Here is a 144,179-nt window from a genome sequence, read left to right on the forward strand (position 1 = left end):
ATCCCGGGCTAGGGTCGGGGAGGAAAACCACAGCTCAGAGTGGTAATCCTGACCTGTGCTCAGGGTAACCGCCGGAGGCTGTGTGCAGAGCAATGCGCACAGCGGGCGTTTCTACATACCTCCCGGGGATCCTGACGTCGGCCGCCATTCTTTCGCTTCTCCGAGGCTCTGCTTCCTCCTGGTGAGATTGCCGTTTGTCGTCATGACAGCCAGCAATCTTACTTGAGCGGTGCAGCGTCACCCGGAGGATGGAGGGAAAACTGCAGTACTGGAGGTGAGTGATTGTGGAACTGCTGCAGATCGCCCTGGTAGCATGATTTTTTTCCAGGTTTTAGGGTCTGAAAGGGTGCAAAAAAAAAATCTGGAAAGAATAACGCCAAGGGGGTTAACAGAGAAACTATTCCTACTATTAGTGACAGTCAACCGCTCCTGCAAGCCTAACAAGTTATCATAGTTTACCTCCACCCTCTGCTGGTGAGAAATTAAACTTTTTGTAGCACACAGTGCATCAAATCAGCACCTGACTGCTCAGTAGAGATGGCCCAAACTGTTTGCCGGCGAACGGTTCCAGGTGAACTTTGGGTGGTTCGCCGGCGAAGGCAAACTTTCCTGGAAGTTTGGTTCGCCCCCATAATGCTTAATTAGGGTCAACTTTGACCCTTTGCATCACAGTCAGCAGGCACATTGTAGCCAATCAGGCTACACTCACTCCTGGAACCACTCCCCCCCCCCCATATATAAGGCAGGGAGCGCTGGCCATTACACTCACTCGTGTGCCTGCAGTAATTAGAGAAGGGCAAGCTGCTGCAGACTGCCTCTCATAGGGAAAGATTAGTTAGGCTCTTGGCTTGTTAGCTTGCTCCTGGTTGATTCTTATTGCTATAATAGCACCCCATAACAGCTCTTTTGAGAGCTAATGTTGTTATTGTGATCTATTTTTTTTTTCTGTGTGTCCCACTGATCTAACTGACACTTGTGTTGCATAGACATCTTTTGTAATTCATACTGTGTGTGTGCCACTGCTCAGCCCAGCACATTCAGTGACTACCTGTGTGTGTGTGATAGGCAGCTGCACATTGTAATACCCATTACTGCACTTGTGTTGCATAGACCGCTTTTGTAATTCATACTGTGTGTGTGCCACTGCCAGGCCCAGCACATTCGGTGACTACCTGTGTGTGTGTGATAGGCAGCTGCACATTGTAATACCCATTACTGCATATACAGTGGGTTGCAAAAGTATTCAGCCCCCTTGAAGTTTTCCACATTTTGTCATATTACTGCCACAAACATGAATCAATTTTATTGGAATTCCACATGAAAGACCAACACAAAGTGGTGTACACGTGAGAAGTGGAACGAAAATCATACATGGTTCCAAACATTTTTTACAAATAAATAACTGCAAAGTGGTGTGTGCATAATTATTCGGCCCCCTTTGATCTGAGTGCAGTCAGTTGCATATAGACATTGCCTGATGAGTGCTAATGACTAAATAGAGTGCACCTGTGTGTAATCTAATGTCAGTACAAATAAAGCTGCTCTGTGAGGGCCTCAGCGGTTGTCTAAGAGAATATTGGGAGCAACAACACCATGAAGTCCAAAGAACACACAAGACAGGTCAGGGATCAAGTTATTGAGTAATTTAAAGCAGGCTTAGGCTACAAAAAGATTTCCAAAGCCTTGAACATCCCACGGAGCACTGTTCAAGCGATCATTCAGAAATGGAAGGAGTATGGCACAGCTGTACACCCACCAAGACAAGGCCATCCACCTAAACTCACAGGCCAAACAAGGAGAGCGCTGATCAGAAATGCAGTCAAGAGGCTCATGGTGACTCTGGACGAGCTGCAGAGATCTACAGCTCAGGTGGGAGACTCTGTCCATAGGACAACTATTAGTCATGCACTGTACAAAGTTGGCCTTTATGGAAGAGTGGCAAGAAGAAAGGCATTGTTAACAGAAAGCATAAGAAGTCCCATTTGCAGTTTGCCACAAGCCATGTGGGGGGCACAGCAACCATGTGGAAGAAGGTGCTCTGGTCAGATGAGACCAAAATGGAACTTTTTGGCCAAAATGCAAAATGCTGTGTGGCAGAAAACTAACACTGCACATCACTATGAACACACCATCCCCACTGTCAAATATGGTGGTGGCAGCATCATGCTCAATTGTATTCTTCCTTCAGCCGGATAGCCGATCTCGCGCTGCTTCAATGTACTTCCTTTCTCGGCATCTGTCTCAGTAACAGCGCCCTTTGTGATGATGTACCGCATGTCAACACAGGGGGCGCTGTTACTGAGACAGATGCCGAGAAAGGAAGTACATTGAAGCAGCGTGAGATCAGCTATTCGGCTGAAAGAAGGTGAGTTATTAATATTATGCCCGCTCCCACCGCCACTGCAGTCAATTACCTACCTAACCTATACTGCAGGCACCTACCTACCTAACCTATACAGCAGGCACCTACCTACCTTACCTATACAGCAGGCACCTACCTACCTAACCTATACAGCAGGCACCTACCTACCTAACCTATACTGCAGGCACCTACCTACCTCACCTATACTGCAGGCACCTACCTACCTAACCTATACTGTAGGCACCTACCTAACCTATACAGCAGGCACTTACCTATCTAAGCTATAATGTAATCACTTACCTATCTAACCTATACTGCAATCACTTACCTATCTAACCTATACTGCAATCACTTACCTATCTAACCTATACTGCAATCACTTACCTATCTAACCTATACTGCAGTCACCTACCTATCTAACCTATACTGCAATCACTTTACCTACCTAACCTATACTGCAGTCACCTACCTATCTAAGCTATACTGCAATCACTTACCTACCTAACCTATATTGCAGACACCTACCTATCTAAGCTATGCTGCAGTCACCGACCTATCTAACCTATACTGCAGTCACCTACCTATCTAACCTATACTGATGGAACGTACCTAGCTAACCTATACTGTGGGCACCTATACCGGGCTCCACGGTGTGTGTGTGTGGGGGGGGGGCGATTTTTACACCCTCGCCCTGGGTGAAATTTAGCCTAGAAACTGCCCTGGGTGGTGGTAGCCTTTTCTTAGGCTCCCACTCCAGACCGGAATCGAACCAGGATTCCCCGGCCATTACCCCTGGTCGGTCACCATGGTACTGAGAAAGTACCATCAAAAGTTTCACACAGTTGAATGAATGGCAGACTTGCCCACCATAACACATTCTTGGCAAATGCGGTCGAATTGGTTTGTCATCCGCTGGGTCAAGGGTCCATCTGACCACAGATGCCTGGTCTGCAAAGCACAGTCAGGGCAGGTACATTACTTATACAGCATGGGTCTCAGGCTCCCACTTCAGACCGGAATCGAACCCTGATTCCCTGGCCATGACCCACTAGTCACAATGGCAGACTGGCCCTCCAGAACAGATTCTCGTGAAAGGCAAGTGGTGTCATCATTGTCCGCCATAACAGATTCTCGTTAAAGGATTTAAAGTTAATTCATTTCAAATACAGCAGGACCTCGAAAGTCCTCCTCCTGTATTGTTATTTTTGGTCACTACCTCGGGACGTGCATGCCATGCCTGCTGCCTTCCTTGGATGTGTATGGTGGTAGCCGTTTCTTAGGCTACGGACCGGAATAGAACCAGGATTCCCCGGCAATTACCCGTGGTCACAATGGCAGACTTGCCCTCCATAATAGATTCTCGTTGCAGGTACTGAACCGCAAGCAGAAAATGTAATATAAAAAAAAACAGATGTAAGCTTTAACAATGGTAGAGAAAGAACCATGGAAAGTTGATAAGGCAGTCAGACATTACCTAACCTGACATCACTGAGTGAGGAAGAGCAATCTCGCCATGGTGCGCAGTAGTCCAGCACGGCTGTCACTACACAAACAGCTGTTTGCGGTGCGTTACACAGTGAGTTTGGTGTCTCAGTGTGAAGCAGTACACTAATTACAGTACCTGATTGATGTATACACATGCAAAATGTTTTAAAGCACTTTAGGCCTGCAATTTAGCATTCAATGTGATTTCTTCCCATAAAACGCTGTTTTGCGTCAAATCCAGATTTTTCCCCGGGACTTTTGGCATGTATCCCACACCGCCATCTGGGGGTCCAGGTGTTAGACCCCTTGAAACATCTTTTCCATCACTTTTCTGGCCAGCATAAGTGTTTCTAGTTTACCAAGTTCGCCTTCCCATTGAAGTATATTGCGGTTCGCGAAAGTTCGCGTGAACCGAAAATCGGAGGTTCGGGCCATCTCTACTGCTCAGTGTATAATAAATGATTTACCCTCTCCCACAGCTGCCCTATTGTCCAGCGCGTGCTGGCGCTTTATAAATCAAAAATATATATACACATGCATGTACCTAAAATTAAAATCTATAAAATAAAAACCCCCATAAGCAGGGGCGTAACTAGACTTAACAGGCCCCCCTGGTCCCTGAACACCACGTGCATTACGTGATACCGAGATGAGGTAGATAGAATCTGCCACTGGTGCAGGGGGAACAAGCTGGTGCTCAACACCACCAAAACGGTGGAGATGGTCATAGACTTCAGAAGGCAGAGCTCCACCCCCGCCTGATTCTTATTGATGGGGCTGAAGTTGAAATTGTCCCCAATGTCCGACTCCTGGGCACTACCATATCTGATGACCTGAGCTGGAAAGTGAACACCTCCGCAACCCAAAAGAAGGCCCAGCAGAGACTCTTCTTCCTGTGTCAACTAAAGAAGTTTGGCATGGCCCAAGAACTTCTTAAATCCTTCTACTCCGCCACCATAGAGTCTGTCCTGAACTCCTCTATACTCGTATGGTATGCTGGCGCCACCACCAGCGACAGATACAAAATTCAGAGGGTCATCAGATCAGCGGAGAGAATAATTGGGAAACCCCTCCCCCTTCTGGAGCTCATCCACAACTCTAGGATGGGCTCTAGGGCAACAAAGATTTTGAATGACCCATCTCACCCGGGTCATCGCTTCCTCCAACGGCTCCCATCGGAACGGAGGCTCCGTGCCATCCCTACCAAGACGTCAAGGCACAGAGACACCTTCTTCCCCACAGCGGTGAGACTCTTAAACTCCCTATAAGTGCCATGGCGCTCCCCTCACACTTATAGAAAGCACCTACTTAGCTGCCCACTACCCATGGTACATGAGTGTTTTTATTACTGCGTTCAGACTGTGTTATCTTGTTTTGCTTCTTGTTATGCTACTGTCACAAGGTTTTTCTTACTCTGTCACGTCTCTGACGTAACTTATTGCCTGCGCACTGTGTTACGTTTGTCTTGCTGTAACTTTTTATTTATTTAGTGAGCTGCCCTGTGATGCTAAAACCAATTCCGGGCATGACCCAGTCATGCTTGGCGAAATAAATAGATGTAATTCTGTTGGAGTTTTATCGCCACCTAGCGGATGCGCCCAGCTAACGGAAAAGTACAGATTTATTTTTTTCTAATTGGTTGCACCTGCGGTTGGTGAGAGGGAGGAGGGGGCACCCAAAACCACTGGGCCCCCCTGCAATGGCAGGGGTCGCAGGGGTGATTGCTATACCCATGTTCAGAAGGGAGGTTCATAATACAATATGCTGTTGAGGGTGGGGTATTAGTACATCTCCCACCTTTGAGATGTACTCAGATAGATGGACTACATCTCCTAGCTTGCATTGCAATTGTCGGAGGCATGCAAAACTGCTGGGAGCCTGAATCTGCATCACCCTGCAGTCTTTCTGTAGGGAAAATGGCATAAGTCTATCAACGGTAGCCAGAGAAGCAGCTCCCATAGGTAAGTAATGCTGATCACCTTACCCACCGCCACCAATTTTAGATGCTGAGTTGCCTTTAAACACGGACCATTGAGAGCAATGCATGTACAATTTATATTCCCTTCCGGTGCATTATTAAAATTTAAATACAGAAAATTTTCAAACATCCACAACAATATACTTGAAACGCAGAAGACGAAGACGTTTTAGAGCGCCACTAATCATTTTGTTCATGTCGAGCTTGCAGTCACGCACGGAACTATATCGTCTGCAGTGAAGTTTACGGGCGGGCGTCTTTTTAGCGTTGCACTCGGTTACAGGAAGGGTGAAGACGCTAGTAACATGGCATTTACCGGCTTGTTAACCCGGGTCCGTGGGGTACAGATGAGTCGGTGCTACTCTACCTTTCGGAGCATTTATAGTTTAGACAAGTTGTATCCAGATGACGTGAGGCGGGCGGCGGAGGTGAGCTGGGATTTGGGCGGGCACGTTGAGGGATTCCAAGGGAGAGGTAATATCTTGTAACAACATGAAGTTAAAGTAAACCCGTGATATTTAAAGGGCTAAAGCCAAAACGTCTTGATGCTGATGTTTCAACGAAGTAGCATACATTGACAAAATGGCATACATTTATACTAGTATGGGCTGGTGCACACCAAGAGTGATGGTCAGATCGCCAGTGCTTTGAAAAGCATTTTGTTACTGAAACTATAAGGGCCTTTTTCCACTAGCTGCAATTGCGATGCTGAATTGCAAATCGCTTGTGATTTTTGCATAATAACATAAGAATCGCGGTAGGTAATTTCCACTACCGTGATTCATTTTGTACCAAAGAGCGATTGCGCCTCAGAGCGATTTTTATTGCAATTTTTGCATAGCAAAATCGCAATCACGGGAAAAAAAGGGACTTTGCTGAATTGCTAGCGATTGCTAGTGGAAAATGGCCCTTGGGCCCATTCACACTAGAAGTGCTTTTCTGGGCGTCTTGTGATTGAGTAGCGTTTTTTTAAAATCTCTCCCATTCACTTTCATTAAAATCGTGGAAAAATCGCTGCGATTTTCGCATATGTGTTTGTGAAATCGTGGTGATTTTTTTTTCTGCAATTTTAACCACTTCACCACTGAGGGGTTTTACCCCTTTAACCTCCCTGGCGTTCTATTAAGATCGCCAGGGCGGCTGCGGGAGGGTTTTTTTTAAATAGAAAAAAAACTGTTTCATGCAGCCAACTGAAAGTTGGCTGCATGAAAGCCCACTAGAGGGCGCTCCGGAAGCGTCATTCTGATCGCCTCCGGCGACCAGAATAAACAAGGAAGGCCGCAATGAGCAGACTTCCTTGTTTTGCTTACATCGTCGCCATAGCGACGAGCGCCCTTAGCGCTGGCCGAAACTTTTTTTTCCGGCTGCGCAGGGCTCAGGTGGCTGGGGGGACCCTCTTTCAGGCGATCAGGCAGCACACGCGGCTGGCAAAGTGCCGGCTGCGTGTGCTGCTTTTTATTTCGCAAAAACCGGCCCAGCAGGGCCTGAGCGGCGACCTCCGGCGGTGATGGACGTATATATTCGTCCATACCACTGAGGAGGTTAACACCAGAGCAATTGTCACCTTTCAGCGCTCCTTCCATTCATTCGTCTATAACTTTATCATTACTTATTGCAATGAAATGAACTATATCTTTTTTTTCGCCACTAATTAGGCTTTCTTTAGGTGGGACATTATGCCAAGAATTATTTTATTCTAAATGTGTTTTAATGGGAAAATAGGAACAAATGTGGGGAAAATTTATTATTTTTCAATTTTCTGCCTTTAATAGTTTTTAAATAATGCATGCTACTGTAATTAAAACCCATGAAATTTGCCCATTTGTCCCGGTTATAAAAACTGTTTAAATTATGTCCCTATCACAATGTTTGGCGCCAATATCTTATTTGAAAATAAAGGTGCATTTTTTTCAGTTTTGCATCCATCCCTAATTACAAGCCCATAGTTTATAAAGTAACAGTGTTATACCCTCTTGACATAAATATTTAAAAAGTTCAGTCCCTAAGGTAACTATGTATTTTTTTTTTATTGTATTTTTTTTTTTTTACAAAAAAAAATAATTGGGAAGTATGGGAGGTAATGAGTTAATTTTTAATGTATAACTAATGTATTTGTATATGAAAATGCTTTAAAGTGTAGTTTTACTATTTGGCCACAAGATGGCCACAGTGAGTTTTCGTTTATGCGACTTCAAGCGTACAGGAAGTACGCTTGCAGGAAGTTCAGGGAGGCTGGGCAACTTTTTTTTCACAATGATCGCGGTGCTTCTCGTAGAAGCAGCTGATCATTGCGGGGGGCTTAGATCAACAAACGGGAAAGGTTTTTCCCGCTCATTGATCTTTGGGCGGCAGCGTGCACAAGCGCGGGGGCATGATTAAAAAAAAGCTAATCAATTGCAAACCGCCGAGAAAAGCGCTTCTGGTGTGAATGGACCCCTAAGGGCTTGTTTACACCTAGGGCGTTTTCTGTGTTTTTTTTTTTTTTTTAGTGCCAGCCATTTTTAAAATTGCCCTTAAAATGCTTGTGCAATGATTCCCTATGAGAGTGTTCACATATGAGCGGTTCAATTCAGATCCGCTCACCATATATGCACACGCACGCCCATAATTATTCATACCCCTGGCAAATTTTGACTGTTTTTATTCAACCAGCAAGTCGTTTTTTGACAGGAAATGACATAGGAGTCTCCAAAAAGACAATAAGACGATGTACAAGAGGCATTGTGGAAAAAACATTTCTCAGCTTTTATTTACATTTGAGCAAAAAGTGTCCAGTCCAAAATTATTCCTACCTTTCACAAACTGTCACAGTCTGCAAAAATCCAAAGTTCTATAATATTCCAAATAGTCCAAGCTGTTCTAAAGCATCCTAATTACCCTGATTAATTGGGAACAGCTGTTTTAATCAACTCAACAGGTGAAAACAGCAGCCCTCTCCATAGATATAGGAGAGGAAGGCGAAAAACCCTTACAAGGCATGGTCCAATCCGCTCCAAAAGGGAAAAAATTCCTTCCCGACTCCAGATGGCAATCAGATAAAATCCGTGCATCAACATCATTAGGCATTACCTAGTAATTGTAGCCATGGATGTCTTTCAACGCAAGGAAAGCATCTAAGCTCCCTTTAAATGCAGGTATAGAGTTTGCCATAACTACTTCCTGTGGCAATGCATTCCACATCTTAATCACTCTAACTGTAAAGAACCCTTTCCTAAATAAATGGCTAAAACTCTTTTCCTCCATGCGCAGATCATTTCCTCTAGTCCTTTGAGAAGGCCTAGGGACAAAAAGCTCATCCGCCAAGCTATTATATTGCCCTCTGATGTATTTATACATGTTAATTAGATCCCCTCTAAGGCGTCTTTTCTCTACACTAAATAAACCCAGTTTATCTAACCTTTCTTGGTAATTGAGACCTTCCGTCCCACGTATCAATTTTGTTGCTTGTCTCGGGGGGCCTGCTTTAAAACTGCAATATCCTTCCTGTAATGGGGTGCCCAGAACTGAATTCCATATTCCAGATGTGGCCTTAATAGAGAGTTAAACGGGGGCAATATTATGCTAGCATCTCCAGTTTTTATTTCCCTTTTAATGCATCCCAAAATGTTATTAGCTTTAGCTGCAGCGGCTTGGCATTGAATATGATTATTTAACTTGTTGTCAATGAGTACTCCTAAAGGTGCATACACACATCAGACTATAGTCTTTGGAAAATGAAAGATCACAGACCAATCTTACCACCCTTCATGTAGTATGAGAGCCATACCTACACAGTCTTTTCTATGGAGCTGAACTCTCCATCAGAAAAAATCTTTGCAAGATGCTGCACACAAACATGCTGTACAGACACAAAAGATCAGTAGCTGCAAAAGATCTGTTACTGCCAAAAATCCATTCCTGCAAATTGCAATGATAGTCTGAGATCTGCAGATCATCATACACACATGATTTAACTGACATTCATCTGCAGATCAGATCCACCAAGATGGATTTTCAGATCTGCGGATCTGCAGATGAATGTCAGTTAAATAATGTGTGTATGATGATCTGCAGATCTCATAGACTATCATTGCAATTTGCAGGAATAGATTTTTTGGCAGGAACAGATCTTTTGCAGATACTGATCTTGTGTCTCTATAGCATCAGTGTGTGCAGCATCTTGCAGAGATTTTTTTTCTGATGTGGAGTTCAGCTCCATAGAAAAGACTGTGTAGAGTATGGCTCTCATACTACATGAAGGGTGGTAAGATTGGTCTGTGATCTTTCATTTTCCAAAGACTATAGTCTGATGTGTGTATGTACCTTTAGGAGTACTCATTGACAACAAGTTAAATATATGTGTATGAGCCTTTAGTCCTTCTCCAAGTTTGATGTCCCCATTTATGTTGTATGGTGCTAGACCATTGGTATGACCAAAATGCATGACTTTACTTTTTCAACATTGAATTTCATCTGCCATTTATGTGCCCATATAGCCATCCTATCTAGATCCTGTTGCAATATGTCACTATTTTCCTGAGAGTTAATGATTCTGCACAATTTTGTATCATCTGCAAAAATAACAACCTTGCTTTCTACTGCATCTACTAGGTCATTAATAAATACATTGAAGAGCACTGGACTCAGTACAGACTAGGGTTTCAACGGTATGAAATTCCACGGTATAACCGTAAAAAAAAAATACCACGGTATTACGGTATACGGTTTTATACAGTTATTTGGACCCGGGGCCCCCCTCTGTAGCCAGTAGTAGGTGGCCGCAGCATAGGTAGCTAAGGCTAGGTGTAGCCAGTAATAGGTGGCCGCAGTATTCGTAGCCAGGGATAGGTGTAGCCAGTAATAGGACACCGCAGTATAGGTAGGCAGGAATAGGTGTAGCCAGTAGTAGGTGCTCGCAGCAACGGTAGCCAGGGACAGGTGTAGCCAGTAGTAGGTGCTCACAGCATAGGTAGCCAGTGATTGGTGTAGCCAGTAGTAGGTGCTCGCAGCATAGGTAGCCAGGGACAGGTGTAGCCAGTAGTAGGTGCTCGCAGCATAGGTAGCCAGAGACAGGTGTAGCCAGTAGTAGGTGCTCGCAGCATAGGTAGCCAGGGACGGGTGTAGCCAGTAGTAGGTGCTCGCAGGATAGGTGTAGCCAGTAGTAGGTGCTTGCAGCAAAAGTAGCCAGGGACAGGTGTAGCCAGTAGTAGGTGCTCGCAGCATAGGTAGCCAGGGATAGGTGTAGCCAGTACTAGGTGCTCGCAGCATAGGTAGCTAGGGATAGGTGTAGCCAGTAGTAGGTGCTCGCAGCAAAGGTACGCAGGGATAGGTGTAGCCAGTAGTATGTGCTCGCAGCAAAGGTAGCCAGTGATAGGTGTAGCCAGTAGTAGGTGCTCGCAGGATAGGTGTAGCCAGTAGTAGGTGCTTGCAGCAAAGGTAGCCAGAGATAGGTGTAGCCAGTAGTAGGTGCTCGCAGCATAGATAGCCAGGGATAGGTGTGGCCAGAAATAGGTGGCCGCAGCACAGAGAGGAGGGAGGGAGAGGGGCGCTGTTTGTGCGTTTGCCGCTGCGTCGCATCCCTGCCGCTACGTCACCCCCCCCCCAGTCGCCCGTGGTATATCGCGCAAAACTGGTATACCGCGGCAACCCTAGTACAGACCCCTTTGGGACCCCACTGCTAAGTCACCCATTTTGCGTATGATCCAGTTGGTTTGAGGACAGTCATAGCTAAGGCAAAGGAGCGCAGTGAGGACCTGCTTCTTTGCATTGTGAATAAACTATATTCACACAAAAAAAATATATCTATATATCTCCATATCTCTATCTATCTCTATCAGGGCTGTGGAGTTGGAGCAATTTTGGGTACTCGGAGTCGGGGGAAAAAAAATGCACCGACTCCTAATGAATTTAAACTGTAAAATAGAAAATATTATAAAATGTTCTATTTCTCAGATAATAGTCATCATAAATAATTTATATACACAGTAATAGCTGTGCTTAGTCTACAAAAATGAAATACCGGTAAACCAATCAAAAACTAGTTACTTGTGCTGCTTCGATAAAGCAGTCCCCGTATTTTTAAAGTCGGACATACTTATCTGATTGTGATTGTACGTATGATGTGATGTGTACACAGGAATTATATATATTATATTTTTTTTACACACACACACACACACACACACACACACACACACACACACACACACACACACACACACACACACACACACACACACACACACACACACACACACACACACACACACACACACACACACACACACACACACACACACACACACACACACACACACACACACACACACACACACACACACACACACACACACACACACACACACACACACACACACACACACACACACACACACCTATGCTATAAGAATGAAGCCTGATGTGTATCTGTGTCACTAATAGAGATGGTCAATGAGATGGAAATAATTCTGCGTTGATGCTGGTTTATGCAAATTTATGCACTCTTTACTCATGAAATCCATATAATTTGATATGTTAAAATTTGGTTTGGTGGCTACGAATTAAAGGGTATCTGAGACGAATGATAAGAAAAGTTTTATACATACCTGCGGGCTTCCTCCAGCCCCCTTCAGGCTAATCCAATCGCTGTCTTCCTCCACCACCTGGATCTTCTGCTATGAGTCCCGGTAATTCAGCCAGTTAGCGCAGTCCGGTCGCATGCCGCTCCCACAGCCAGGAGCATTCTGCACCTACGCAATAGTGCTGCGCAAGTGTAGTACTCTCCCAGTGGAGGAGTGTTTGCATGTGCACTACGCCCGACTGGCTCAAGTACCTGGACCCATAGCAGAAGATCCAGGTGGCAGGAGGACAGCGCGGGATTGATTAGCCTGAAGGGGGCTGGAAGAAGCCCAGTGTATGTATAAAACTTTAATTTCATCTGTCTCAGGTTTACTTCGTTACACAGTAGTACTATACATATGCACTCCCCACAGAGCTGCAGGGAATCCACTGAGAATGTTGTGCACATTGAACACAGAGGTGTTGTCTATCACCCATAAACCTGGTTCAGATTGTACATGAAGAATGTGTAATGGAGGAAGAATCCCCTCATTCCCCTGCAGAGTACCTGCACATCACTCTTAAATGCACCCACAGTTACATTGCCTAGGGCCTGATAGATGTTCTTTGTTCCTGTCTGTACCTTTTACAAGTAGTCTTACCAAGGACTAGTTTTAGTCTATGACTAAAAGTATTAGAGGCAGAAGATCAGCCGGCTAGCCAGGTAACTGGTATTATTTAAAAGGGAATAAATATGGCAAGCAAAAAATAAATAAAGGGGTACGGGATATCACCCTAAATCGGCTCGTCTCACCCATGAACTAGATATCAGTAAAAAAGGGGGGAAAATATAGGGAGCACAAAGCTGGTGTAATAATAATATATGAAAATTTATTGCAACCTCTTATGGCCTATAGACATACAAAAACAGACAGACATGTACCCTCCCTTAAAAACAATCCCTGGAGCAACTGTGGGGCTATAGCAACTGCGTGAGACCGGAGTGCACTCCTATATAGTCCATTAGCATGCATATATGTAATTAATTTCTTTCTTCGGGCCCAACAGTGACTTTAAATCCAGGTGCAAACCAGGTAAGGTCACCGGCAATTACTCTTCCAATCAACCCGTATAACCATTTATATCATTGTACACCTCTGCAACAAAGTTTTCTTTTAAAATTCCTAAGCGTTGGCAGTTAAGAGATGCATTTCATGTTACATACTTTCAATAAACACAATTGTAATATGCAAATTTTTATATATATATTCTATATTGTATGCTGTAGAAATTATGGGAATATTTTTTTTTCAGATACTATGTACTGCTGGTATTTGAGTTGGAGAATGCCTTATTGATTATTACCTATATATTATCGAATATATAACCATCTTCCGTTTCACTTTGCAGTGATTTTTTTTTTTTTTTTTTTTTAAATTGTGTTATATAGATTCTCAATACAATTATGTGATTATTATTTCCTATATTGTGTCAGGCTGATGCTTTTTGGGGGGTACCTTTTCCCTGGTTGGTTGTTCATCTTAATGACCATGGCATCTCATTGATGCCGGTGATCATTGATCACCGTCACTTTGATCGGTGAATGGGAACTGTATTCCCATTCACTGATCGGGGTAGTAACGGGCTTTGACGAGAAGGCGGGCAACCGTGGCGAGGTATGTATAGCTACGCCTGTCAGGAACCGGCCTGCGGCACGCCTGTGTATACGGTTCCCGACTGCGGGTTTGACCAGATCAAGCGGGGAGCAGCCTAATTCAAGCTTCAAACAAGGCTGGGACCCCTCAAACACTTACCACTGCCACCATTAGCTGTTGCTAGACACGTCCACTCAGCTGTCGAGTGCTCAACACGCAATCTGCGTTTTCGTATTTGGGTCAGCTTTGTGCTTTAGGCCGGATACGAGAACGCCATGCACACCCACACAGTTGCAATCTTACACTGTAGTGAAGCAAAACCACTAACAGTCGTTCTGAACGATATTGTTACTATTCCCACTCGGCTGTCGAGCGCAGAAGTGCCCCATACACACACTGCAATTACAATCTCGTACGATAGTGTCGCTCAATCATACAATCAGGCATGAACTTATACACAGTTACACATCAGTCTCTTCTAGGCTATGGGTGTTAGTTTAGTACAGCAGAAGTCAATCTTATTAAATAACAATTTAATATTCCAGAAAAAAAATGGAACAATGCAGAAAATATATACAAAAGATGTACAAAAAACAAAGTAAAAAAAAAAGTTACAAAGTAAAAGTTACAAGATACACACAAGGCTATTTGCTTACCAAAATAACAGTGATCAAGATAGAAGAATCTTGGACTTGGGTTCTGTGGACGGACACCGTTCTGGTTGGACCATGAGCCAACTTTGCTTGGACTGGGAGTCTGGCTTCAGCTACCGTCAGGAGTGGACTGATCGGGGGGGGGGGGGGGGGAATTGGTTATTAGGAGAGACAAACGCCTGTAAAGCAACTCCCCTAAATGAAAGAAGCCACCATTTTGTCATACATAAAGACATAATAGAAATATAAAAAATCTGTGTATCAAGACACAGTATGCTCGCCGATAAGCACTCAATTCATTAAAGCTACAATGCTGGGGTAATAAAATATGTGATGCTCTCTTACCAGTATTTCTATTGGAATCTATGTTGTTATAATACTACTCCATCAAAAGGACATCTGTTAGCCCTATCTGGTTCTTTATTAGCTCTGCTTATAAATATAAATGAGTCCTTTACCCTCAACCCTGTTGCCAATTGTGCCAATGTAGCTTTAACCAGCTGAGCGGTCTGGACGAGCTCAGCTCGTCCAACACCGCCAGCGGCTGCCGCTCAGGCCCTGCTGGGCCGATTTTAATGAAATAAAAAGCAGCACACGCAGCCGGCACTTTGCCAGCCGCGTGTGCTGCCTGATCGCCGCCGCTCTGCGGCGATTCGCCGCGAGCAGCGGCGAAAGAGGGTCCCCCCAGCCGCCTGAGCCCAGCGTAGCCGGAACAAAAAGTTCCGGCCAGCGCTAAGGGCTGGATCGGAGGCGGCTGACGTCAGGACGTCGGCTGACGTCGATGACGTCACTCCGCTCGTCGCTATGGCGACGATATAAGCAAAACAAGGAAGGCCGCTCATTGCGGCCTTCCTTGTTTATTCTGGGCGCCGGAGGCGATCGGAAGATCGCCTCCGGAGCGCCCTCTAGTGGGCTTTCATGCAGCCAACTTTCAGTTGGCTGCATGAAATAGTTTTTTTTTTATTTAAAAAAAACCCTCCCGCAGCCACCCTGGCGATTTAATCAGAACGCCAGGGTGGTTAATGAATCGAGTGCTTATCGGCGAGCATACTGTGTCTTGATAAACAGATTTGTTATATTTCTATTATGTCTTAATGTATGACAAATGGTGGCTTCTTTCATTTAGGGGAGTTGCTTTACAGGCGTTTGTCTCTCCTAATAACCAATATGACTGCAGTGGGAATGCGATCGGTATTATGTGAATGTTGTGTTTCACTGTGTAACATGTATACATCACCTAGAGAACCATAAGGCTGGAGGACATAAACCTTTGATCGTCTTTTAATTTATTCACGCCCAGCGGTTACATCTCCTAGGTTACCTCCAATCAGGAGGATGTGAACCTATGACGGCCCGCTGTATAATTCATGCACTGCGCTCTACGCCCAACGTGGACATCACCATGGCAACTAAGTATACAGCCGGTTTGACGCTAGGCGGACTGACGTCATCTAATGTTTTCAATGAGAGGAGTGGTGACTAATATGATGCATGGGGAGCGGTCTCCCTACCTATTGGTTCTAAGACCTGTCCATCAAACCCCTTTGCACGGAGCTTTACCCCGCCCCCCTTTCGCGCATCTACCAATTAGATCAGGGGAAATACGGAGAGAATGTTTTTTCCCCGCTTTCAAAGCAGTGGAGACCTTGTGGTTTCCAGATCCATATGTGGGTTCCCTAAAGTATTTATGAAGAGTTTTCCGCCGATATTCAGGTAATTTCTGATACCTTTTGAGAATATACAGTGGAGGAAATAATTATTTGACCCCTCACTGATTTTGTAAATTTGTCCAATGACAAAGAAATGAAAAGTCTCAGAACAGTATCATTTCAATGGTAGGTTTATTTTAACAGTGGCAGATAGCACATCAAAAGGAAAATCGAAAAAATAACCTTAAATAAAAGATAGCAACTGATTTGCATTTCATTGAGTGAAATACGTTTTTGAACCCCTAACAACCATTAAGAGTTCTGGCTCCCACAGAGTGGTTAGACACTTCTACTCCATTAGTCACCCTCATTAAGGACACCTGTCTTAACTAGTCACCTGTATAAAAGACACCTGTCCACAGAATCAATCAAGCAGACTCCAAACTCTCCAACATGGGAAAGACCAAAGAGCTGTCCAAGGATGTCAGAGACAAAATTGTAGACCTGCACAAGGCTGGAATGGGCTACAAAACCATTAGCAAGAAGCTGGGAGAGAAGGTGACAACTGTTGGTGCGATTGTTCGAAAATTGAAGGAGCACAAAATGACCATCAATCGACCTCGCTCTGGGGCTCCACGCAAGTTCTCACCTCGTGGGGTGTCAATGGTTCTGAGAAAGGTGAAAAAGCATCCTAGAACTACACGGGAGGAGTTAGTGAATGACCTCAAATTAGCAGGGACCACAGTCACCAAGAACACCATTGGAAACACATTACACCGCAATGGATTAAAATCCTGCAGGGCTCGCAAGGTCCCCCTGCTCAAGAAGGCACATGTGCAGGCCCGTCTGAAGTTTGCCAATGAACACCTGAAAAATTCTGTGAGTGACTGGGAGAAGGTGCTGTGGTCTGAGGAGACCAAAATAGAGCTCTTTGGCATTAACTCAACTCGCTGTGTTTGGAGGAAGAAAAATGCTGCCTATGACCCCCAAAACACCGTCCCCACCGTCAAGCATAGGGGTGGAAACATTTTGCTTTGGGGGTGTTTTTCTGCTAAGGGCACAGGACAACTTAATCGCATTAACGGGAAAATAGACGGAGCCATGTATCGTGAAATCCTGAACGACAACCTCCTTCCCTCGGCCAGGAAACTGAAAATGGGTCGTGGATGGGTGTTCCAGCACGACAATGACCCAAAACATACATCAAAGGCAACAAAGGAGTGGCTCAAGAAGAAGCACATTAAGGTCATGGAGTGGCCTAGTCAGTCTCCGGACCTTAATCCAATAGAAAACCTATGGAGGGAGCTCAAGCTCAGAGTTGCACAGAGACAGCCTCGAAACCTTAGGGATTTAGAGATGATCTGCAACATTCCTCCTAAAATGTGTGCAAACTTGGTCATCAATTACAAGAAACGTTTGACCTCTGTGCTTGCAAACAAGGGTTTTTCCCACTAAGTATTAAAGAGTAACTGTCAGGCTGCAGAAGCTAATTTAAACCTCTATTCTCCTGTGTTAAACAGTTTAGAAGGAAGCTCAAAAGCCATTAGTGAAGATAAACATTTCAGTTACCTTTGATGTGTGCTTATCTTAGTCTGTTATAGACCCATAAAGACGCAAGCCGCAGCTAAACTGCAAAGCATTCTGGGGCCCTCCCCTCGGCTGCTAATGAGACGGTACAGCAGCTTGTGTAATCAGTCCAGAGCGTAGCACTGATACATCTCCGGGCAGACTACACTGCAGGAGTCAGCTATTGTTCCTAGCCACATGGCTCATTAATATTCACTGCACACCGTGTTGTTCAAGAACCAGCTTATCTGTGATCAGAAGCAGGCAGGACATGACGACACATTTGGCTTCACAAACATGGAGCCTGCCATGAGCTGTCAGGAGCATCTATCTCTGCATATACTATATACAAATTCTGTGAAATCCAAACGTGGACAGTGAAATGCATATGTAATGTAAGTACAGCCAATCTTTAGCTACTGATATATGTGTTTATTTTCTCTGAGACCCTATACCTAACAGCTCCTCTTTAAGTCTCTTTTATTGTTAGAGGGTTCAAAAACTTATTTCACTCAATGAAATGCAAATCAGTTGCTATCTTTTATTTAAGGTTATTTTTTCGATTTTCCTTTTGATGTGCTATCTGCCACTGTTAAAATAAACCTACCATTGAAATGATACTGTTCTGAGACTTTTCATTTCTTTGTCATTGGACAAACTTACAAAATCAGTGAGGGGTCAAATAATTATTTCCTCCCCTGTATGGCTTTTTATAGCCAACCTATGGCATTGGCCTAAAGCTCTGACAGACATTTACAGGATCCAATGGCATGTGTTTTCTTAGTGGAGGGAGGGATTTTTTTGACCCCACCCAGCATCCTTTGAGGGCTTCCTGCACAGTATAAAAGGAAGGGCTGGACGTACATTTCTCAGCAGGCTGCTGGTAGTGGCCGACACTCTGCCATTTTTTTGCTAACTTTTTTGTAAATATGTGATTCATACAATGTATTTATTATGTTGAGCACTTTATCACTCTATCACTAGAGCACGTATCTCTCCTGACGAAGTTTCCAATTGAGGAAATGAAACATGTCGAGTTTGGTGTAGGGTTTTAATGAATACTAGTGTGAACTAGGAGGATGGTCCTTTGACCCCAAACCGTCTCCTCCAGTCCACTTATTCACATATTATCATATGGTCAGCAATTTGATCTGTTTTAATGCAACTTGATTAAAAGTTATATTTTAATACTTTTCTAATAATGTAATACCCATGTTTTTGTAGTTCTAATCAGGTGTGTTTTTAGCCTATGAAGTTGGCAGATTCAATTAGTCCGATTGTCTTTTGGGATAATTGGGTGTCTACATGTCAAAGAGTTCAAAAGCTATGCAGACAACCCAATTAGCAGTGACCCACTCTCAGAGGAACTGCATACAGAAACTCAAAAGCACTTCCTTTTGTCATACAGAATTGCTTGTAACAGGCATACACATCTGAAGTACAAAGCAGACAGGAAAATGAAAAAATATGGCATCTGTATTACCCCAACATCATAATTACTCCAGTATATCACCGCAACGCCCATGACGCAATCAATAACTACCTGTGGGGTGTAGATATACTGCATCCGCTGCTGTAAATGGTTAAAAGACAAGTTGCATACTTACAGTATCCTTCAGAGGCTTCCCCTGTCTCCCGTCTTGTCATTTCAGTGTTGGAAACACCGTAGCTCACAGCCTTGCTTCCGTACATAAACGAGCACAGCTGCACTTCACAGGATAGCTCATGCCTGCGCAGTAGCACGGAGCCCGCCGCCGCAGCTAGATGTAAAAAGGCAAACCCATTTGGCTCAATGTTACTGCACAGGCTCGAGCCGTCTTGTGCAGTGCAGCCAAGCCCCATTGACAAGTCTTTGTCAATGGGCTTTGGTGGGTCCCAGCGCTAGAATAGCAAGGAGAAGCATCTGGATAAGTACCCATTTGAGGCACTTTTTTCGCTACAGGTACAGTTTTAAGGACACTATAGGATTATTGTAGTATGAGTTGTATAATATAGCAACAGTCCCCTATCTGTTTACATAGGTAGCAAGTTCGGAGATAGTTTAGTTAAGGGTACCCACAACTGCTTCTTGCAATTTGGTCATGAGTTGGGGCCACAAATTTGTAAGAAATAGAGAACCCAGCAGGAAACGCTATCCCTGCCACCAACAGAATAATTTTAGTAAAGTTGCATGAGTGGAGGCAGATGACAAAACAAGCCCATCGGCCGAAGGTCCTGATGTGCAATTTCAGAGTTTGTTTTCAGCTGGGTGCCCTATTTCAGCTGGGAGCCCTACATGTTGCAGGTGCAATGCGTAAAAATGTACACATTGCACTTGCAACGCGTAAAAATGTAGGTGTTAATGCCTGCGATAGCTTCCTGCACCAGTGGGGATGCATGCACAGGTTCGCGTGGCGGCAAAAATGAAACTAGCTTTCGGCAGGGGACCGGAGGAGAGGTGAGTGACTGCGAGGGCACAGGATGGCTACAGGGGGCTGGTAGATGCTCCAGGTAATTGAAACTCATATTTTTTTTTATTTTTTTTTTTATTTATTTATTTTTTGTAACAATGTTTTATTTGTATTTCAAAGTAATACAGAACCACGGGCGTACAATACTCGTCATCAGAGGTAAACATGGCATGAATACATGTAATATTAACTAGCAATAAGCTATTTCTAATCGGACTACCTCTATTGGAATCCCTCCCCTCCACCCCCCCCCCCCCCCTCCCCCCTTCCCTTGCAGTCAAACCTTGTCAACATTTCCATTCCTGTGCTCAAATGTAATTTCAGATGTGTTTTACCAGGTCAAGAACAAAAACTAGGGCCTACTATGTGACTTCCAGCCTGCCCAGTGATCCCTGTAATTGGGCCGTACAGTACCAGCCCGTGTATTTGAAATGTTCCATAAGATTATTCTTCTCCTTTGTAGTAAAGGAAGCAAGGATGAAATGTCTCCAAGTTGTGAACAAATGTTTAGTTCTTTTCTCCTTGTGTAACAAAGCGTCCAACCTGTCCAAATTGAATAGGTGAGTAAGTTCCTCTTTAACATCCCATACTGTGGGTGAAGCGCTGTATATCCACCTATTAAAAATAGTTTTCCTTGCAGTGATAATGAGATGTGGCAGTGGGCCAAGAGCTTTTCTTGCTTGGGATGTACTAGAGCTAGACTCTTGGACAGGTTCATAATGATTAAAAAGGAGTAGGACTGGATTTGGATCTAATTTCACTTTGCATAGCTGGTTTATATAAAGTGTACTTGATATTGAAGGCATATTTTGCCCTGTGTATGAATTTAAAATGTGATTCCCGCCAATTTTCCCCTAATATTAATTTTCAAACCACCATTGCTCCTGATAGGATTGTAGATCCTATATCAGGATCAGAAAAATCCTTTATCTGTGATTTAAAATTTAAATTTGCGATTTCTAGCAAGTTTATTTTTTGAAGAGAGGAGTGGAGCTGGGACAAGGACAGCTTAGTTATATGGGGTGCCAGGAAACTATCAAACTCATTTAATTGTAGAAGTGATGAAGTATTTCACAATTTGTCTTTGATATGAGCTTTTAATTGGCCATAAAGTAGAAAGTGGTGGGCTGGGAGATAGAATTTTGCCCTCAACTCTTTGAAGGATAAGAATTTGCCATCCCGAAGATTTATTAGCTGTCCCAATCTAACCAGATTCCTCTCCTCCCACTCAAGAAAGCCTTTATGTGATAAGCTTGCGGAAAATCCCGGGTGACCCCAGAAAGGCATGTATTTGGTAACAGACTTTACATTTTTTTCAGGTTTCTTTCCAAGCGACAATGGTGTCTCTTATTAATTTGCTGCACTTCAAATGAGGCGGAAGTGAAGAGCACCCACCGTGTAACAAATCCATGGCTCTGCATATGCCGTTTCCAGTGCAAAGTTGGAAAAGGTGTCAGAACCATTAATCCAGTCTCTAGCATGTCATATCATGCATGCTAAATTATAGCATTTGATATCCGGGATGCCTAGTCCTCCCCACTCCTTGGGTAATTGTAGTTTGTGTGCCCTTCCACCACCCCACAGGAGGTGCGCAAAAGCTCTATTTAGATCATGTATGTCAGAATAATTCATGAGCAATGGTATGGTTTGAAGTGGATATAGTAGCCTTGCAAAGCAGACTGCTTTTATTAAGGCGGCCCTGCCCATAATATTGATGGTAAATTTTTTCCATGTAAGGAGTTGCCGTTTAATGTCTGACACTAATGGCGAATAGTTTATTGCATACATTTTGTCTGGGTCCTTGTTAAAATGTATTCCCAAATAGCGGACCTTGGAACATATTTTTACAGGGTAACTTGCCTGATTCCGGGGTAAGACTTTTTTGGAGAGAAACATTAATTCGCATTTAGTCACATTTGCTTTAAAACCACTAGCTTGGCCCACCTCTTCCAACAATTTGAAGATTTTACCCAATTGTCTATCTGAATTATTCAGGAATAGCGTATCATCTGCGAACATAGCCTGTGATAGTTTAGTGTCCCCTACTTTTATCCCTTCTATCTGCGCATCCAGGATCTGAGTCAGTGGGTCCAGCGCCAAGTTGAAAAGGAGGGGAGATAGCGGGCAGCCCTGTCTTGTACCCTTTTCTAAAGTGGATAGAAACCCTGGAGTTTAGACTTGACCCTGAGGGTTGATGTGCATTGCTGAGAGGTTTCGTATAGGTCCTGTAATGTTCATTTTGTCTAATACTCCAGTCAACCAGTCCCAGTGGACATTATCAAATGCCTTTTCGGCGTCAATCAGTAATACTGCGTAGTCTTTGCAGGTGTTTGGGTAAACTTTGGCATAGTCTTGTGCAATAAGTAACTTGCAAATATTGGCTACTGCTGACCTTTGGCGAATAAATCCCGCCTGGTTTGGGCTTACTAGTTTGGGCATAAATTCAGCCAGTCTATCAGCCATTATTTTAGATAATATTTTGAGGTCCTGGTTGATTAGAGAAATGGGACGATATGAACTTGGTAGAAGAGGGTCTTTTCCGGGCTTTAGAATAAGTTTGATATAGACTAAATTAGATGAATTGGGGTATGTGCCCTGGGTAAGAATATGATTAAATAGTTTTGTCAGTACAGGGACCACTTCCTTCTTAAGGAGCTTGTAGAATTGTGGTGTAAGTCCATCAGGACCTGGCGCCTTATGATTTGCTAAGGACTTGATAGTATAAGCGACCTCCGCTGGGGTGATTTCCGCATTTAAAGTGGATAGGTCATCTTCTGATAATTTGGCCAGCTTAACTTTGTGTAAATGGTCGTCTCCTGCTTCTTGAGCAGCTATATTGGATTATTTTTTTTATATAGAGAAGCGTAAACATTTTTGAGAGTTTCATTTATCAATTTGGAGTCATGTGTTACTGCACCTGATTCAGTACGGAGGCTCGATTACTGAATTAAGGTGAGGGGGTCTAGATGAATGGGAAAGCATTGTGCCCATTTTATTTCCAAACTTGTGAAAATAGAGGTCGCGATATGATTTAAGGAATCTATCTCTAGTTTTTAAACATTTGTCCATGTGGCCTCTGGCCTTAAAGCCAAATCAATTTATTGTCATTAGTTGGTGATTCGAGAAATTTCCTATGCGCTTGACGTAGTTCCCCCACTGACTCGATACTGTGCGTTAGTTTGTTTTTTTCTTCCCAGATACATAGCTTATGATCCTCCCCCTTAAGATCCTCCCCCCTTGGCCGCCTCCCAGAAAAGACAGATTTTGCGCATGGTTAGCGTTTGTTTCCTTGTACTCCCACCACCACTGCGTTAATAAAGCTGCAAATCCTTCATCCTCATATAAATATGTTGGAAATCTCCAAAGAATGTCTGTGCCTTTTGGCATGGTAGGGATTAAGGCTAATTGGAGAGGGGCATGATCAGAGATCAAAAGGTCTAATATTTCTACTGATTCTATCTGGTTCATCAAACCAGGGGAGGTCAAAAAGTAGTCCAGTCTAGACCAAGTGTCGTGGGGTGCCGAATAAAAGGTAAATTGAGAGTCATCAGGATGAAGGGTTCTCCAGCTATCGCATAGTCTAGATTCTGATACATAGTCAGACATTAAAAGCGATTTTGATAATGTAGTTGGGCTAATTGCAGAAGATCCTGATCTATCCTCTCTAGGGTGCATAAGCGCATTAAAGGGACTCCGAGCAGTGCATAAACTATGGAAAGATGCATACCATTTTGAAGCTCTCTTTCTCCTCTTTCCAACAATACATAAACCTCCACCCTACGCCTTTTATTTTTTGTTATTTTCGCGATCGAAATCGCGGCCACTGCGATTTCGATCGCGTAAATATCGAAAAGTAAAAGGCGTAGGGCGGCGGTTTATGTGTCATTGGAAAGAGGATAAATAGAGCTTCAAAATGGTATGCATATTTCCATAGTTGCTTGTATTACACAGGACGACTTTTCCCCAAAGTCGGCAGCTCCATTCAGCTGCTGACTTTGGGAAAAAGTCGTCCTGTGTAATACAAGCAACTATGGAAAGATGCATACCATTTTGAAGCTCTATTTATCCTCTTTCCAATGACACATAAACCGCCGCCCTACGCCTTTTACTTTTCGATATTTACGCGATCGAAATCGTGGCGGCTGCAATTTTGATCGTGAAAATAACAAACTAAAACGCGTAGGACGGCGGCTTATGTGTCGTTGGAAAGAGGAGAAAGAGAGCTTCAAAATGGTATGCATCTTTCCATAGTTTCTGCACTGCTCGGAGTCCCTTTAAAGTCTCCCCCTTGGATAAGTTTTGACTGGGGACTCGAGTGTTTGGGACATTAAAGTTGAAAAAAAAAGATCTATCTTCATTAGTGGGGGCATATACACTCATAACATCAAAAGCATCACAGTGTAATCGCAATCTGATCCGTACCCATCTCCTCTCTGAATCGCCGCTGCTTTCCATTACCTCCCCCTAAAAAATTTTATGTATTAAGGTCAAAAACCCTGATTTTTCTACCCTGTGCTGGTGAGCCAAACACCTGTCCGACCCACGATTTGCGCATAAACTGAAATTGATTTCCAGCCAGGTGGGTCTCTTGTAGTAAAGCTATCTCTGTATGGAATTTTTTTTTCTTAGGTGGCGTAGCACTATAGAGCGTTTCCCCGGTGATCTCAGGCCCTTAACGTTCCAGGTAGTGATTTTAATAGACATGTTAACCTGGGTCAATAGATCCGACTGTGAGCACACACATAAAAAGACATTTCGCTAAGTTTATAAGACAAGGGTTGACTGCACAATTCCCTCCCCCACCCCTAACATACCCACCAAAAGTAGGAAAGACCCCATTGTAGGAGAGATAAATAAGAAACCACCCCTGATTACGTTTAAGAGAGCCCGTTCTGTAGGTGATATGATCACTAATAGTGAGTTCAAATCCCAGAAAAATATCAATTGGTTGAATTCAATGCAACCTACAGGAAACCATAAATGTGGACACTGTTCAGTATGCCATTTAGTGCATCAAGGCAAGAACCTGAGAGTAGGCCCAGTTGAAAATAAAGTAAAAACGTTAAGAACCTATCTATCTATGACTGCTTTTTAATCTTTGATATGTGGCCGGATAAATAAAGCTTTTTTTATTTTTTTTATGGATTGCATGTGCCAACTTCTGTTGCTTTTTCTCTCTACGGGTGTTTTTTTTTTTTTTTTATCAGCTCCTGCACCCGATTAGCCCTAAAAATTCCAGATCCTGTGAATTAATTATTGACCATTTGTTTGAAATGTATGATTTTCATTACCCACCAGTTGAGTGTGCTCATGAGTGGGGTGCAGATGTGCTAATTCAGATACCTTGGGTCAATGTTAAGGACAACCACTTTTATTGCTTTATACTCAACCCTAATGGCCCATACTCATGGGCTACAATTGTCGCTGCAACCATGTGGCACGCGCGTGTTGCGGCGACAGGTCGCCCGTGAGTATGAGGCGCGCACCCCGAACCGTCGCTCGTCGCTGCTGTCACCAGGCAATTGGCGCCGCAACTGTTGCTAGTCCGCGTGTGTATGCGGACTAGTGACAGCAATTAATAGAGATTCCACGGCGCTTCCGGCGGGGGGGAGGTACGTCGGCGACAGCTTCCGTCGCCTCACTAATCCTTCTTCCGCATGTGTATGCGGAGGGACCTGGCGACGAGCTGTCGCCGAACTGTCGCGCACACGCTCCCGTGTGCTAGCGACAGTCTACAAAAGTAGCCCATGAGTATGGGCCATAATAGACATCGTATCTCCCAGAGTAGATAAGACCTTCCAGGATTGGTGTGCAGATGTACCTGACCTCGAAGAGTTTGAGTGGAGAGATCTGCTAGAGGACACTGGATCATATCTCATCAGTATTAAAGATAGGCTCATTCAACTGAAATTTATCTACAGACTTTTATACCCCCATAAGATTGGCATATATGTATCCAGGTAGATCTGATTGCTGCCCCAGATGTGGACAAGCTTCTGCAAACTTCATCCATATTGTTTGGATGTGCCCCCATTTACAAAGTTACTGGAATCAAATCAATACTTCAAAAAATATTTGAGAGTCCCATAGTCACTAGCCCTAAGACCCACCTACTGGGAATAGCGGGAGATATTGCCCCCAACAGGAGACTGCTGATACTATGGGATTTGCTGTGCTACTTCACCAGGAAAACTATTATACTGCAATGGCTGAGGCAGGCTGCTCCAACAATAGCGGATTGGGTAAGAGTGGTAAACACGGCCCTCCCATTCTACAAATTAACGTACATTCAAATGTCCTCTTAAATTTGATAGCATTTGGACCCCGTGGATCGAATACCTTAAAGAGCAAGGTGTTGACTATGATGTAAGCAATAATTAATTACATTGGTATATACTGTTGATAATTGACTGGTAGAGAGGAACCGTGAGAGAGGAGGGGGGGGGGGTGTGATACCAATGTTTTTGTTATATTTGTATGTTTTTATTAAAAAAAACAATACAATTATTTGTAAAAAAAAACAAACATGCATGGCCTTACAAACATGCACAGAAATGCAAATAGTGTTGAAGGTTATTATGAACAGATGACACATCCATCCTCAACTTGTTTGCTTACAGCAAATTCAGAGAAATTGCTCAAATGCATCGACTGCAGCACTTGACTGGTCTATTGTCAAGCTGTAGATATTTGCATAAAATTTGCATTTCATTGGCCTTCCTTGTCAGTGGGTGAACTGATTGTTTGTTCTGTTTTTGCCAATTCAGTCTCTGTTTCATAAAGCTTTATGTATTACAGCCATAATGTATACCTGCCATGCCAATCTCTAAAGTTATATATTTCATGTATTTTCAGAAGAATGCTCAGTGCTACAGAGAAATTCCTATTGGTAAGTAGCTTAGCCTAGGGTTCATAAAGAATTGAAGGAAAAGTTCACTGTAAAAAACAGTTTGGGAACTAGCAGCCAGTATGATGATGCTTAGATTGCTTTCTTGCATTTGGGAGACTACTGGAGGTATTTAGTGGCTGGAATTCCTCTCGCTGTAATGTGAACCTAGTACCGGTATTTAAAAAAAAAAAAACGTACTGTCATGGTGGGTCAACAATGCTCGCTCTGTGCATACATCTCTTTGATATGTGAACTTCCTGTAGTGACAAACACCTGCCTATCTCGTCTTACTATGCCACAGTTGCCATACAGGTCTCATCCACTGGAGGTGAATACACTATGAGCACAAGATTGTTTGGTGTGTCCATTGATGCAATCTCGATTGTATGCACAATTGGTTAAGTTCAAGGAGAGAAGTAGCGCCCAAATATTGATAAAACTGTGTTAAAAACAGCTAAAGTAGAAAAAGGTGGAGGTGGCTTACCTCAATGAGTGCAAACTCTTATATGTTATGGTCAGAACCCGAAGTGTGGCCACTTCAGGTTATGACCAGTCAAAACTAGAAGTGGCAGTCTCACTGCGGCCAGTACCCGAAATGAAATTATTCCAGGCAGCTCGGTTATTTTTTTAAGGCTCTGGCTCGTCCCCTTGCCCGTCTCCTACACGCAATGCACACAGAGCCATTCGTTGCAGAGTGGGTGCTGGCAGAAGCAATGTCTGCAGCGTTCCCGCTCTGCTTTTCTTCTGCAACGAACGACTCTGACTCCACTGCGTGTGTCCTCGGGCTGGCGGGCGAAGGGTGGTTGAGCTGGGCTGCTGCTCTTCTTCAGTCCTTAGTTGTGGAGAGAGTAGTGGAGCTGTAGTAGCTGTCCCGGGGCGGAGCTGTAGTAGCTGTCCCGGGGCACCACGTAGTGAGGATCCAATGAATTAACCTCCCTAGCGTTCTTGGCGAGCTCAGCTCGTCCAGCAAAAACTTGCTGAAAGTGTTTTGGACGAGCTCAGCTCGTCAATCCCGCCAGGGAGATTTCCTGTTTCTCTGCACCGCCCGCTGCAATTTTCCCTCATCAGAAGGATTCCCCAGGATGGCTGGAATCCTGACTGCACGCTGTGGATAGCGATCTGTGCTACCCACAGCATACAGAACAAGCATCCAGCCACCCTGGGGAATCCCTGTGCGGCTGGCGGGGCAGAGAATGTGCTGCGTGCAGGGATTCCCCCTATGTGTGCTGACGAGTGTCTATTCTGTGCAGGGGGATTCCCTATGCGGGCTGGTTGTGGCCGGCGGGGATCCCCTCTGTGCAGGAAGGGGGGGGGGGGGGGTGTCCCTGTTCTATGCTGGCTGGTAGTGGCCGACGGGGACCCCCCTTCTGGGCGGGGGGGGGGTGTCCCCGTCCTTTGCGGGCTGTGGGTGGTCTTTCATTCCCCCCCTCCCATCCCCCGTGCAAGCCCCCCCTTCTCCCTGAACCCCTTCCCTCTGTGTGAGTCCTGTTCTACTAACCCAGGCTGTCTCCGGCGGCGGCAGAATCCCTTCTTCCTCTAACGCCGAAGTCCCGGCCTGTGACGTTACTGCTACGAGGCTCGGTGACGTCACCAAGCCTCGTAGCGGTAATTACACAGAGCATGAGACTTCTGGGATGGAGGAAGAAGGGATTCTGCCGCCGCCACTGGAGACAGCCTGGGTGAGTAGAACAGGATTCACACCGAGGGAAGGGGTTCAGGGGGAAGGTGGGGTGGAATGGGAGGGGGGGAATGAAAGGCCACCCACAGCCTGCAAAGAACAGGGACACCCCCCCCCCCCCTGCCCAGAAGGGGCGTCCCCACCGGCCACCCACAGCCCGGGGGAAGGTGTTGGGGGGGGGGGGGGTAGTTTGGCACCCCATTACTGGCTACACTACACCTGGCACCCCATAACTGGCTACACCTGGCACCCCATAACTGGCTACACTACACCTGGCACACTATACCTGGCTGCACACCTGGCTACCCTGACATCTGGCTACATGTGGCTCCCTATACACCTGGCTACACATCTGGGTATTCTACTCACCATTGGCGTGCTGATCCTTCGTCGCGTACCTCTGATAGCTTCCCCAGTGCCTTCTTCCATGTCCCTGTGCGGATTTTGCTTCTCCCTCAGCGATGACCTCTCCCCCGGCGATCGGCGTTGATGACACCAGGGTCACACAGCGTCATCAACATCTCGCAGTAAACCCTTTTTTTAGTTGAATTCAATACAATAACCTGTATTGAATTCAATATTAAAAAAAAATGATTGCAAAAAAAAGGTTGAAAATTATTGGAAATTAATTGAACCACTTTTTGCACGGAAATCCTGGGGAAATAGAACGCCAGGGAGGCTACAGGAGGCAATGAGCTTTTCCGTGCAGAACCCAGACAGCCAGGTAAAAGAATAATTGAGCTGTGTGCATTGTGTGTAGGAGACGGGCAAGGGGAAGAGCCAGAGCCATAAAAGAATAACCAAGCTGCCTGAAATCCTTTTTATTTCGGGTACTGGCCGCAGTGAGACTGCCACTTCTAGTTTTGATTGACCAGAACCCAAAGTGGCCAGACTTCGGGTTCTGGCCATAACACATACAATAAACAAATTTTATTAAGTACTAGACTAGCCCAGTGCTTAATAAAATTTGTTTATTCCATGTACATATTTGTTATTGACTTAAGCCACCTCAACCTTTTTTCTATTTTAGCTGTTAATGTTGATCCGAGATAAACTTTTACTCATTGCATAATTGTGTTCCTTTCATATATAGGGCATTCCTCAAGCCAAATACTTTTTTTTGTTTTAATACTCTAATTCCCAATAAACTAAACAAGCCTTGCCCACAGCTTTTCAGGGAGCCTTGGCACCTGGTCCCAGGTAGCAGGGGCTTATGGGAGCTCAGTCTGGGCAGTAGGAGGAGGAGGTTACTATCCATTGATTTCAGAGGCGGAGGGAGGAGGAGAGGGGACTGAATTTACACACAGGCAAGATGATAGCATCTCCAGCGCGTACGAGAACGGCGCCGGAGACTTGGGCGCAGGACACAGCCAGTATATGGCTTATCCGGCTGCCGCACAAGTCCGGGCCGTGTTAATTACTATTCGCCCTCCAGGCCGCCATGGATAGTGGGAGAATGAAATAATTTGGCTTCCAGCACATGCTGGAAGCCAAATTATTGTTTTAAAAGCAACTGCAGCTCCGTCTTCTGACGGCACTGAAGTTACTCCCTGTGTCTGCTATAGCCGTAGTTCCTATTACGACCTATGGTGGCGCCGGCTGTGCCCAAGTCTCTTGCGCTGCTGTGCCCAAGTCTCCTGCGCTGGATTTAGCGTGATCGTCTCCAGCCCTCAGCCTGTGACAAACAGAACATGGCTGCCCTCATTGTATCACAGCAATAAATAATCAAACTTTTAAAGCTGTTTGCAACTAGATTTGCTGTGTAAACTATCTGAACTTTTGATAAGCTATATAGACAAGTTATTTGTTATAGTTACTTACATCTCGGATCCGCTTTAACACAGTTTTATCAATATTTGGGCGACTCATCCCCCCTCACAACCAATTTGGGGTTCTTTGCCAACAGTGCGACCAGCGTCCAGTGTATCTGGACACCCAAGTGGGGTTCGGGGTCGTTGATCTGCTCCTGCCTCCAGTGGTTGGTTGCCCATCTGCAACCTCGGTTTGAGAGTACCACTCTCGACCACAATTTTAACATTCCTTGCCATTACTAATTACAGTATGTTTGGAGAGTTGGCAGGCACTCGGGTGACGCTGAATTAGGCAGGCAATAATGAATATACACCCAGCTAAACTATGTGCTCAAGACTTGAAAAGCAAAGTTCATGCAAAAAAACTGGGAGAGAGGAGAAGTCTGGCACTATAGTTTAATGGCAGCAATGTTGAAGCAATGTATCATACAGCATGGTGCAGTGGAGTGACAAAACATACAGTAAAAACTGACATCCATGAAACTTGAGTGTTCAAGACATAAGATGGTCACAAAGTGCTGGAGTGCTGTACCTGGGTGTAAGGAGGTGGCAGGTGTGGGCGCCAATTGGTGCACGGTCCTTACGACCGTTTCGCAGGGCTATATGCCAAGCTTCTTCTGAGGTGAGGAGTGCACAATTGTCTAGAACGAGAGCGGGGTTAAATGCGCGTCAAAACGTGCACTTCCGGTCCGCTGGTAAAGGCCCGCCCACTCCAAGTGATTGGCCTGGGAGCCTGCAGCAAAGAGGGGCGAAAGCGGACATCGCTTTCAGGAGAGGTCGCGGGCGCACGCCAGTACTGACGTTGCAGCCACGCGACGTCAGGTCGCATATCCGCCCACCGCAAAGCAGCAGCCAAAGTAAATGCCGTATACTCGGCAAAGTTGATGGGTTACCATGGCGAACTGGGTAAGCCCCACCCCTGGAATAAGCCAGGAGCTAGGGAAACCTGCAGAGCCATAGAAAAACAAACCTAATGGGACACAGAGGACAAGCGGCTGAAAAAGATAAGTCGCTAACAGCAAGTCCAATAATGCGTGGAGGCATTTTCTCACGCAAAGGCTGGTTAGCCAAAACTATGTGTATTATTTGTTTATATAGTGCAGGCTGCTGGGGGTTAGCAAAGGAGAGAGTTGGGTGTGAATTAAGTGTACCTGTGATTGCGTGTGAGTGAAGAAAGAGTGACAGTGAAGGAAAAAAAGGGGAAAGAAGTGATTGGTACACCAAGGAAGAAAAAAAAGAGAGAGATGTCCCATACCTTTGCAGAACCAATAATCCCTGCAAGAGGGAGGAACCTTAAATACTAAACTTTATTACATTACACAGTATAAAAATGTTTTTCCCAAGGGAAGGGATCACCCATAAAAGAGAAGAATAAAACAAAACAAACTGGGTGTCCTATTACAAAGGTGACCCAGTAGTGCGTTTTAGGATACAGAACCGGTTCAAAAAGTTTTTTGCTACGGTAGGAATCAAAAAGGGCAACAAAGGGTGGTCAAATAGGGGAAGAACCAGGATGCACACAACTAAGGGTCCAGAAAACAGGCAAGGTCCACATAGTCATTAAGACCCAGAGCACCCATAGCATTAGTGCGCAAAATCCAATGTGCCTCTTGTCTGAGCAGGAGTTTTTTCCTGTCGCCCCCTCTTCGAGGGGTGTTAAAGATATCAATGCATGCAAAGGAAAAGAGGTCGGGATTATTCTGGTGAACCACAGACATGTGTTCAACTATCCTTGGGCAGCCTTTGCCCTTGGGCAGCAAACGCATGTGCTTCAAAATACGTTCTTTTACCATTCTCGTGGTTTTGCCAATGTAAAACCGTTGGCATGGATACCACAGTGCATACACGAAAAACTTAGTTCTGCAAGTCGCAAAAAATGTTGTGTTGCACGAAACTGGGCCAAGCTGAAAAGATCTGCCGGTTTTTATAAGGTGACAGGCTTACAAAAGCCACATTGGTGATTGCCTGTGGATGCAAACTCGCTCTGCCAAGTGCGCTGTGCGAAAGTCGCTGTGTACCAAAATGTCGTCAATAGTTGGCGCTCTTTTGAAAGCTATCAAGGGTTGAGGTGGTAAGCTATTTTTTAACACTGGATCTTCAAGTAGAAGTGACCAGTTTTTACTAAAGGCCCATTTGATTTGTTTGGCCATGGGGGAGAATTCAAAAGAGAATACTCCTGACCCTTTGGTGGATTTGTTGCGTTCCCTTCTATTTACTAGCTCAGACCTATCCCTATTGATGGCTTTTCTAATGGCCTGGTCTAAATTACTTTCTTTATAGCCCGGAATCAGAAGCCGTTGTTTGAGGTCTTCTGCCTGTTTCAAAACATCCTGTAGTTCAGTGTTGTTCCTACGCAACCGTAAGAATTGGCCATAAGGGAGGGACTCTGTGACATGCGGATTATCGGTTCTACGAAGGTATGAGCCATCTCTCTCTTTTTGCAGTGGTGGCTGTTCTGGACATTCCGCACTCTCTTGTTCACTTTTTTCTTCCTTGGTGTACCAATCACTTCTTTCCCTTTTTTTTTTTTTTTTCTTTTCCTTCACCGTCACTCTTTCTTCACTCACACGCAATCACAGGTACACTTGATTCACACCGGACTCTCTCCTTTGCTAACCCCCAGCAGCCTGCACTATATAAACAAATTATACACAGTTTTGGCTGACCAGCCTTTGCGTGAGAGAATGCCTCCACGCATTATTGGACTTGCTGTCAGCGGCTGTTATCTTTTTCAGCCGCTTGTCTTCTGTGTCCCATTAGGTTTGTTTTTCTATGGCTCTGCAGGTTTCTCTAGCTCCTGGTTTATTCCAGGGGCAGGGCTTACCCACTTCGCCATGGTAACCCATCAATATTGCCGAGTATACGGCATTTACTTTGTCTACTACTTTGCGGTGGGCAGATATGCGAACTGAGGTCACGTGGCTGCACCGTCAGCACTGGCGTTCGCCCGTGACCTCTTCTGACAGCGATGTCCGCTTCCTCCCCTCTCTTTGCTGCAGGTTCCCGGGCCAATCATTTGGAGTGGGCGAGCCTTTACCAGCGGACCGGAAGTGCGCGTTTTGACGAGCATTTAACCCCGCTCTCGTTCTAGACACTTGTGCACTCCACAACTCAGAAGAAGTGTGGCGTATAGCCCTGCGAAACGGTCGTAAGGACCGTGCACCAATTGGCGCCCACACCTGCCACCTCCCTACACCCAGGTACAGCACTCCAGCACTTTGTGACCATCTCATGTCTTGAACACTCAAGTTTCATGAATGTCAGTTTTTACTGTGTTTTGTCACTCCACCGCACCATTCTGTATGAACATTGCTTCAATATTGCTGCCATTAACCTGCCTGGCGTTCTGATTGTGTTGTGAATGTTTTTTGCACATGATTTTTTTTTTTATTTTTCATGTAGCTAGCCTAGCACTAGCTGCATGATTCCCCCCCCCCCCTCCCTGCGGCGTCCCTTGCTGCCCTCCGATCGCCGCCGGTTCAATGACCCGTCCGGAAATCCCGTTCTGAACGGGATTTCCTTGAGGGCTTCCCCGTCACCATGGCGACGACCGTCGTGACGTCACATGGAGACCCGATCGACCCCTCAGCACTGCCTGGCACTGATTGGCCAGGCAGCGCACCGGGTCTCGACTGGGGGGGGCCCTGTATAGCGGCGGCGATCGGGTAAGACACGCAGCAAGCAAAGTGCTTGCTGCGTGTTTTTAAAAAAAAAATTATTCAAATCGGCCCAGCGGGGCCTGAGCAGTGACCTCCGGCGTCTCTGGACGAGCCTAGCTCGTCCAGAACGCTAGGGAGGTTAAACTATAGTGCCAGACTTATTCTCTCTCCCAGTTTTTTTTTTTCCATTACTTATTACGCTATTGGGGCTCCCGTTGTCTCTGTGTTTTTTTTTCTCCAGGGTGTCTTTTTTCACCCTATACAACTGCAATCTTTTAAGTTATAGATTTTGCCCTGGAAATCAAGGTAATTTTGCTGCCACCACTCTCCAGATTGAAATGAGGGGAAGAGACCTTGGCTAACTATTCCTAAAAGGAAGAAATACATATATTTGCCAGTTGAACAGATTGGTTGGATGATTGAGATGAGAACATGAGGTAGAATGTCTGAAAGTTCAAAATACCGTGGTTGGAGTTGAGCAAGCAATAAAAAGTGCTGAATAATCCATGTAATTTGCGATTTGACCAGAGTCCTGCTGGCCTGCCTATAGATGGAAACCAACTAGAGATAATGAACAAAGGACCCAGAAGTCTGAGTGTTCCAGACTCTTAAAGACCACATCCTGATGGGAGGGGCTGACTTAAGAGCTGATGCCCTTTTTTTTTGTTGTAGGGAGAACTCCATCCCCCTTTCAGAAAGGACAAAATCGGGCAGAGAAACTATTGCTCTGTGCATATAAATCCTAGCAATTAGTGTAGAGTAGTGGGGTGGTCTTGACACCCTAAAAATCAACGCAGGAAGCAAAAGCGGGACCCCAGTAGTGCAATATGTATGAGCACAGGATTTAATATGAAAGGTAAATTGGATTTTCTACTCACAAAGGTGGGTTGCAAGAGGGGCAACCAACCACAAGAAGCAGGTGGAGACAATGAACCCGACTCCACTCTGGGTGGCCCAGCTGGACTTGGATGCGGTCGCTCTCCTTAAAAGAACAGACAGACGAGTAGCGGAGTCAAGACCACTGGAGGTCTGTCTCGACCCCTCCAAAAAACTGTGTTGGGTAGTATATTAAGCACAATAGAGGAAAGGGAGGCTCCCTATGCTGGACGGCTTTGTTCTATTCGGTGTTTTTATTGGCCTGAGGAAGTGGGCTCAGACCCGTGAAACGCGTTGCCTGTGCTTAAAGTGGACCCAAACCAAACATTTTTTTTAATTCAAAATATTTAGTTGCACCACTCTGACACATAAAAAGATAAAAAAAAAAAACACTCCTTTAAGCCTATGAGCATTTCAGTGCATACTTTTCACCCTTCTCTTTTCATAACTAGGGTTATACAGGTGGCAGCCATTAGCAATTCCTCCTTTGCTGGACACCACCTACTCCACCAGTTTGCCGGATTCTGTCCTGGCAATATGAAAGAAAGGGAGGGGTTCCTCCAATAAATGTAAAATATTTTATATTTGTCATCATGCAGCTGAAAAAGGCTGCTATTTATTATTATAATTTAGAAAATAGATTTTATTTCTGAAATCTTGTATTTTTAATTTGGGTCCACTTTAATAAATATCCTTTGTGTTTACAAAGTTCTCGTTGCAGAGGTAAGCACCTAGTTTTTTTTTTCCATTTTATCTATTTTTAAAAGGTTTTATATACATCAGGGCACCACTTTCCCATATTGTGCTAGCAATTAGTGGATTGCATATTTGCATTCAATAAGGCATTACTAGTTGACACGTATAAAATATGGTTTTCAACCACTTAAGGACTTCAGTCATAAAACCACTTAAGGACCAGACACTTTTTTTCCATTCAGACCACTGAAGCTTTAACGGTTTATTGCTCGGTCATACAACCTTCTATCTAAATGAATTTTACCTCCTTTTCTTGTCACTAATACAGCTTTCTTTTGGTGCTATTTGATTGCTGCTGTGATTTTTAGTTTTTATTCTATTCATCAAAGACGTGAATTTCATCAAAAAAATGATTATTTTTTTTTTTTTAACTTTCTGTGCTGACATTTTTCAAATGAAGTAAAATTTCTATATACATTTTTGTCCAATTGTACTACATGTCTTTGATGAAAAAAAAATTCAATAAGTGTACATTTATTGGTTTGGGTAAAAGTTATAGGCCTCAATTCACTAAGCTTAACTCCTGTCTTTAATTACTCTTCTGAGCTGTTTTACAGTTATCACAATTATATCACCATGGTGATAACTGTAAAACAGCTCAAAAGAGTTATTAAAGACAGGAGTTAAGCTTAGTGAATTGAGGCCATAGTGTTTACAAACTATGGTGCAAAAAGTGAATTTTCCCATTTTGAAGCATCTCTGACTTTTCTGAGCACCTGCCTTGATTCATGAGGTGCTAGAATTCCAGGATAGTATAAATACCCCCCAAATGACCCCATTTTGGAAAGAACACATCCCAAAGTATTCACTAAGATGCATGGTGAGTTCATAGATTTAATTTTTTGTCACAAGTTAGCGGAAAATGACACTTTGTGGCAAAAAAAAATCAAAAAAAAGTTTCCATTTCTGTTAACTTGTGACAAAAAAAATGAAATCTGCCACGGACTCACCATGCCCCTCTCTGAATACTTTAGGGTGTCTACTTTCCAAAATGGGGTCATTTGTGGGTTGTGTTTACTGTCCTGGCATTTTGGGGGGTGCTAAATTGTAAGCAACCCTGTAAAGCCTAAAGGTGCTCATAGGACTTTGGGCCCCTTAGTGCACCTAGGCTGCAAAAAAGTGTCACACGTGGTATCGTCGTACTCAGGAGAAATAGTATAATGTGTATTTGGGGTGTATTTTTTACACATAACCATGCTGGGTGGGAGAAATAATATCTCTGTAAATGAGATTTTTTTTTTTTTTTTTTTTTTTTTTTTTACACACAATTGTCGATTTACACAGATATTTCTCCCACCCAGCATGGGTATGTGTAAAAATACACCCCAAAACACATTATACTACTTCTCCTGAGTACGGCGATACCACATGTGTGACACTTTTTGGCAGCCTAGGTGCGCTAAGGGGCCCAACGTCCTATGAGTACCTTTAGGATTTCACAGGTCATTTTGAGGCATTTGGTTTCTATACTACTCCTCACGGTTTAGGACCCCTAAAATTCCAGGGCAGTATAGGAGCCCCACAAGTGACCCCATTTTAGAAAGAACACCCCAAGGTATTCCGTTAGGTGTATGGTGAGTTCATAGAAGATTTTCTTTTTTTGTCACAAGTTAGTGGAAAATGACACTTTGTGAAAAAAAAACAATAAAAATCAATTTCCGCTAACTTGTGACAAAAAATAAAATCTTCTATGAACTCATCATACACCTAATGGAATACCTTTGGGTGTCTTCTTTCTAAAATGGGGTCACTTGTGGGGTTAGGGGCCCAAAACCATGAGGAGTAGTCTGGAAACTAAATGCCTCAAAATGACTGTTCAGGGGGTATAAGCATCTGCAAATTTTGATGACAGGTGGTCTATGAGGGGCCGAATTTTGTGGAACCGATCATAAGCAGGGTGGCCTCTTAGATGACAGGTTGTATTGGAACTGAAGTGCAGGAAGCGCAGGATGTTCTCAAATGGTGACCTGGACATGGCAGCAGAGAACATGGGCATGTGATGTATTGGGTGCGTAGACCAATAAGACCGCAATACATTCTTTTCGAAGTTCGGAAACTTGGAGAGGTTTCCACCGAAAAGACTGGGCATGGTAGTTTTTTGGATTGGCGGTTGCGTATTGTGTGGCATAACGGTTGGTCTCAGCCTCAATTAAGTCGTCGAGACCAGCAGTTATCAGAAAAAACAAATCCTGTCACTGCGGTGGGGCGGGTGAGGGTTTGGCCGGGTGATCAGAAGCCCGCAGGGGGCAGATTAGGGCTTGATCTGATGGATAGAAGTGCTAGGGGGTGACAGGAGGTGATTGATGGGTGTCTCAGGGGGTGATTAGAGGGGAGAATAGATGCAATTAATGCACTGGGGGGAGGTGATCGGAAGGGGTCTGAGGGGGCTCTGAGGGTTTGGAGGAGTGATCAGGAGCCCACACGGGGCAAATTAGGGCCTGATCTGATAGGTAGGTGTGCTAGGGGGTGGCAGGTGTTGACAGGAGGTGATTGATGGGTGTCTCAGGGTGTGATTAGAGGGGAGAATAGATGCAATCAATGCATTGGGGAGGTGATTGGGGGGGGGGGTCTGAGGGTGTGGGCGGGTGATTGGGTGCCCACAAGGGGCAGATGAGGGTCTGATCTGATGGGTATGATGGGTAGCAGTGACAGGGGGTGATTGATGGGTGATTAGAGGGAATAACAGATGTAAATAATGCACTGGGGAGGTGATCAGGGGGGATCTGAGGGTGTGGGCGGGTGTTTGGGTGCCCGCAAGGGGCGGCTTAGGGTCTGATCTGATGGGTAGCAGTGAAAGGTGGTGACGGGGTGATTGATAGGTGATCAGGGTGTGATTAGAGGGGAGAATAGATGCAAGCAATGCACTGGCGAGGTGATCAGGGGGGGGTCTGAGGGCGATCTGAGGTTGTGGGTGGGTAATTGGGTGCCCACAAGGGGCAGATTAGGCTCTGATCTGATGGGTAGCAGTGACGGGGTGATGGGTGATCAGTGGGTGATTAGAGGGGAGAACAGAAGTAAACAATGCACTTGGGAGGTGATCTGAGGGTGTAAACGGGTGATCAGATGCCTGCAAGGGGCAGGTTAGGGTCTGATCTGATGGGTGGCAGTGACAGGGGGTGAATGACAGGTGATCAGTGGGTGATTACAGGGGAGAATAGATGTATACAGTACACAGGGGAACTTATATGGGATTTTGTCAATTTAAAGGGAACCTAATCTGAGGATATGGATTTTTCCTTTTAAAATAATACCAGTTGCCTGACTCTCCTTCTGTTCCTGTGTCTCCTAATACTTTTAGCCACAGCTCCTAAACAAGCATGCAGATCAGGTGCTCTGACTGAAGTCAGACTAAATTAGCTGCATGTTTGTTTCAGGTGTATGATTTAGCCACTACTGCAGCCAAAGACATAAGCAGGACTGCCAAGCAACTGTTATGGTAAGTGAATCTGTATGGCTGTGGTAAACAGGTGTTAAATGCCCTCAGTTCAGCTTGGGACAATAGTACCAGAAGTTGATTACCATATTTTTTGGATTATAAGACACCCCAGACTATGACGCACCTAAGTTTAGAGGGCAAAAACCAGTTAAATAAAAAAAATATATACTAAACCTGGTGCATCCATGGTCCAGGGCCATCTTGTAGATGTTCTCCCCCCAATTATTGTGTCCTCCTCTTGTCCCACCTTGGTGGCCTTCTCCATGTCCCCTGCTGTTGTCCTTCACTGCCCCTGTGTAAATGTAATTAGTGGCGGTAGCCACGTGTATCTCTCACCTGATCCTGGGAGTCCGCAGTGATCAGCTGCTTCTCTCTCTTACTTCTTCCTCCTAGTACTGTATGTAATGTGTATGTAATGATGTGACCAGGAAGTGCCGGCACTAGGGGGAAGTATTGAGAGAGAAGCAGCTGAATGTCGCAGGTTCCCAGGATCAGGTGAGAGATGCACGCGGCTGCCACTACTAATTTTACATAGGGGCAGTGCAGGGAGTCCCTGACATTGCAGTGGGTCAGCGGTTTGTATCGCCAGGCAATCGTAAGTCAGGGACTCCCTATATTTGTACTCTAATATACGTCTAATGGTCCAAAAAATACGGTAACTCTGTGTATGACTTTCCAGCTGGGTGCCTGGAAGCTCCCAGGTCTGTAAAAGTTAACGTTGTGTGAATGAGAGGACGTTGCCATTCTGTAATTTAAATTTTACTGTATAAGGTTATGATGCATGAAGGCGTCAAACCTTCCTTCCCATTAGCTTGTCTGTTCTTACTAAACAACCCTCCTCTTCTAGCTTATGGTGTGCTCAAATTCTACATCTGCTGTGGATATGGACGTTACTCTTTCCTATAGCCGCTGTGTGTCTTTATGAACATTGGTGCTTCATACAGCAGCTTTAGGGATATGTGATTTCTTGGAAAAGGGAAGCACAAGGTGTAGCTTGGGAGAATCATGGACATTCTAGGAGGTTTGCAGTTTATTTTAGCGAAGAACGGTCTTAGCTCTCATACAGATGAAATATGTAATTGAAAAGTGTAGTGCTCTGTCATAACTGTCCTATGCACCACACTTCTCTATTACCCATCCCCACAGTGTTTACTCTTCATTTTTGTTTTTCCTGCATTGTGTACACCTCTCATCTGTCCTGTCTCCTCCATCATACACACTTTACCACCACCGTGTTCCCTATCATGCAGTCATGGCTGAAATTGTTGGCACCCCAGAAATTTTTCCAGAAAATCAAGTATTTCTCACAGAAAAGTATTGCAGAAACACGTTTTGCTATACAGTATACAGGGAACAGAGGCGGAAAAAGAATAACATTTAAAAAGGCTAAGGAGGCAGTGGTGGACTTGCCTCGTTGAAGCAGACACATACTGTAAGATTCAAGAACAAATGTATTGACCTACTCCGAATAAAATGTTGCAACGCGTTTCACAGGCGTGATCCTGCTTCACCAGGCTATAAAAAGGCGGAGTATATAACAGCATAAGGTCTAGGTTACACCAAGCACATCTGTGTAACCTAGACCTTATGCTGTTATATACTGTTATAAAACACAAAATTGTTGAAGTAATGACATTTATGAATAAACTTAAATAGTGAAACTGTACAAATAAGGCGCCAGACGATAAAGTATGTACATACGTCTGCCACGTGTGGTATCTTTTGAAACAGGGAATGGCACAGAGGGCGACACCACAATCGGGACAGTAGAAGCGTGATTCCTTTCGGACTTTTTTCCCTTTGTTATCAGTTTTAGGCGGCAGGCAGAGAGTAGTCAAAATCCAGGCAGAAGTCGGTGCAGGCAGAGAGTAGTCAAAATCCAGGCAGGCAGAGAGTAGTCAGGCAAATATCGGTAACAGTAAAGATATGTACCCATGTCACGACTTTACAGACTATTTTTGGAGCGCAAAACTGTTTCCACGATATCGTGTGGGTACAGGCGAATGACCACGCAAATGTCGCGCCGCAATAACGACCCTCACGGCAGATCAGATCGCTAAGATCCTTGACTACTCCCGTGCAAAGTACAGCGATCACTTGAAGTGTCTTTCGCTCCCGGCATGTGATGTCGTGCATATCCGCCAGTAGGAAGAGGCGTCGCTGATGACAGTCAAGGGGGCGCCGCAGGACTAGGGTCAGTAGGTCCAAAACATGTCAGCTTGTGAATGTGGCTCTGTGCTTTGTTTTATCTGGATATGTCCGGCACTAAAGAATATCGACTTTTTTGATACATATGCATATCGGTTTGCTTTCTTTAAAAATCGCTTTAGAAGGTTTTATTGATTGTACATGTTGTATTAACTTGCAAATATCAACATCATTTCAGATCAACTGACCATCTCCTACAGCAAGAGCAGTGGTCCTGGAGGGCAGAATGTCAATAAAGGTATGAGCATGTGAAAGATAAATATATAGAGTTTTTTAAATAAACACTGTTCCGCTAGCATTCATTTTAACATTGAGCTTGATTCACTAACCGCCGCTAAGCTCAGTGGACGCAAACCACGGCACTAAGTAGTTTGCGCCCACACGTCACTGTCAGTTATGCTCAGTGCGCGTGCAGCACGGCTGGCCGGTATTAGTGCGTGGTGCGCCGTTATCGTCGCACCCGCTGCCCCTTAAACGTTGTACCAGGTGCGCTGAAAATGGCGCATCGGGTGCCCGCTGAAGCAGCGAATCAATGCGCCGTTTCGGGGGCACCCAATGCACCGTTATCGTTGCACCAGGTGCGCCGTTTACAGGGCAGCGGGTGCGACGTTAACGTCGCACTGCGCACTATTACTCGCGATACTGAACAGGGCTATGCGCGAAGTAGCTCTGCGCGGCCGTCAGTGCGCGCAGAGTTACTTATGGGGCACTAAGAGGCTTTTCACAGCACCGCTAACACGTAATCAGGTATGCAAGTGACTGTTTCTGTCCTGGCTGGACTATAAGAATAACCCTCAATGATAAATAATTACAGCCATATAACACTTTCCTGGCAGAAAATGGCTTCTGAGAGCAGGAAAGAGATGATAAAGGGTCAATAGCTCATAGAATTTAGCTATGGCATACTTAAATGCATGTGTCATTGAGCAGAAACAATATAAACTTAAGTAGATTTAAAAATAAAACTGAGGGATGACTAAAAAGGTCATTTTTAGCAGAAGGGTGATAAATACAATTGTTTATCTCTATTTATTTTCACCTTGTGTATCCTTTAACCACTTAAGTACCAGCGGTCTCTGCCCCCTTAAGGACCAGAGACCACTGGTACAATACCAACAGAAAACCGATGAATCACCGCGCATACCCGCCGCACGCTTTCATTGGCTCCTGACCATGTCTATCAATGTAAGCGGCTTACGTTGATGGACACGGCCAGGAGCCAATGAAATAGGCTCCTGACCGGCTCACATGGCTCTGCCGTCATGGAGACGGGCAGCTGTGGCGAGAAACGTCGGGTTTGAGTGGCGCGATCGGTGGGGAGCGACAGGAACGGCGAATGTGTGCTGCGGACGGTGATTGAAATCTACGCCCTGCCAGCCAGGAGCCCTCCAAAACGGCGTAGATTTCAGTCACCGCAGTCCTAAAGTAGTTAAAGGAACCTGAATCAAGAGGTTTATGGAGACTTCCATATTTATTTTTAAACAATACCAATACTGTCTGACAAAAAGGAAAGTGACCCTGAACTCTTATTTCTGTACCAGTACACGGTTTCCATTTGCTGAACCCTATCAGTATAGAACAGCGCTACTTCAACGGCTCAAAAAACCTAGTCTAAGACTATCTCTTCTACTTACTTATAACACTAATTGTCAATAAACTCACACCACAGAGTTGGCTTCTCACACACTCTGTCGCGACTCTGAGATTAAATAAACTGTATCAGCGCCAACAGGGACTATACAATTGATCGCAGCTCTGGATAGACAAAGTCCCAAGAATCCTAGTACAAATCGGCGCAGATCTTCAAATATAGTGTAATACAATAAACAGTTTGTAAGACTTCACCACGGTGGTATACAGACCTCCTATATTCTTGTAGTCACCAAAGGAATAAAAGGGCTTCCTCCAGCCCCTGGCAGCCGTCCTGTGCCCTTGCCGCAGCTCCGCTCACTGCCAGTGTCCTCCGCTGCAGAAGCCGACCTCGCCGGGTTGGCTTCTTGTGCACTCCACGGCGTGGGTCATGTGGTCTAGCCGACGTCATCAGGTATGTACTGCGCAGGCGAGGTCGGCTTCTGCATCGGGGAACACTAGCAGTGAGTGGAGCTGCGGCGAGGGCACAGGATGGCTGCTAGGGGCTGGAGGAAGCTCCAGGTAAGTGGATTTAGAAAATTTTTTTTTAATTAGCCTAGATGTATCCTTCTTGGCACTTTGAGTCCGCCAGGAGAAAAGCGCTATATAAGTGTTTGTCTTTAAAGCTTTTAGCATTGGATCACACATTCAGCCACCCATTATACCAGTATCTGGAGGGGGGGAGGAAGAGAAGAAGCTCTGTCAAGTGGCTGGATAGAGTACTGGTTAAGGACTCTGCCTCTAACATAGGAGACCTGGGTTCAAATAAATCTTTGCTCCTCCTGTTCAGTAAGCCAGCACCTATTCAGTAGGAGACCTATAGAACGTGTCCCAGTGGCTGCAGCTCAGGCGCTTTGAGTCTGACAGGAAAAAAGCATGATATAAATGTTCTCTGTCATGTCTCTGTATTTATAGCACTGACATCTTCTGCAGCACTTTACAGAGTACATAGTCATGTCTCTGACTGTCCACAGAGGAGCTCACACTCTAATTCTTCCATAGTCATAGTCTAATTTTCTACCATATTATTTTGTATTTGTATAGCAGCACCGATAACCACGCTCACATTCTCATGCAGGACCACGTCCCTTTTTGCGCTTTGCCACCATAGGGGGTCTTTGTCCCCGGGCGCTGAAAGCCCTAGCTACGCCTCTGCTCCAAACAACCCATATTATAAGGTTGGATGTATCACTTTCAATGGTATAAGGCACAGGCCACCAGGGATCCACACAACCTCCCGTCTCTTAATCCAAGCGGGTATAGTATCCAGAAGGTTAACATGAAAAAAACAAACAAATGGTAACTCTAGGTTTAAACCATTTATTTAAGAACCGTATATGTAAACCATAAAGAGTTAAAAGAAAAAGAACTTGCATACGTGGCCCAAGACTTTAGGAACACCGAAATGAATTTGTGCGTATGTGCTTCTCAACAGCTAAAAAGACAATAAAAGGTGCCACCTCTCTCCTTCCCAACCGGTTTCGCAATCTTGCGTCATCAGGAGATCAAGTTGATTTGGTTCTGGATACTATACCAGCGTGGATTGAGGGAATGGAGGTTGTGTGGATCCCCGGTGGACTGCGGCATGTGCCTTCTACTATTGAAAGTGATATATATACAACCTTATAATGTGGGTTGTTGGGAGCTGGTAAGCCCCTTTTTATTGCTTTGGATGATGGTGACTACAAGAAGATAGGAGGCCACCTTGGTGTTTTTGTGTTACACTGTATTTGAAGATCCGCGCTGATTTGTACTAGAATTCCTGCAACTCTAAGATTATCCGTCTTGTCTGTCGCTGTATATCTGGAACTTCCTCTCCCTCTGTATACTTGCTCATAGCATCTGAGTAGAAGTTCTCTCTGAGAGCTTTCACTTTCTCTTTTCCTGTTGTTCACTTCACCTACACTCCCCCCTCTCACGGGAGTCAACCAGCCAAGTGTCCGTGCAGCTTCATAGTGTAAACGAACAGCTTGATCGGGTTCCAGGCGCCATTAACAAAATCTGTTTAAGTGGTTGCCCTTGTTAACCACATTCCATAGCTTGATACATAGCTCAGATGCTCCAAATCAGTTAACCGCTTAAGATTTCAGGACGTGAATGTCACGTTCTAATTGGCCCCCCTGTACATTCCATGACGTGAAATTCACGTCCTGCAGTTAAAAGGCCGCCAAGCACTCCCGCACGTGTGCGCCCCCTGCCAGTCCCGCACGTCCACATGCTTGTGAGTGCTAATAGCACTCATTTATGAAACCAAGAGAAAAAAGTATTAAAATGACAGTGTCCCCATTAAATAAAAAAGCATTCTCTTTCCTCCCCAAGTAAAATATTAACTCATACCTAACTAATTAACCCCTTGTGTCACCTATACTTAGCCCTAATATTAGCGGACACCTGTAATGGCTGCCGCCAGTAGCGATCGCACGTGATCGATAGGGCGACCGCTCCGGGACCCAACACTGTACATATGCATTGCTGTGCTGTTGCCTAGCAATGTATCTGTACAGCACTGAGGTCCCCAAACTGTGTGCCATAGCGATCGGGTCTAATCGCTACAAACACACAAGCTGGCGATAATGGTACACAACATTCCCAACTGGTGATGAAATGTCACGTAGAGTATCAATTTAACCGGAAAAAGACAAGTAACCTATTTTGAGATGTTTTATAACTGGCACTTATGTAAAATTTGTGAAGGGTGAAATATGAAAAAATTTGTATTTTCTGCAATTTCGCCTATTTTTTTCAAATAAAATGCCCATAAAATTAAATAATTCTTGAAAACAAATATTACCCAAAGAAAGTCTAGATTGTCATGAAAAAAACGTGTATGACTTTGATGGTATAAGTAATCAAAAAGTTATTGATGTATGTTTTGGAATAAGGCTATAACATAAGAAAATGTGGAAAAAGTCATGCGCTGTGAATACTTTCCGGATGCACTGTAAGTTTTTTATATTCTATACCTAGGTCCCTGCTTCTAAATCTTGCCATTTCTGCCTGTGACGTCACCCTCCAACACCTGTTCCCTTTATCACAGATTACCATTTAGCCCACAGACACTAAAGGTGACCACTAACGATCCAATTTCTAGCAAAAAATTGTTTGAGCGATCAGAAATTCTGATTGGATTGGTTGCAAATAATCTCCATTGGAGGACACAATCGATTATGAACGAGTGAAAAAAATGTCCCCCTAATGAATTTTCGTCGAACCAAAATTTGGATTTTCTTGTTGGTTGTGATAGATAGGAAGTAAAGATTGGTTCGTTGATGGTGTAGTGAACGACTTATTACAATATTTCACAATATTTCTGATCGCTCGAACGATTTTTCACTAGAAATTGGACCGTTAGTGGCTACCTTAAGCGTATTCTAAAGGGATTCAACACTGCAAAAAAAAGGTCACCTTTTTGAATTGGTTGGTGAGCCCACAATCAATACAATCTGCGCTCTCATATAGAGATCGGGTAAACTGCCACCACTTCACATTAGCGAGTGAAGACGCAATTCTAAAAGCAATTAAATTCTAATGCTAGCTAGTCCTGTAGGAAAAGGGTGCTGGGCTTCCTGGCATGAGTTCCCACAACACGTATCACACAGGCACAGCAGGCTCCAATAGTTTTCAAACAGCAGTGTGGAGTTTTATTTACAGCTATGCACACTATTTACAGGTGAGAAAAATGGCAAAAACAAAACCTCAAACAAAATCCTGCCACTTAGGCTGCTAATCTACACACAGGTATTTCCCTGTCTAACAGCTACAGAGAGTCTAGTACTCTCTTAAGCAATTTTAACTCGCAACTAAAACAGTCTTTTAGTTACTTTTTCAAGCAGCTCTCCTGACCCAGCTTGGGTCAGTCCCAGGCAGAGAGCAATATCAGACTGACAGCCTGCAACTCATCTAGTTTTTCCCTGCAGGAAACCCAGCCCATCTCATTACTGCATGCCCGCAGCAAAACCTGAGCTGCATCAAGGGAACAGGGTTGAAAAAAATCTGAACCTGGGTGAGACATAAACCCCATCCTGGACTTTCCCAACCAAATCCTCCCGATATCTGTCACATACCTCCCCCCCCCCCCTACTTGTTTCAACCATGGGGTTGGAACACAAGTGGCCCAGAAAACGTGAACTCTGGAAAGTGCATCTACATTGGACTTTTTTTTTTTTTTTTTTTTTTTTTTTTTTTTAAACTCAGCACACAGACCCAAATTCATGAGTAATCAGTTATATGGGGCATTAGCAATTTCAATTTCTTTTCTTGCCGTACCCCTGAACTGAAATGTGTGATCATCATAGTTTATTCGTTGTAAATCGATAAGAGCTAAATAAGCATCTCTGTAACTTTCTTCATCCTTAAATTCTTATTCCTCACAATTACATGACTGTTGCTGAGACAATTATCTATTTATCCTTCTCATACCATAATCATATACATCTGTCCCGTCAACATCCTGTATATACTCCTCTCATCTCTCCAACCTCTCTTTTGAGGGGTATCTATATCTTACAGACTCATCCAACAAACATATGCGTCCCAAACGTACCACTCCCAGTCACCCCGTCATCCACTCCTTCCCAAGGGCACATCATCCCACTCCAGTACCAACCAACACCACTCACCTCCAGCCCCAACAACGTTCACCCGCAACTCCTGGTTCTTAGCTCAGTCCCTCCCAACGGTAAATCTAGTCAAGATTAGCTGTAAGACTTCTCCATATTTCTTCTACTTTATTCGTAGTTCCCAGCTCCTTGATCTTACACAGTTCATCCATCCTAACAAACCATTCTCCTATATCTAGCCTAGACGGATTTTTCCAGTTATTAGCGATAATACTTTTGGCAACTATCGTGCCATATTCTTTGATCAGCGAGCATCCAAGGCTTTCTTTTTTAGCTGTATAGCTAAGGATTGCTTCCTTCGGTGTAAGTTCAAATTTTTCTTTTAGCAATCTCTCGGCCAAGAGGGTGATATCATCCCAAAATTTTCTAACTATCGGGCACTGCCACCACATATGTAAAGTACCTCCGTCCCCCTGTCCACATCTCCAGCACATCACCTTGTGGTTCGCAAACTTACCAACACGGGATGGTGTCATATACCATCTACCAATTGTTTTAAATTGAATCAATTGTAACCTTGGATCTTGGATTTTAAAAGTATTTACCCATATTTGTGGCCATAACCTTTCCAGACTGGACCCCAGGTCAGTTTCCCATTTCCTGCAATATGCAGGAAAGTCCTGGTCATGTTCTGCTGCGCAGATATCTGCATATAAACTCGAGATAGGTTTATTCATTTTTTTTCCCAGATAAAAATGTCTCTCAAAATTATTTAGCTCCCTCTTCTGAACCACCTTCGAGGCAAACTTATGGAAGAAACTATGTATCTGGGAGAAACCCCAAGTACTAATCTGGTCACTACACTCGAGGATCGATCTAATTCCCAGCGTGGGGTTTCCCCCAATATTAAAGAGACTCCGTAACAAAAATTGCATCCTGTTTTTTATCATCCTACAAGTTCCAAAAGCTATTCTAATGTGTTCTGGCTTACTGCAGCACGTTCTACTATCACCATCTCTGTAATAAATCAACTTATCTCTCTCTTGTCAGACTTGTCAGGCTGTGTCTGGAAGGCTGCCAAGTTCTTCAGTGTTGTGGTTCTGTGATGCATCTCCCCCCTCCAGGCCCCTCTCTGCACACTGCCTGTGTATTATTTAGATTATGGCAGCTTCTCTCTTATCTTTTACAAGCTGGATAAATCGTCCTCTGAGCTGGCTGGGCTTTCACATACTGAAGAATTACATACAGGCACAGCTGTCTGCACTCTGCAGGAAGAAACAGCCTGACACTTCAGTGGAAGATAACTGCAGGGGGAAAGAAGCACACAAATGATCTCTTGAGATTAAAAAGGAAGGGTGTATACAGCCTGCTTGTGTATGGATGTATTTTCTATGTGTGGACATGCTGTACATCAACCTACTTCCTGTTTTGGTGGCCATTTTGTTTGTTTATAAACAAACTTTTTAAAACTGTTTTTAACCACTTTTAATGCGGCGGGGAGCGGCGAAATTGTGACAGAGGGTAATAGGAGATGTCCCCTAACGCACTGGTATGTTTACTTTTGTGCGATTTTAACAATACAGATTCTCTTTAACAACACGTGTTTCGCGGCTTATATTATGTTTACCAAACCAGGCTGGGTCAAGACCTGGGGGAAAGTCTGGATTATCTCGTAGGGTTATCAAAGGGGAAAACCCTGTTTTTTTTTTGCCATTTTTCAATTATCCAGAGCAATGATTTCAGGGTTGGTTTAATCAGCGGATGGGACGATAAATTATATACTTTATTAATGTTTTTAATGATCCAGGTAAAGACAAGATCAAAATCTGAATCTTCCTCCTCCAGCCGTGGCCATATCTTATTTTCTGCAGCAGTGGTGGCCTCTATTTTCCATTCCAGAATTCTTGTCAAATGTACACTTTTATGATAGTTATATAAATTTGGAGCGGCAAGTCCGCCCTGGTCTTTCCTTTTCATAACTAGTTTATAATTTATTCTGTGTTTAGCATTGTTCCAGATAAAATTCTGGAATATCTTGTGCCAGTTCTGGAACCATAAATAAGGGATGGCTATTGGTAGGCTCTGCAACAAAAAAATAAGTTTAGGGAGGATCAACATTTTAATAATGTTAATCCTACCAATTAGGTTGAAACACGGACGGTCCCAGGATCTCAGCTTTTTTTTACATTCACCTACTATTTTCAGAAAGTTATTTTTAAAGAGAGAATCAAGATTGCTGGTAAGGTTAATACCTAAGTATTTAATCACGTGATTATTACACTTAAACTCACTACTCTGTTTTATCTCCTCCATGAGTTCTACCGAACAGCCTATATTTAGGATCTCTGTTTTTTCTTTGTTCAGTTTAAAGTTTGAGTGTTTTGTAAAAAAATTGAGTTTATCTCGACATTTTATTATTGAGTTAAGTGGGTCCGTCAGGGTTAGGAGTAAGTCGTCGGCATAAGCCAGGATCTTCATCTCACCTTGCCTAGTTTTTATACCTCTAATTTCATCATCTTGTTGAATAGCTTGAATAATTGTTTCAATGCCCAGATTAAATAGAATAGGGGACAAGGGACATCCTTGCCTGACCCCGTTTGAGATAGTAAAAGTGTGATCAAGCTGATTATTTACCTTGACACTTGCACTTTGGTTTTTATAACGTTTCTTCAAGTTCCCAATAAACATTGGGCCTAGTCCAAATTCTGCCAGCACTGCAAAGATAAAGCTTCTAGATATACGGTCAAATGCTTTTTCCGCATCCACTGCAATCATCACTGCAGCCTCTCCTCTATTTCTACACCTGTGAATCAGATCAATTGCAGTGTATATATTATCTTTAGTTTGTTTATTTTTAATAAAACCTGATTGTTGATTCCCCAAAAGATGACTAATTATTTTATTTAATCTATTTGCTAATATTTTGGCGTAAATTTTTACGTCACAATTTATGAGGGATATAGGTCGAAATTGAGCACAGCTTGGACATTTTTGACCCAGGTCCGATATTTCACTGTAAAACAGTCATCTTGAAGGGTAAGAAACCATTGGTTCACCCTTCTATTGGTCTCTTTCTTTTGAGCCATCCATTTTAATGGAGCATGATCAGTAATCAAATCAAATTTTCGGCCTAGCAAATAATATCGTAGGGAATCCAAAGCCCATTTAATTGCCAAACACTCTTTCTCATCACTGCATAGTTCCTTTCATGGTCATTAAAGGGATACTGTAGGGGGGTCGGGGGAAAATGAGCTGAACTTACCCGGGGCTTCTAATGGTCCCCCGCAAACATCCTGTGCCCGCGCAGCCGCTCACCGATGCTCCGGCCCCGCCTCCGGTTCACTTCTGGAATTTCTGACTTTAAAGTCAGAAAACCACTGCGCCTGCGTTGCCGTGTCCTCGATCCCGCTGATGTCATCAAGAGCGCACAGCGCAGGCCCAGTATGGTCTGTGTCTGCGCAGTACACTCCTGGTGACATCAGCGGGAGCGAGGACACGGCAACGCAGGCGCAGTGGTTTTCTGACTTTAAAGTCAGAAATTCCAGAAGTGAACCGGAGGCGGGGCCGGAGCATTGGGGAGTGGCTGCGCCAACACAGGATGTCTGCGGGGGACCATTAGAAGCCCCGGGTAAGTTCAGCTCATTTTCCCCCGACCCCCCTACAGTATCCCTTTAAGTTTCCTGCTCAAATACAACAGCGGGTGCTCCCCTCCATCCTGTACCTGAGATAGCGCAGCTCCTAGTCCTACTTCGGACGCATCAGTCTGTACTACAAAGGGTTTTGAGAAGTCTGGAGAAAAAAGTACCGGCTGGGAACATGGTGCTTTTTTTCTTTTTCTTTTTTTTCTATAGAGTCACAAAAGACTGTTCTGCCTCTGGTGACCATTGAATCATTACAGAATGTTTCCCTTTTGCAAGAACTGTCAATGGGTTCGCTACTGTGGCAAAATGAGGTATGAATCGTCTGTAATACCAAGGAATGCACGGACTTGTCTTTTGTTAATGAGCCGGGGCCAGTCCTGAATAGCTTCTGTTTTATTTACCTGTGGTTTAATTATCCCCCTTCCAATGGTATAACCTAAATATATGGCACATTTTTTCGGATTGGCTGTAAATCCCGCTTCTTGCAGTGAATTTAACACTGCCTTAACTTTTTGCAAATGTGATGCCCGGTCAGAACTGTGGATAACATCATCCAAATAGGCGGCTGCATACTTTTGAGGAGGACTAAGAATTTTATCCATTGCTCTCTGGTAAGTAGCAGGTGCATTTTGTAACCCAAAGGGCATCATTTTGTAATGAAACAAGCCATATGGGGTTACAAAGGCGTTTTTTCTTTAGCAGAATCTGATAATGTTATCTGCCAGAAACCTTTTGCAAGGTCAAGGATTGTCATGCATCGGGCTGTACCTAAACGATCTATAAGCTCATCAATTCTCAGCATGGGGTAATTATCAAACTTCGTTAAAGCATTACGTTTTCTGAAATCATTTCAGAATCTCAAATTTCCATCTGGTTTGGGTACCAGCACAATGGGACTAGACCAACCACTAGTAGACTCTTCAATTGCACCCAATGCTAACATTTTCTTTATTTCTTCCTTGATTGCCTCTCTCCTGGCTTCAGGGATTCTATAAGGTTTTAACCTCACTCGTTCTCCTGGCTCTGTGACCATCTCATGTTGTTTAATGGCGATCTGCCCCGGTAACTCTGAAAATATTTATTTCTTTTTTAACGGTAGTTCACAGACTTTTTGTTTTTGGACACTAGACAAAGTTTCTGCTATTTTTCTGCTATTTTTACTTCCGGTACTATGGGGACCATTTCTGGAGTTATAGGAACAGTTTCTGCTGTCAGGGCCTTTCTTTCTTTCCATGGTTTAAGTAGATTCACATGGTAAATGTGCTCTACCTTCCGTCTTCCAGGCTGACTAATTCTATAATTAACCTCACCAACTCTTGCTAGGACCTCATATGGACCGTGCCATTTTAGCCAGAAATTTGCTTCCAACCGTAGTGACCAGGACCAAAACCCTGTCACCAGGAGAAATGGTCCGTACATGTTCTCTTACCATAGGCATCACCAGGGCGATTTTATCCTGCATCTGAGCCACATGCTCGATAACACTTCTGTGTGGAGTTTTCTCACTCTCCCAAGTTTCTTTTGCAATATCCAACAATCCTCTGGGCTGTCTCCCATAAAGCAACTCAAAGTGAGAAAACTTCTCGAATAGCAAACATTAAATAAGGAATCAGGCAGTCCCAATTTTTCCAATCTTTATCTACAACCTTTTTTAACATTTGTTTCAGCGTTTTGTTAAACCACCAACACCAACTCATCCATCTGTGGGGGGTAGACAGAGGTTCACAGATGCAAAATTTTCAGTAATTTACATTATTCTTTAGAAACACGTGACAAGAAGAGCATTCTCTGATCTGTCAGAATTTCTTTGGGAATACCCACTGTACTAAACACCTGGAACAGCTCTTTAGCAATTGTCTTTGCAGAGGTATTATGTAAAGGGATCGCTTCTGGATATCTGGTTGCGTAGTCCATAATAACCTAAGTATGATGATGGCCTCAGGCAGATTTTAACAGAGGCCCTACCAGATCCATGGTGACCCCTTAAAATGGCACCTCTGTGATGGGTAATGGAACTAAGGGGCTGCGGAAATGTAGCAAAGGAGCAGATAGCTGACAAACCGGACAAGATGCACAGTAATTCTCAACCTCTTTTGCAATACCAGGCCAGTAAAACCTCTGCACTATTCTCTCCATAGTTTTCTCCGCCCCTAAATGACCACTCAACAAGTGCCCATGTGCTAGCTCCAATACAGTTTTACGGTAAGGCTTTGGTACCACTAATTGTTCAATTGCTTCATTCGATCTCTGAACCACTCTGTACAACAAATCTCGATTTGTTACAAAATATGGGAAGGATAACCTGTCCACTGGGTTCACAAGTTCCCCATCTATCATCATTACATTCTCACGGGCCTTCAACAGAGTAATGTCCTTCAATTGTTCAGTACAAAAGTTTTCACAGTGTATGTTTAAATCTGAAAATTCCACAGGTCCCTCGATTCCAGTGGCACTGTCACTATTTCTTGCGGATGCAGATGACTCCCCAGATACCTTCAACTCTCCTGCCAACCTAGCAAGTGGGAACTCAGGAGTGTCCAAGGTGTCTAGTAGAGTACCACCATCCCCAGGAGTAGAAGTTATCGACAAGGTAGGATGATGCAAAAGTTCCCAAAACTGTGGAAAATCTCTTCCCACAATTGCGTCGTACATTAAATGGGGAACCATTCCCACTACATGCAGAAGTACCCCCAGGACAGTTCCAAAGTCCATGGTTGCTGTGGGATACTCCTGAGTATCTCCATGAACACAAACCACCGCAACCTTTTCAGACCGAAAGTTCATTGGAGGCACCACACTTTCTTTAACCAGTGTAACCAAGCTCCCTGAGTCCAGCAACACATCAACCAGACTTCCATTCAACATCATTGTACACATTTGTTTATCTTTTCCTGGTAATACGCTGTACGCCATGGTAGCAAACAAAGAATGGCAATTTTCCTTAATAGAAAAGTCACATTGCATGGGTTCACTTGTCAGGGGACAGTTTGCAGCAATATGCCCTTCATCGTGACAGCGATAGCATACAATCTTTTTAACCCTTTCAGACGGGTTAACCCTCTCAGGCCTCGTACGCCACTCTGTCTTTAAAGGCATAATACCACTAGGTTTCCCTTTTCCACTCTTTTCACCCACATTTCCTGAAGCAGTCTTACCAGTTAACCATGGTGACCGTGGGTTAGAGTGAACTGACCTGGGGCCTGTAGGAGGAGTAACCAGACTCTCGGCTGCATAGTAACGCTCAACAAAGTCAACAAGTTGATCTGCAGAGCTTAGATCTCCATGACTCACCCATTTCTGAAGAGCGATAGGAAGAGACCTAGGAAGAGACCTCAGATAGCTATCCATTACGACCTGCTCCACAATCTGAGGCCCAGTTAGGGATTCTGGCTGCAACCATTTCCTTACCAGATGGATTAGATCATACATCTGCGATCTAGGTGGTTTCCCAATCTGGTAAGACCAGCAGTTAACGCGTTGTGCTCGAACAGCCAAAGTCACACCCAATCAAGCCAAGATTTCCTTTTTCAATTTTTCATAATCTTTGTCCACTTCCGGCTCCAAATCAAAGTAAGCCTCAGTGTTCTCCCCAGAATTTTTTCCCAGCCGGCTGGCATAAAAAATTAGCCGGGTGGGGTGCGAGGGGGAATTCAGGACTAGCGCTTCCATAAGGGCAAACTGAACCATTGCCCCCAATTGCAGTGCAGCTCTCCCCTCAGGTGGTTCCTGGACATCGTTGCAGGAAGCAGATGGGAATGTAAGCTCTGGGTCCCTGGTTCGAATCCCAGCCAGGGCACTATCTGCAAAAGAGTTTGTATGTTCTCTCCGTGTCTGCGTGGGTTTCCTCCGGGCTCTCCGGTTTCCTCCCACATTCCAAAAACATACGGATAAGTTAATTGGCTCCCCCTAAAATTGGCCCTAGACTACAGTACTTACACTACATAATATAGACATATGGCAATGGTAGGGATTAGATTGTGAGCTCCTTTGAGGGACAGTTAGTGAAAAGATATATATAATACACTGTACAGCGCTGCGTAATATGTCGGCGCTATATAAATACTAAAATAATAATAATAATAATAATCTGTAGGATGTACCAAATGGTGATGGAGAGGCATGTGAAATCATAGCCTTTTAGGTTGTGCTGTTCCCTGCAAAAGCCGTTGCAGTTTAGCTTTAAGGGGATCAGCAGCATCTGGCAGCTGTGATCACCGTAACTAAAGGTGCCCATTAACAGTACAATTTTTTTCCTCAGATTCGATCTTTCAACACAATTTTTATGTTCAGATCCATAGAAAAATGTGCCTTATGTGGCGTAAATCGATGTGAAACAATTCTTTGGTCATTTTGCAAAAGGGGGGGAAAAATATTGATCCAAAAGTTTGATTTTATGATTGAATTGTAATGTAAAACCTTCTTAAATTGATCTGTTAATGGGAACTATCGATAACTGCCATCAGATTAGTTTTGATCATTCAAATGGCATAGAAAGATCGAATCTGAAAGATAACTTGTACTGTTAATGGGCACCTTAAAACAAATGTGCAGAGCCTTCTGTCTCTGTAGCAGGACTGACATAAGATAAGGAATCAGCCATGCTGTCACACAGTGATATATACTCTGCAGTAGCATAGTGTGCCCTTTCCACTCCATTCCTGTAATTTATTGTTCCTGACTGACAAAAAGTAAACATAAAAGAATCCCAGGAATGCAAAGGAGGGAGCACACTATACAGACTATAAGTATATACTGTATACAACCATGTACTGCTGGGCTGCAACTAATGATTATCTCCCCCAGCAGTCTGCAAACGTTTCAATTCAGTTCTCCTCACACTCTCTGCCGCTGGATGAGGAGAGCTGTGTGTGTCCCGCCCCTGTTCATTAATATTCACTGCTCTGCCCGTCTCCTCTGCACGCAGGGCTCAGGACCGAGAGCTGCCAGTGTCCCGCCCCTGTTCATTATTATTTACTGCTCTGCTCGCCTCCTCTACACGCAGGGCTCAGGACCGTCCCTGTTCATTATTATTCACTGCTCTGCCCGCCTCCTCCCGCCGGGCGGAGCGCCCACTTAAATGGGCTTGGGGAGAACACTGAGCCTTTTGAGATTCTCCTATGAACAGTGGGGCTACCAGTCCAGCCCACTTGCCCTTAGGCCAACCTTCCCGGCAGTCCGTTCAAAGGTTGTCAGATAGGCCTCTGCATCATCCTATGTAGACATTTTATGCAACAAGCGGCTCACCTGGATGGATGGTATGGCGGGATTGGGTAGTGGGATGCCGCTGCACAGCGGCTATCGTGTAGCGAGCCCTAGGTTAACCTTGGTGAGACATAAACCCTGTCCTGGACTTTCCCAACCAAATCCTCTATAGTACTGAAACGCGATCGCCGGGAAATTTTGGGTGATTTGCGGCGATTAGCGCAAATCTCCCAAGTAAGAACGTGCCCATAGGGTTTTAAAAGTGCTAGCGTTTGAACGTTTTGCCAAAATTGCGGCAAAACGCTCTAGTGTGAATGGGCCCTAACTGTGGAAACAGAAATCTGAAATCTGTTAGACAGCTTTCTGTATCCTTCCCCCTAAACTATGATGGTGAACAATCTTTGTCTTCAGGTCATTTGAGAGTGGTTTTGTGACCCCCCATGTTGCTACTCTTCAGAGAAATTTAAAAGAGGGAAACTTACAATTGACCCCCTTAAATAATCTTTCTCATAATTTGATTCACCTGTGTATGTAGGTCAGGGGTCACTAAGCTTTCCAAGCCAATTTGAGTTTCAATAATTAGTTATAACGGTTTTGGAATCAATAAAATAACAGTGCCCAAATATATGCACCCGCCTAATTTTATTTAAACAATTACTGCGCACTTTCTGTTAATGCAATAAACTTAATTTCACTTCTCAAATATCACTGTGTGTGTCTCCTATATGATATATTTAACTGACATTTTTTATCGCAACAACCAACCATTCATACAGGAAAATCATGACTATTAACAAGGTTGCCCAAACTTTCGCATCCCTGTGTGTGTGTGTGTGTGTGTGTGTGTGTGTGTGTGTGTGTGTGTGTGTGTGTGTGTGTGTATATACATATACATATACAGTGGAGGAAATAATTATTTGACCCCTCACTGATTTTGAAAGTTTGTCCAATGACAAAGAAATGAAAAGTCTCTGAACAGTATCATTTCAATGGTAGGTTTATTTTAACAGTGGCAGATAGCACATCAAAAGGAAAATCGAAAAAATAACCTTAAATAAAAGATAGCAACTGATTTGCATTTCATTGAGTGAAATAAGTTTTTGAACCCTCTAACAATAAAAGACTTAATACTTAGTGGAAAAACCCTTGTTTGCAAGCACAGAGGTCAAACGTTTCTTGTAATTGATGACCAAGTTTGCACACATTTTAGGAGGAATGTTGGTCCACTCCTCTTTGCAGATCATCTCTAAATCCCTAAGGTTTCGAGGCTGTCTCTGTGCAACTCTGAGCTTGAGCTCCCTCCATAGGTTTTCTATTGGATTAAGGTCCGGAGACTGACTAGGCCACTCCATGACCTTAATGTGCTTCTTCTTGAGCCACTCCTTTGTTGCCTTTGCTGTATGTTTTGGGTCATTGTCGTGCTGGAACACCCATCCACAACTCATTTTCAGTTTCCTGGCAGAGGGAAGGAGGTTGTCGTTCAGGATTTCACGATACATGGCTCCGTCCATTTTCCCGTTAATGCGATTAAGTTGTCCTGTGCCCTTAGCAGAAAAACACCCCCAAAGCAAAATGTTTCCACCCCCATGCTTGACGGTGGGGACGGTGTTTTGGGGGTCATAGGCAGCATTTTTCTTCCTCCAAACACAGCGAGTTGAGTTAATGCCAAAGAGCTCTATTTTGGTCTCATCAGACCACAGCACCTTCTCCCAGTCACTCACAGAATCATTCAGGTGTTCATTGGCAAACTTCAGACGGGCCTGCACATGTGCCTTCTTGAGCAGGGGGGACCTTGCGAGCCCTGCAGGATTTTAATCCATTGCGGTGTAATGTGTTTCCAATGGTTTTCTTGGTGACTGTGGTCCCTGCTAATTTGAGGTCATTCACTAACTCCTCCCGTGTAGTTCTAGGATGCTTTTTCACCTTTCTCAGAACCATTGACACCCCACGAGGTGAGATCTTGCGTGGAGCCCCAGAGCGAGGTCGATTGATGGTCATTTTGTGCTCCTTCCATTTTCGAACAATTGCACCAACAGTTGTCACCTTCTCTCCCAGCTTCTTGCTAATGGTTTTGTAGCCCATTCCATCCTTGTGCAGGTCTACAATTTTGTCTCTGACATCCTTGGACAGCTCTTTGGTCTTTCCCATGTTGAAGAGTTTGGAGTCTGCTTGATTGATTCTGTGGACAGGTGTCTTTTATACAGGTGACTAGTTAAGACAGGTGTCCTTAATGAGGGTGACTAATTGAGTAGAAGTGTCTAACCACTCTGTGGGAGCCAGAACTCTTAATGGTTGGTAGGGGTTCAAAAACTTATTTCACTCGATGAAATGCAAATCAGTTGCTATCTTTTATTTAAGGTTATTTTTTCGATTTTCCTTTTGATGTGCTATCTGCCACTGTTAAAATAAACCTACCATTGAAATGATACTGTTCTGAGACTTTTCATTTGTTTGTCATTGGACAAACTTACAAAATCAGTGAGGGGTCAAATCATTATTTCCTCCACTATATATATATATATATATATATATATATATATATATATATATATATATATATATATATATATATACTCCACTATATATATAGAGAGAGAGAGAGATATGGTAGATATAGGTAGATATGTAGATATATATAGATAGATAGAGAGAGATCGAGAGAGAGATCTAGATAGATAGATGGATATAGAGATAGATAGATAGATATAGAGATAGAGATAGATATATATTATATAGTTGCAAAAGTATTCGGCCCCCTTGAAGTTTTCCACATTTTGTTATATTACTGCCACAAACATGAATCAATTTTATTGGAATTCCACATGAAAGACCAACACAAAGTGGTGTACACATGAGAAGTGGAGCGAAAATCATACATGATTCCAAACATTTTTTACAAATAAATAACTGCAAAGTGGTGTGTGCATAATTATTCGGCCCCCTTTGATCTGAGTGCAGTCAGTTGCCTATAGACATTGCCTGATGAGTGCTTATGACTAAATAGGGTGCACCTGTGTGTAATCTAATGTCAGTACAAATACAGCTGCTCTGTGAGGGCCTCAGAGGTTGTCTAAGAGAATATTGGGAGCAACAACACCGTGAAGTCCAAAGAACACACAAGACAGGTCAGGGATCAAGTTATTGAGAAATTTAAAACAGGCTTGGGCTACAAAAAGATTTCCAAAGCCTTGAACATCCCAAGGAGCACTGTTCAAGTGATCATTCAGAAATGGAAGGAGTATGGCACAACTGTACACCTACCAAGACAAGACCATCCACCTAAACTCGCAGGCCAAACAAGGAGAGCGCTGATCAGAAATGCAGTCAAGAGGCCCATGGTGACTCTGGACGAGCTGCAGAGATCTACAGCTCAGGTGGGAGACTCTGTCCATGGGACAACTATTAGTCATGCACTGTACAAAGTTGGCCTTTATGGAAGAATGGCAAGAAGAAAGGCATTGTTAACAGAAAGCATAAGAAGTCCCGTTTGCAGTTTGCCACAAGCCATGTGGGGGGGACACCGCAACCAGATGAGACCAAAATTGAACTTTTTGGCCAAAATGCAAAACGCTATGTGTGGCAGAAAACTAACACTGCACATCACCCTGAACACACCATCCCCACTGTCAAATATGGTGGTGGCAGCATCATGCTCGGGGGGTGCATCTCTTCAGCAGGAACAGGGAAGCTGGTCAGAGTTGATGGGAAGATGGATGGAGCCAAATACAGGGCAAACTTGGAAGAAAACCTCTTGGAGACTGCAAAAGACTTGAGACTGGGGCGGAGGTTCACCTTCTAGCAGGACATTGACCCTAAACATAAAGCCAGTGCAACAATGGAAAGGTTTCAAACAAAACAAACAAAAGATTGGATTATTAGTGGGCACCTTTTAGGTGTTATATTTACAAACAAGATTAACAAACATTCTTCAGCTGTTCTTTTGTATATTTTGAATTTTAACAATGATAAACAAAATGCAGGATTCTTTGCAAAGGATATTCAGAACAAGCGCTTAGACAAACATTTGTAATCGTTTACTTTATAACAATTTGTGCATAAAAATGAATACAGAAAAATGACAAAAATTATCTAACGAACGAATGGTATTTGATATAGTAAAATAATAAGAATAAAAAGTTGAAATATGAACTGGATAAAGTCTGAGCAGTCTATAGAATTACCATGTCCTTTGGAATTATGAGTCCAAGAATGTTGGTAAAGGGTTCTTTGTTTATAGTCCAAAATAAAGAAATGTGGGCTGGGTCCAAATCGTCCAGCAGGTGGATCCGCATTGAAGGAACCTATGTGAATCTGCAGCACAGACTGGAGATTGTGATGAGATGGCCCTGCCACATGATCCAGTTCTGCCCCTCTTATTAACCACTTGAGGACCACAGTGTTAAACCCCCACTAAAGACCAGGCAATTTTTCTCTTAATAGGCCCCTGCTGCTTTAAGGCCAAGCCCCCCCCCCCTTTTCTCCCTACCAACAAAGCTCTCTGGTGGGGTCTGATTGCTCCCCATGTTTGTTTGTTCTTATATTTGTCATTTGTTTTTTAATAAATATAGCTATTTATTTAATTTTTTTCCCCTCCCTCCCTGCAGCCAGCCAATCATGGCGATCGGCTATCATAGGCTTCAGCCTGAGAGCCGATCGCTCTCTTGTTCCCCGAGGGGGACAGCCGTGTCACATGGCTGTCCCCAGTACAGCGCTGCTGCAAATCGCAGCGCTGTACTAAGTGAAAAGATGGCGGTTTCACAGTCTAACAGTCTCCGATGGGAAACTGAAGGCGGAGCAGGGCTCCACCTACCAAGCAGGAGATGCACGCACAACGTGCGCGTGATCTCCTGCAGTAGCCGGCCCCAGGACTTGACGCCAATTGGCGTTAGGCGGTCCTGGGCCTGCCGCCGTGGTTACGCCCATTGGCATGAGGCGGTCTTAGGGTAGTTAAAGCAAAAAGAGATATGAAATGTCTGTAAATATCATATCTCTGTGGCAATCCATGAGGCAGTATTGATGCAAATAATTATGGATTTTTATTATAGTTAGTTATTATTATTTAGTATTTATATAGCACCAATATCTTCCTCCGTGCTGTACAGAGTTTGTCTTTTCAATTAACCGTCCCTCAGAGCGGTTCACAATCTAATCCCTACCATAGTCATATGTCTTTGTACAGTGGCTTGCAAAAGTATTCGGCCCCCTTTAAGTTTTCCACATTTTGTCACATTACTGCCACAAACATGAATCAATTTTATTGGAATTCCACGTGAAAGACAAAGTGGTGTACACGCGAGAAGTGGAATGAAAATCATACATGATTCCAAACATTTTTTACAAATCAATAACTGCAAAGTGGGGTATGCATAATTATTCAGCCCCCTGTGGTCTGAGTGCAGTCAGTTGCCCATAGACATTGCCCGATGAGTGCTAATGATTAAATAGAGTGCACCTGTGTGTAATCTAATGTCAGTACAAATACAGCTGCTCTGTGACGGCCTCAGAGGTTGTCTAACAGAATGTTGGGAGCAACAACACCATGAACTCCAAAGAACACACCACACAGGTCAGGGATAAAGTTATTGAGAAATTTAAAGCAGGCTTAGGCTACAAAAAGATTTCCAAAGCCTTGAACATCCCACGGAGCACTGTTCAAGCGATCATTCAGAAATGGAAGGAGTATGGCACAACTGTGAACCTACCAAAACAAGGCCGTCCCCCTAAACTCACAGGCTGAACAAGGAGAGCACTGATCAGAAATGCAGTCAAGAGGCCCATGGTGACTCTGGACGAGCTGCAGAGATCTACAGCTCAGGTGGGGGAATCTGTCCATAGGACAACTATTAGTTGTGCACTGCTCAAAGTTGGCTCTTATGGAAGAGTGGCAAAAAGAAAGCCATTATTAACAGAAAAGCATAAGAATTCCCGTTTGCAGTTTGCCACAAGCCATGTGGGGGACACGGCAAACATGTGGAAGAAGGTGCTCTGGTCGGATGAGACCAAAATGGAACTTTTGGCCAAAATGCAAAACGCTATGTGCGGCAGAAAACTAACACTGCACATCACTCTGAACACACCACCCCCACTGTCAAATATCGTGGTGGCAGCATCATGCTCTGGGGTTGCGTCTCTTCAGCAGGTACAGGGAAGCTGTTCAAAGTTGATGGGAAGATGGATGGAGCCAAATACAGGGCGATCTTGGAAGAAAACCTCTTGGAGTCTGCAAAAGACTTGAGACTGGGGCGGAGGTTCACCTTCCAGGAGGACAACGACCCTAAACATAAAGCCAGGGCAACAATGGAATGGTTTAAAACAAAACCTATCCATGTGTTAGAATGGCCCAGTCAAAGTCCAGATCTAAATCCAATTGAGAATCTGGCAAGATCTGAAAACTGCTGTTCACAAACGCTGTCCATCTAATCTGACTGAGCTGGAGCTGTTTTGCAAAGTAGAATGGGCAAGGATTTCAGTCTCTAGATGGGCAAAGCTGGTAGAGACATACCCTAAAAGACTGGCAGCTGTAATTGCAGCAAAAGGTGGTTCTACAAAATATTGGCTCAGGGGGCTGAATAATTACGCACACCCCACTTTGCAGTTATTGATTTGTAAAAAATGTTTGGAATCCTGTATGATTTTCATTCCACTTCTCACGTGTACAACACTTTGTATTGGTCTTTCACGTGGAATTCCAGTAAGATTGATTCATGTTTGTGGCAGTAATGTGACAAAATGTGGAAAACTTCAAGGGGGCCGAATACTTTTGCAAGAAACTGTATGTATTGTGTAGTGTATGTAGCGTAGTCTAGAGCCAATTTTAGGGTGAAGCCAATTGACTTATCTGTATTGTTTTTGGAAACTGGACTGCCCAGTGGAAATGCACGCAGACACAGGGAGAACATACAAACTCCATGCAGATAGTCCCCTGGCTGGGGTACAAAACAGGACCCAGCGCGGCAAGGCCTATCAGCTGAAGAATTTGCAACATACTTCACTGATAAAATTAACAAAATTCGAAGTGAATTCTCCATGCAGCCCCCCAATCTCACCTCCACACCACTCATTGACCGTTCCCTATCTGCCTTCTCTCCACTCTCTGAACATTCTCTCTCCTTTATAATATCCAAAGCTCATCTAACCACCTGTCCTTTGGATCCTATTCCTTCCCATTTCATTCCATAGCTATCCTCCTCTCTCATGCCTGCACTAACATTCGCTATTTAACCTGTCCCTCTCCACTGGCATCTTTCCATCCCCACTCAAAAATGCTGCTGTGACACCACTTCTAAAAAAAAACATTTCTAGATCCTACCACACTCACCAACTACCGCCCTGTGTCACTTCTACTATTTGCATCCAAATTACTTGAACGCCATATACCGTATTTTCCGCCGTATAAGACACACTTTTTCTCCCCAAAAAATGGGGAGAAAAAGTCCCTGCGTCTTATACGGCAAAGGCAGGAAATACCCGACTTACGGACGCCCGTCGATACAAACCGCCGACCCGACGCCATCGGGTATTCCCTGCCTTGCCGCTGTGAGTCCTCCCCGCTTGTCTCCACCTCCCCGCTTGTCTCCACCTCCCCCTGTGTCGCCGGGTCACCCCCCCCCCCCTGTGTCGCCAGGTCCCCCTCTGTGAGAAGCGTCAGCGTCAGAAGCTTACCACCTCCATCTTGCCTGCGGCGATTGAAGACCTCCGGCTCCTGTGGGCGGCTTCCTCTAGTGCCGGCTTGTAATGACGCGTCATCAATGACGCGTCATTACAAGCCGGCACTAGAGGAAGCCGCCCATAGGTGCCGGAGGCCTTCAGTTGCCGCGGGCAAGATGGAGGAGGTAAGCTTCTGATGCTGCCGCTTCTCACAGGAGGGGACCCGGCGACAGAGGGAGGGGGGGCCCGGCAACAGGGGGGGGACACAGTGAGGAGGGCACTCGGGAGGACACTTTGGGGGGCCAGGAGCACTTTGGGAAGACACTTGGGGGGGACAGAAGCACATTTGGGAGGACACTGGGGGACACTTGAGGGGGGGGGGGGGGCAGGAGGACACTTGGGGGTCGGGACAGGAGGACACTTGGGGAGACAGGACACTTGGGGGGACAGGAGGACACTTGGGAGGACACTTGGGGGGGGGGGACAGGAGGACACTTGGGGGGGGACAGGAGCACATTTGGGAGGACACTTGGGGGGGCAGGAGGACACTTGGGGGGGACAGGACACTTGGGGGGGGGACAGGACACTTGGGGGGGGGACAGGACACTTGGGGGGGACAGGAGGACACTTGGGGGGTACAGCACTGACACTTGGGGGTACAGCACTGACACTTGGGGGTACAGCACTGACACTTGGGGGTACAGCACTGACACTTGGGGGTACAGCACTGACACTTGGGGGTACAGCACTGACACTTGGGGGTACAGGAGGACAACTGGGGGTGACAGGAGGACACCTGGGGGAGACATGGGGACACAGGAGGGCACCATTTGGGGGAGGTCATGTACAAGACGCTCCTGAAATATGGACGCACCAGGTTTAGTTTATATTTTTTTTCCCTGCTTTTTGCCCTCTAAACCTAGGTGCGTCTTATATTCCGGAGCGTCTTATACGGCGCGAAATACGGTACATGCTGAATTAAGCCATTATTTATCTGCTAACTCCCTGCTTGATCTGTTCCAAACTGGCTTTTGCTCTAACCACCCCACAGAAACATCTTTTACTAAAGTTGCCAATGATCTTGCAGCTAAATCCAAAGGTCAATTTTCCATACTCATCCTTCTTGACCTGTCACCAGCATTTGATACTGTTGACCAAACCTTACTCCTACAGATACTTTCATCCGTAGGCATAAAGGGCCTCTAATGGTTATCTTCCTACCTCTCTGGAAGGTCTTTCACAGTCTCTTACTCAGATCAGATCTCTTCTCCTCTCCTCAACCTTGGTCTGTTGGGGTTCCTCAAGGATCTGTCCTTGGCCCCCTCCTCTTTTCCATCTATATGCACGGTCTTGGTGACTTAATCAATTTGGGTTTCAGTACTACCTATATGCAGACAATACGCAACTGTACCTCTCTGCCCCAGACTTTAACTCCCTTGGCACATGTGTTCCTGACTGCTTGTCTGCTATATCCTCCTTTATGTCCTCTTCCTTCTTAACCTGCTGGGCATTCTGATTTTGTTCGCCGATTATTTTTTTTTTTTTTCTTTCTGCTACATCATGTAGCTAGCCTAGCGCTAGCTACATGATTGTCCCCTTACTGCTCATTCCCTCCCACTCTTCCGATCGCCGCCGGCGATAACGCCCAGAAGGAAAATCCCGTTCTGAATGGGATTTCCTTGAGGGATTTCCCCGTCGCCATTGCGACAAACTGAGTGATGTCATGGACGTCGTGACGTCACAGGGACTCCCGATCCACCCCAAAGCGCAGCCTGGCGTTGATTGGCCAGGCTGCGCACGGGGTCTGCGGGGGGGGGGGGGGGGCCTTCTTTCGCGGCGGGTCGGCTGCACTTTGCTTGCTGCGTGTTTTAAAAAAAAATATTAAAATCGGCCCAGCGGGGCCTGAGCGGTGCCCTCCAACACTTAACCACTTGCCGACCGCGCACTCATAACGCGCGTCGGCAAAGTGGCAGCTGCAGGACCAGCAACGCAGATCTGCGACGCCGGCTGCAGGCTAATTAATCAGGAAGCGCTTCCTGTCAATTCACGGCGGGGGCTCCGTGAATAGCCTGCGGGCCGCCGATCGCGGCTCGCAGGCTAAATGTAAACACAAGCGGAAATAATCCGCTTTGTTTACATTTATACAACGCTGCTAACAGTAGCAGCGTTGTACTAGATCAGCGTTCCCTCGGCCAATCAGCGGCCGGGGATCGCTGTCACATGACAGGCAGGAGCCTGTTAGAAGCTGCACAGGACAGATCCGTTGCTGTGCAGCCTCGGATCTTCGGGGAAGGGAGGGAGGAGCGGGAGAATCCTGCGGTGGAGGGGGCTTTGAGGTGCCCCCCCGCCAGCCACACGCAGGCAGGAGCGATCAGACCCCCCCCAGCACATCATCCCCCTAGTGGGGAAAAAAGGGGGGCGATCTGGTTGCTCTGCCTGGTGTTTGATCTGTGCTGGGGGCTGTAGAGCCCACCCAGCACAGATCAGCAAAATCAGCGCTGGTCCTTAAGGGGGGGGGGGGGTAAAGGCTGGGTCATCAAGTGGTTAATATGAGTAAAACTGAACTAATCATTTTCCATTGTGTCTGTCAACCACTCTGCCTGAAATAACAATAAATGTTAACACTCGCATAACTTCAGCTCCCAAAGCACTGTGCTTTGGGGTAATATTTGACTCCTTCCTCTTTTATTCCTCATGTTCACTCCCTAACCAGCTCCTGTCATCTCCAAGTCAAAAACATATCTCACATCCGACCTTTTCTCACTAAAGACACAACTAAAATGTTAATACATGCTCTTAAAATATCTCGTCTGGTCTACTGTAACATACTACTTTTGTGGACTACCTTCTAGCAGACTGGCCCCGAGCCAGTCAGTACTGAACTCAGCTGCTCGTCTCATTCATCTTTCTTCTCGATCTTCTTCTGCTGCCCCCTCTTTGTCAAGCTCTTCACTGGCTGCCAATTAAACAGAGGATCCAGTTCAAACTCTTAAAGTGGATCCGAGATGAACTTTTACTCATTGCATAATTGTGTTTCTTTCCTATTGTTTATAGGGCATTCCTCAAGCCAAATACTTTTTTATTTTTGTTTTAATGCTCTAATTCCCTATAAACTAAACAAGCCATGCCCACAGGTTTTCAGAGAGCCAAGGCACTTCCAGACAGTAGCAAGGGCTCATGGGAGCTCAGTCTGGGCAGGAGGAAGGGGAGGTATTACTAGCCAGAGATTTCAGAGGAGGAGGGGGGATTAGGTTTTTTCTGCTCAAGATGCAGATAAGCCTGCCTTTTTGTAATGTTTACACACAACATGGCTGCTGTCGTTGTATCACAGGAAGAAATAATCATATTCTATTAAAGCTGTTTTCAGCTAGATTTGCTGTGTAAACTATCTAAACTTTAGATAAGATATATAGACAAGTTACTTGTTAGTTTTTCATCTCGGATCCGCTTTAACCCTAACTTACACAGCGCTCCACAATCTATCTTCCCTGTATATCTCCTCACTAATATCCAGATACCAACCCAATCGCAATCTCCGATCTGCACATGAGCTTCTGATTCCTCCTAGAATTACCTCCTCACATTCACGCTTGCAAGATTTTGCTCGCGCTTCACCCCTTCTCTGGAATGCCCTCCCACAACACATCCGTCACTCGCCAACCTTTGTTACCTCTAAACGATCACTAAAACTCACTTGTTCTGACAAGCATATGCTCTACCTTAGACCACTGCCCCTTTGTCCTAAGACCAAATTGCACTCCTACTAGATATCCTAAAACACACTGCCTCTTTGTGTTTGTATACTACCCCCCCCCCGCCTCTTGTCTTCCCCCACCCCCATTCCTTTAGAGTATAAGCTCGCAAGGGCAGGTCTCTCTCCCCTTTTGTGTCCTGGAAATCATTATACATGTTATTCATCAAGTTACTTTTATCACTGTCATTACCAATTCTGTACCTTGTATTTTGTATCGTTTTTGTATTTTGTCACCAATTATGTATTTTCTATATTGGTGTACACCATTGTCTGTATTATGTACCCCATGTTCGTTTCTTACTTTGTACAGTGCCACGGAATATGTTGGCGCTGTTATCAATAATAATGAACACCAGGTAATGTGAAATGCGATGTAGTTATGTTTTATAACAGAAAATCACCATTGGTTTTTAATTTATTTGGGCAAAAACGCATGCCATTGTATGGCCACCTTGAGGAAGGGATCACAAAGGCAAAGGGCTAATCTCAGATGCAAAGGGCACAGAAAGCACGCAGGAGAAGACACAGATGGTAATAATTACAGAAAGAAAAGGCACAAAAGGCAATTAATCATTGCAGTTATTTGTATTTCATTGACTATCCCTACTCAGGAGTCGCAGCTGAGGCCCTCTTTTTATTCGCCAGTTGACCACCTTTATAAAGCAATGGGTATACTAGTCTTTTTCAGGCAGCTGCTATGTGTCAGTTTTCTTCTCGTACGCTTAATGGAAAAATATGCCAAAAATCACGTATCCTTTTACTCTCTCAGAAAGTAATTATCATTAGCACAATTTCTCCTAATCGTAATATTTCTCCCTTTTGGCATATTTTTATTCCATTGGCCAAGATTCAACTGTGTTGCTTTCAGTGCTGTTTTAGTATTTTATTTTATTTTTGTCCATGTTTTTGTGTGCTTAAACCTTGCAACGTATTATAGCAATTCTTCTTCTTTCCACAGTCAACTCTAAAGCAGAAGTCCGTTTTCAGCTGTCTTCTGCAGTTTGGATTCCCGAAGATGTTAGACAGAAAATCTCTGTGATGGTAAATAAACCTTTTTAATGATCTATAACAGTCTTTGACTTATTTAACTGCTTTGAGACAATGGTATTTAGTTTGGCATGCAATAATTATTTTGAATGCCCTCAGCTGTTTGTTTCAACTATTTGCACTGTGAACAACGCTGACACTAGTAGTATACTAAATGTTGTTCTTCCAATTGATCAGGCATTCGATTTGATAAACCCAGTAAATTAAACAATTATTAAAAAAACATATGGCTTTGCTCAATTTTGATTGCAACACTGTTGTTACATAGTTATTTAGGTTGAAAAAAAGACATACGTCCATCGAGTTCAACCAGAAAACAAAGTTGTGAATGTTGTAAATATGTATTGATCATGTGCAGGGTTAAATGTGGGGACGTTGAAAGCTACATAGCTTTGTAGTGCATTGAGAAATACAAAGTTGCGGTCTTCTACAAAATAAAGCTATTTTGGGGCATTTTTATCATTCATATATAACTTACATAATTAGTGGCAGGATAGTGTACTGGTTAAGGTCTATGACACAGGAGACCAGGGTTCGAATCTCGTCTCTTCCTGTTTAATAAGCTGTCACCTTTTCAGTAAAAAGACCTTGGGCAAGACTCCCTAACACTGCTACTGCCTACTGAACACACCCTAGTGGCTGCAGCTCTGGCACTTTGATTCTGCCAGGAGAAAAGTGTGATATACATTTTCTGTGTCTTGTCTGCACACCATTTCAAATTATTATGCAAATTATATTTTTCTCTGATTTTCCTAAAATAGTATACGAGTGTCAGCCAGCATAATTTTTGCGTTATCTAACATTAAAGTATAATTTGAATGTTACTGAACAAACTTAATGTTAACTGTGTTTTTCAAAAATAAAACCCATAAAATACACTGTTCCAATGTATTATGCACAACAGAGTTTCAGGAACAAAGTCTGCCAGCAGACCAGTTTTATCTGTAACCGCACGCACTTTATTGTGCCATAATCCACCAACAGTTCAACAATTTTGGGGGAGCTTTGCAGGGATCTCCCTTTTTTCAAGGCATGTGGACTTTGTTCCTGTATGTTTCCTGTGATTTTGCCTAGGTCACACTTTCAAGTAATCAAGACTAATATGATGGTGTGCCTGCTCCAACTTTGTATGTATAATATGAGAGGTTAAAATTTTCTGGATTTTGATGAGGCACAGCAATCCCTATTTTCAGATATTTCCAGGAGGATCCTTATGCAGAGGAGGGCGGTGAAGCAAACTTACATACAATCCGTCAAGCTGTTGGTGTTTATAGGTGGGGGTAAACCTTTGCTGTTGTTGCTACCTTAAATGGAAAATGGCTGTACTGCGTTTAGGATGACCTTCTAAAGCTGCTGTCTGACTTTAACCTCCCGAGTGTTGACTTCACAGATTGGAGAGGCACTGCTGACCCCTCAGCCTTGCCAGTGTGAACTGTAGCAAGTCTGGATTTTGCTGAGAAAGAGATCTTGAACAGGATCAACGTACTGAACCTCCCTAAAAGCTGTCCATGTAGCACTTTGCTGTGGTTCTGAGTCTTGTGATCTCCTGCTGGAGCAGAGGGAGATTATTTTTCTTTCATTTTTGGTTTTTGATTTGAGCAATGTGCTGCAATTGCTCTAAACTCATGATTGCGTATCTCCACCGAGACTTTCTCTGGGTTTTGTGCTTAATTTCACCTCCATGTTTTGGCTATTTGGTCCTAATGTTTATTGCATTCAGAAGAGGAATAATGTTTCAGTTTGCTCTACAACGAATGTTTAGAAATGCTTAGTGCTGTTCTGTTTTGGAAAGGAAGGGGGGTGGGGGAGGTCAGATATGGTAGGTAAGTTAACTTTCCCATAATTCTATGGTATGGACTTCCTCCTACTTTGCCCGGAAGCAGTGCTTCCTAACCATTGTTGGTGGCATATTCCCCACATAGGGCTCCTGTGATAAGATAAGAAGAGATGTGGAGTTCTAAGATCTTTGCTTTTACTTTAGAGTTGCATTATTTTCCAAATACTTTATAACCCGGGTTACGATGTGTTGCTGCTATCACAAATCCCATAATTCATGACTGGCTCTGACAAATAAGTTACAATGTACAATGTGAGAGGGTTCTGTTCCCCATGTGAAAGAGGTAGATAGTGGCCTGAAATACGCAGCCTGTGGCCACAGATGCTTATGTTACAGGAAACTGTTATAAACTGTTCTTATCACCTTGCTTCGACACCATCGTCTCACAGACTGTGAGATCACTTGACTCTCCACACAGCAAACAGGAAATAGACTTTCTCAGGCTTCTCCAATGTTTCCGTTATTTATTCAAGTCACAGAAGGACAGATAGATACAGTCATCATATCCTAGCTATGCAAATCTTCATGTTGCATTATAAGCTCATGATTAGACTCCCTACTGAAGTCTATCAGGTACCTTCTTCCTACCTACGTTACACTAAACTACCTATGTACATAGCATACATTATATCAGCTTACATAAAGGAATAACATGCTTAGAGGTCCAAGTCGGCCTTGCGAGCTAGTGCAGAAGGAAGAAGCAGAAGTGCCCTCTCCATCGCTCGCTCCAGATTTAATACCGACTAGGAAAGAGTTAAATCTGACATCATCTTCGCCACCCCCTATATCAGTCTATTGGTGGACCCACTCGTGGCGTCATCATACCCGCCTACTCGATTAATAATCAATGAGACATTTGACATACATGCAGGAATGTGAATATTTACAAAACATGACTGATGTTTATTGTTCCAGGCCCAGGTCAGGGAGACCTGCGGCCTTGTTCAGAACAGCTTCTTGGTATGTTCTAGTTCTGCTGACAGAACTGCAGATTTTCTCTCTTCAGAGAAAATCCCCTTAAAAGGCAGGTCTGCTCATCAAGCCTTTTTGACTAACTCAGTCCAAATAACTGAGGCCTACTTAAATTATAACAGAAACCTACTTTAGGGACAATTGTATTCCAAGGATGCTTATGAAACACTAGTCCTAGTGGGCTATTGAAGGTATCTTCATCCTTTAGATCATACATGTCAAACTCTGGCCCACGGATCAAATCTGGCCCTCAGAGCCATTAAATTTGGCCCTCAAGTGGTTTCCCCACTTTGCATTATGTTTGGCCCACTCTAGGCCACCAGGGAAGCTATATTGGGAGTGAAGCCCTAGATAACCAAGGAAGGCATATGTGGGAAAGAGGGGTTCTAGACACCAGGGAACTGTATAGGGGAGAGAAGGGGAGCCACTAGACACCAGGAAACTATAAGGGGGGGGGGGGGGGGCACTAGACACCAGTGAACTGTATAAGGGAGGGAGGAGAGCCACTAGACACCGGGGAACTGTATAAGGGAGGGAGGAGGGCCACTAGACACCAGGGAACTGTATAAGGGAGGAAGGTGGCCACTAGACAGTGAAGCCAGCAACTTGGTCCCAATGTTTAATTTCAGCCCACTTTGAGTTTCACACCTGCTTTAGATCAAGATTTTTCTTATTTATTTCTGGTGCACAATGTTTATACCCGTATTGACTCTGAGTGGATCAATATTTTCTAGGTTTGGTTATGCAGGCCAAAATTTAAAATCTAATGATATCTGATCTCTACAATGTCTGGTTAGATTGGTCTTTTGGCAGGGGCCACAACAAATGCAGTCATCGGAGGACGATACCGTTAAGAAATCAGAAAGAAAGAAATCAGTCAGGGCCTGAGCCTGCTTGTCTCTGCTTTTCAGTATCTGTAACATTGATGTGTTGCTGACAAACGGATGCAACTGCATTATTGGGCTCAGGCCCTCGGGGAGGTTTTCTGGAATTACTTTGAGAAGTGCAGTTTGGGAAGCTCATAAGAATGTTGCGAGGAGGAGGAAGGAATTTCACAACGAAGTAAGTGACAAGACAATATACTCTGTACAGCGCTGCGGAAATTGTCGGCGCTATATAAATACTAAATAATAATAATAAAGTAAAAAATATCTATGAATTCAGTAACAAATGTGGGATCTTGCTGGCGCACAACATTAAAAAGAGAGTTCACCTATATCCATAAGCTTAGGGATCATACTGAGTCACTTAAGTACCAGGCTAATAAAATCACCTGTTTATTTAAATACTACAGGTTGTCCCCGATTTACAAACGATCCGCTGTTACGAACCTGTCGCATAGACTCTTTTTTTACCGCTTGCCAGCACTGATTGAGACAGTGAGTTTGGAGTGTTGTGGGGCGATCTTGGAGGTTGTTAGTAAGGCGTACGAGAGGAATCGGCGCTGGGAGAGCGCAGGATACAGCTGGTATATGGCTGATCCTCCTGCTGCACAAGTTCCCAGCCGTGCTAAATACTATTCCCCCTCTAGGCCGCCATGGATGGTGGGGAATGAAATAATTCGGCTTCCAGCAATTGCTGGGAGCCGAATTATTGTGTTTTAAAGTAACTTCAGCTCCGTCTTCTGACGGCGCCAAATTTACTCCCTGTGCGCCCATGTCTCCTGCTCTGGATTCACTGTGTTCGGTTAGAAAGCAGTGGCGACGTAAAGGGAGTTAGCGGAGACAGGCGACATAAAGGGAGTTAGCAGAGACAGGGAGCTCTCCTCATTGATTAGCTAGGGTGGACACCTAATGTGTAGTTCCCCCCCCTCCCTCCCCCCCAGTATTTTGATTTGAATACTTTGTTTGCTTGTTTATGCTTTATCATGTCATGTGAGTGTGGAATCATGTGACTTGTTGTGGGTGGGGTATGAAGGTGTCTTTGTGGTAAGGTGTGGCACACCTGAGGAAGGGCTACACCCGAAACAGGTTGTGTGCCTTTGTGCTGTTTCCGTTTTTGTTACATTACATAGGCATATTTATTTCCTCTTAAACAATACTAGTTGCCTGGCAGTACTACTTATCTCTTTGGCTGCAGTAGTATCTGCATCATAAACCTGAAACAAGCATGCTGCTAATCCAGTCAGACTTAAGTCAGAAACATCTGTTCTGCATGCTTGTTCATTGTCTATGGCTAAAAAGTATAAGTGTATTAGTATTATTTCCCCCCCCCCCCCCCCCCCATTCTCAAATAGTGTGCCCAACCCAACTGTCAATTCAGTTTCACACACCAGGGAACACAAAGTGAGGAACATACTTCACCGCAGGGTCCCCCTAGGCGTCAAGTGGACTCCACCCTCCCCCAAACTCCACTTTTGGTGTTTGTGCCGTCCTCCCCTGTTCCACAGTGAGACCAAGAAATAGACCACATCTGCCAGCAGGGAAAACACTTAGAGGCACAAAGACACACAGAGCCCTGGTCTGCAGCAGCAGCACCACCAGGCGGTGGTGCACAGGGACTCGCTTGCTAACATGACCTGTACAGTTGCAGCTACTGCTTCTGCCTCCCCACCACCTCCCTTGCAGGATCCTCCCAATGACTGATGGGCCGGGTGTCTCAGTCATCTTCTCACCCCCCCCCCCCAACAGGATGGTCTTGGTTGTGTGCTGCTACAGTCCGTCCCCGGCTCTCCCCAGACCTGTCATCATTACATCGCAGTGTGACGTGCACAGGGTGAGGTGTAGGGCTGGAGAAGCAGAGCTGCAGAAAGTTCGTATTGGCCTTGCGAGTGAGTGGGTGGACCAAAGCGCCTCTGTCTTTGCTGTTATTGGCCTTGGAGGATGGGGCAAAGGTGGAGTTAAAGGCATAGCAGTGTGAAGGGAAGATGGGCGCCTGGAGACTCCAAAACGCAGGGAAAAGAACAAACGTACAAAACAGATGGAACGTGAATTATTGAGCACTCTAACAGCGCCCTGATAGCCTGGAGTGTCTTTGCCAAAAACTGCTCTTTTCTTGATTCTTCAGAACTATCTAGGCTCAACAGCAATTTCTGTTTTGATTCCAAAGAACACTCTCTGTTACTTGGGAGTACAGTTTACTACTAACTTTCACACTGGCATTAAAAACGATCTGTTTATCGGAACTAAATTATTATTATTATTATTATTTAGTATTTATATAGCGCCGACATATTACGCAGCGCTGTACAGTATATATATATATATATATATATATATATATATATATATATATATGTCTTGTCACTAACTGTCCCTCAAAGGAGCTCACAATCTAATCCCTACCATTGCCATATGTCTATAATATGTAGTGTAAGTACTGTAGTCTAGGGCCAATTTTTAGGGGGAGCCAATTAACTTATCTGTATGTTTTTGGAATGTGGGAGGAAACCGGAGTGCCCGGAGGAAACCCACGCAGACACGGAGAGAACATACAAACTCTTTGCAGATAGTGCCCTGGCTGGGATTCGAACCCAGGAATGGACCGCATCCTAATGGATGTCAACAGACACTGTTACTCAATTGGATCTATTCACAATGCCCATGAGAAATCTTTACCTTTTCTCAAACGGATCATCAGGGGGCTCTGTATGGCTGATATTGTGGTGAAACCCCTCCTGCAGTGTGTTGTCAGCACCTAGGTACACACTGGGGCCCTTGTTGCATTGTGGGAAATAAAAGTAAATGGTAGGGAGAGGCACACCTTTCCGTATTGTTTGGGTGCATAACCATGGATGCCAAGCAACATCTGAAGAACAGTCCAATGGTAGAAGAAATTGGTTAGCACTCCAGCTTCTCAATAAGCAGAATTTATTCCTAAGTCATGTGTCAACACTCAAGTTAACTGTCTGCACTGTTCTGAAGAAGGGGACCCTTGATGGCCCCAAAACAATTGTTAACTTGAGTGTTGACACATGGCTTGAGAATAAATTCTGCTTATTGAGAAGCTGGAGTGCTAACCAATTTCTTCCATCATTGCGTTGTGGGAAATAACAGCGGTTTCAAACTGCTAAAAAAAAAGCAGCATCTCCTTCCACAGACATCACCTGCCAGCAGTAAAAATGTCACCATGTGATACATTTCAGGATGTAAATCAGGGAGAGGAAAGATTTTAGAATGGGCAAACACTGACTAAATTATTGTAAAAATTAAGCACTTTTTTTCATTACATTATTTTCACTGCAGTTACTCTTTAAAAGGGGAAAATTCCCTTTTGTCCTGTGCTACAATAATTACACAGAGAGGCTAGTTTGGGGATCCCTGACATGAAAACCTATTGTAAAGGCTATAGCCCTAAATACAATTCTTGAATGGCAACACAATGCGACTCAGAAAGGTTGGATTGTTATTAAAAAAAAAAAAAGTATCAATCAAGTAGGAACCTGGTAAGGGCTCCCTGGGTCCTCTCTTTACATAGGGGACTCGCCCCATTAACTCTACCCAGGAAATATGAATGGGCCCCAAGTCTATCTTTGCTTATCACATTGGAAGCATTTCCCTTTTTTAGCCCTGCAGTGGAAAGAGGGTTTCTTTGGGCTATGGAAAGGGAGATAAGCCTCTTACAGTGGCAAGCAATATACTTTGGGACTGTGGCACTCATCTATGGGACACAAGAGACTTTTAGGGGCTGGAAGAAGCCCCAGGTATAGGTTAAAAGCAGTAGAGTATAAATGGTATCATCCTGACTCAAAACTTCTGCTAACTTTACACAGTATGTTACAATAGCCGCAGTTGTAGTTGCGCACTGTATAGACTACTGCATGCCATACAAGGCAAAGGCCCCACCTCCTTTTATGGGAAAAAAACATGGTGGCTTTTTGGAAGCTGGGTTACCTCCTCCACAGCCCTCTAGCTCTGTAGCCCACCACTAGCACTGTGGCCATGGCATAATCACGCAAGATTTCATCTCTGCTCAAATAGCAATCTTTAATGATTACACCGCATCTACAGGGTGACAACAGAGCTGGAGGCTGGAAAGTGAAAGCGCTATCTCAGCTTCCATAAAAATGCCATGGTGTTTTGCCATAAGTGGGTGGGCAAGCTGGTAAGTAACTACAATTTCATCTATCATAATGTATTATAACATATTGGCCTCAATTCACTAAGGGCAGTTCAGTAAAATCATTTAGGAAGATAAAATACCGCATTTGGTATTTTACACTTTTTTTTTTTTTTTCAAATTCACTAAAGATTTTGCAGATGAGGTAGGTAACTTACACAACAAACATGCTTCGATTCAATAAGCCCTGCTTGGTAAGTCTCACTTACCAGCTGTAGAGTAGGTAATCAGGCAGGAAGCTGTTTGCGTCAGTCAGGGTTTTCTGTCCAGTGCATCCGTGGTATCCCTTTACATGTGTTGCAGCCGCCAGAGGAGCTCTTCTGTATAATAGTATACAGATTTTCACATCTAAAGTGATGCAGAAAAGCCTCATAAAATGTCTCCTTCCCCTGCCCTGCCAGAGTGAAGTCCCGCCTTCCATGGTGTCAGACCAAATCACGGTGAGAAGCAGGGCTGTGTGGTTCTCCCTATTGGCCGTCTGTCAATGTTATTGCATGGAGAGAGTGAGTTATCAGCTGGTCAGAGCTGGAGAAAGATACAGAACACTTTTACTTGATTTACTGAATGCGTTAATCTTTGTGAATTGCAATTTCTTGACATTTTTTGAGGTATTTACCACACAAGTCAGTAGTTCACCTCACTAGTTGGTAATTTAAATTTTCTGTGCGGTAATAGGTAAAGTGAATTGGAAGTTTATCTATAAAATCAGCTCTTTTCAGCTTTACTGAATGCTGTAATGCTTAGTGAATTGAGGCCATTGAGTTAGTGTCCCTCACACTAGCTGTAAATTGCCCTGAAGGTCTGCTTTAAAGATAGTTTGCGATCTAACTTGTTCTAGCTTTACTATTTCTTTAGTGGTCTTTTTTTTTATTTTACTGTTAGTCAATTAAGTTAAAAGTTAGGTTCCATATTCCATATAGGTGTATGTAATTGAAGAACTTTCCTACACACTAGACATAGATTATGTATAGCGTATATAGCTTTACCCTGATTTTGATTGCTGGTTTACTTCTGTTGTCCTGTTTATTATGCAAGCTAACTCATTTGAACTGAAACCTGTCATTCATGCTCTTATATACAGTATAATCTCATTCTAGTAAACTCCAAGAGACCATGACTACGGGTTTACTATATCAGAAGTTTACTATAGCAGAAATTGTCCTGCATGCCCTGGTACATTTTCTGCTGCAAAGGAGCAACTACATCCTCCCATTGGAGGTGCAGTACAAGCACTTGCATTTGGTGGACTACAGGGTTAAGTACACCTTTGGGCTGCATAGCCAGGCTACACAAATTGCTAGTACAGTATCCAGGGTGCACAAGTCACTGAATAGAGGCAGACACTTACTTCCCGTGGGAGGGACGAGCAGCATGTATCTTGCAAAACTTTCTGCTCACTCTTGAGTCAATCATGAAGCCTCTATTCAAAATGCAGCCAATCATATTAAGCAACTCACATCTTGAATTTGTGTGGCTCTGATACCTCGTCAGGCGGGACTTAGCAATCTACTCTCCACTGTCTTCGATTTTTCAGCGAATAGGCCCGCTCTGATCTGCACTATAAGTGAAAGTAGCCTGTACTGCTCTCCACACACTACCAGCAGCATGATCGTTAGTAAAGGAAGAGCTACCCAAGTGTGCGTACAATCCCGTGGGAGAACTGTGACAATACTTTTATCGGTGATTGCAAAGTGGAAGTGGTAACGCTGCATCCTCTTTTGTTTACTTTCACATTCCTCCTTTTCTCCAGGCTGCTTTTTTGTATAGAAATGTATATTCAGAGCCGGTGCCATTCTTCTTATCAGGCATTAACTCACCTGCAACCAGCCTGAAGAGAACAGACGACCATGGGTTTCACACTGACATGTGACGCATGCACTGCCCACTTTTTACTATATCCAGACTCAGCATCACGTGGGGCCAAAAAACATGTTTACTATAACGGAAGTTTTATTATATCAGAGTTTAATATACCAGGCATGGCTCCCATAGACCTATAATGGAGATTGGCAGGGACCTAAAGAGGTAGTTTAATATATAGTAATTGTTTACTTTATCAGAGTTTATTATGATGAGATTATACTGTAGTACTATTCTGATTCTTTATTTTGATAATGCATGTCATTTTGTACCTCTTTTGTTTGCTTGTTGCTTTGCTTGAAGAAAAAAACAAAAACTATGATGGATATAAGACTATATGGTAGGGATTAGATTGTGAGACCCTTTAGGGAGCAGGTAGTGACAGCTGAATTTTGAGTATGCACATTTTAAAGTCATATTTATGCAGCTTTTAAAACTGCCTAATAGAATTCCACCTTGGCAGGATTTGGTTGGTCCATTTACAAGCTGTATACATTTGCATACAAAGTTTGCATAATTTGTATGACTTCGGAATTACTTGCACCTCACTGACCATCCTTAGTGACAAGACAGTAAAAGATGTCAGTGTTATATAAATACAAAGAAAATAAAGAAGCAAGTAACTAAAAAAAAATCTTCAATGTATACAAAGAAAAATGTTATAGCAGCTGTAGACTGGAAGATATACAACTGAGGTGACATGATGAGATGGACATGTGTATGTAAAGTGCCAAGCACGCAAATGACTAGGCTGTGTTCCTTTTTTTTTCTTACTCTGCCTGAAAGCGTTAAAGAGACACTGAAGCGAAAAAAAAAAAATGATGATATGATTTGTATGTGTAGCACAGCTAAGAAATAAAACATTAAAGGTAGCCATACACTGGTCGATTTGCCATTAGATCGACCAGCTGACAGATCCCTATCTGATCGAATCTGATCAGAGAGGGATCGTATGGCTGCCTTTACTGCAAACAGATTGTGAATCGATTTCAGCCTGAAACCGATCACAATCTGTTGAGCTACTCCTGCCGCCTGTCCCTGTATACATTACCTGATGCTGGCTCCCGGGCATCTTCTCCGCGCTGCGCGGCTCTGTTCCGGCTCCATCCCGGCGCTTCCTGTGTCACTCCGTGACCAGGAAGTTCAAATAGAGCGCCCTCTATTTGAACTGTCACTCCGTGACCAGGAAGTTCACATAGAGCGCCCTCTATTTGAACTTCCTGGTCACGGAGTGACACAGGAAGCGCCGGGATGGAGCCGGAACAGAGCCATGCAGCGCGGAGAAGATGCCCGGGAGCCAGCTTCAGGTAATGTATACCTGATCGGATCGGCCGCTACCTAGCGACGCGCTCCCTACCCGCGGGCGATCGAGGGTAATTTCCCGCATGGCACGATCGACGGACCGATCCGATTTCGGGAGGAAATCGGATCGGCGGGTGCGTTTACCGCGAACGATTGGCAGCAGATTCGATCCCAGGATCGAATCTGCTGTCGAAACGGCCGCGAATCGGGCCAGTGTATGGCCACCTTAAGATCAGATACATCAGTGTAATTGTTTCCAGTACAGGAAGAGTTGAGAAACTCCAGTTGTTATCTATATGCAAACAAGCCATTAAGCTCTCCGACTAAGTTAGTCGTGGAGAGGGCTGTTATCTGACTTTTATTATCTCAACTGTTCCTGGACTATTTACTTTTCCTCTGCTAGAGGAGAGGTCATTACTTCAGACTGCTCTGAAAGACTCATTTTGAATGCTGAGTGTTGTGTAATGTGCACATATTATAGAATGATGCAATGTTAGAAAAAACACTATATACCTGAAAATAAAAGTATGAGAATATATTTCTTTGCTGCTAATCTTCTAGTAATTATTCATAGTACACAACCAATTCACTATATCATATTATTATTTTTTTCGCTTCAGTGTCTCTTTAAACATAAGGTATGCAAGTGACAGTTTATGTCTGGGTCGGACTATAGCGCAACCCTCACTGATGAGGAATTGCAGCTATAAAACACTTTCCTATCAGTAAATAGCTTCTGAGAGCAGGAAATTGATAAAAAGGGTCAATAGTTTGTAGATTTGAACTCTAACATACTTCAATGCATGTGTCATTGAGCAGAGACTATGAAACAGCAAAAACTAGATTTAAAAATAAAATAAAACTGCGGGATATCTAAAAAACAAAACAAAAACAAAAAGTCATTTTTAGGAGGAGGAGGATAGATACAATTGTTTGTCTCATCAGTTTATTTTCACCTCGGATGTCCTTTAATGGCATTTAGTTACAAAACATGTACAGTGATGATCTGATTTAAAGTGATGTTCAAATTAGAGCATCTGATACAGTACTTTATATAAATAACACACGAGAAGCAAAAGCTCACTCCCAGTCAGCAGTCCTCCATTTTAATATAGCAAAGAAATGAACAGCGCTACTTAAAAACAGATGAGTGCTTACCTGCAAAAAAGTGCAGACCCCACTCATGGGATACAAATACACAATGAGCACACATACAACCTGTCTACCACTTGGAGGATGTTAGTTTCCACTAACAGCTTGCAATGCAATTTGTTAGGTACTCGTCCCTCCCACTGTCGAAGAAGTCTTTCCTCCATGGGAGGGGACCTAACACTAACTAAAACCTACCTATGCATATGCATAGCCTGGGCGCGCTACCAGTAAAATTAAGAATTGCGCAGAAAAAGTGGGATCAGCGCATCACCAGGCCGCCTCTGAATGGCCTCAGCTCAGAGATGCGCTGAGCCCCCCAGGAACTACGAACGCACCTTGAACCAAACAGAGGCTCTGCATATACACAAAAGAAAAACTAACAAGTGGGAGCAGCTGACCAGAATGAAATCAAACATAGCAAAGAAATGAACAGCGCTACTTAAAAACAGATGAATGCTTACCTGCAAAAAAGTGCAGACGTTCCTGGGGGGGCTCAGCGCATCTCTGAGCTGAGGCCATTCAGAGGCGGCCTGGTGATGCGCTGATCCCACTTTTTCTGCGCAATTCTTAATTTTACTGGTAGCGCGCCCAGGCTATGCATATGCATAGGTAGGTTTTAGTTAGTGTTAGGTCCCCTCCCATGGAGGAAAGACTTATTCGACAGTGGGAGGGACGAGTACCTAACAAATTGCATTGCAAGCTGTTAGTGGAAACTAACATCCTCCAAGTGGTAGACAGGTTGTATGTGTGCTCATTGTGTATTTGTATCCCATGAGTGGGGCTGCACTTTTTTGCAGGTAAGCATTCATCTGTTTTTAAGTAGCGCTGTTCATTTCTTTGCTATGTTTGATTTAATTCTGGTCAGCTGCTCCCACTTGTTAGTTTTTCTTTGGTGTATATGCAGAGCCTCTGTTTGGTTCAAGGTGCGTTCGTAGTTCCTGGGGGGGCTCAGCGCATCTCTGAGCTGAGGCCATTCAGAGGCGGCCTGGTGATGCGCTGATCCCACTTTTTCTGCTCCATTTTAATATGGTCAGCAGACAGCCCGTCAGCCACTCAAGTGCAATGGTATACACCCGTGTCTGCAGTACCAAATCTAGCAGGAATTGCATAAGTTCTGCAACATTCAGGTGAGAGGGTTTGGTCGGACATAAGAACCCTCTCACCTGAATGTTGCTAAACTTATGCAATTCCTGCTAGATTTGGTACTGCAGACACTGGTATATACGATTGCACTTGATTTCCTGACAGGCTGTCTGCTGACCATATTAAAATGGCAGATTGCTGACTGGGAGTAAGCATTTGCTTCAGGTGTGTTTTGCATTCAGCATTATACAGGTCCTTCTCAAAAAATTAGCATATTGTTATTCATTCATTCTTTTCTGTAATGTACTGATAAACATTAGACTTTCATATATTTTAGATTCATTACACACAACTGAAGTAGTTCAAGCCTTTTATTGTTTTAATATTGATGGTTTTGGCATACAGCTCATGAAAACCCAAAATTCCTATATCAAAAAATTAGCATATTTAATTCGACCAATAAAAGAAAAGTGTTTTTAAAACAAAAAAAAGTCAACCTTCAAATAATTATGTTCAGTTATGCACTCAATACTTGGTCGGGAATCCTATTGCAGAAATGACTGCTTCAATGCGGCGTGGCATGGAGGCAATCAGCCTGTGGCACTGCTCAGGTGTTATGGAGACCCAGGAGGCTTCGATAGCGGCCTTAAAGAGACTCTGTAACAAATTTTTCAGCCTTGGTTCTTCTATCCTATAAGTTCCTATGCCTGTTCTAATCTGCTCTGGCTTACTGCAGTCTTTCCTAACTGCACTGTCTCTGTAATAAATCAATGTATCCTTCCTGGAATGTGCAGGGCTGCTTGTGATTGGTAGAAGCGATACACACCCTCTGCAGGCCCCCTGCATACTATGAATGACTCACACACTATGCTTAGCTGAGCCTATTAGAAGCTGGTTAGTTTGTTTGTAAACACTGCCTAAAACTGTTAATTACAAGCCAGGATTGCAGCAGAGAGTGGCAGAAACAGCACAGAGGGGCACAGGAGAAAATAATGAATAGAATGGTATGCTTTTTATTGTAAGAATATTAGAGTACAGATTCTCTTTAAGCTCATCCAGAGTGTTGGGTCTTGCGTCTCTCAACTTTCTCTTCACAATACCCCACAGATTCTCTATGGGGTTCAGGTCAGGAGAGTTGGCAGGCCAATTGAGCACAGTAATACCATGGTCAGTAAACCATTTACCAGTGGTTTTGGCACTGTGAGCAGGTGCCAGGTCGTGCTGCAAAATGAAATCTTCATCTCCATAAAGCTTTTCAACAGATGGAAGCATGAAGTGCTCCAAAATCTCCTGATAGCTAGCTGCATTGACCCTGCCCTTGATAAAACACAGTGGACCAACACCAGCAGCTGACATGGCACCCCAGACCATCACTGACTGTGGGTACTTGACACTTCAGGCATGTTGGCATTTCCCTCTCCCCAGTCTTCCTCCAGACTCTGGCACCTTGATTTCCGAATGACATGCAAAAGTTGCTTTCATCCTAAAAAAAGTACTTTGGACCACTGAGCAACAGTCCAGAGCTGCTTCTCTGTAGCCTAGGTCAGGCGCTTCTGCCGCTGTTTCTGGTTCAAAAGTGGCTTGACCTGGGGAATGCGGCACCTGTAGCCCATTTCCTGCACACGCCTGTACACGGTGGCTCTGGATGTTTCTACTCCAGACTCAGTCCACTGCTTCCGCATGTCCCCCAAGGTCTGGAATCGGTCCTTCTCCACAATCTTCCTCAGGGTCCGGTCACCTCTTCTCGTTGTGCAGCGTTTTCTGCCACACTTTTTCCTTCCCACAGACTTCCCACTGAGGTGCCTTGATACAGCACTCTGGGAACAGCCCATCTGTTCAGAAATTTCTTTGTGTCTTACCCTCTTGCTTGAGGGTGTCAGTGATGGCCTTCTGGACAGCAGTCAGGTCGGCAGTCTTACCCATGATTGCGGTTTTGAGTAATTAACCAGGCTGGGAGTTTCTAAAAGCCTCAGGAATCTTTTGCAGGTGTTTAGAGTTAATTAGTTGATTCAGATGATTAGGTTAATAGCTCGTTTAGAGAACCTTTTCATGATATGCTAATTTTTTGAGATAGGAATTTTGGGTTTTCATGAGCTGTATGCCAAAATCATCAATATTAAAACCATAAAAGGCTTGAACTACTTCAGCAGGGCTGTGGAGTCGGAGTCGTGGCAATTTTGGGTGCCTGGAGTCGGGGAAAAAATGCTCCGACTCCTAATGAATTTTAACTGTAATTAAAATAGAAAATATGATAAAAAATTTTATTTCTCAGATAATACTCATCATAAATAATTTATACATATAGTAATAGCTGTGCTTAGTCCACAAAAATGAAATAAACCAATCAAAATTAGTTACTTGTGCTGCTTCAATAAAGCAGTCCCCGTATTTTTAAAGTCAGATATACACATCTGATTGTGACACTATATATGATGTGTACACAGGAACAGAGATGTGGCGAACGGTTCCCAAACCGTTCGCCGGCGAACATCTCCAAATCCCTGGGGCTTTTACTACTTCCGGGTCGCACTGACCCGGAGTAGTACGCCTGTGCTGCCCGGCGGAGCGCGTCCTAGATCGCGCTCCTGTTGCCGGGCACTTGAACGACGTCACGCTCATGCGCAGTGAGTACCTGGCAACAGGAGCGCGATCTAGGACACGCTCCGCCGGGCAGCGCAGGCATTCTACTCCGGGTCAGTGCGACCCGGAAGTAGTAAAAGCCCCAGAGATGTTCGCCGGGCGAACAGTTCGCCGCATCTCTACACAGGAAGCTCTTATATATACTAAATAACATCTATGTTGTAAGAATAAAGCCTAATGTGTAGCCGTGTCACTAATAGAGATGGTCAATGAGATGGAAATAATTCTGCGTTGATTCTGATTTATGCAAATGTACTCTTTGCTCATGAAATCAAATAATTTGATATGTTGTTAAAATTTGGTTTGGTGAGTACGAATTAAATGGTACCTGAGACGGATGAAAAGAAAAGTTTTATACATACCTGGGGCTTCTTCCAGCCCCCTTCAGGCTAATCAGACCCTCGCTGTCCACCTCCACCACCTGGATCTTCTGCTATGAGTCCTGGTAATTCAGCCAGTCAGTGCAGTCCGGCTGCATGCCGCTTCCACAGCCAGGAGCGTTATGCACCTGCGCAATAGTGCTGCGCAGGTGTAGTACGCTCCCGGCGGCGGAGTGTGTGCATGCGCATTACGCCAGACTGGCTCAAGTACCTGGACTCATAGCAGAAGATCCAGGTGGCGGAGGAGGACAGCGAGGGACTGATTAGCCTGAAGGGGGCTGGAGGAAGCCCCAGGTATGTATAAAACTTTAATTTCCTCTGTCTCAAGTTTACTTTGTTACACAGTAGTACTATACTCTACATATGCACTCTCCACAGAGCTGCAGAGAATCCACCGAGAATGTTGTGCACATTGAACACAGAGGTGTTGTCTATCACCCATAAACCTGGTTCAGATTGTGCATGAGGAATGTGTAATAGAGGAAGAATCTCCTTATTCTCCTGCAGAGTACCTGCACATCACTCTTACATGTACCCACAGTTACATTGCCTAGGGCCTGATAGATGTTTTTGTTCTGGTCTGTACCTTTTACAAGTACTTTTACCAAGGACTAGTTTTAGTCTATGACTAAAGGGAATAAATATGGCAGTCTCCATATCCTTCTCACTTTAGTTGACTTTTAAAATTCCTAAGCGTTGGCAGTTAAGAGACGAATTTCATGTTACATACTTTCAATCAACAAGATTGTAATATGCAAATTAGAGGAGTCGGGAGTCGAGGAGTCTTGAGTCGGTGGAATCCTAAACTGAAGAGTCAGAGTCGGAGGATTTTTGTACCGACTCCACAGCCCTGTAATTCAGTTGTGTGTAATGAATCTAAAATATATGAAAGTCTAATGTTTATCAGTACATTACAGAAAATAATGAACTTTATCACAATATGCTAATTTGTTGAGAAGGACCTGTATAGAGGCAGTGTGGGTAAATTCCCTGGTGGTGGCAGCAGTGGGCCTCACCTTAACTTCCCCTATTGGTTTGTCATGGGGGCTCGGGGATCCCGGGCAGTGGCAGGGCTCGGGGCCCCTGCCATGTGGCAGAGCTCAGGGCCCCTGCCATGTGCACCAGTGTTTGTGGTTGTACAGTACTTTATATATTCAGTTACACATAAATTATACGCTTATATCACTGTAAATTATTTTTTATTTTTTGTTTCTAATTTCCTTTTCCTTTTATTTGCTTTTGTCTAGAATAAAAATCGTATAAATCGAAATGGGGAATTAATTGTAGCTTCACAAGTTAGCCGCTATCAGATGCAAAATTTGGCAGACTGCTTGGATAAAATAAGTAATATAATTTCTGAAGCCAGCCAAATGCCGAAGCCAATCGAAAAGGAAGATCTTGAGCTCAGGAAAACCAGGTATAAGCATGGAATTAATGTAATATACTTGCGGTATAAAATGTAAAAACCGTTTGAACATTTTACTTTTTATTATATCATGGCTAGTCTGTATTGAAACTCCTTTTCATCTTATGGCAACTGAAAATATTGTACTAGAAACTTGACACAGCATTTGTATGGCAGATGTGCCACAATTTCCGATAGATTTTTATTTAGCATTGTACTAAATCAATTAGGCCGAAGTTGTGAGTGGTGGAACTTGATGGATATCTTTTTGAGCCTAGTTACTATTGTAACGTAGGGTCTTGTTTACAAATGAGTAATAAAAACGATATTTTTTTCTTTAATTCACAATTTTCTCTGCGCCCTATTTATAAAGAATAATTTGGCTTTTTGTTTGTTCCGCATCACATCTTTTTCACATACTGACTTTACCCAAATTTAGTAATGTTCATGGAGCTGCATGGCTAGTCACCATTTGTGGCCATTGTTTACAATGAGGAGCAGGGCCAGGGTATACTCTTATTGGTCAATCAGGTCACATTATTTTTTTTAAAACACTCTGAGGGACAGCAGTTGCATAATAATTATTGCTGCACATCATAGTAATGATTTATGGCAACAAAAAGTTGTGCCTTTTATGCATAGACCAAAAGGATGTTGATTATGATGCAGCAGACTTCACAAGACCTTTATTTTAGAGATGAAGGAAAAGTATATAAAAAACGTCTAGCTCTACCACTGGTAGGCCTTGTTCACATCATACACACTGCCGTGCGCATTCCGGCAGCACGTATGATGTAAGAGCGGCGGAAGTGCATAGACAGCACAGCCTTTGAGATCATGTGCGCTGTGCTGTGCAGTAATGCGATGCGCTGTGCAGTAATGTGATGCATTATCGCACTGCTGCATTCATTTTCTTGCCAAGCGCAGCGCTAACCCATTCACTGTAGTGAATGAGATTAGCAGCGCACACAAACACAGATGGTGTGCGATCCGGCACGTGGCATCCCAATCTCACGGCCAGTCTGCATCAATGATGTGAACGTGCCTGTATGCAGTCTTGTTAAATCTATTACATTAGCCTGTATCCTGTTTTATTCAAAGAAAGGGGCTCTAATAAATGGTGACATGGTATTGTCTTAAGGTCTAAATTGGCAAAAATTATACATACACTTACACCAACATCCTAGTATTATACAGTATTGATTGATAAAATAAACTATTAACAGGGATATTAGGAATAAAAATGCCTGTATGACAAGATTGGACCTCTGATTTGTGTGAATAGCAAAGCTAGGCGAGATGTCTCCCCGCACTATACTATGCTGAAACTAATCGGGTGAGGAAGGGGGTCTGACTCCCCTCCCCACCGATGTGCCCGCTGCTCTCCCTTCCTGGCTGCTACCCCTTCTAGCTTGCCCCCCACTTCCGCCACATTATCTGCTCATCTTGGCAAAGGAGAAGTGCTAACTAATACAGATTTATAGGGATTTGTGAACAATATTTGAGAGCAATGGGTCTTTCGTGTATGATGAAAATGTTTCAGATCTTTGAGTTCAGCTCATGCAAAATGGGAGCAAAACCATATGTGTTGTATTTATATTTTTCTCAGTATATATACAGTATAATCTCGTTATATAGAAAGGGACCAGGAAAAGTGGTTTACTATATAAGAAGTTTACTGTATCCGAAACTGTCCTAGAAATAGCCTAGCATGCCCTGGTACATTCTCTGCTGCAAAGGAGCAACTCTATCCTCCCATTGAAGGTACAGTACAAGCACTTGCACATTTGATGGACTACAACGTTAAGTATACCTTAAGACTGCATAGCCGGAAGAACTTCAAGAAATTTTACACGAGAGGAGGAGGTGCTGCGTCATGACGTAGGCGCGCCCACGGTCCGCGCACCCGGCAGCCAAGGAGACTCCCCCGACATGGAGCTGGCGTCCCGGCGTCTCCACTGATGAGAAGGGGATGACTGGTGGAGCCAGAAAGAAAGCTGTAACGGCGGCGGCCCCTGCTCTTGCTCCCGCCCCGAAAACGCCGCAGCGCTCAGCAGCTGAGTTCTTCACGCCGCCGGGATCGAGTGTCTCGGCGGAAAAGGTGGCTGAGAGGCACAGCAGACAAGAGAGTATGGCCTCACCGCAGCTAAAGAAACCAGCAAATATGGACGAGGTCTGGAAGCATTTGAGGAATCTACCCACAAAGCAGGATATGTCTGAGCAAACAGAGAGAATCCTGGAGGCGACTAGGGCAGAAGTTACAGCAGTAAAGGAGGAGGTAACGGAACTTAAAACTCGGGTGATAAAGATGGAAGAGGAACTTGAGGCCTTAAAAGATAGTATAAAAGAAATGAAGATGTCGAGAGAAAGGCAGAAGCAAATGAACATTGCTTTATGTACCCAGCTGGAAGATCAGCAAAATCGCTCTCGCAGAAATAATATTAGAGTGCGGGGTCTCCCAGAGGCGATTGGCCCGGAAAGACTACAGGGAGCCCTGAGAACCATCTTCAATTCGATCTTGGGCCGACAAGGTGAGCAGACCATTTTAATGGATAGAGTACATAGAGCCCTAAAGTCGCCTCCACGGAATGCAGAAAACACTAGAGACGTAATATGCTGCTTGCATTACTACGCCGAGAAAGAGGCAATCATGGCGGCTGCATGGAAGCAGGAACGTATCGTCTATGAGGGTAAACAGATAATGCTATTTCAGGATCTGGCCCCAGGAACTTTACAGCAGAGAAGAGTTCTGAAGCCTTTGCTCCAGCGGCTTCAGAGGGAAGGAGCCACATACAGATGGGGTCATCCCTTCGCCTTGATGATTAAGAAGGGGTCCCTGCTGTTCTCTTTGCGGAGGCCGGAGGAACTTCCGGAACTTTTCAGAGTTTTGGAGATGGCCCCAATGGAGCTAAAGGAATGGGATCCGGAAAGAATCTTTGCCTACAGGGGTAAAGAGCAAAAATGAGGCCCCTCCAGTATGATGGACCTCGTCACGTGAGTGTAGGCGGATTACCGCCTTGAGAAAATGCAGTCCTTGACTCCCTTACGGGCCGCTCGCCCGGTGTCCCCCTGTTGCCCCCCGTCTCCCCCCCCCCTGCTCCCCCTGGCGGGGATGTTTTTGGTTTTTTGATAGGGGCCTAATGACTAAAGACTGGTCTGTGATATAGACCCGATAAGAGGGGTAGATGAACGAGGTGGATGCGGGATTGGGGTCGCGGGGGGGTGGGGTGGGGGGGGGGTTGACTCTCCGCCTCATGGTCTAGGTTTGGACAGTAGATTAGGGGTGATATTTAAATGCACTAGGAACATTTGGATGGTGATTTTTCTATGAAGAGGCGGGGCGCTGTGGGGGGGGGGGGTATGGGGGGGATCATGAATAATGTATGATATTGGAAATAAGGTTGAAGGTGTTGATGATGTACTAAGTGACATGTATTTGTTTTTTTGCAGGTCTCACTGGGGGGGAGGGGGGGGGGAGGGTATGGGGGCGATCTGGAACAATGTGTGATATTTGAAAAATGATTATTTAAGCAACATGTATTTTGATTTGTGCAAGATTCACTAAGGTCAAGGTGGGCGGGGATGGGGGGGCCTTTGGGGTGTAACTAAAGTTTAAGTTATGGATGAAGCACGGGTGTGGGGCTGGGGGGGGCGGGCCCGGGGGGGCCCCCGCTGACGGGGGGCCCCGTGTGGGCGGGGGCCCCCCCGGCTCCCGCCTCCCCTGGAAGCCCTGGAAAAGTAACGGATTGGGATAATGAGAGAATTTCTTCATTGCAATGTTTTGTATATATGAAAATGCATTTTTGGTGGGGGAGGGGGGTTAGATGAGATTAAACACTAAGGGTTTGAGGGTGCGGTTGAATTAAAATGCAAGTAGCTGGGTGGGGGGGGGGAGTTGGGTGGGATCGGAGAGGTTGTGTTAAGGACGCGACTGATAATATGTAATAATACGTAAGGCAATGTGATGGGTGGGATCCTGTTCTCTTGGGGCGGCTGTGGGGGGCGGGGGGGGCGGCCGGCGGGGGGCCCTTTGGGGCCCCGGGTCGGGGGGTCCCCTCCTGTCCCCCCCCCACGTCTCCCCCCCTCTCCCCCTCTGTCGCCCCGAGATAATCCGGCAGAGGCGCGCAAAAAAGACATCTGGATGGGGTGATAAAAGTTATGAAAATAGGGGGGGGGTAGCTATGAGAGAATGAAGAGTCCTCTGCCTGGGGCGTGGGGGGGGGGGATGAGTTGTGTTGGTTTGTGTGGTTGGGGGGGGGGGGGGGGCGGCCGGCGGGGGACCCCCCCGAAAAAAGATCTTCACTTTTACAGCTTCTGCATAGAGAGCACATTCAGATAGCCATGATACAGGAGTCACATTTTAAGGGGACCATTCATCCGAAACTAACTAATAATAGATATCCTACAGCTTACTATAGTAACGCCCCAAATTCCAAGACAAAAGGAGTGCTAATATTAATATCTAGAGAAGTTAAAATGCAGGATATAGAGGTCCATGGGGATGGGAATGGTAGATACCTGTTCATAAAGGGGATATTTAACTCACAAAAGTTAACGATAGGTAGTATTTACGCACCTAATACGGGTCAGCTCTCTTTTTTGAACGGGATGTTAAGGTCCCTGGAAACATTTGCAGAAGGTTCTGTAGTTCTGGCGGGGGATTATAACATGGTACTGGACCCATTGATAGATACATCCTCGGGGAGATCTAATCTCCCTTATGGAACAATACGGAAAATTAAGCAGTACCTGAGTAAACATCAGCTCATGGACGTTTGGCGCCTCCAGCACCCTAGGGATAAAGAATATACATTTTATTCATCTCCCCATGGAACATACTCTAGATTAGATTTTTTTTTGGTATCCCATAATCTATCATGTTCTGTGAGAACAACGATTGGGACAACTACCATTTCGGACCATGCCTCAGTAGTAGTCTGGTTAGGTAAGAAAACTTCTCAGGAAAGAACGTTCACATGGAGAATGAACGGCTCACTGTTAAAGAGGGAAGAGATAGCGCAAAGGTTGAGTAGAGAAATTAGAGAGTATTTTGAAGTAAACAATAACACAGTATCCTCACCGGTATTGGTTTGGGAGGCTCACAAGTGTGTGATGAGGGGAATATTAATACAGGAAGGAAGTAGGATTAAGAAGGAGAAAGAGATAGAAATGCAGGAAAGTTTAAAAAGGATAGAGAGACTGGAGGCTGAACACAAAAGGGGGTTTGCCAGAGAGATACTTGAGGAGTTAACAGCTGAAAGAGAAAAACTAAAATCGATTCTATTTAGGAGAGCAAGGTATGCAGCACAGAGGTGTAATAGATTATACTATGAACATGGAAATAAGACAGGGAAACTATTGGCACGTGCGTTAAAAAAACAGCAAACAGCCAATTTTATACCCTATATATGTGATGACAAAACAAGGAAACATTATAGGAGTGAATCTCAGGCGAGGGTGTTCCGTGCATTTTATGAGAAACTCTATAATCTGAATGGAGGAGACGAAGAAGTAGGAGGGAAAACTAGAAGAGAGGCTGTACGGGAGTATGTAGAAAACGCAGGGCTGGGAAAGCTTACACAGGAGGAAATAGACAGAATGGAGGCCCCTATCACTCTTCAAGAACTAAGAGAAGTAGTAAAGAACATGCCTGGGGGGAAAGCCCCAGGCCCAGATGGTTTCGGGATAGAGTATTTTAAGCAATATATCCATGATTTAGAGGGCCCATGGGTGGAGGCTTTGAATGCCTTAAGTGCAGAGGGGGAGAGATTTAGCAGAGACTCCTTGGAGTCTCATATTACCGTAATACACAAACTGGGTAAAGACCCGTCGGTATGCTCTAGCTACAGACCAATATCATTGCTGAATGAGGACCTAAAAGTCTTTGCAAAGATTTTGTCTAGTAGAGTGTCCCCATGGCTTCATAAAATTATACAGACAGATCAGGTGGGGTTTGTCCCCAAGAGGGAAGCACGGGATAATACTCTGAGGACACTCAATATCTTACAGTGGGTGGACTCCTCGACCGACCCTGTGGTGCTGCTCTCCACCGATGCGGAGAAGACATTTGACAGGGTCGGTTGGGAGAGTATTAGAGCAGTGATGCAGTCTATAGGGGTGGGGAAAAGAATGGCTTTATGGATAGGGTCGCTGTATAAAAACCCGACAGCAAGGGTGAAGGTTAATGGGGTTCTCTCAGAGTCATTTGCGATTTCAAATGGCACGCGTCAGGGGTGCCCTATGTCCCCTCTGATATTTGCATTGGTCTTGGAACCATTTCTAAATTATATAAGAAAGAATCCGGATATTAGGGGAGTACGGATAGGACAGAGGGAACATCGAGTCGCGGCATATGCAGATGACTTACTGTTCTATCTCAGAGTCCCTAGGATATCACTACCAGTCCTGATGGCGGAATTTAAGAAATTTGGGAGAATGTCCGATTTTAAAATAAATTGGGATAAATGTGAAGCCATGGGGATAAACATAAGTGATCAGGAGAAAGAAAGTCTAAAGAAAAGCTTCCCGTTTAAATGGGTTAAGGAAGCTATCACGTATTTGGGTACTAAGATTACGACAACTATGGGAGGGTTATACACGCTGAACTACGGGACACTCCTTGACGCTATAAAAAAGGATCTCCTGGCACGGAGAAAGTTAAAACTCTCCATGTTAGGGAGAACTAATATATTAAAAATGAATGTGCTCCCCAGACTGCTCTATATATATCAGACAGTACCAATACCGGTACCAGAGATCTTTTTCAGGACACTAAAAAGAGAATTCACAAGATTTGTATGGAAGGATAAGCCCCCTAGAGCAAAGTACCTACTGATGACCCAAAGGAAGGCCCATGGTGGACTTGCGTTGCCAGACCCTAAGAAGTATTACTTGGCGGCAATAATAGCTAGAATTGTAGACTGGCATAAAAATATACAACATAAATTATGGGTGGAAATGGACCAGAATATGGTCGGTATCCCTCTACAACTGTCCCCGTGGACCACACATACTTATAGGACTATACATTCGGCAGGAATATATGTGAATCACACGCTTAAAATCTTTAACAGTCTGAAAGTAAAGCACGAGTTGTCTCCATTGCCCTCCCCGCTCATGCCGATAGTAGATAATGACAGGTTTATGCAGGGGTCTAGTAAAAAGCAATATGCGAGATGGAGAGACTAAGGAGGGGATAGATCAGGTGACCTGATGGAGGGGGGAGATTGGAAACTCCTAGATACAATAAAAGAACAAAGGGGGCGAGAAGATTTAGACTGGTGGAGTTTTATGCAATTTAGGCAGTTTCTGCTATCAAAAGGACGAAAACAAGACTTTGTTAGAGAGTTGACGCAATTTGAGCGACTTTGCAGTCTGGAAGGGGACGGCAGAAGGTCATTAGCTAAGATCTATGGAATGATAAATGATAAGAGAGATGCGAGTGAGCCCTACAGGAAGAAATGGCAGGATGAACTGAATTACCAATTTACAGATGCTCAATGGAATATAATTATAACACTTTCCTATAAAACCTCAATATCGACCAGAATACAAGAAATAGGGTTTAAACTATTAACCAGGTGGCATCTCACCCCAGATAGATTAGGGACTATGTATTTAGATTTTGACCCCGGGTGCTGGAGGTGCCAGACTGAGAGGGGTACATACCTCCATATATTTTGGAGCTGCAATAGACTGTGTGGATTTTGGGGGGGAGTGAGACGGCTGGGGGGGGAGATCCTAGGGGAGGAGCTCCCTTCGGATCCAGCTTTTTTTCTCCTGCACCATAATGAATGGGGAATTAGGAAATATAGACAATCCCTATGCAGTTACTTGGTCAACGCTGCAAGAATACTTATCGGAAGGCATTGGAAAACACAGCAACCTCCCACACTAACGGAGTGGATAGGAGAAATAACTAGAACACAAAGACTGGAGGAACTAACAAAATATTTGGCGGGTAAAGAGGAGCAACATAGACTAACCTGGGAGAAATGGGAAGAGTTTAAACACACTGAAAAATATAAGAGGCTGTATGGGGATGGTGGGACACAGACATGATTAATTATGGTCCTCGCTCGGAAGCCCTCTCTAGAGAGGTGGTAAAATATGGGGTGGGCAGACCTGGGGTAGGGGGGTTGGGATGAGGAGCAGGGAAACAGGTGAAGGGTCTTGGTTGGGGTTTTTTTTTTTTATCTCTTTTCCTTTTTTTTTTTTTTTTTTTTTTTTTGTTATCTGTGGTCTTCTTTTTTATGTGGACTGTTTGGGAGTCTTCGGACTCACGGCGGAAAGGGGGTGGGAAGTGTGACAAGCGGGTTGGGAACAGGAGGGGGAAGGAAAATGGAGTGAGGGTAATTTGCCAACATTGAACCAGAAGGGGGTATATTGGAATTGATTAATATAATTGCATGTAAAAAGAACAAATGGACAAAGCAGGCCTCCACGTGCCTTTGGGAAGTGATGTGTTTTATGTATTTAGAATAACCCGTTTGAGTTTTATGGGATATGATTGTATATTATGTTTGTAAATCACTATGAGAAATAAAGAATCTATAAAAAAAAAAAAAGACTGCATAGCCAGGCTGGACAAATCTCTAGTACAGTATCCAGGGTTACTTTAAAATTGCAGCCGTCACTGAATAGAGGCAGCCACTCACTTCATGTGAGTGGCTCCAATAGATCCGTGGGCAGGACTTGCAGCATGTGTTCTGCGTAACTTTCTGCTCACACTTGAGCCAATCATTAAGCCTCTCTTTAAAATGCAGCCAATCATAATAAGCCACTCACATCTGTAATGTGTGTGGCTCTGATATCTCCACGGGTGAAGCGAGTAGGCCCATTCTGATCTGCACTACTAGTAAAAGTAGCCTGTACTGTGCTCCTCACGCTACCAGAACTGTCCTTGCTAACAAGGGAAGACATAACTGGGAGTTCATACAATCCCATGGGAGGACTGTAACAATGCTTTTATTGGTGACTGCAAAGTGGAAGTGGTAACACTGAATCGTCTTTTGTTTATGTTCACATTATTCCTCATTTTCCCCAGGCTGCTTATTTGTACAGTACTGTATATCCAGTGCCTGTGCCATTCTCCTGTCTTACAAATTATATCCGGCATCAACTCATTTGCAACCAGCCTGAATAGAGTAGCCGACCATGGGTTTCACACTGACATATGATGCATGCACCGCCCACTGTTTACTATATCAAGAGTTAGTGACACGTAAGGGCCAAAAATATGTTTACTATAAAAGAAGTTTTATTATATAAGAGTTTACTATACCAGGCATTGCTACCATAGACTTATTATGGAGATTGGCCGGGACCTGGAGAGGTAGTTTACTATACCCAAATGTTTACTATATCAGAGTTTATTATATCAAGATTCTACTGTAGTTTAAATTGCTGGAATTACAGCACTTGTATTCGCAAATTCTGCAACAAATTGCTAGCTCATCTCATTGTATGATATTTAATGTTGTTTGGGGAGCTGTGTGTCTTTTTTTTTTTACTTTTACCTCTCCAGGTTGTTAAGTTATTACTTTTTCACTGAGTCCTTAAAGGGAACCTGAAGCAAGTAAAATTATTTAGAATAAACACAACGTAGCTGCAAATGGTCCTCTCAGAAGTTCACCATTCTCTTCTTACAGTGATCCCTTCCAGTTCTGACAGTATTTTGTCAGAACTGAAATATACCAGTTGCTGTCAGTTATATATCAGCAGCTGTCAGTTACAACTGAATGTCCATTTTTCCCTATGACTCAAGTGGGCGATATTACAGTTTAACAGTGTGCTGACCAGGAAGCTGTTATGGGTTAATGGCCATTTTTAAAATGGAGGACAGAGAATTCTATTGATCACAGAGGACAAACAGGACGCAGGAGAGGAAAAAGAGACTGATGAGCAGACTACACAGGAGGTAAGTATGACCCGTGTATGATTATTTTGACTTATTGTTTTCAGTTCAGATTCTCTTTAACCCTCCTGGCGGTCTATTAAAAACCGCCACTGGTCAGCGCAGCAGTTTTTTTTTTTTTTTTTAAATCATGTAGCGAGCCTCCGGCAATCAAGCCCGTCCGGAAATCCCGTTCTGAACGGGATTTCCATTAGGGCTTCCCCCGTCGCCATGGCGATGGGCAGGATGAAGTCATCGACGTTGTGACGTCAAAGGGAGTACCGGTCCACACCTCAGTGCTGCCTGGCACTGATTGGCCAGGCAGCGCATGGGGTCGGGGGGGGGGGGGGGGGCGTAGTGGCGGCGATCGGTGTGCACACACAGCTAGCAAAGTGCTAGCTTCGTGTAGCAAAAAAAAATATGCAAATCGGCCCAGCAGGGTCTGAGAAATCCTCCTGCGCGGCTTTACCGCCAGGAAGGTTAATAAAGTGTTTTTAACCTATATCCAATCTTGTCAGATGTTTGTTTTTTGGGCTTGTTTTTTTTTTTTTTTTTTTTCCTTTAATACTCTGGTTAAAGTGTTATCTCAATCAGTCCTGTCATTTTATATTAAATATGACATACAGGTTAATGCCTTTTTCTGTAACTTGCTATTGTGCTCCACCTTTCTAAGTGGCTGGAAGGTGTAATGGTTAAGGGCTCTGCCTCTGACGCAGGTGACTTGGGTTCGAATCTCGGCTCTGCCTGTTCAGTAAGCCAGCACCTATTTCAGTAGGAGACCTTAGGCAAGTCTCCCTAACACTGCTACTGCCTATATAGAGCACGTCCTAGTGGCTGCAGCTCTGGCGCTTTGAGTCCGCCAGGAGAAAAGCGCGATATAAATGTTATTTGTCTTGTCTAAGTTCAGGAATGGTTATATTTAACGTGAACCAAGCACCATTTTTAGCACCCATGCCATCTCAATAGCCCATTACAAATGCATGCCAATAATGTGGCTATTATGAAAAAAAATCAATTTTACCTCTTCTATTTACATTTAAAAATGTACCAGAGGCTTTTTACCCTACTTCTGAGGCCTGCCTGACCACAGAAATTTCAGGCAGATAGGGGCTGGACTGATGTAATTATTTTTATTGCACACATTAGAGAGCAAACAAAGGCTTTCATAAGCAGTGGAGATGGGGGACATGGGGCTTTATGCTTCAAAGAGTTTAGCGAAGTCACAGATGCCATCTTCACACCTTCCCGTGGATAATGAGCAACTAGAAGGGGAAGGAGGAACATGGCGGCTCCTATAGCTATGTGAAACCAGAAAAAATGGGTGATTTGTTCCCTTTTTAAATTGTACCTAAGAGGTACTAAGTAGCAGCATTTATACTTGCCTGGGTCTTCCTCCAGCTCCGTGTGCTCCCATCCCGTCATCCCGGACGACTCCATACTTCTACAATCTTTCCCGGTAATAGGGTTCAGTCGCGCTGAATTGCGCATGCCTGGCCACGTGCGCTCCTATGCAGTAGGCTCCCAGCAACAGGAGTTCAATGTGGGTGCACATGTGCAGCTTGACTGATACGACAGGACCCCATTACTAGGGAAGATCATAGAAGAACAAAGCAGCCAGAGAAGACGGCGACGGAGCTCACATAGTACATGGGTCTGGAGTAAGCCCCAGGTAAGTATAAATGCTCCGACTTAGTACCTCTCAGGTTTCCTTTAAGGCTTACCGCAGGTTTATGCAAGTCAATGGCGACACAGGGGTGTGAACGACAGTGAGCGGTTTGACTCGGCGTGCATGTGTAGACTTATGGGAATCCGAGTGGCATACTTCCTGTCCAGCAGGGAGTACGTCAGCGAGCGGGGGGCAGGCCAATGCATATTACCGTGCCGGCGCTGTCTGCCGCAGGTTTGGTGGGTTTGGTGCAGTGCGATTATCCTGCGGTGGCCTCTCTCACCGCAGGAGAATTGCACCGCACAAGTGTGAAACCAGCTTCAAAGCAAACCTAACTGAAAATAAACTGACAGAAATTTTGTAATAAACTGACAGAAATTTTGTAGTCTCACATGCCATGTTGCATGTCGGGAGATGTAAACCGTGGATGCAAGAATATCTCTGTACTCTATGGATTACATCATTTGGCATGTATTGCTGCAGCATGCACAAACAACATTGCCGGGAAATACAAGTCAGCAGATGCGGCCAGGCTGTAGAGAAGATGGGGCACACCAAACGGGCCGGTGACCAGAGGAGCAGCACCTGTAGGTAAGTAGTGAGGCCCACACTCAACCTCCTTCCCTACCCCCCACATCCCCCCCACCACCACCCCTTCAACAGCACACTATTATGAAACTTCCTTACGGGGAGGACTTTTGTTTCTTAAAAAAAAAAATCCTGGTGCTTTGTCCCCTTTAAGTTATTTGTCTAATGCTGAGTAATAACTGTTTTAAATGTTTTACAGCTACTTCTTGACCTGTTGACCTGTTTTATATTTTCACTGCACTTACAAGTGTGTAATTGCCATCCAGTTGCCATATCAGTGAGTTATGCTCTATAGTCCTCTTATAGGGCTGTAATAAGTCCAACTTATTACAGCCCTGAATTCCTAACCCTTACCGTTAGAAAAATTAAAAAGGGGGGGTGGAGCTAGCCATGGACATGTGAGGACGCACGTTTGAAGAGCTCTCCCTTTGCCTAAGCTTAGGAGTTGCATAAAGCTATCTGATCCCTGCAAAATCTCCTCCAAAGTATGTCAGGGAGATCTAAGAAAGGATATAAGACCGGTTCGCCACTACAGAATACCCCGGCAGGGCAACACCAAGTCACAAAGTACTTGAGAAAAAAACAAAGCCACTCAGACACCTTCCAAGATGGCGGAGGCTGTGCCGGGCCCGGCACAGAACATAAAGGAGTCTGATGCACTTAAGGCCACGAATAGATCCCTACACCACCTACCGACAAAAGATGACCTGGCAGAGCTGGCGGACCGCATAACAGCGGCATCTAGAGCGGAATTATAGGAGGTGAGGGAGGAGGTTGATCAACATGGCGGCTGCATATGTGCTCTCGAGATAGATGCAGAGTCAAGAAGGCAGACATCAAAAGGCTGAAAGAAGCCCACGAAACACAAGCCAGCGTCACTATGCTCCGAACTGGTTTGGAAGATCTGCAAAACCGCAGCAGGAGATGCAATATCCGAGTGAGGGGTTTACCAGAGGATATAGCGGCACAACAGCTAGAAGAAACTCTGAACGCCATTTTCAATGGCATACTTAAGAAACCAGCAAACAACATCATTAAACTAGACAGGGCTCACAGATCTCTGAGACCCAAACCACAAGCAGAGGAACTGCCGTGTGATGTTATTTGCAGGCTGCATCACTATGCAGTAAAAGAATCAATTATGCAAGCGGCACGAAACCGAGACGACATTGAGTATGAAGGCCACAAGATGTTACTATTTCAACATTTGGCGCCAAGCACTCTTGCACAGAGAAGGGCATTACAGCCACTGCTGAAGACACTTAACGATCATGGCCTGACATACAAATGGGGCTTTACCTTCCATGTAGTAATCATAAAAGTAGATAAACCTAACCTCTTGAGAACACCAGCAGAGCTACCAGAATTACTAAAGACCCTTCACCTTCCACATGTGGATGTACCGGAATGGCAAGCAGACAAAATCATCACTGGCCTCCCGCAAAGAGTTCGCTGTCGGCGAGACAAAATGGCGGAAACCCGGCATAGAAGACATCGCTTCTCAGAGAAGTACAATATGATGTGATTGATCCACTTGGTCGCTCCCCTCTCCCCCACCGTTATGCCACTGTATCGGGTGACTCTCTTTATCGGGGACCAATATAAGATTCATTCAGCGGACATTTAGCAGGCCGTATGCCTTCCACATCTGAATAATGGTTTGGCTACCTATACCGACCCCCGCATCCTACTCTATACTGTCTTTGGGACTTTGTTTCCCCGATATATTGCACTACATGGGGAGTTACATGAACTTAGAAATGTGATATAAATCTCTGCTCACTGAGAAGTCAAGAGGCACGTATATGAATATAACAGCTGATTACAGGCACAGGTTAAAATACCAAGCCATCACGCTATGGAAGACGGTGCACCTCTGTGGGTGCAGTTGGTTAGAAAGACACCCTGAAAGTGAGCCAGTTTTGCCAGATATAAGCGATCTATAACTTTAGTACTATGGTGTTGTGGCTCAGAAGACAGCGCACTTCTGAGAGTGCATATTGCCGTAAATTTGGGTCAGATTAATCGATTACTTTCCAACCCTGCTTGCAGCTTTAAGATACTGACATCTTGAAGACTGTGCACCTCTGGGGGTGCAATCTTCAGGCTGAGGACGTATGTCTCCCTATCCAACAGCTTATATTATGATTATGCAAAATATGGTTGAGTAGTCATTGTGTTATAGGAACTTACAACAACAACAAATAACATTTGTAAAGAGCTTTTCTCCCGTGGGACTCAAAGCGCATAAGCATGGCTCAGACCATCGTGGTACAGAGGAAGAATTTTATAAGTCCAGAAATGCCAGGCTAAACAGGTGGCTTTTCAGTTTGGATTTGAATAGCTCCAGAGATGGTGCTGTCTTTACTGGATGAGGATTGTGAGAGGTGTGGTGCAGCTTCAGCAAGTCCTTCATGTATCCAGGGCCCAGATTGTGCAGGGATTTGAATGTCAGCAGTCCAATCTTGAACAGTATTCTCCATTCTACTGGTAGCCAGTGCAGTGAGCGAAGGATCGGTGTAATGTGACAGTGGCGAGGCTGGTTTGTTAGCAATCTGGCAGCAGCATTCTGCACTAATTGCAGGTGACGCAGGTCCTCTTTGGGGAGGCCAGCATAAAGGGCATTGCAGTAGTCCAGCCGTGATGTGATGAAGGCATGAACTAGGGTTGGAAGATCCTCTGGGGGAATCAGATGTTTAATCTTTGCAATGTTCTTCAGATGAAAGTAAGAAGATTCAACTACAGATGAAATTTGGTTTCTGAAACTCAATTCCCCATCGATTAGTACACCAAGGCTGCACACAAGGAGCTGTTTGTCTGAATTCCCAATCCTGATTGGTGTTGCTTTAGGATAGAGCTGTTTTGATGGCGAGCACTGGCTTTGGACAAAGAGGACTTCAGTTTTCTCAGCATTCAGTTTCAACCAGTTATCATTCATCCATGCCTGTAGCTCAGCTAAGCAAGAGTTTATTTTTGGAGTAGGGTCTGTTCCACCAGGTTTGAAGGACAGGTATAGCTGTGTGTCATCGGCGTACCAGTGGTACATCAGGCCATGTCGTTGGATAAGTGTACCGAGTGGCAACATGTAGATTGCAAACAGCAGAGGGGATAGGATTGATCCTTGTGGCACTCCGAATTGTAGAGGTGCAGGTTTGGACATCATAGGTCCTAGGGATACTCTCTGTGTTCTGTCAGTCAGGAATGATCTGAACCACTGGAGGACTGATCCACTGATGCCACAGTACTCCTGCAGTCTGTTAAGCAGGATTTCATGGTCAACTGTATCAAAAGCCACTGAGAGATCCAACAGGATTAGGATGGAACATTCCCCTCTGTCCCTTGCCATGAGCAGATCGTTGCAGACTTGCATGAGGACTGTTTCACAGCTGTGGTGTTTCTTAAAGCCAGATTGTAGAGCAGGGATGCTCAAATTCGGATTCGGGAGATACCCGGATAGTTGCAATCCGGATATCTCCCAGTAATGCTGTGCGGGCTGGGCGGGGGGGGTCAAGCTTACCTCTCTGACATCTTCTTCGCTCGTCCCTCGGCGCCTCCCACGATGCGGTCCACGAGGCGGTCACGTGACTACAAACACTTCCTCCTTCTGGGTTGAAGAAGGAAGTGTTTGTAGTCACGTGATGTGCGTGGACCGCATCGCGGGAGGCGCCGAGGGACGAGCGAAGATGATGTCAGAGAGGTATCCGAATTTGAGCATCCCTGTTGTAGAGGGTCCAGGATGTTGTTTACTGACAGCCTGGTTTCAAGTAGCAGATAGACAGCCTTTTCAATAACTTTACGTAAGAAGGGGAGGTTGGAGACAGGTCTGTAGCTGCTCATAGCATCTGGATCCATGGAAGGTTTTTTAAGAAGGGGCTTGAGGATTCCTTCTTTTAGAGAGGTAGGAAACCTCCCTGCTTGCAGAGAACAATTTACTATTTTGTGAAAAGCTGGACCAATCAGGTCAGGGCATTTCAGCATATGTTTAGTTGGTCCATTGTCCAGGTCGCAGGTTGTCTGGCGGAGGCGACGGAGGATGTCTGAGAGCTCTTCCTCACTAATACGTTTGAAGTCAGTCCAGGGTGTTAGGTTGTTTTTGCAGCTATTTCCAGGAGTTGCATGAGTCTTGGGTGCTGTGGACTGAATGAGAGACCGAATAGAGGATACTTTGTCAGCAAAGTAGCAAGCAAATTTCTCACATAGCTCCTTTGAGGGAGTTATAGTAGGCTTTAGGCAGGATGGGTTACATAGTCTATCAACTGTGCGGAATAGTTGGGCTGGTCTGTTGGCGGCCTTTGCGATCTCCTGTGATGGGTAGGAGGATTTTTTCTTGGTAATCGCATTTTGGTAGCTTTCCAGGTGAGAGACATGGGTGTGTTTATCTTTTGAATTCCGAGATTTTTGCCACTTCCTTTCTAGTCTGCGCACTTCTTTCTTTAGGTCCTTTAGTGAGCTGTCAAACCACCGTGCATGGTGAAGTGGTGTAGACCATCGGTGTAATGGAGCGCACACGCAACAGAAAGGGGACAGCGTGCTTCTGAGCATCGCACTATGCGCCAGCCAGAAGCAAGGGGGAAGGACATACTGCGCACACAGGGCGCAGTATGTCCGGGGTAAGGGTCAGGAAAGTCGCCGGACACCGGCATCTATAAACTGAGAACAGCGGCAGACGGAGGGGGGCTGGAGGCACGGAAGGTATGTACTCCTTTTACCCTACACAGCGCTGCAGTCAATTTTACCACAACCATTCGGTTGTGGTATCCTTTAAGAGCTAATCGTTCAGTTAATATGAGATTCATGTTGGGATGCGGGGGAAATTGGGATTAGAAAAGGTTGGGTGTGTAGCACAGGTTACGCATATGTGTGGCATTTGATATGTACCATATGGGGAGGGGGGGGGAGTACAGAGGTGGACATATGAGTGGAGTTTGGGTTCCACAACATGTTTTGTTCCTTTTTCTTTCTCAAAGTTATACCACCATGTGTTTCTGTTGCTCTCCCTCCCTCTCTCTTATCCCCACTTGCAACATTTTAGAACCCGATATAAGGGTAAGGACATGGGATATAGAAGCCGCTGCGGTGGGTGGGGGGGAGTTTGGCACAAGAGTGGGACACTATAATAGACCACAACATAGGAGTCGATTGAACCTTGAATTCGGGATCATTGATTGTTTATAGCCTTTCTATTTTTTAAATTCATAGGGGAGGGGAGGGAAGAGCTCAGTTCCTCGCGTAGGCTCTTGGTTACTTCGTGCCCACATAGGGACACCTGTTTGGTAATAACTCAGATGTGGGTAATAGCTACAATAGTTTTGTTCTTCATGTTGAAGGCATTTATATTGTTTACGTTGGGATGTTTGTTAACCAGTACGAATAGACTTCAGGGTGTGATCCGCGACATCTGGTGCCTTTGTACATTCTACTCATGGTTGCCTTAAAGTGCATTTCAGTCAACTCTCAGGGTCTAAACATTCCAGAGAAAAGAAGAATAGTGCTCAGAGACATGTGGAAACAGGGAGCCCAAGTTGTCTTTGTTCAGGAGACGCACTTCAAAAAAGACCATCACCCAAAACTGGGAGACAGAAACTACCCATTATCATATTTGAGTGTGTCTCCTGGGTCTAAGACAAAGGGCACAGCAGTTCTGCTGAGCCATTCGATCTCCTTTTCGTTGATAGACACTTATGCTGATGAATCGGGTCGCTTTATCTCGGTCAAGGGCCTTATTAACCACTTCCTGACCGCCGTATTGACAAATGGCGGCCGGGAAGTGCACCCCGCAAGGACCGCCGTATAGACAAATGGCGGCGGTCCTTGTAGGGGCATGGGCGGAGCGATCGCGTCATCAGTGACGCGATCCTCCGCCTGGCGCCGCTCACCCGCCGCAACATCCCGCCGGCCATACGGAAGCGCCGGCGGGATGTTAACCCGACGATCGCCGCATACAAAGTGTATAATACACTTTGTAATGTTTACAAAGTGTATTATACAGGCTGCCTCCTGCCCTGGTGGTCCCAGTGTCCGAGGGACCACCAGGGCAGGCTGCAGCCACCCTAGTCTGCACCAAGCACACTGATTTCCCCCCCCCCTGCCCCAGATCGCCCACAGCACCCATCAGACCCCCCCCCCTGCCCACCCCCCAGACCCCTGTTTGCACCCAATCACCCATCAATCACTCCCTGTCACGATCTGTCAACGCTATTTTTTTTTTTATCCCCCCCCCTGCCCCCTGCTCCCTCCTGATCACCCCCCCCACACCCCTCAGATTCTCCCCAGACCCCCCCCCCATGTACTGTATGCATCTATCCCCCCTGATCACCCGTCAATCACCCATCAATCACCCCCTGTCACTGCCACCCATCAATCACCCGCTGTCACTGCCACCCATCAATCAGCCCCTAACCTGCCCCTTGCGGGCAATCTGATCACCCACCCACACCAATAGATCGCCCGCAGATCCGACGTCCGATCACCTCCCAAGTGCAGTGTTTACATCTGTTCTCTACCCTAAACACCCACTAATTTCCCATCAATCACCCCCTGTCACTGCTACCTATCAGATTAGACCCCTATCTGCCCCTAGGGCAATCAATCACCCGCCCACACCCTCAGAATGCCCTCAGACCCCAGCCCTGATCACCTCGCCAGTGCATTGCTTGCATCTATTCCCCCCTCTAATCACACCTTGAGACACCCATCAATCACCTCCTGTCACCCCCTAGCACACCTACCCATCAGATCAGGCCCTAATTTGCCCCGTGTAAGCTCCTGATCACTCGGCCAAACCCTCAGATCCCCCTCAGACACCCTTCCGATCACCTCCCCAGTGCATTGATTGCATCTATTTTCCCCTCTAACCACCCCCTGAGACACCCATCAATCACCTCCTGTCACCCCCCCTAGCACTCCTATCCATCAGATCAGGCCCAATACAACCTGTCATCTAAAAGGCCACCCTGCTTATGACCGGTTCCACAAAATTCGCCCCCTCATAGACCACCTGTCATCAAAATTTGCAGATGCTTATACCCCTGAACAGTCATTTTGAGACATTTGGTTTCCAGACTACTCACGGTTTTGGGCCCGTAAAATGCCAGGGCGGTATAGGAACCCCACAAGTGACCCCATTTTAGAAAAAAAGACACCCCAAGGTATTCCGTTAGGTGTATGACGAGTTCATAGAAGATTTTTTTTTTTTGTCAAAAGTTAGCGGAAATTGATTTTTTATTTTTTTTTCACAAAGTGTCATTTTTCACTAACTTGTGACAAAAAATAAAATCTTCTATGAGCTCGCCATACACCTAACAGAATACCTTGGGGTGTCTTCTTTCTAAAATGGGGTCACTTGTGGGGTTCCTATACTGCCCTGGCATTTTAGGGGCCCTAAAACCGCGAGGAGTAGTCTAGAAAACAAATGCCTCAAAATGACCTGTGAATAGGACGTTGGGCCCCTTAGCACACCTAGGCTGCAAAAAAGTGTCACACATGTGGTACCGCCATACTCAGGAAAAGTAGTATAATGTGTTTTGGGGTGTATTTTTACACATACACATGCTGGGTGGGAGAAATTTCTATGTAAATGGACAATTGTGTGTAAAAAAAAAATCAAACAATTGTCATTTACAGAGATATTTCTCCCACTTAGCATGGGTATGTGTAAAAATACACCCCAAAACGCATTCTACTACTTCTTCTCCTGAGTACGGCGGTACCACATGTGTGGCACTTATTTACACCCTAAGTACGCTAAGGGGCCCAAAGTCCACTGAGTACCTTTAGGATTTCACAGGTCATTTTGCGACATTTGGTTTCAAGACTACTCCTCACGGTTTAGGGCCCCTAAAATGCCAGGGCAGTATAGGAACCCCACAAATGACCCCATTCTAGAAAGAAGACACCCAATGGTATTCTGTACGGAGTATGGTGAGTTCATAGAAGATTTTATTTTTTGTCACAATTAGCGGAAAATGACACTTTGTGAAAAAAAACAATTAAAATCAATTTCCGCTAACTTGTGACAAAAAAATAAAAACTTCTATGAACTCACCATACTCCTAACGGAATACCTTGGGGTGTCTTCTTTCTAAAATGGGGTCATTAGTGGGGTTCCTATACTGCCCTGGCATTTTAGGGGCCCTAAACCGTGAGGAGTAGTCTTGAAACAAAAATGACCTGTGAAATCCTAAAGGTACTCATTGGACTTTGGGCCCCTTAGCGTACTTAGGGTGTAAAAAAGTGCCACACGTGGTACCGCCGTACTCAGGAGAAGTAGTATAATGCGTTTTGGGGTGTATTTTTACACATACCCATGCTGGGTGGGAGAAATACCTCTGTAAATGACAATCTTTTGATTTTTTTACACACAATTTCATTTACAGAGTTATTTCTCCCACCCAGCATGGGTATGTGTAAAAATACACCCCAAAACACATTGTACTACTTCTCCCGAGTACGGCGATACCACATGTGTGGCACTTTTTTGCACCCTAACTGCGCTAAGGGGCCCAAAGTCCAATGAGTACCTTTAGGATTTCACAGGTCATTTTGAGAAATTTTGTTTAAAAGACTACTCCTCACGGTTTAGGGCCCCTAAAATGCCAGGACAGTATAGGAACCCCACAAATGACTCCATTTTAGAAAGAAGACACCCCAATGTATTCTGTTAGTAGTACAGAGAAAGATCTCTGTAAATGGACAATTGCGTGTAAAAAAAATTAAAAAATTGTCATTTACTGAGATATTTCTCCCACCCAGCATCGGTATGTGTAAAAATACACCCCAAAACACATTATACTACTTCTCCTGAGTACGGCAATACCACGTGTGGCACTTTTTTGCAGCCTAACTGCGCTAAGGGGCCCAAAGTCCAATGAGCACCTTTAGGCTTTACAGGGGTGCTTACAAATTAGCACCCCCCAAAATGCGAGGACAGTAAACACACCCCACAAATGACCCCATTTTGGAAAGTAGACACTTCAAGGTATTCAGAGAGGGGCATGGTGAGTCCGTGGCAGATTTCATTTTTTTTTTGTCGCAAGTTAGAAGAAATGGAAACTTTTTTTTTTTTTGTCACAAAGTGTCATTTTCCGATAACTTGTGACAAATTATTATCTTCTATGAACTCACTATGCCTCTCAGTGAATACTTTGGGATGTCTTCTTTCCAAAATGGGGTCATTTGGGGGGTATTTATACTATCCTGGAATTCTAGCCCCTCATGAAACATGACAGGGGGGTCAGAAAAGTCATAGATGCTTGAAAATGGGAAAATTCACTTTTTGCACCATAGTTTGTAAACGCTATAACTTTTACCCAAACCAATAAATATACACTGAATGGGGTTTTTTTTTTTATCCAAAACATGTTTGTCCACATTTTTCGCGCTGCATGTATACAGAAATTTTACTTCATTTGAAAAATGTCAGCACAGAAAGTTAAAAAAATCATTTTTTTTGCCAAAATTCATGTCTTTTTTTGATGAATATAATAAAAAGTAAAAATTGCAGGAGCAATCAAATAGCACCAAAAGAAAGCTTTATTAGTGACAAGAAAAGGAGCCAAAATTCATTTAGGCGGTAGGTTGTATGAGCGAGCAATAAACCGTGAAAGCTGCAGTGGTCTGAATGGAAAAAAAGTGGCCGGTCCTTAAGGGGTAGAAAGCCCTAGGTCCTCAAGTGGTTAAAGGTCTGAAATATACCCTGGGTTGATTTACGCTCCCAATGTGGATCAGGTGGCTTTTATGTGACAGTTCCTGGAAATTCTGGACTCCTTTGCAGAAGGGAATGTCATTTTAGGGGTAGACCTTAACATACCTTTAAACCCGCTCCTGGATACATCAGGGGGGCGTTCAGTGATCTCCTATGCTAAGCTAACTAAAATCAAAAGGATGCTGCATGAACGCCAGCTGATTGACGTGTGGAGACTTACCCACCCAGACACAAAATATTATTCATTCTTCTCCCATGTGCACAATGTATATAGCAGAATTGACTACATTTTGATATCTCATATTCTCCTCCCAGAGCACATTGCAGCAGATATAGGTATCATTTACTATACAGATCACGCCCCAGTCAGTGTGACACTTAATTGCAATGATAAAAGAGAAACACCATTCACATGGAGGTTGAATGTCTCTCTATTGCAAGATGAAGACATAGCACCAGAAATCTAAAAACATATCAATTAATTTTTTAAATTAAACGATACAGAGGATGTGACCTCACCCATTTTATGGGAGTCGCACAAATGTTTCCTTGAGAGGAACTTTAATTCAAGTGGGTACTAAAAGGAAGAGGGAAAAGGAAAAGGTAGTACGAGAACTCATGAGGGAGGTACACATTCTGGAATGTATCTTCATCGGCAAGGGAAGTTTTAGGTTTAAACAGACACTAATGGCAGCCAGAGATAGACTTAAAATAATGCTTAAAGATGGTGCTAAATTTTCAGCCCGTAGGTGTCAAAATGCATTTTATTTATATGGGAACAAAAAGAAGCTAGCCAGCTTCTAGCTAAAGCCCTGAAACAGCAACAACAAAGAACTTTTGTTTCACAGATACAAGACACAAGAGGGATCAAACATAATAGAAGTGAATCTATAGCTGACAGCTTCAGACATCTCTATACCAAACTCTATAATCTCCAACAGGACACCGGGCAAAAGAGGGAAAGTAATCTTAAATTGACCATTCAGACCTATTTGACAGAAGCTAGATTACCTCAGCTAGATCATGACGCCATACAGGAAATGGAGGAACCCTTCAGTGAACAGCAAGTGAAGGGGGTTATCACTGGCATTAAATCAGGAAAGGCTCCAGGGCCAGATGGATATCCCATAGAGTATTATAAGAAGGGACACTAGCCCCATACCTGTGTAGATTATTTAATGCATTAGCGAAAGGTAATCAAGATGTCCGCCTACCAACCCAAACGCAAGAATCTCACATTACAGTTATTGCTAAACCAAATAAAGACCCATCCTCATGCGGAAGTTACAGGCCGATTTCTCTTCTCAACTTAGACCTGAAAATATTCTCTAAGGTACAGGCCAATAGATTGGCGGCTTACATGGGGTTGCTGATACATTGGGACCAGGTGGGGTTTATTCCGCACAGGGAAGCGAGTGATTATACCATTAGGGTAATCGATGTTACTCAGTTTTCCCGGTCGGGGACATTCCATGTATGCTACTTTCTACAGATGCTGAGAAGGCCTTCGACCGGGTGAACTGGGACTGGATCAGGGCTATGCTGAAACACTCCGTTGGGTGAGAGAATATTGGCCTGTATATCTGCACTCTACACTTCCCCAACCGCACGCATTAAGGTGAATGGTATTTTGTCAGACCCCTTTGATATTAAAAATGGGGCAAGACAGGGTTGCCCACTTTCCCCTCTTATATTTGCTCTGGCCCTGGAGCCTTTTCTTTGTCATGTGAGAGGAAATCAGTCTATTAAGGGAGTTACCATAGGTCCCATTGATCATAAGATTGCCGCATACGCAGACGATCTTTTATTCTTTCTGACTGGACCAATGACCACCCTTCCGAACTTAATCACTGAATTTGAGAAATTTGATCGTCTATCCAATTTTAAGATAAACTTTGACAAATGTGAGGCATATAGTGTTGGTCTCCCTAGGGATCAGAAACTAAATCCTGAAAGTAACTTTCCCTTTAAGTGGAACGACAAATCCATTAAATATCTTGGAACTTGTCTCTCAAAACAAATATATTCAAGACACTTACGACTGACTTGGCAAGGTGGGACCGCCCACATTTTTCCTGGCTAGGACTTATTGCTATAGTAAAAATGAATGTTATGCCCAGATTGCAGTACCTCTTTCAGACACTACCAATAATGATTCCCAACTCATTCTTCAAACAAGCACAAACTGTCTTTAACAGGTTTATATGGAAAGGGAAACCTCCACGACTGAAGAGACAAATTCTTTTCCAGCCTAAACAGAAGGGCGGCCTAGCAGTCCCTAATGTAGCTTATTATTATTATGATTCAGTTCTCACAAGGGCCGTAGACTGGACCAGACATGAGAAGTGCAAACAGTGAAAAAACGTAGAAAAACATATGACCCCTTATAATCTCACAGACTTGCTTTGGATAGGGGGCGCAGACAGAGCTAGCTGTGGACTACCTCTTTTGGTCATGGCTACATTAAAGATTTTAGATAGGGTAAGGTAATACCCAGATATGACTCCGGGAATCTCTCCTCTTTTCCCAATAGAGAATAACCCAGACCTTCCCTTAGGCGTACAGAAGGGACAAAGGAAAGACTCGAGTAGTATAAGGGACCTGACCATATCGAAAATGGGAGACCAGTCGGGTTGGCACTCACTACAGACTTTGCAACAAAAATTTCCACTTCTACAGCTAAATTGGTGGTCACTCTTCCAAATCAGATTTTATTTACGAAGCAGAAGAATAGAGCCAACACAATGGAGACAATACACTGAGTTCGAATCATTGTGCACAGGGAAAGAACCTATGAAAAAAATATCAATACTATACCTTCTGATTAGGATCTCCACATTTGATGTTTTTTGATAAATGGGAACAAGAAATTAATAGATCCCTTTTTCAGGGACAGAGATCCAGGATGTGCATTTTTGCTTATAAGACATCTCTGGCTGTCAAAATTCAGGAAATTAACTATAAAATTTTAACCGACTGGTACTGGACTCCTGTCAAACTTCAGCGAGTTTTCCCTGATAGAGATCCTAACTGCTGGCGCTGCAGAGAAGCCCCGGGTACTCTGTTACATCTACTGTGGTTCTGTCCCAGAGTCAGAGATTTTTGGGAGGGGGTTAAAACACTGATACAACATTTAGTGGATGGTGAAGTGCCCTTTACACCAGAGGTTTCCTGTTACATATAAATGACTGGTCTATGAGAAAATATAAAAATTCTATTATTAGACATGTTCTAAATGCAGCAAAATGCCCGTTGGTACGCCACTGGAAAGATAATGTAGCCCCCACGATGGGAGAATTGATAAGGGAAATAGACCATATCCATACAATGGAAGATATGGCACACTCAGCTTTAAATAGGTCAGAAGCTTTACGTAAAACATGGGCCTACTGGTCGACTTTTCGCATATCTGAAGAATTTGATCTTATGATTCACAATTTAGGTGTTCACCCCTAGTGGAGTTGCCATTTATTCTATTTATATTAAAATCGCAGATGCAGAGATAGAGAGATGCTAGATCACACCCACTAGGAGGGAGTACACCACTCCCATAAGATTCTACTGGTTAGGTTATCTGTTAAATGTAATAAATTTAATAATTTCTGTTTTTATGTACACATGATATATAGCTGATAAGGTAATGCGTTATAAGAAATGTGGATGTAAGGAACCGGCACTTGGCCGATTTTGTAATGCATCACGGTACACTGTCAGTAACTAAATTGGGGTCTGTTCCCCATTGATACGCTCAATGTCTATATAACATATTTCTGTACAACTTTATACTTATTTTAATAATTTCCATCTGAGAATGTACCTATGTGTGTACTTGGAACAACAGAAAATAAAGAATATTTTAAAAAAAATGAAAAAGGAACACTGTCTACTTCTCTATAGGCTTGGAGCTGTACAGGTTTTTGTCTTATGTTACATTAGGTCAGGTTCTGAATAAGCTTTTTTGTTTGCGTAATTAAAAAATAGTGTTGATGTGTTTTGTATTTACAGGCTAGAACATGCAAACCGTGAACGACTACGTCAAAAGAAAATTCAGTCTGTTACAAAACAGAGTCGAAGTGTTGGCATGGACTGAGCATAGCACTAGAATCCACTGCGGCCTTAGTATTGCAGTTTTGAATTGTGAATCGTTGAGATCTCTGGAGAGACTATGCATCATGTTGTATGAATTATAAAGGTTTCAAAAAAAGTTTAAATGTCTTTATATGCGCAAACTACATTATATAAGATTGTGGCATTTTATACCTGTTGCTGATTTAATAAACTGTTGTACAGACTTCCTGTTTTCATGTGCCTTTGAAAACTGCGCTCTTTAAAGAGAATCTGTAACTTTAAAAAGTGCCCTGGGGGATACTTACCTTGGGAGGGGGAATACTCTGGATCCTATCAAGGCTTTCCCCATCCTGCTCCGTCCCATGGTGGTCTCGCTTGGCCGCTCTGAACAGTGGCCATGTGAATATTTACCTTCCAGGCTCCAGCACAAGCGTAGTAGCGGCTCTCGGTGTGGATAAGGTGAACCTAGCCGATCCCAGTCAGGTCCACTATACTGCGCAGATTAAATACGGCAGCCTCCATTTCCCTCTTCCATGTTCTCCCCAGAATTTTCTCCCAGCATGAAAAATTAGCTGGGTGGGGCGGGGCAGGGCAATTGCCCAGGGCCTCCAACTGCAGTGTAGCTCCCTCCTCAGGTGTTTCCTGGGCATCCCTGCATGGAGCAGATGGATTGTAAGCTCTAAAGCAGAGCGTACCAAGGCCCATATGCAATTCACTTTTTTTTCAAGGTGATATTTTCACACCTTGTCCTAAAATTCCTTTTAAGCCACCAGCAGGCAAGAAAACACTCGAAATAAATTCAATAGCGTTTTTTTCACCAACATTTGGGTACTTTTTCAATTGTAAAATGCTGAAACGTTAGTTTAAATAAAAGATGAATTATCTCTTGGGAGGTAACTCGGGTGAAAAAGTTAATTGCATATGGGCGCAAGTGTGGAAGGGGAGGCATATTAAATCATAGCCTCTTAGGTTGTGCTTTTACCAGCTTTCAGTTTTCCTGCAAGAGCCATTGCAGTTAATAGGACTATTGCAAAAATTTTAAAATTTAAAATACATTTAAACATAGACAAATAAGATACGTTTCTTCCTGAGTAAAATGAGCCGTAATTACTTTTCTCCTATGTTACTGTCACTTACAATAGAAAGTAGAAATCTGAGAGAACCGACCGGTTTTGGACTGGTCCATATCTTTTATTCTTTTATAAAGACATTCCCTGAAAAGGATTTATACAATGATGCTGGCCAGCCTCCCTGTTCGATGCACACTTTTTTTGGCAGTTGAACAGAGCAACTGCCATTCACAAAGTCCTTTTTTTTTTTTAAATAAAACCCTGAGAATTCCCCATGAGGAGATGGGCTAGTCCAAAACCTGTTGGTTCTGTCAGATTTCTACCACCTATTGTAAGTGATAGCAACATAGGAGAAAAGTACAACTTAAAACCAATAGCTGCGCACAATGAATGCTGCAAAGTCTCTTTCATCTGCATAGAGTACAGTCCTACAAACAGACAATCCGACACTCTTCCTAAGCTCCAGGTTTTTCAGCATGACCACCTCCTGCGAGATATCACCACTACACCCCATGCACTCGGGCACTCACCGCTCTTAATTGACCCTCTGCTTGATGGGTCCTCAGCGCTTATGGGGTCATCAGGCCGCCCCCTGCCACTCAAGGAATCTTGTCCACTGTATTCTACTTGCTGCAGGATCATTTACACCTCAAAAAAGGTGGGAGGGGTAACCCAGTCTCAAGGGAACCCTATAGAAACTATAATGGAGGCCCCCCCACCCGTGGGACCACCTTGGGGAAGGCCTAATTGGAGACAGTTTGGGGGCTTACCACATAGGGGGACGTTGGGGATACCCAATGGGGGACCCAACCACTTGCCCAATTGACATCAAAACCCTGAACAAAGGCTTTACAATGTACCATTAAGTAACTGGTATGATCCATTAAATCAGGAAGATTTAAGACTTTGAACATTTTTTGGAGAGGGGCAGAACTTACATCAGACAGACTGGGAGGAGGACCCCAACTATCTAATAGGAAAAATAGGCGCCGAAGGGGGACAAGGGGAGGAAGAAGGGAGTGCAAAAAAAAGGAAGTAAAGGGGAAAGGGATATTTAATTTGAGTGGGACCAACCTGACACACAAAGAGTTACAGATATTGGATGAAGGGCTAAAATTTGCCCCCAAAAGGGGGATGAACAAATTTGCCACATACCTAGACTTGGAGAGATTCACTAGAAAATTGAATCTTAAAAAATACTATAGTTAAAGAGAGGGACCTAGCAATAGGGCCAATAATGTACACATGCCCACTAATCATACAACGTATAAACACACACCCCTATAAAAACAATTCCACTTTCAATCCGCAGGAAACAGGATTCCATGCCATTGGAGCTTTCAAGAAATAGGTAAGTAATGATATTAGGGAGATGCCAGATAGAAAATATGCTGGAGTAGACAAGTTGGCTAAAGAACTGCTGGTCAATAAAGGATTGGTAATCCGACCAGCTGACAAGGGAGGTGGCGTGGTGGTCCTCAATAAGGACCAATATAGAATGGAGCTAAACAGATTGGTTAATGATCAAGATACACATGAGAAACTTAGAGAGCCTCAATAAAGGTTTTGTGGATGATGCTGAATTTAGGTTCCTAATACCCAATGCACCTCGTATCCCGGTCATTTATCAGGTCCCAAAAGTACACAAAGATCCCAGTAATCCCCCAGGAAGACCAATAGTAAGCAGTATCGGATCGGTTGCACATCGACTGGGTCAGTACTTGGACACATTCCTCCAGCCATTGGTGAATAAGCTCCCATGTGTATTGAGAGACACAAAACACACAATACAAGAAATAGAAGGGTATAATACTGAAGAGGGCAATATATTAGTCACAGCGGATGTGGCTTCATTATACACAAGTATACCGCAAGAAAAAGGAATTGAAGCAGTTGAATACTATATGCATAGGGATGGTGAATTACCCACTGATCAGATTGAATTCATGCTGAAGTTATTAAGGTTTGCTATGCAAAAAAAAAATTATTGGGGGGGGGGGGCATTTTTTATTTTTTAGCCAGCATAGGGGTTGTGCATTGGGGGCTGGGTTTGCACCCAGCCTCGCAAATTTATAAATGGGAGGAGAGTATATTAGCACGATATTAATCACGGGGGATATGAATTTGGAAAAGAAATATTGATGACTTGTTAATATGGGGGGGCACTAAAGAATTGGAAACACTTTTTGTTATTATGAATGATAATACACTGCATATTAAATTATCATATGAATGTGACACAGGGGAAATCAGTTTTTTGGATTTTCACTTAAAGAGTAACTGTTAGCCCCCAAAGTGAAATTTAAATCTGTACAGCAATGTTTTATTTAGTATTAAAGTGATCAAAAAAGCCAATGCGTTCTGCAAAAATCAGTATAATTTTGCTACTATGTAGCCTTTTGCCCACGCTAACGACGCAAAGCCGCATATCAGATACTGATGACGAGCATGCAGAGCATGCCTATGTTTGCCCTCTCCCCCCCAGGACCAGGTGCCGATCTATTTGCACCACAAACAGCTGACCGCTCTGACACGGAGACAGAGCGGCAGCACTTCCAGCCGGAGCACCGCAGAGCAGCCGCCGCCGTGCATCTCTCACATGTGATTCTCTCACGTGACTCGGCGGCGGCTGCTCTGCGGTGCTCCGGCTGGAAGTGCTGCCGCTCTGTCTCCGTGTCAGAGCGGTCAGCTGTTTGTGGTGCAAATAGATCGGCACCTGGTCCTGGGGGGGAGAGGGCAAACATAGGCATGCTCTGCATGCTCGTCATCAGTATCTGATATGCGGCTTTGCGTCGTTAGCGTGGGCAAAAGGCTACATAGTAGCAAAATTATATTGATTTTTGCAGAACGCATTGGCTTTTTTGATCACTTTAATACTAAATAAAACATTGCTGTACAGATTTAAATTTCACTTTGGGGGCTAACAGTTACTCTTTAATGGTTGTAGATAGGGAAATAAAAGTAAAAACCTTTTTAAAACTACAGACCGAAATGGGTATATATCCACTAGAAGTAGACACCACCCGAAATGTATTAAGAATGTGCCGAGGGGGCAATTTATGAGGTTGAGGATAGTAGTAAAAATGTTTCTGTAACGTGTTAGCCAAACAAATTATGTAGGTAGAAAAAAACAAAGTCTTGTAAAAGTAATACATTTTATGGCTAACTGATAAAGTTAAATAATGCAAGCTTTCTGGGATCTAGTCCCCTTCTTCAGGCATATTTCCAGATGTAAGCTGAAGTAAAACACTGATGCAGGTAAATAGTAAACACAAAGATGGCAGTTGGGCTGGTTATTGTTTAGCAGTTAGATGTCAGGCCTGCTGATCACCTGACCTCTAACTGCTAAACAGTAACCAGCACAACTGCCATCTTTGTGTTTACTATTTACCTGCATCAGTGTTTTACTTCAGCTTACATCTGGAAATATGCCTGAAGAAGGGGACTAGATCCCAGAAAGCTTGCATTATTTAACTTTATCAGTTAGCCATTAAAAGGTCTTACTTTTACAAGACTTTGTTTTTTCTACCTACATAATGAGGTTGAGGAGAAACTGTAGTAAATTGGAGGACTTTGAAACACAATCGAGCATATTAACCACTTCAGCCTACAGGGTTGAGAATTTTTTACATCTGAGCAACTTTCACCTCCCATTCATTTGCCAATAACTTTATCACTACTCATCACAATGAATTGATCTATATCTTGTTTTTTCCGCCACCAATTAGGCTTTCTGTGGGTGGTACATTTTGCTTAGAGCCACTTTACTGTAAATGCATTTTAACAGGAAGAATAAGAAAAAAACGGAAAAAAATCATTATTTCTCAGTTTTCAGCCATAATAGTTTTAAAATACATGCTTCCATAATTAAAACTCATGTATTGTATTTGCCCATATGTCCCGGGTATTACACCGTTAAAATTATGTCCCTATCACAATGTATGGCGACAATATTTTATTTGGAAACAAAGGTGCATTTTTTTCAATTTGCGTCCATCACTATTTAGAAGCCCATAATTTAATAAATCATATTGATATACTCCTTTGACATGAATATTTAAAAAGTTTAGACCCTTAGGTAACTATTTATGTTTTTTTTTTAATTTATTTATTGTAATTTTTTATTTTTTTAATTAAAACTTGTATGTGGGTATTTTTTGGTGTGGGAGGTAAACGGGATTTTACATGTGTAAAAATGTATTTATTCAATGTAAAGTGATTTTTGGTGTAGTTTGCTATTTGGCCACAAGATGGCCACAGTCAAAGTCCTGGGAGCGATCGATCTCGCTCCCAGGAAGAAGATAGAAGCAGGGGAACTTTTTGATCTCAGAAAAGCTGCAGCGTCTGAAGAGACGCTGTCGGCTTTTCTCCGGGGGGGTCAGATCAGTGAAAGGGATTTATAATCCCTTTCATTGATCGCTGGGCTAACCAGCCCCAGCGAGAGCGCGCACGGGGGGGAAGTGGTTAAAGAACAGGTTCATTGAGAAAGAATATGAGGAACAATTCCTTGGTGATGAAATACAAAGAGTGAAAATGGTTAATAGACAAGAACTTATTCACAGGGTGAGAGAGAAAAATGGTGGTCCTGGGGAACATAATTATGCCTTTGTAATGGATTTTAATAGCCAATATAAAACATTTGAAAGTATTGTTGAAAAGCATTGGGAAATACTCCTTTCAGATGCAGACCTGAGTAAAATTTTGCCTACCAGGCCTAAATTCATTTACAGAAAGGCCCCTAACCTTAGAGATTTTCTGGCCCCCAGCTGTGTAGAACCAACAAATCTCCCCCCAAAATGTATGGGATGGCAGCGGGCTGGTTTCTACCCGTGCAGGGATTGTAAAGGGTGTAGAAAAGCCAGACCTGGGAGGGTAGAAGAGGTAGAAGGTCATTCTAATAATAAGAGGATTAAGATAAGGGATTTTATCACCTGTAACAATAAATTTGTTTTGTACCTGGCTTGGTGCCCTTGCGGGTTTCAATACGTGGGAAGGACTACTAGGACTTTGAAAGAAAGGATTGGGGAGCATTTGCGGAATATCAAAAAGGGGTTGATGAGTCATACACTGTTGGCCCACTTTAAAAAACACATAATTGCAGCCCATCATTGTTATCCTTTTGTTGAGTAGAAAAAATTACCAGACCATGGAGAGAGGGGGATATGGTTAAGAATGTGTCCCAAAGGAAAACTAAATGGATCTATATGTTAAACACACTGAAACCCAGAGGACTCAATAGCGCGATATAGATCTAGTTTGCTTTTATGATTAGAATATTGGAGGTGAGGGGGGAGCCTTGTACCAAATGCCTACCAGAAGGAGTTAACACAGGGAATGTTGTATTGGGAGGGGTGGTTGGGGTTCACTACTATCATTATTATTCACATTTATATTATAATTTATTATGTGTATTGATATTTTCACAGTGGTTGCAGCAGTTAGCACTTATCATAAAAATTGAAGTTAATACACGTGGGTACTTGATTAAAAGCGCGAAACGTTAAACTCTACAAATTTAGTAATAAAGAATTTACTAGTCAATTGTCTGAATTTGTTTTTAAAAAAACGTTATGGTATTAGATTTAAATCTGGTTTGTTCTTTCATGGATGTCATTTTTAATGGAATTGATTGGCTGTTAATTTTTTGGGCAATGATCATCCTATTGTAAGGGCTCTACCCTGGCAGTGGTTCTGCAGAGGCCATGGAAAGGAATAGGAGCCTAATATAGGTAGCAGCTAGCACTTTGCCCACTAGAGGGCCTCAAGCTGGCTTAGGACATTGTAGGATGTCACATAAATAGAAGGGGAAGGCCAGACGCCGTATGCGGCGGAGTCAGATCTGATGTAGTGAAGGGGAATGACTGCTGCATATAGAACGGCGTTGCCAGGGGAACCCGAGGCCGGGATTGATTTCCGGGGCAGCGGGACTCTTATTGGTTAATACTGCGGGGACGTAGCACTTCTGGGTTGGATGGGGAGAAGGGGGTGGTACAGCTATCGGGTATAGGTATGATAAAGAGAAATATCTCAAGGATGTAGGCCTCGGGTCTTACCTAGAATCGAAACAGATTATGCATGCATAATTGAGATTCTCACACCAAAGGTAGATGGTATAGTTCTCTGCCCCCAGAGAGCGTGGGGAGAGGTTTTTATTACGCTTATGGCGTATTGTAATCACATGTTAATGATGTATAAAATGGGCTGTATTAAAAATATATATAGCACATATAAAAGAATAATTGCTGAACATGCTAGATTAATGTTAGATTGTCCATTGGTTAGTGAAATCTGCTGGTATAAGCATTCTTCGGCTGAGTAATGTCTGTTTGCTGTCTTCTCATAATCTTGTGATTGTCTCGTTCCAACAAACTGCAAGCTAAGCATCCTGTAGTAATGTCTTCTGACCCGTCTGTACAAGCTGCTCCTTTCAATCACAGAAATATAAGCATAGATTGCTCTGATACACATTTGAAGGAAAATCAACTTATTTGATAAACATAAACACATTTAATCAGATGGGTTTAGGTTGCATACAGAGTGGGTGTAGAGAAAAATGACATTGAAATATAGAACCTATGGGTCTCTCGACCACAGTCCCCCCCCCCCCCCCTTTTCGATGGCATCTTTATGTACAACTCCCTTAGCATGTCCTCGTAGTCTAATTTATAATTAGGAAAGTCACCTTTTAGGCTCATGCTGGCTGAACACCCCGATCACCCTCCTGAACTTTCCCATCTATCTATCCCTACCTAATTAGTGATGACTCCTACCTCTCTGTTATAGCCATTGGAAGTTGGTGTCAACTCAGGACTACCTAGCGAAACGGCAGTCCCTCATCAATCACAGATCCTATTTTACCCAGGAACATTGCCGAAAAGAACATTCAAAGATAGTCAATAGACATTCAGACCTAAGTTCCAACAGCCCACTAAGTGGTTAGTAATTCAACAATCCTTTAGTAGAAGATTGTCTGAACATCTATGTCAATCACTCTATCCCTAATCGGTTTCAGGAAGTGAGGGTGAGACTTAAAGTCATGGGTACCAGCTTTTGGATATTAACAGTGGATTTTTGTGGGCGGTGATTTGGGATCAAATATGGTTAGTAGAAGTTATGGGGAGAAAAGACCTATTTATTTTCTGATTCCTCCCCCCTTCTCTCTTGTGGTTTTATAAATGGTTTCAGGGAACACGAGACCTGCATTTTCTGGAATTGAAAGGGGAGTGGTGACCATGGGGTTTTGAACTGAATAACCATTCATTTCCCTTCACTCTGCATGAATATTTGAATTTGTAGTTTAAATCTTAGTACAGGATTTACACTATTTCCAGCACCGTCTCATATAAAACATCTGGACGTTGAGTATCAAGGTTGGTTTCTGGAGGAGTCGAAGAGACTGTAGGGTTTGACATTAACTCTACTCCTCCTCCAGGCATTAACATCTGGACAGTAGCAACATCCATTCACTGTACAACTTTCCTGTGAAATGGGGAGTAAACAACATAATAAAACACTAAACAATACACAGAGAATCATGATCAACATTTGCAAAAGAGATTCCCACTCAATTTGTAAGTAAGTTTCCGGATAGGAAAAGATTTAGAATGTATCTGTTTGTACCATAATTTCCCTTTTAAGGAAGATCTGACTTCATCTGGGCTAGACTCTATGGCATCTCTGGTGCAATTCATCAGAACACACTTTCTGGAATCCAGAATTAAATTACCCTTGGAAGGGGAGGGTTTTAGTAACAACTCCAAGTCTGTTCTCCAATCTGAGTCTGTAGGGATCATGTTCAGTCATTATTGTAACGATTGAGGTATTCTCTCCGTGATCAGCGCACAAGACGTGCGCTGACACTGCGGAAATCCTCCACAAGCGTATAATTTGCGAGAACCCAGCAAAAGGTGCAATGCACCTGTAGAGGGACATTCCTGTCGACAGGGGGAGCTGTGGAGTGCAGAGGAACAGCTCCTCTGCCCTGCCACACACGCCAGACAGGAATTGCACGAAGGAAAGAAACGCAGGGCAAGATAGCCCTGAAAGAGAGATCAAAGCGACAGAGGGTATGCGTGTTCACCAAACTAGTCGCCACCCTGCGACGATGAACACACAACCATGAAGACAAAGTGAGAAGGCAATCGCCAGAGATGGCGATTGCTAACAGAGACACAAGACCGAATAAGCACAGATGAGGAATGTATGTATGTCCACCAATCTAGCTGCCACCTGCAATGGCAGACACACAACAAGGAAACCGAGTGAGAACGCAAACGCCTGAGAAGCGATTGCGAATGAGATTGAGCAAAGGGACAGATTGTATGTGTGTGCACCAAACTAGTCGCCAACCCGTGACGGTGCATACACAACAGCAGATATGAAGTAGGAACGCAATCGCGAGAGAGGCGATTGCCAGTGGTGACACAAGGCTACAGCAAGGCAGAACACGAGAGTAGCAAAGGCACAGCAAATCATACAATGAGGAGATAAGGAAAATAACAAACGCTAACTAAACGCGAACACCGCACTCATTCGCAACAGTGCACGCGTTTATGTGCGGTCCTCGCGTGATAAGCACAACAGAGACAAGCACGCCTAACTAACCACCGACAGACAAACATGAAACAGAGAACGCGAGCGCTTGCTTAACGGTTACCTCACCGAGCCTCCAGCAAGCGTTCGTAGCAGACAAGACAGATACACGAAAACAGAAATAAGAGAGAGAGACTGATCCACAGCACTAGCGCAAGGCGAGTGCGATCCAGGCAAGGCAGGTAGAGGAGATAGCTGGTAGCAACCGCTGCTCCGGCTATACTCCAAGAACAAAGATCAGAACGACTTTCTGTCGACCACCGCAGGGACAGAACAATCGCAACAAACAAACAAAACAGATATGCAATCCTAACTGCACTAGGGGAACCTGCCTAGTGCAGTCCCAGGAATTACTCTAGGCTAATCTTCAACAAAGAGCAAGGCTGACACTCCAGGCGAGTGTTACACAGGAACTAACTCTTATGACCAGCAACTTACTGTGGGAAACATAGCCCTCTATAGAGCAAGCCCACAAGGGATGTGGCCAGGCAATCTGCATGTCAAACGTATGCAAATTCCTCAGCAGCAAGCTGCACATCTGACAAAAGGTCTCTCCTCCAGAGACCTGCAGAATGCAGACCTGAACAGTGGTCAAAAGGCTGCCTGCCTGCGCAGGCAGCCACGCGGATCCTCACAGTACCCCCCCCCCCTCTAGGGTCGGATTCCAGACGACCCTCTAACCTGATATTTGCAAAAGACTCTAACTGAAGACTCATGAAGGTCAGGACAGCCCGGCATGGCCCAATTCCAGAGTCAGTCCAGCCGAAACCGACCTCATCGGAAGCAAACGCCACCGAAACATGCCCATCAGTACTACCAGTCTCAGTATAACACCCATCAGGACTGTGAATGCCCGAGAAGAAGCAATCGACACCCTCCAGACAATATCCACCACCTTCCAAGGAGCGTCCGAAAAAACCAAACCTGCCACAATACCTATTCGAAGTGTCCCTTACAACACAAAAGCCACTGTTGATCTTATCCAGGGTACCAAGCAAAATTTCTCCCGGAATCTCCCAGAACCTTTTTAAGCTCCACAGAGATCCCAAGAGGGCAGAACAACCACCAGGCTCACATGGAGAACTATCAAGCCCTCCTATGGAACCAATGACAATTCTGGATTCAGAATTACGAGGACACCCATCAAGATCAAGACTTTCAGGGACCACTTCTGGGCATGCAAGCAGGCAGGCCATATCAGAGCATGTCTCCACCGAGGAAGCATCTGAGCATGCTGGTAACCGAGGCACACTTGGGCTTTCTGGGTCACAGAGCACATTGGGGTACACCAGCACAGGAGAAACCTCAGAACATGTCGGGGAACTGCCAACCTCAGAGTCCGGCATGACAGGACCAAAACCAGTACCGGGCAGAGAATCATCATGAGCAGTGGTCTCAAGCACTGGTCTCTCAAAAAAAAACTCGTACTCGAGCTTAGAAGTCTCAGTGACTGTAATGGTATCTGACAAAAACTCATCATAGACTACACACGACTGAAGCTCCACCAGAGCTGAAAAAGTAGCCAGCAAGGCAGCAATGCCTACTGAAGTGGGCAACACCTCAGAAGGGCTTGGGGGGCAGGAGACATCTCCTACAAGTTCTACACCCTTTGGGAGGAACTCGGAGGTCTCCAGGAAATCAGGCAAGACCTCAGAAACATCATTTTTCAAGTTTTCTATGAACAGGGCAAAACTGGAACTTTATTTTCCTCAAAAGAAGAAAGGGACTCACAAATGTCAGTGCGAGTGGAGATCATGTTTTCATGCATGGTACAGGGCAGATTCAGAGAAACTTTCTCTGGACCCAGCAATGATGCTTCAGAGTCAGATTCGCAAAACCGAAGCGCTGTCTCACTCTTAGATTCAGCTAACAATGTCAAATCCGAGGAGTCAGAACGCAAAACTTGTGAATCAAAAATCGCTTCAGGTTGTGAAACTGACGCTTCCATAGCGCAAACCTCCGCGATCTGCGGGGCAGACTGTAAGGCGTTCAGGACAGAAACACTGGAGCAACTGTCACCAGGCAACGGGCCCTTACAGGTGTGTACAGGGTGAGACAAAGACGCATCTGCAGTAGAAATGGCGATCACATCAGGAAAAACTTTATTAGACATATTAATTTTACTTTTGATGCTGCATAATTTAGGAATTTTCCCCATAGCAAGTTCACAGATGGAAGATCTTAAAGATCTGTCTCTAAATGACAAGGGGTCCCACACATCCCTGAGAAAACTGACACATTCATGCTGATCACAATCTGCAGGAACATCAGAGAAACAGGCATCAGATCGCACAGATTCAAACCGCACGCAGTCAGGAGAGAATCCTCCAGGATTCGCACAGGAATCAACCACAGTGGCACACCCACTCACTTCAGATTGCACAATGTCACGACTCACATGCTTTACCCCAGAAAGGCAGGAACAATCATCCGACAACGATGTCTCTTTATTGGAATCAATTGGTTGGTGTGTGTGCAACTCATCCAAAATCGTCTGCCATACATAAATCATCAGATCCACATCACCCTTGTCACATTCATCGGAATCAATCAAAAGGTACATAGAATCGAGACAATCATTCAAGACATCTTCGCTTTTTGCGATGTAAAAATCGCAAAAGGTTGTCCAATCAAAATCAAATTCCTCCATCAAGGCTCCAATGTCCCATGAGGCAAATGGAGGTTCAAACAGGCCAGTATCCAGATAATCTCCATATGGGTGGAGTTCAGGAACAAGAACAGATTTTTTAACTGCTTTAATATAGTGGGCGATCCTACCTATAGTAGGATCCACACAAGCTTTGGATTGAGGCAAAAAACCCGGAGACAGAGCAACATCATGGTAAACATCATTATCATACTGAATGGTTTTGCACATTTCAGACTTGACAGAAATTACCTTTTTAGTTGTGGTTGCTATGGGCAACAAATCTTTTGGCTGACAAGCCAAATCAGCAGATTGGCCTGCAAGCACCAACTCATTAACATATGGTAATGACACAGAAATGTTGCATAAGCTAATCTGATCGGCATTTTGCACTGCAGGAAAAAACTCATCTCTGGTTTCAGAGTCCAGTGTCTTAAACCTCTTAAAGACACAGGACCCATATTTGACCAAATCGTACAAATCGGAAATTCCCTCTACACTGGGAATTTCGGTTTGGCTGGTCATACTGTAACGATTGCGGAATTCTCTCCGTGATCAGCGCACAAGACGTGCGCTGACACTGTGGAAATTCTCCACAAGCGTATAATTTGCGAGAACCCAGCAAAAGGTAAAATGCACCTGTAGAGGGACATTCCTGTCGACAGGGGGAGCTGTGGAGTGCAGAGGAACAGCTCCTCTGCCCTGCCACACACGCCAGACAGGAATTGCACGAAGGGAAGAAACGCAGGGCAAGATAGCCCTGAAAGAGAGAGATCAAAGCGACAGAGGGTATGCGTGTTCACCAAACTAGTCGCCACCCTGCGACGATGAACACACAACCATGAAGACAAAGTGAGAAGGCAATCGCCAGAGATGGCGATTGCTAACAGAGACACAAGACCGAATAAGCACAGATGAGGAATGTATGTATGTCCACAAATCTAGCCGCCACCTGCGACGGCAGACACACAACAAGGAGATTGAGCAAAGGGACAGATTGTATGTGTGTGCACCAAACTAGTCGCCAACCCGTGACGGTGCATACACAACAGCATATATGAAGTAGGAACACAATCGCGAGAGAGGCGATTGCCAGGGGTGACACAAGGCTACAGCAAGGCAGAACACGAGAGTAGCAAAGGCACAGCAAATCATACAATGAGGAGATAAGGAAAATAACAAACGCTAGCTAAACGCGAACACCACACTCATTCGCAACAGTGCACGCGTTTATGTGCGGTCCCCGCGTGATAAGCACAACAGAGACAAGCACGCCTAACTAACCACCGACAGACAAACATGAAACCGAGGACGCGAGCGCTTGCTTAACGGTTACCTCACCGAGCCTCCAGCAAGCGTTCGTAGCAGACAAGACAGATGCACGAAAACAGAAATAAGAGAGAGAGACGGATCCACAGCACTAGCACAAGGCGAGTGCGATCCAGGCAAGGCAGGTAGAGGAGATAGCTGGTAGCAACCGCTGCTCCGGCTATACTCCAAGAACAAAGATCAGAACGACTTCCTGTCGACCACCGCAAGGACAGAACAATCGCAACAAACAAAACAGATATGCAATCCTAACTGCACTAGGGGAACCTGCCTAGTGCAGTCCCAGGAATTACTCTAGGCTAATCTTCAACAAAGAGCAAGGCTGACACTCCAGGCGAGTGTTACACAGGAACTAACTCTTATGACCAGCAACTTACTGTGGGAAACATAGCCCTTTATAGAGCAAGCCCACAAGGGATGTGGCCAGGCAATCTGCATGACAAACGTATGCAAATTCCTCAGCAGCAAGCTGCACAACTGACAAAAGGTCTCTCCTCCAGAGACCTGCAGAATGCAGACCTGAACAGTGGTCAAAAGGCTGCCTGCCTGCGCAGGCAGCCACGCGGATCCTCACAATTATCCAGTCATTTTCCTTCTGCAATCTCAGCTCTTTATTGCTGGCTTCATCCTCTGATTGCCTTTTTCTTCACCAGTAGTCGGATTTCACAACCATGCCTTGTTTTTAAGCACTCAGGTTGGTCTCATGAGGTTTATTTAGTTGTTTGCGATGGGAGTGTCACTCCAGGCCCTCATGGACAAGTCTTCAGCTTTGTTCACAGTCCTGCTGTTTACCACATGACATGTTGTGGCTTGGTATAGAGATCTTGCTTCTTGCACTGGCTTGTACACAGGCAGAGGGTCTGCTTAAGCACTTCATGACTTGATACTACTGCATGGAACTTCTCTGTGTCACCAGTGAATCTGGAACCATCTGCAAAACAGAATCAGATCAGGATTTTCTAACGCTGTCTCTGACACCTTAGCAAGTCAGGGGTGTCGTCGCTTCCTCTCAGATGGAGACAATCATGGTTTGCAGTAGTAGTAGTAGTCCTAGTTGTACACACAGGTTGGTTCTGTCAATTTTCCTTTCTCCTATTTTGATAGAAGCAGGAGGGTAGTAGAGTTCAGAACAGTACACCTTGTAATACAACGATAAAGAACAGGCATATGCAGATATCTTGCTGCTGAGAGACGCCTTGTCGATACTTGTTGTAAGATGGCTTGAATGCTGTACAAGTCAGGATATGAAGCTGAGGTCCATCCCAGGACGTATAACGACAGTCTTGTTCGGTAGTAGATGGGAGGAGTAGCGTGCATAGCCTGGACACTGGACGGGCTCCTCTGGCTACTGGATCCAACCTGGCAGAGTCATAAGTAGTCTTTTACGAACAGATGTCTCTAACTCTGTGTGAGAAACCCCACAGCATATCCTCTTATTGACATAGAGGTAAAAGGGCAGTAAGTAATTTGACAGTCCCAGTGCCAGGGATAAAGTAACGGCCTGTTTCAGCACGTGAAAGTCAATGAGGGCTTCAGACATCAGTAAGAAGGGAGCTAACGTGATACTGACAGTCATGCAGGGGTTACTTCAGGAGGAATGGAAGTGCCTTGAATAAGATGAGGCCTAAGAAAGCCTGTAACTGTCTTCTAGACATCAGTGGTGATACAGGCAGCTTCTTTTCCTCTGTCAGATGTTTCCCTTCTGGACTGGCAGAGTGTCTCAGGAACACTATCTGCTTTGAATCTTCGTTCCATCATGAATTGTAGAAGTGAAGTGTTGAAGGCCTCCTTCCTCTTAGGATGAATAATACAGGATCAAATCTTCATGAACTTGCAGCAGTGTAGCTTCTAGGTTAGGTGCTTAGGTAATTGAAAACATAGCCTTGCTGGATTAGTAGATTTGCTTATGTCTTTAGGGTCTGTTGCTCACACTTCAGATGTTAGTTGTTCAAGTACAAATCAAATCAAATATAGCTTTATTGGCATGACCAAGATTCATACAGGTATTGCCAAAGCAAGGGGAAAAAGGGGGACATGAAAGGGGGTGGGGTAGGGGGACAATGGCTAAGCAGTCTGTGGACATTTTTAGGTTTACAGTTCCGTTATGCTCCTCTCAGTCTGTGGCATGCTGTGACATAGTGTGCAGCGATTGTCACTGTGGATTCCTCTTCTCCCAGTAAGATATATGTTTTTCTCCTATACAGGAATGATCATGCTTCATATTCCAGCATACATGCAGCAGTCATTATAACAGGGTCTGCGTGTCTTCAAGCTAGAATTAGGGAAAATAACTTCACAGTACAGTACCATCTGGGCTGAGCTGAATTTCAGCCTGTACTTCTTCAGCAGATTAATCTGTCTACTATCCACGATCCCTCCCCCCTTTGAAAATCATAGGGGGTAAACAATCAGATAAAGACAGGATCATCTTGAAACGTACTGCATTCAATTATGGGAATCACCTGTAGGAAGCAAAGCTGTTTGGAAGGTGAAGACACATTCTTAAGATGAAGTCTGTGGAGAGTCTGTAGAACAACTGTCTTTGTAACAGTGTGGCAACGTCCTAGCTTCATAAATGCTTAAGATGCTTCTCCATATAGCTGTAGGTGTAGCATGGACATCATAAAGTGCATAGATCCCTCCTCTTCATTGAGAGAATGGCAGGAAGTAGGATAGCAGGAATGGGGGTGAACATGGAGATCCAGAAACTCTACCAAAAATCAACACTACAAAAAATAATTAACAAATGTTAGAACATTTTATCAAAAAAAAAGTTATGCAGACAACATATGCCACAGTCCTAATTTTTAAAATTCATTGTCTGCATACCTTAATCATCAAATTTAGAGTACATCAAGAATGAGCAATCACCTCATCCAGAATCTAATATTTTACTAATGAAATTATATCGGTACTTGTCATCTTCAATACAGATGTTACCTTGTTTAAATATTTCAAATACTGAAATAGTTAATTTAAAAAGCTTTTTTTTTCTCTACAGGGACTTCCTTTTTCTAAATAACTGCCAGGATTTTTCAGAAAAATCAGAGTCAGAATCTTTATTTTCGCCAAGCACGACTGGGTCGTGCCCGAAATTGGGCTTGGCACGTACAGGGTACTGATACAGATACATAATACAGATACAGGATGGAAACATGCAGTCAGAAGGAACAAAAAACAGATGCAGGGGGACACAATGAGGTATTAGTTACAAAACAAAAATACACCCAAACAGGCAGAAGTTCGCTGGAGCTAGACCGCCGTCCATATGCAGTGTGCCTCAGTTCAGCATGCTATAGTGTGGCTTGAGTTTGTAGGGTGGGGATGGCTTGAGTTTGTAGGGTGGGGATGGGCAATTTCGTGGAGAGAGTTCAGAAGGTTGACAGCAGTGGGAAAGAAACTGTTCTTATGTCTCGAGGTCTTGGTGAGGATGGACGGGAACTGGAGTCCATTAACCTCCCTGGCGGTAAGCCCGAGCTGAGCTCGGGCTATGCCGCGCAGGGGGAGATCTCAGCCCCTGGTGGGGTGATTTTTATGCTGTAAATTGCTATGCGCGCAGCCAGCACTTTGCTAGCCGCGCGCACAGCTTGATCGCCGCCGCTCTGCGGCGATCGGCCGCACGCAGCGGCGAAAGAGGGCCCCCCCCCCGCCAGAGCCCTGCGCTGCCCGGACCAATGAGTTCCGGGCAGCGCTATGGGCTGGATCGGAGGTGTCTGACGTCCATGACGTCATCCCGATCGTCGCCATGGCGACAGGAGAAGCCAAACAGGGGAACGCGTTATATACGCGTCCCCCTGTTTGCTATAGATGCCGGCGATGATCGCACTAGAGGGACACATGCGCCCTCTAGTGGTGTTTCATGTAGCTACCACTCTGGTAGCTTTACATGAAACAAAAAAAAATAAAAAAAAAAAAGGATTTTTGCCAATTTGGCAAAAAAAATTAACCGCCAGGGAGGTTAGATTATATCAGAAGTAACTTCCGCTTTGATTTCATTCTGCACTTGTATCAACACGGACTAGAAGTTCCGTCTGACTGGATTTAATAAAAAAAAAATACTAACTTTTTTCTATAAGGAACACCAAAGTAGGAAGGAATAGAAGCGGTGAGTGGTACATACCAATAAAACAATTTACCCAAAAATAGTAAAAATTGTATAAATCTTTATTATATCAAAAATAGTATATTTAAAATAAGCCTGACTTCATAGCCTAACCACCCCATCCATTTATCCCCACAGCACATACAGCAGACTCAGCGTTCAAGCACACATACTCAAACTGAGTTGATACAGGAGCGCAAAGCAGAAAGAGTGTCTCTGCAGTATTAATAGGACTCTAGTTAGTAGGATGCACTAACATGCCTGTTCAATTCCCGCTGTAAGCAGAGAGTAGCTGAAGAGATGCACTGCGTTGTCAAATATATAGTTCATTCATGATACCTCCTTATCACATGGAGTATTAAGCTATCTCTTTATCACCTCCAAAGATGTGGCCAAAAGTGCAGAGTCAAATGAGTGTAAGCAGTGACAATTGGCAGGCAAGCAGCAGCAGCATGTATTGAAGACTCAGAGTGGGACTGGCACTTATGCCTTAGTGTCCAATAGAAACAGCTGAGACGTGTCTCGATTCAATGTTCATAAAGCAGAGCACAAACAAACAGATTGATGCTGTCACATATGAGTCTGTGTTTGAATAACACGGCAATTAGATATCCTCAGTCACTCTCCATAGGCACAAGCAAGCAAGGCAGCTCAGTAGCAAAAACTGGGCAAAAGCGTTTCCAGTGCTGATTCAGTGTAGTGATATATACTGCTCACCAGATCTTTAGCTTTGAGTGTCGCCAGGTACAATGCCGTGCAGATTCTCCTCTAAATGGGAATAGTGATGGTGTGAGCTGAAGGCTGAATGATGCTTAGGCAGCCAGAGGAGGATTCCATATGGAGAGGTGGTCAGGAGGCCAGGCAAGCCAGCGGTGATACCACTTCACAGCCCCGACAAGTTTCACGAGTATATCCTCGTTTCCTCAGGAGGCGTGGTTCACCAGAAACAGCTGACAGCCGCTTATAACGGCATTTGTGCCCTATCAGGACACCTGTTAAAGCATAATGGCAGTTTGAGCCGCGCATGCTTCTGATGAGTCGCTACAGTGATGAAACCGGTCAAGCTTATGCGACCAGATTTTAGCACACTTGCAAGCATCAGAGGGGCCAGGTGGAGAAGCCTCGGGAGGTGAACAAGTCAGCGCAGCTAAGCCGACCCGGCGGCCTACGATTGGGGTAGAGCCCACTAAAACTCTGTGCCAACACCAAGCCCATGTTTGTCAGTTTGCACACCTTTTAATAATAAATTGATTTTACGGTATTACGCTATGGGAGCTCTGATTATGTTTTTGAGGTGTAAATGATCCTGCAGCAAGTAGAATACAGTGGACAAGATTCCTTGAGTGGCAGGGGGCGGCCTGATGACCCCATAAGCGCTGAGGACCCATCTAGCAAAGGGTCAATTAAGAGCGGTGAGTGCCCACTGCGTGGGGTGTCGTGGTGGTGGTGGTGATATCTCGCCGGAGGTGGTCATTGCTGGATAACCTGGAGCTTAGGAAGAGTGTCGGATCGTCTGTTTGTAGGACTGTACTCTATGCAGATGAAAGAGACTTTGCAGCATTCATTGTGCGCAGCTATTGGTTTTAAGTTGTGATTTGGTTTTAAAGGAGCAGCGCACCACCGTTGAACTGTCACCCTTATCAATATATCAGAGCAGTATTTTTGCGTATAGAAGAAAAGTAATTCACGGCTCATTTTACTGTACTTTTTTTTACTGTGTTTACATGTATTTAAAATTTTACAGTTTTCACGATAGTGGTCCTTTAAGGTTTAGTAAAGCTGCATACCCACCACATGATTTTTCTGAGAACCAGCATTTTTTTTTCTTTTGAGCGATGGGGTGGGTGGGTATAGGCGCACAATCACACTAACGACGTTTAGCGGTGCACGCCGAAAGCAAACGTCACTTCAGATTGCATCCTTAAGTTCAACAACAACAACATCATGCTTGAAGTCTCATTCGTGCCAGTAGTGTAATGTTGCGTGACCTCGTGCTAACCCCCCAGAAGGAAGATGGATTGGGGAGCGTTTGTCGTTGAGGGACGTCACTCGATCCATCTTCCTACATCCCACTGGTGAGTATTCAGCTTTACAGTGATCACAGCTGCCAGATGTCACTGATCATCATAAAACAAGTGTGCAGAGAAGCCTTTTGTCTCTCCAGTTGGACTGACATAAGCAGGAGATAAGGAATCAGCCAGGCTGGGGCTGTCACACAGTGATACATGCTCTGCCCAGCTAACTGACAAAACTGCAGTAACAGTGTGTCCTTTCAACTCCATTTCTGTGATTTATTGTTCCTGATTGACAAAAAGTAAATATAAGTTAATCCTTGGAATGCAAAGGAGGAAGCACACTATCTATACACTACTCTGGGCGGCTGAAGAAAGTGCAGAGTATATTACTGTGTACTGCCAGTCTGCAACTAATGATTATCTCCCCCTAGCAGTCAGCATACGTTCCAAACTCCTCAGTTCTCACACACTTTGTGCTGCTGACTGGCAGGGTGGCAGAGCTGTGAATGAGTGTCTCGACACTCTTCATTAGTATTCACTACTCTGCTGGCCCATCTCCTCTGAATGTGCTGCTGTGAGAGCTGAGCAGTCACCAGAAGTAGCCAGCGGTGTGCCTGGCTATAAAGTCTTGGGGAGAACACTGCCTCTTGCTTCAGTTGTCCTTTAACCTCCCTTGCATTCAAGATGAATCTGAACCAACCCTAAAGGTTCATGCCCACCCTGGTCTGAACTCAGCCGTGGCTGAACACAAAAACCACCATGGCCTGGAATTGGGCGTCCGACTGGCGTGTGTACAGTGGTCACACATTGATTGCTAAAGATCCAAGAAGTCTCTTTACCGATGCCTGAGCATCACATGATGGCATTGTTCTCTCTGCCTACCAGAGGCTGCTCGGTTGCACGCGCTCGTTATCCCTCTGCCCTCCTGCATAGCATTAGATGCATTGTGTGCAGAAGCTGGCAACGTGTGTGTACAGCGTCATTAATGGACGGTCGCCCGACAGATTGGTACCCAATCCCTTTGGCGACCGAGATCCAGAAGACATCTGAAGGCGAATATGTAGCTTCAGTGATTCCCAGGGCTGTGGAGTCGGTCCAAAAATCCTGCGACTCCGACTCCTCAGTTTAGGATTCCACCGACTCCTCGACTCCGACTCCTCTAATTTGCATATTACAATTTTGTTGATTAAAAGTATGTAACGTGAAATTCGTCTCTAACTGCCAACGCTTAGGAATTTTACAAGACAACTGAAGTGAGAAGGATATGTAGACTACTATATTTATTCCCTTTAGACTAAAACTAGTCCTTGGTAAGAGTACTTGTAAAAGGTACAAACCGGAACAAAGAACATCTATCAGGCCCTAGGCAATGTAAGTGTGGGTGCATGTAAGAATGATGTGCAGGTACTCTGCAGGGGAATGAGGAGATTATTCCTCTATTACACATTCTTCATGCACAATCTGAACAAGGTTTATGGGTGACAGACAACAAGTCTGTGTTCAATGTGCACAACATTCTCAGTGGATTCCCTGCAGCTCTGTGGAGAGTGCATATGTAGAGTATAGTACTACTGTGTAACAAAGTAAACCTGAGACAGATGAAATTAAAGTTTTATACATACCTGGGGCTTCCTCCAGCCGCCTTCAGGATAATCAGTCCCTTGCTGTCCTCCTCCACCACCTGGATCTTCTGCTATGAGTCCTATGAGTCCATGTACTTGAGCCAGTCGGGCGTAGTGCGCATGCACACACTCCGCCGCCAGGAGCATACTACACCTGTGCAGCACTATTGCGCAGGTACAGAATGTTCATGGCTGTGGGAGTGGCACGTGGCTGGACTGCGCTGATTGGCTGAATTACCAGGACTCATAGCAAAAGATCCAGGTGGAGGAGGACAGCGAGGGACTGATTGGCCTGAAGGGGGCTGGAGGAAGCCCCAGGTATGTATAAAACTTTACTTTTCATCCATCTCAGGTACCCTTTAATTTGTAGTCACCAAACCAAATTTTAACTACATATCAAATTATTTGATTTCATGAGCAAAGGGAGTGCGTACATTTGCATAAATCAGCATCAATGCAGAATGATTTCCATCTCATTGACCATCTCTATTAGTGACACGGCTACACATCAGGCTTTATTCTTACAGCATAGATGTTATTTAGTATAAGAGATTCCTGTGTACACATCATATATACAGTCACAATCAGATGTGTATATCTGACATTAAAAATACGGGGACTGCTTTATTGAAGCAGCACAAATAACTAATTTTGATTGGTTTATTTCATTTTTGTGGACTAAGCACAGTTATTACTGTATATATACTGTATATATACATTATTTTTAATGACTATTATCTGAGAAATAGAACATTTTATCATATTTTCTATTTTAATTACAGTTACAAATTCATTAGGAGTCGGAGTCGGTGCATTTTTTCCCGACTCCAACTCCAGGCACCCAAAATTGCTCCGACTCCACGACTCCGACTCCACAGCCCTGGTGATTTCTGTTTGGCGACAGGGCGCAAACAGCACTGTACACATGCTTCATCAACCTTTGGCTGATGACGCTTCTGTTGCTACACGGTTGGGGGGGAGGGGGGATGACGAGGCTCTGAAATGGAGCACCTTCCGGCAGGCACAAAGAACAATGTGCTGGTAAATTGACATCACTAAAGATCAGGTATGCTGGGTCTGAAGGGCACTTTTCCACTGGTTGCGATCCACTTCAAAAAGCGGAGCGCAGCTGTTTTGCCAACCGCGAGAGATTTACATGTAAATTGTGACGCTCATTTCCCATTAGTGCATGCTGTTTTTTCCTGGGCAAATAATGTACATGAAAGAAAAACACAGCTCACCCCTCTGACACCGACACCTGGAGCAGGACCACTGGCAGCCAGGCCATATAAGCAGAGTAGAAGAAATGGAGAGATCCGCTCAACAGGTGCAATAAAAGTCAGATTTTTATTGAAAAAACATGCGGCTGGACATAGCAGATTAGCTCACGCGTATCGGAGCTTCACAGTTGCTCCTTAGTCATAGCATGTTTTTTCGATAAAAATCAGACTTTTATTGCACCCGTCGAGCGGATCTCTTCATTTCTTCTACTCTGTTTTTTCCTGGAATGCAATTGTCACCTTGCGTGATTCTCGTTGCGATCATGCTCCATTTCCGACAGCACTTGTGGTGGAAAAGGGCCCTTAGTGATCATCGTGTGGCTGCTGTACACACGCTGGTCTGACACCCAATTCTCGATCATGGTAGTCAATATAGTCCGCCACAGCTGAGTTCAGACCAGCATGGCAATAAACTGTAATTTTCACATTTTGTTTAGTATTAGATTCAATACAAGTGTTTGTATTGAATCGAATACAAACACTTGATTTATTTTATTTTTTTTACTTTCATGATGCAATATGTATGCACATAGAGCATGATTCCCAAAGCTTTATCACCTGTTTTCCTCTGTTTTCACCTTATCTATGTTATGCTTTTAAGCCTCCAAAGAGTAAAAATATAATATAACTAAGGTAAGAACAGTAATATTGAAATTACATTAATTGGGAGCTGTCAGGAACCGGCCCGCGGCACGCCTGCGTATACAGTTCCCGACGGCGGGTTTGACCAGATCAAGCGGGAAGCAGCCTTATTAAAGCTACAAACAAGGCTGTGACCCCTCAGAACACTTCTCACTGCCACCACTAGCGGTTTGCTAGACACGTCCACTCTGCTGTCGAGTCCTCAGCGCGCAATCCGCGTTTTAGTATTCGGGTCAGCTTTGCGCTTTAGGCTGAATACGGGAACGCCACGCACCCACACACACAGTACAGTTGTACAGTAACACAGTACAATCAGGCACTGACTTGTAATGCAAGTTACACTGTCGTGCAGCAAAACCACTAACAGTCGTTCCGAATGATACTGTTAGCCACTCCCACTCTGCTGTCGAGCGCAGAAGTGCCCCATACACACAATGCAATTACAATTTCATATGGTAGTGTTGTTCAAGCATACAATTAGGCATGGACTTATACACAGTTACACTGCAGTCTCTTCTAGGCTGTGAGTGTTAGTTTAGTACAGCAGAAGTCAAGCTTATTAAATAACGATTTAATATTCCAGGAAAACGTGGAACAGTGCAGAAAAGAATATACTGTATACAAAAGATTACAAAAACAAAATAAACATTACAAAGTTAGAAACCAAAGTTACACACAAGGACAGTTGCGTGAAATAAACGGGGGGAAAAAGAAACGTTACTAAGCGTAGGTTAGTACGTTGTTTGACGGGAGAACGCCGTTTTTTCGACCAGGAGTCGAGATCATCCCTAGCTATGCGCTATCTTCAGGAGAAGATGCCCTGTGACTGTCCTGGACCAACTTAAATAGTCTGAAGTGTCCCCTGGGGCATTTAATGTCCAGCCCCCAGAAACTAATGCAATCTCCTAGATTATGACATCACCGAACGCTTGTCATAGTCTTCCTGTGATATGCGAACTTTAAAGAGGAACTGTAAGCTCAAAATAATTTATTGCCAGCAGGTAGCCTATACCCAATTTATAGATGAAAACCCAGTATTTTCTGCTAGAAATCCAGCATTTTGCTGGAATCACACCTTTAAGTAGGAAGCCACGCCCCCTCATGAGGCTGCTCCGCGGCTGTATATTCATTAAGCTTGTGCGCACTGCCTTCTGAGTAGTGACATCATGGGTTGCTAAGGGGGAAAAAAAACAGCAGTCCTCACTGTTATCAAGGTGGGACATGTGCACGAGGCAGAAGAAGTTTATCTTGCAGCCTCCGATGGGATGATTGATCATCCCTCATGACATGCAGGCAGAGCTATAAGATCATCGGAGGCTGTAGGAAGAGCTGACAAGAGGGATTCCAGCTGGGATGAGGAGAGTTAAACACATGTCGCTGACCTGATAGTGGCAGCGGCAGCTTCACAGGGCAGAGAGGGATGATCAATCATCCCATCGGAGGCTGCAAGATAAACTTCTTCTGCCTCGTGCACATGTCCCACCTTGATAACAGTGAGGACTGCTGTTTTTTTTCCCCTTAGCAACCCATGATGTCACTACCCAGAAGGCAGTGCGCACAAGCTTAATGAATATACAGCCGCGGAGCAGCCTCATGAGGGGGCGTGGCTTCCTACTTAAAGGTGTGATTCCAGCAAAATGCTTGATTTCTAGCAGAAAATACTGGGTTTTCATCTATAAATTGGGTATAGGCTACCTGCTGGCAATAAATTATTTTGAGCTTACAGTTCCTCTTTAAAGGGTTCCTGTTTTAGCTTTTTGAAGGTTGCAGAATTCAACAGGTAAGATTGTATCCTAACAGACATCAAAAGGCTTCCTCAACATTATTTCCTAGCATCAAAGCTTTCCTGTCTCCGTTTTTAAAGTCTGCAGAGATTTCCAACCCCTTCCATCCGGCTGTCATGTAAATTTCAAACCTTCAGGTGTCAGCTTCCCCTGTCCCCAAGACTCTGGTAGGCTTGCTTTGTATAATGGAACAATGGCTGACTCCAGTTCAAAAGCCATGCCGACCAGCCTATTCTTCCTCAATTGGCAGCTAATTAGCAGTAGACACAGTTTCCCCTGCTGGACAATGAGGGCAGAGGTAATGTACATTTACATGCAGACTCACATTAGCCTTCAGTTTACTCTGGCCAGGTGACCAATTACTCCCAAGCACAATACACATCTGAGGTTTTACCCAGTAGACAGCAAAAGGACAGAAATATGTTCTGTTATTATCCTTAACATTATCAGCACCCCAATATATCACCACAGGAGCAACTTACTTTGAGTGATTATTTTGCTTGTAAATGTGCTGAAAGACTATTTTTATAATTTAGGTGATAACTCATTTATGAGAAGTTTTGTGAATAGAACCCATAGTACATTACAACTTTACCTATGCTCCGCCATCTTGCCCGCCAGACAGAGATCCAGTGGTGCGGAGAACCCCCTCCGGCTAGAGGGAGCAAGGACGTCGGTTGTGGAGGAGAAGGGGATAGGAGGCACCTGTGACCACTCTGATAAGTATATGTACAATACAATACAATACAATAACATTTCTATAGCGCTTTTCTCCCATAGGACTCAAAGTGCTTAGACTCTCTCAGATTCAGTAATTAGTAGGATGAAGTATTCACACAACAAAAGTTATATTTCTGCAAATGCCAGACTGAACAGGTGGGTTTTCAGTCTGGATTTAAACACGTCCAGGGATGGGGCTGTCCTGATCTGTTGAGGTAAGGAGTTCCAAAACGTAGGGGCAGCATGACAGAAGGCTCTGGGACCAAAAGTTTCCAAGTGGACTCTGGGTATGACTAGATTATTAGAACCTGTGGATCTGAAAATGCGGGGATTGCTACGCAGCTGTAACATATCTTTCATGTATCCAGGGCCTAGATTATTCAGGGATTTAAATGTCAGTAGGCCGATCTTGAATAGGACCCTCCATTCTATAGGTAGCCAGTGAAGGGAATGCAGGACTGGCGTTATGTGGCAGTGACGGGGTTGGTTGGTTAGCAGTCTGGCAGCAGTATTCTGTATCAGCTGTAGGTGGTACAAGGCCTTTTTTTGAAGGCCAGTGTAGAGAGCATTGCAGTAGTCCAGTCGGGATGTGATGAAGGCGTGGACTAAGGTTGGCAGATCTTCTGGGGGTATGAGGTGCTTGATTTTTGCAATGTTCTTCAGGTGAAAATAGGATGATTTCACCACAGCAGAGATTTGAGTTCTGAAGTTTAAATCCCCATCAATTAGAACTCCCAGGCTACGCACATGATCAGAGCTGCGTAGATCCGTGCCTCCTATTCCCAGTGGTGAAGACTGCAAGTTAAGTTGTTTTGTTATCATGCTCTGCCCTCCAATCAGAAGGACTTCAGTCTAACTGCAGGATTTACGGCTAATAACTTTTTTTGCTTTTTTTTATGCAGAGAGCTGTACAGGCTTGAATATCTCTGGCTAATTGGCAAAAATGTTGGGACAAGCCCACATTTAGGGTTCAGGAAGCCATTGCCTTGCCTTGTTTAAAATCAGAATCAACTTTATTCACCAAGTACGACAGATGTCGCACCCGCAATTATTTGTGGTGCACACATCATTTAACATGTGCAAATAATAATAACATTACCTACTATCATAATAATATATCAACTTGTATGTGCAACAGTGAACAGCAAACATTTAGGGCACACATACAGGAAGTAGACGTATGTGCAGTAAGCTATGACTCCAGAGATGCTGGAGCGGGAGTCTGGGTGGTTTTTCTGTGGAGGGGGCTTGAGTTCAGGAGGACGACTGCTTGGGGGTAGAAGGTGTTCCTGGGTCTGAGGGGAGGAGGTTGAAGAAACGATTGCTGGGCTGTGAGGGGTCATGCGTTATTCCGTTGGCCCCAAACATCATTCTAGGTGTGTGGAGGAGAACCAGCGGTGGCAAGGGTGACCCAATGATCTTGTCAGTGAAGTTCATTACTATCTGGAGTTTGTGCCTGTTACTTGCATTTTCCCCTGTGTACCAGACAATGATGGAGGAGCCAAGGAAAGATTGAATAGTGGCAGTATAGGAACTGGTCAACAATTCCCACAGCATTCCAAACTTTCTCAGTTGCCTCAGGAAAAACAACCTTGGCTAAGCCTTCTTTTCAGTTATGGTGGTGGTGTTATTATTATTTATAAAGCACCAACATATTCCGTGGCGCTGTACAATGTAAGAAAACAAACAAGGGATACATAATGATACAGACAATGATATACATCAAATACGAACACTGATGCAAGATACAGCACTGCTGATTACAATTTCATTTAACATGATGACTAAAATGTATAAATGTCTAACAGTGTGGAGGCAATTAAATTAATAACATTCCATGACACAAAAGGGTGAGAGCCCTGCCCTTGCGAGCTTACAATCTAAAGGAATGGGGTGGAAACAAGACGTGGGAAAGTATACAGTATATGTACAGGCCTAAGCTAGAGAATATGCTTGTCGGAAAAACTGGGTTTTAAAGGAAGCGTTTAAAGATTTCAAAGGTGGGAGAGTGGCGGATGTGTTGTGGAAGGGCATTCCAGAGGAGGGGTGAGGCATGTGAGAAGTCTTGTACACGTGAATGTGAGGAGGTAATTGTAGAAGAGGATAGAAGAAGCTCGTGTGCAGATCTGAGATTGCGGTTGGGTTGGTATCTGGAGACTAGTGAGGAGATGTACAGGGGAGAGAGATTGTGGAGAGCTTTGTAGGTTAGGGTTAAGAGTTTGAACTGAATCCTCTCATTAATTGGTAGACAGTGAAGAGCTTGACAGAGAGGGTCAGTGTTCATGCCCTATCTCAAATCATTGGTGATGGTAGTGCCTAGGAACCGAGCACTATGTACCCTAGAGACCGTGGTGCCTTTGATGGAGACTGGGATGAGTGTGGGCGGGCGCCTTCTAAAGTCCATGGCCAGTTCAACAGTTTTTGCCTTATTTAGGGGGAGCTTGTTATCCTAGCACCACTTGCAGATCCACTCAATTTAGCTGTGGTAGGTGTGCTCCCAGTTTTCACCAATGAGGCCAAGGATGGTGGTATCATCCACAAATGTGATGACCTTTACAGAGTCAGCATAAGTTACAGCTGTTTGTGCATAAGGAGAACAGGATCGGGGGCAGTACACACCCTTGTGTTGGTGATTCTTACACAGCAGGAGCAGCTGCCGAGTCTAACTAGCTCCTGTTGGTCTTTGATCTATGGACCTGTTTGCCCTATATGCAAATTGGAGAAAATCCAGGAGGGTAGCAGTGTGGTGCTTCAGATGGGTGAGAACCAGTCTTTTGGAAGGTCTATATAATGGTTGATGTTAGGGCAACAGGCTTGTAGTTGTTTAGATCTGTGAGTCCTTGGGGAGGTTGGATTGGTACTAAAATGTACAGTAGTGTTTGTTGAGCTCCTCAGCTAGTATCATACCTCCCAACTTTTGAAGATGAGAGGGACACTTAAGCCATGCCCACTGTGCGGCCTTAAGCCACAAACCTGCTTGTGGGAGAGGGTGCTACTGGGTGGAGGAAGGTGCCAATGGGTAGGAGGGTGGTGTCAGTGGGTAGGAGTGTGCCAGCAGGTGGGGAGGAGGGTGCCACTCTGGGTTGGGAGGAGGGTGCCACTGTGTTGAGAAGAGGGTGCCAGTGGGTGGGGAGGAAGATGCCACTGGGCAGAGAGGAGGAAAAAATGATCGAGGCACCAGCCACACAGCGATGACTGGGGCGGCATCATCCCTCCCCCTCTCTCTCTCTGAATGGGCCCCCCTCCTAGGTCCCCTTGCAGAGTATTGGCACAGCTTCTTTCTACTTCCTGTTTCTCAGCATGGTGCGTCATGGGAAACAGGAAGTAGAGAGAAGTCAGCTGCTGGAATGCATGGACAGGTGAGATGAATGCCCGCACCGCTGCACCAATACTCTGCAAGGGGACACAGGAGGGGGGGGGCCCATGGAGAAGGAGGGAGGAATGATGTCGCGCCCCCCTTCCTCCATTCTCGCATTACTCATCGACATGCAGCTGGTGCCTCAATTTTTTTTCCTCTTTTCCTCGTCTGCCCAGCCGGGACACAAGGGGGGGGGGGGGGGGGCGTGGGACAGACACTTGCTGGCTTGCTTGTACGATATTCAAGGGTTTAGGTTGAGGAGGGAGCTTGAAGTTCGTGGTTGCCCTGAGGCCTTTCCAAACTTTCTGAGGGTTGTTGGACTGAAGGCTAAGACCCAGCTGCTTGGAGTAGTGCCTCTTTGCCACCTTCAGTTCTAAGTCTAGTGTTCCTGGCTTCCCTGAATGTCTCTGAATTGCCAGATTTATGTGCTCCCTCCTTAAAGGACCACTGTTGTGAAAATCTTGAAATTTAAAATACATGTAAACACATACAACTAAGTATGTTTCTTCCAGAGTAAAATGAGCCATAGATTAATTTCCTCCTATTTTGCTGTCACTTACAGTAAGTAGTAAAAATCTGACATTACTGACAGGTTTTGGCTAGTCCATTTCTCCATTGGGGATTCTCAGCATGGCCTTTATTCTTTATATAGACACTCCCTGAAAGAGATTTATACAAAGATGCTGGCCAGCCACCCTGCTCACCCTACACTTTTTTTGGCAGTTGGACGGAGCAACTGCTATTCACGAAGTGCTTTTGAAAATAAACCGCTAGCTAAAGCGTATTGCACCAGTTTTTTTTTTTTAAGTCCTGGGGCCATGTGATCCTCCGCGGCAGCTACCCCATGTGTAGCACGGGGTTACCGCTAAGGAGGTTAAAGGACAACTGTAGTGAGAGGTATATGGAGGCTGCCATATTTATTTCATTTTAACTACTTAACCACTTAAGCTCTCAGTCGTTTTCACTTTATGCATCCGAGCAATGTTCACCTCCCATTCATTAGCCTATAACTTTATCACTACTTATCACAATGAACTGATCTATATCTTGTTTTTTCCACCACCAATTAGGCTTTCTTTGGGGGGTACATTTTGCTAAGAACTACCTTACTGTAAATGCATTTTAACAGTAAGAATAAGAAAAAAAAATGAAAAAATTCATTATTTTTCAGTTTTCGGCCATTATAGTTTTAAAATAATACATGCCTCCATAATTAAAACCCACATATTGTAATTGCCCATTTGTCACGGTTATTTCACCGTTTAAATTATGTCCCTATCACAATGTATCGCGACAATATTTTATTTGGAAATAAAAGAGCATTTTTTCCGTTTTGCATTAATCACTATTTACAAGCTTATAAAAAAAAATAGAGAGAAATATTTCATCTTTACATAGATATTTAAAAAGTTTAGACCCTTAGGTAAATATTTATGTGTTGTTGTTTTTTTTTATAGTAATGTTTTTTTGTTTTTTTTATTAAACATTTTATGTGGGCATTTTTGGGAGGGTGGGATATAAAAGTGTTTTATTTGGGGAAATATTTGTGAATTGTATTGTTTTTTTACTTTTACTTGTAGTTTTACTTTTTGGCCACAAGATGGCAATCTTGAGTTTGTTTACATGACGTCACTCTAAGCGTACAATGCACGCTTAGAGGGACATAGCTTCAAAAAAAGCGAAGCTTCCGAGAGAAGCTGTCGCTTTTTCAGCGGGGGAGAGGAATCAGTGATCGGGCTCCATAGCCCGATACATTGATTCCGTGGCTACCGAATCCTCGGCCGGAAGTGCGCGTGCACGCGCGCGATCGGCCGCGGGAGCGCGCCTGTCCTCCTTGACGTTTTTCTACGTCAAGGAGGACAAAGTGGTTAAGGACCACGGTGATTGAAATCTATGCCCTGTTTTGGTGGTTACCTGGCTGGCAGGGCGTAGATTTCAATCACCACCGCAGCGCGCATCCTACGTTTTTCATCTCTCCCCGCCGATCTTGCTGCTAAATCCCCACCGTGTCCTGTCGCAGCTCACTTGCTCTGCCTGTCTCTATGACGGCAGAGCCCTGTGAGCCGGTCAGGAGCCGATTTAAATTGGCTCCTGGCCCTGTCTTTCAATGTAAGCAACTCCCATAGACTTACATTGATAGACAGGGCCAGGAGCCAATAAAAGCGGCTCCTGACCGGCTCACATGACTCTGCCGTCATAGAGACGGCAGAGTGGATATTCCGAGGATCCCAGCGTGCGGTGGGTATATGCGGCAATTCGTCGGGATTTTGCTATTGTACCAG

General features: G+C 44.3%; 1 protein-coding gene across 1 annotated transcript; it reads left to right on the plus strand.

The window, feature by feature from the left end:
• The first annotated feature begins 6,083 nt into the window (after nucleotides 1–6,083).
• Nucleotides 6,084–112,960, plus strand: MRPL58 (mitochondrial ribosomal protein L58). The gene is made up of 6 exons (XM_068262003.1): nucleotides 6,084–6,253; nucleotides 27,191–27,224; nucleotides 41,827–41,886; nucleotides 69,039–69,121; nucleotides 86,659–86,828; nucleotides 112,674–112,960. The coding sequence occupies exons 1-6, from the start codon at nucleotides 6,131–6,133 to the stop codon at nucleotides 112,756–112,758; spliced, it is 555 nt and encodes a 184-aa protein (XP_068118104.1). The 5' UTR covers nucleotides 6,084–6,130; the 3' UTR covers nucleotides 112,759–112,960.
• The last annotated feature ends 31,219 nt before the right edge of the window (nucleotides 112,961–144,179 follow it).

Source organism: Hyperolius riggenbachi, chromosome 12 (assembly GCF_040937935.1).
Source record: "Hyperolius riggenbachi isolate aHypRig1 chromosome 12, aHypRig1.pri, whole genome shotgun sequence".
NCBI classification, from domain to species: domain Eukaryota; kingdom Metazoa; phylum Chordata; class Amphibia; order Anura; family Hyperoliidae; genus Hyperolius; species Hyperolius riggenbachi.

Coding starts and splice junctions, on each gene's coding strand:
- MRPL58 (XM_068262003.1), top strand. CDS start 6,131: ATGGCATTTACCGGCTTGTTAACCCGGGTCCGTGGGGTACAGATGAGT. Junction 6,254..27,190: donor ACGTGAGGCGGGCGGCGGAG/GTGAGCTGGGAT, acceptor ATGTATTTTCAG/AAGAATGCTCAGTGCTACAG. Junction 41,887..69,038: donor AGGGCAGAATGTCAATAAAG/GTATGAGCATGT, acceptor TTCTTTCCACAG/TCAACTCTAAAGCAGAAGTC.